General features: G+C 34.8%; 6 protein-coding genes across 6 annotated transcripts; 4 read left to right on the top strand and 2 right to left on the bottom strand.

Moving 5' to 3' along the window:
- Window positions 1–48,371: 48,371 nt before the first annotated feature.
- LOC129004226 (acyl-protein thioesterase 1-like) lies at window positions 48,372–69,164 on the top strand. The gene is made up of 7 exons (XM_054432713.1): window positions 48,372–48,616; window positions 53,932–53,963; window positions 58,158–58,223; window positions 60,749–60,941; window positions 66,870–66,971; window positions 67,925–68,092; window positions 68,687–69,164. Exons 1-7 carry the CDS (start codon window positions 48,563–48,565, stop codon window positions 68,735–68,737), a joined length of 666 nt encoding a protein of 221 aa, XP_054288688.1. The 5' UTR covers window positions 48,372–48,562; the 3' UTR covers window positions 68,738–69,164.
- An 816-nt stretch (window positions 69,165–69,980) lies between these two features.
- Window positions 69,981–90,157, top strand: LOC129003342 (sodium-coupled monocarboxylate transporter 2-like). Its single transcript, XM_054431635.1, has 16 exons — window positions 69,981–69,993; window positions 70,553–70,684; window positions 71,015–71,207; window positions 76,034–76,246; window positions 77,343–77,502; window positions 79,409–79,474; window positions 79,927–79,978; window positions 82,073–82,140; window positions 82,492–82,646; window positions 83,129–83,269; window positions 84,712–84,820; window positions 86,782–86,894; window positions 87,240–87,414; window positions 88,209–88,295; window positions 88,787–88,935; window positions 89,902–90,157. The coding sequence occupies exons 1-16, from the start codon at window positions 69,981–69,983 to the stop codon at window positions 90,155–90,157; spliced, it is 2,082 nt and encodes a 693-aa protein (XP_054287610.1).
- Window positions 90,158–90,722: 565 nt separating this feature from the next.
- LOC129004309 (eukaryotic translation initiation factor 3 subunit E-like) lies at window positions 90,723–103,022 on the bottom strand. Its single transcript, XM_054432841.1, has 9 exons — window positions 102,829–103,022; window positions 100,468–100,584; window positions 99,477–99,647; window positions 98,774–98,896; window positions 95,511–95,743; window positions 94,697–94,814; window positions 93,123–93,334; window positions 91,620–91,854; window positions 90,723–90,808 (listed from the first exon to the last, which is right to left on the bottom strand). Exons 1-9 carry the CDS (start codon window positions 102,916–102,918, stop codon window positions 90,770–90,772), a joined length of 1,338 nt encoding a protein of 445 aa, XP_054288816.1. The 5' UTR covers window positions 102,919–103,022; the 3' UTR covers window positions 90,723–90,769.
- Window positions 103,023–105,107: 2,085 nt separating this feature from the next.
- Window positions 105,108–112,697, top strand: LOC129004256 (uncharacterized). Its single transcript, XM_054432749.1, has 5 exons — window positions 105,108–105,245; window positions 108,365–108,626; window positions 109,984–110,105; window positions 110,391–110,980; window positions 112,531–112,697. Exons 1-5 carry the CDS (start codon window positions 105,168–105,170, stop codon window positions 112,619–112,621), a joined length of 1,143 nt encoding a protein of 380 aa, XP_054288724.1. The 5' UTR covers window positions 105,108–105,167; the 3' UTR covers window positions 112,622–112,697.
- A 488-nt stretch (window positions 112,698–113,185) lies between these two features.
- Window positions 113,186–119,314, bottom strand: LOC129003201 (DNA-directed RNA polymerase III subunit RPC8-like). Its single transcript, XM_054431484.1, has 5 exons — window positions 118,866–119,314; window positions 116,697–116,880; window positions 115,346–115,483; window positions 114,084–114,208; window positions 113,186–113,297 (listed from the first exon to the last, which is right to left on the bottom strand). Exons 1-5 carry the CDS (start codon window positions 118,974–118,976, stop codon window positions 113,244–113,246), a joined length of 612 nt encoding a protein of 203 aa, XP_054287459.1. The 5' UTR covers window positions 118,977–119,314; the 3' UTR covers window positions 113,186–113,243.
- Window positions 119,315–120,041: 727 nt separating this feature from the next.
- Window positions 120,042–139,682, top strand: LOC129003054 (ruvB-like 2). The gene is made up of 12 exons (XM_054431265.1): window positions 120,042–120,129; window positions 122,706–122,819; window positions 123,571–123,691; window positions 123,917–124,067; window positions 125,147–125,309; window positions 126,385–126,494; window positions 126,637–126,755; window positions 127,697–127,809; window positions 137,294–137,514; window positions 137,818–137,956; window positions 138,856–138,970; window positions 139,529–139,682. The coding sequence occupies exons 1-12, from the start codon at window positions 120,124–120,126 to the stop codon at window positions 139,558–139,560; spliced, it is 1,404 nt and encodes a 467-aa protein (XP_054287240.1). The 5' UTR covers window positions 120,042–120,123; the 3' UTR covers window positions 139,561–139,682.
- Window positions 139,683–144,179: the final 4,497 nt, after the last annotated feature.

Raw genomic sequence — 144,179 nt, 5'->3', positions numbered from 1 at the left:
TAAGTGAATGTGCAGCTTTCAAAGGATTGAAAATATGGTAGATTACACAGGGTATACCTACTGTTAACTTCTGGAGCAACGCAGATGTATGCATAGAGTTAAACAATTTGGTTCAAATATATTTTCTTATATAGGTGTCAACAAACCATTCAATTATATCGTTGTGGAACGATTGGCAATTGTCCTAAAACTTGACTAGTAATCTTAATTTTGATCTTAAATTCCGTTGGTTGTACATGTTTTAACAAAACAAATGTTATCTGTTCAACAATTCATGGCTGTACCCTTTAACTTTCAAAGTCGCCGTGTCCACTTTTTAGATTCATTTTTGTATTGGTTTCCTTGGAAACATCAAAAATATTTGTATTTTTATTGCTAACATTTTTCATATTGTGCTTTTTACCATTTCTCTTAACGGAACGGTTTTTCAAAAGACAGGTAAAACAATTTGAATAATTTGTATGCCATCCTCAATTTTTATCATTGAAGACAGTAATCAAACATTAGGACTTAGATATTTGTAGCAGCTTTAAATAATATTTTATATCAGAAACTTATTTTAAAGTTGATCGCTGTGATGACAGGTTTTGTTTTGTTTGGGCAAAGCTGGTTTTAATGAAGCCTGTAAACGTAATAGAAATTTAAGCCTTAGAGAACGTTTTGAAATTAAATTTTAATAATCACTTTATACACTGGCCTGAGGCAATTTAAGTCCCAGTAAAGCAAAACATGTCAAATATCCTTAATACATTTTGTTGGAAAAGTAATTCACAGTTTATTCCTCTACATTTATTTATAATGGATTTTGGGTTTGAATGTGAAATATTTTAAATGTCTTTACAGTATTGATTCAACTTATGTTTTAATCCTAAAATCTACTTTATTACCTTATTCAGGCTTATTACTGGGACATTGGTAAAGTTTCGTAAGAAACATATTAGTACTTTTATGCTAAATTTATTAAACGTGTCATTTAAAAAAATTAAAATTGAAAATTTGTATTTAATTTAATTTTTATTTAAAATTTAATCATTAATTTATTTGTAAAAATTTTACCGGATTGTTAAATTCTGAGGCAAGAATATATCAGTAATTTTGAATACCAAAAAAAAGGGTTTTACGGTTTCCATCGTGCTCAAAATACTATTCAAGAGACATTCTTGATAATGCAATAACCTTTGCAAAAAATCAGGACAAAATATTTAAAAGGACAACGAAAAATCGCATCACTCTCTGTGATTGTTTGTTTACTCAAATAACATTGTCATCGAATACAGGCTCAACAAATACTTGGCTCAAAGGGAATGTTTCATCAAACGAACGCTGTTCGCTTCACTGGCGTACGTGGACTTTGTATTCCAAAATTGGTCAAATACGAGGAGTGCATTTAAAGGGGAACTGTCTTTATGTTTTTGACTTTTCATACCAAGATAACGTACCATTTATAGAGGACCTGCTGAAGCTAGATTATCATTCAAATACAGATTATGTTGAATGGGATACTCTTTTCTTATTATTTCAGGTTAGACCTAAGTGTTGCGGGATTATTTATCACTTGGATAAAATCCATTGTTTATTTGGTGGGGAGCGAGCTGGCTTAGTGGTTACAGCGCGGGACTTCAGTCCCTGAGGTCCCGGGTTCGATCCCCGCCAAGTCGCCAATGGATTTTATCTAAGTGATAATGCCGCAACCCCTAGGTCTAGCCTGAAGTAATGTGAAAAACAATCCCAGTCTCGTGCCTAGCGTCCTAGGGCCAAAAAATGTGTTATTTAGTGGGATTTGAACCCGGGACTTCAGGGACCGAAGTCCCGCGCTCTACCAATAGACCGGTTCCTCCATACTCTCTCCATTAGTTTTTTTATGCTATAATAGCAAAATATACTTGTCAATGTAAAAGATTTCTACGGTTAACAACATTTTATTTTACCATCCAGTTGGTTACAAAATTCTTGTATACAATAGAATTCAGTAACTTGATGCTGCACACTGTTGGAGACTAAATTTTCCTACGCTCAATTTTATTTTAAAACTTTTTTTACTTAATATTTATTTCTGACTAGAACTATTTTATTTATCCTCGGCCCCTAAGTAGTTTTAGAAAAAATATATAAACTTAAATGTCAACCAATAGCTTTTTTATCTAGCTTTGCTACCGTAGTAACAGTGTTAAGCAATATACAGAGTGTCAGCCAAGTAAACAGCCAAACTCCGGGAAATGGTTCTATGGGTCAAAATAAAGAGAAAATCAATAATAACATTTTTCCAAAATCACTTTGTTAAGCAGATATCCGCCATTTAATATTTTTTACATAAACTAATAATCCTGACTAGCTTCTGCCTTATTCTACCCCATTTTACAAATAAAAATCGTAATATTTCAGCTATTTCTTATTTTATTTTTTTTTAAGTTCGTATCGTTTGAAAGGAAACTAAAAATGCTAAATAAAAGAGTTCTTGGCGGTTTTTATTCATAAAATTAGCCGTTTTTGAGTAATTTAAGTTCAAAACATTAAAATGGCCGCCATTTTAAAATTTTAAGTTGAATCAAGATGATTTTTTTTCTAACATGGGACTCTTTTATTTTAACCTACATACCAAGTTTTATAAAGATCGGTTAAAAACATCAAAAAATAAAAATGTTTATGTAAAAAATACATAATGGTGTATATCTGGTTAACGAAGCGATTTTGGAAAAATATTATTCTAGATTTTCTCTTTATTTTGACCCATAAAACCATTTCCCGGTGTTTGACTGTTTACTTATGGAACACCCTGTATATTTGTTAATAAAAAAACCTTTAACCAATTTACGTACATTATTCTTTAGCTTATGGATTTCTTAAATTATTATAAGAACTATGACGCTGACTATTATAACAACTAACAATAAATTTTAAAAAGTCACTGCATATTTTCATTGAGGTATATAATTTAATTAGGTTCAACAATGGATTGAGCCGTACTGTGGTTCAGATTAAATACTACTTGCTTTCTTCCCTGCGTTAAAATTTTTAATTACTTATTAATAAAAGCATCTCCTTTGTATTATAACTAAAGCCATCCAACCATTAAAAAAAAGCATCTAAAAGAAAGTGCTGATTTGATTAAATATATAACGCTTTCATTAGCGTTATAAATGAAGTTTGGTTCATTTATAGTTAAATAAGTAACAATTCATACGAATATTCCAGCATATTCATTCATATGAATATTCATGGTTATTTATTTAATATTATTATTGATCTAATATATTATGAAAAGAAACACAGGATACCTTAGGACAAAAAACGCTTTAAGTACGGTGAGAATTCGTTTATGAAATTTATTATTTACATAAATGTTCCATTCTAATCGCTTTTTATTGTTTCCCTTCCATACTTGACTTGTTTCGTATTATAAATAATATTTAGGGTCATTTAATTTTGACCTACAATTTAGCATACATTTTCATACACACATTATATTTTCAACAACTATGTACATATAACTTTGTTAATTTAACGTAAAAATGCTACAGGAAGTATTTGTAGCAATTTAAGCCATAGTAAAATGGTTATTACATTGTTTTAAAAAAAGGTAACTTAAGTACCTTTCCAACAAAGTTTTCTGTTTTATTTAAGTTATAAGAGATGTTAAATACTGCTTCAAAGTCTCCATTTACTAAGAGCTATCCAAGATCAAACGTTTAAGTTTCAATCGCCAGAGGCAAAGGATTAAAGTCAGTGTTACTGTTAGGTATTTTACTCTTATTATTTTCCTTACTTTTTTTAGAGGTTGGCGGCCTCTTTTAACCTTACATTTGCCCGTCCACATAGACTAAGCACCCGTGCGTGGAACGATTACAGCAAAGCAAGGAGTGAGCAAGGAGTGAGTATAAAGGTGAACTGTACTGATAAATTTTAGTGGCAGTGACCAGGATCCGAACCCACGACATCGCTGCCTTGGGCCCGAAGTCCGCGACGCTACCGACTGAGCCACCGACTCACTAAAACACCGACTTTCCTGAGTAATGCTTTAAAATAAATTACGATGTGTCTCATGTCTATGTGTGTTAATTTACTATAAAGTTAACTGAGAAATTTAACCATGTCATAATCCATCCCATGTTTGATTGATGATTATTTCAGAGTTTACGGTGAGAAATATTATACAAAATTGTATCCAGCATTTGAATTTAAATTGAAGTGAGTTGTTCTAAAATCCTTAAACCTAACTAAAATGAAATTGAATTACTGTGCTTCAAGAAAATATTTACAAATTAACGTTTAATTTCCCTGTTATGCAACATACGGTGGCCAAAGTACTAAAATGTATCTAAAACTGTTTAGTAATTTAAATTACAATGTACAAATGCAAATTCATACATAATTTGTTTTACTCACCTCCAAGGATACTACTTGGTCACTAAACCTACTTAAGGTAATAAAAATAGTGTAATTACTAAACATTATATATAACTTTAAACATATAAACTGATTCAGTAAATCGAACACATGACATTTCTTCTTCATTTTTTTAATTGAACTATTTCTTTTAGAGGACAAAAATGTATAATTTCACCCATAACTTATTTGGAAATACACTATAAGAAAACTCAACATACGAATAACGTACCAAATACGGTTATCGTTTATTTGCATGGAACGCTGGGTAAATGTACTCTTCTCAGTAGCAATTTCTAAGATCTCACCTCAATAAAAGAAGATTCGCGGCGAACGTTACACTTTATGTGCTCGTTTACCAGAGAATACATCTCTTTTACTGTGTATTGCTTCGGAAAGCATTGCAGGAATTATTATCATCGTCGACAATAACAACACTTTGCATAACTTGTTATACAAGGCCATTTTATGACGTGGGTTCTCTTTTGTTTACCATAGAATAGTATATTTCGTACCTAGAGCGGAAAACGAGCTGCAAAACCATTTCGGTCCGTGATACGAACGCAATTTTTCACCACACTGCCCTATTACCACTATTCACCACAATAATAATGCATACTGATAGTCAACACAACCACAACTTTAAGGTTACGTGAAGAAATAATTTGAGGAATCAGCAAAAATAATAATAAATAGTTGCTAGGCAGCGGTGACAATAAAATAATTGTATTACAATGCTATGGATACCGGTACTGATTGTGTATTAAATATGCATTCATGTTTTAAGAAAGTAAGCGGGCAGCTCATTTTGCGGCCCTAGGGATGTAAAAACCTTCCCGGTCCCCAAAATGACGATGACCGCTGGCATGACCAGCAAAACGTAGCTTTCAGCCACCAATTAACGTATGTTAAACAGCTAAAAACAACATAGTGTGGTGAAAAGGCGTTTCACATTCATTCTATTGACTTTGTGAATCAACCTGTTGCGATAACTGGATAACCCTTTTACAACCACATACATCGAAATAGAATCAATATACACACAATCATTTAACCAATTAAAAAATCGCCAACAGAATGTTACAAGCTTCCACCTAATTTTTTCTCTTGTCCATGAACAAGTTCTAATTGAATGTGCAGCTTTCAAAGGATTGAAAATATGAAAATATAGTATACCAGTAGGTATACCCTGATACCTACTGTTAACTTCTGGAGCAACGCAGATGTATGCATAGAGTTAAACAATTTGGTTCGAATATATTTTGTTATATAGGTGTCAACAAACCATTCAATTATATCGTTGTGGAACGATTGGTAATTGTTCTAAAACTTGACTGGTAATCTTAATTTTGATCTTAAATTCCATTGGTTGTACATGTTTTAACAAAACGAATGTTATCTGTTCAACTATTCGTGGCTGTACCCTTTAACTTTCAAAGTCACTGTGTCCACTTTTTACATTCATTTTTTTATTGGTTTCCTTGGAAACAAAAAAAATATTTGTATTTCTATTGCCAACATTTTTCATGTGCTTTTTACCCTGGCGCTTAACGGAACGCTTTTTCAAAAGACAGGTAAAACAATTTGAATAATTTGTATGCCATCTTCGATTGTTATCATTAAAGACAGTAATCAAAAATTAGGACTTGGATATTTGTAGCAGCTTTAAATAATATTTTATACCAGAAACATATTTTAAAGTTGTTCGCTGTGATGACAGGTTTTGTTTTGTTTGGGCAAAGCTGGTTTTAATGAAGCCTGTAAACCACCGTAATAGAAATTTAAGCCTTAGAGAACCTTTTGAAATTAAATTTTAATAATCACTTTATACACTGGCATGAGGCAATTTAAGTCCCAGAAAAGCAAAAAATGTCAACTACCCTTAATAAATTTAGTTGGAAGAGTAATTTACCTCTACATTTATTTATAATAGATTTTGGGTTTGAATATGAAATATTTTAAATGTCTTTACAGTATTGATTCAACTTATGTTTTAATCCTAAAATATACTTTATTATTTTATTCGGGCTTATTACTGGGACATTGGTAAAGTTTCGTAAGAAACATTTTAGTACTTTTATGCTAAAAACGTAACACTAAATTTAATCATTTGTGTATTTGTAAAATCAGTGATGTAAATGTATCAGTAATTTTTAATACCAAAATAAGGTTTTACGGTTCCCATCGTGCTCAAAATACTATTCAAAAGACATTCTAAATAATATTGTGAAAACCTCAGCAAAAAAATCAGGACAAAATATTTAAAAGGACAACAAATAATCATATCACTCTTTGAGATTGCTTGTTTACTCAAATAACATTTGTAACGGGTCAAATGTGTAGGGGGTAAAAAATATAACGATCTAGACCACGAACATTAAACAGCTAAACATAAGCTGTTGAGTAAGCCTAGTCGCGACACTAAACTGACGTCGTACCTAACCTCCAATTCCAAGACCGCAGACGACGTTGGTGTCAGTTTGGTTGTTTGGCTGTTCGACTGCATCTGAGGCCGGGCTACGGGAGAGAAGATGAGCAGCGAGGTCACCTTTGAGCGGTACGCGGCTGTAAGCCTGTTGAAGCTGCCATGCGCCTGCCTTCGCTGCCAGTTTTTTTTGTTTCGGTAACTCGTTGACCAATCAGGAATCGTTTTAACTTTCGTCTCGATTCTGAGACGAAGGTGAAGTAAGAAGAAGTTTTGTGAAGTTTTCGTCATTCGTAATCCCGGCTTTTGGTAAGTTCGTTTCGCTTTTGGTTCGTTCTCGAAAATTCGTGCAAGTAAAGTTCGTATCGCAAGCTCTGAAAGCTTAAGTTCGTATGTATTGTTTCGTAGTGAATGTTTTGATATAATTTCGTCATCGGGTAAGTTTTGTAACTAACTTACAGATTATTGTATATTACTTGACCAGTTTTCGTGTACGAAACTTGGTTGAACTTGAAGGCTAGGCCTGATTCGCAGACCTAGTCATACGCCTTAACCAACAATTTGAGTAAAGTACTGCAGTTGGTGAAATATATTTTCAATTACGTTTCATAATCCGTCTTGGGACTTTCTTTTTTAATTCTTAAAACCCTTTTTTTAAAGTTCCCCAAACGTACCAAAGTCTGTTCCAGCAGACAGGTTTCTGCTGGACAAGTTCTGTCGAAGTTGGTCTAAGTTGAACACGTGAGGAAGTTAAAGTTTTAGTTTTTCGTTTTTGGCTCAAGGAGCAGTTTCACCTTTTTAGTTTCGTTTTTTTTGTTCGTTCCTCACCTGGACCACTTAGGCTAACTTGTTTTCTTATCATTTAGTAAATTCGGACTCTGTGGGAGTTAGACTGGGTTAGGCCTATTCTTGTTCTAACCTTGTTTGTTTCAGGTTGACAACTTAACTCCGTAGGTAAGCGGAGTGACTACTTAGCTTACTTGTTGATTCGTTAAGTTAGCTAGTAGTGTATCATTTAGATATTTTGCCCACAGAGTCCAGCCAAAATTATTATTTTCCCCACAAGCCCTAGGCTAGAGTGGTGATTTCTAGTTGGGTGTTTAGTAACCCGTAACGTTCGTCTCGAGCTCTGACAACCAGGGCTATCAAATTTAGGCTATCCGAATCACTATCGACTCCTGGGAAACTCCCCGCGACCAGACTAGGGCGAATCCTGGGATCTTCGTTTTATTACCGGTGGCGTAATTTCCCACTTGTCGTCCGCCAGGAAAATTACGTCACATAAATGGCGCCCGAAGCAGTTGGACCAGTGATTGGATAGTCTGATAGTACTTGGTGAGCTCAAGCTAAGATCGCTGTAGCAGCTGACGTCGAGTTGTAAGATTTTAGCCTACGTTAACCGCTCTAGCCTATCAAGTGTTTGCCTAGGCCTACTGTTATTTTTTATTCTACGTTAACGTTCTAGCCTAGCATCTCTAGTTTAGTAGGTAGCTTAGGCCTACATATTTTCTAGTTTCGTCGTTGTAGCCTATTGCTAGCCTAAGCCTATTGGTGTTTAGCGTTAAATATTTTAGCCTATTTGTATGATAGCCTATTTATTTTAGGTAAAACTCTTACTTTACAGTAGCCTATTGCATTTTAGCCTTTTTATTATTGGATTTTGGAGCAGTTTGGACTTAGTCCTATTTTAACAAATTTTCTGGGTTTTGAGTACCTAGTTGGGACTTAGGCTGAAAAAAAATATTTTTTTTTTAGTTGTCTTGTTTGGATTTAGATAGTTATGTTCAACGTTAGGTTTGAATTTAAATAGGCCTATTGTGGATTTTTCATAATTGTTAAGCAATTTCAGCCTTTTTAAATTGTTGTTGCCATTTGTTTGTTTTGTTGTGCACTAATACTTTGCAGCTATGCCTGACTCACTCCCTGAAGTTTGTACGACGCCAGGAGTTCTAACCACGGCTGGTGCCGTGGTGACTACGTCATCGGTTATCCCCACCTGCTCTTGCGCATCGACGGTTACCACAACATCGACGGTGTACACACGACCGATGACCTCGACCGGCTACTCCGCTCCGCTCGCCCCAACGGAAGATCCTCGCGTTGGATGGATCTACCGGTTGTCTAAACTACAGTTGATCGCTGAGGTGGAGCGACTCGACCTACCCACCCATGGCACGGTAGAGGAACTTCGCAGGCGCCTTTGCCTATACTGGCGAATCAACGCTGGTGCTCAGACCCCCGCAACCTCCCAGGAGGAGGTGCCTATGACTGGCCAGGTGTTAGATAACCAGGCCCGTACTTCGATGCATGATTCTACTCCACGCCCATCGCCTTTTGACTACCGAACGGGGTCCATTCATCATCCTACTGCGTGGAGGCCACCCGGTACCTATGGACTCGTAGGCCTACCCAGGGCTACGTTCCAGCGTCAGAGCCCACCTGCTGCGGTCACCTCGGCACCGCACGAACTGTCCTTCGCCGGACAAGAGGACGTTACTGATGCCCAGCATACCTTCGACTCGGCTCAAGGGTCTCTGCCTCGGGAATACCCCTTCGAGGACCCAATACATCGAAGTTTGGACCGCATACGCCAAATGCTAGGCCTACCGCCCAATGCCGACCTGCGCAGCATGGAGCAAACGTTAGCCGAGGTGTTGAACCTCGAACAGCGGGGCTCACGACGTGATGAGGACTACGCTGAGCTTCCAGTCCACGAGATCGACCAGCTAACCTCCCGATACCCAGTCCCGTCTCGAACAAGGGATGGATACGGAGGTGTCCGGTCGTCGTATGTCCTACGGAGTGATGACCGACCTGACGATGTTGCTAAAACGTCGTCCGCCCTCTGCGACAAGGTCCGGAAGTGGAACTTGCGCTTCGACGGTAGACGAGATGCAGTTTCGTTCCTGGAGCGTCTAGAGGAGCTGCGGGAGGCCTACTCCCTGTCGCCAGAAGACGTTTTACGGGCGTTGCCTTCACTTCTACATGGCCAAGCTCTCCTCTGGTACAGGAACAACAAAATGATGTGGCGTTCCTTTCACGATTTTAGGCGGGCATTCGAGGTCCAGTTCTTCCCTGCCGGCTATCATCGACACTTGGATGACGAAATACGGAAGCGCACTCAGGGTGAAACAGAGTCGTTTAAAGATTTTGTTATTGCTCTGACAACCCTGATCCGACGGAGCGGCACGTTCTCTAACCAGGAAACCATCGACCTGGTGTACTTGAACATGAGGCCGGAATACAAGTTCATGATACGACGTCATGACTTTGTCACGCTACCCGACCTCATCGAGCGAGCCGACGAATACGAGGAGCTGCTACGGGAGCGCAAGCTGTTCCGCCCTCCCCCTCCGGTCGCTCAAGCATTGGTGCCTGAGACTGCCTACACGCCCAGGCGTCGAATGGACCGTTTCGTCGATGTTGCGGTGATGGACTATTCTGAGCCTGACCGTAAACCGCAACCTACCTCGCCAAAGACCGGCCGCACTGGTGATTACCCTGCAAGGAGTGGGGGTAACCAGCCAAAGCATACGACAGCCACCGTTCCTAACAATAGAAACCGGGGCCTACCGTCTACGAGCCCATCCAGATCGTCGAGTAACCGCAACCCTCCAGTCTGCTGGAATTGTGATGCACGGGGACATGTCTTCCGAGATTGCGATCAGCCGAAGGTGTTGCGGTGTTACTATTGCAAACAAGTCGGAGTGGCCACTACAAGCTGCGGTTGTCGCGCGGGAAACGCCAGACGGACTCAGGCCGCCGGAGGTCGCCTGAGCCCACGTCCCGTGGCCGCACTACCTCCGAAGAATGGAGCTCATGGCTCCAGTACATAACGGCCTTCACTGAATCGGGTTCAGGCATCGTGAAGTCCCTTGAGCCCGCAGCGCAGCCATCTATGACCTCTACCAAGCTCAATTACGTGAGCACCTCGTACGTGTCGGCTGGAAAATCGTCTGAGTCGACCGACATCCGACCTTTTGTCGACGTCACGCTCCTTGGAAAGGGATTTCACGCTCTGTTGGATACCGGAGCAGTTGTAAACCTCGTCGGGGATGAGGTTGTACGTCACTTCGACGAGTGTGGGGTAAAACCTGAGATATCTTCGGCGGACCTGAGGATGGCTGATGGTACACGTTGCCGGATTGAGACGAAGTACCACATCCCGGCCCAGATCTTAGGTGAAAACCTCATACTCGGAGCCTATTTCGTGCCTGGGCTCACCACGGACGTCGTATTAGGTATGAGGTGTATTCGAGACCTTAACCTCATACGAATTAACGTCAACAACGATGGCACGTTCGACACGACCACGACCCTTCCTTGTGCGACGGGCACACTGGAACCGCTGACGTCTAAGGAAGAACAACATCTCAAGAATTTTCTCGAGAAAGAACTCCCTCTCTTCGATGCTGTTGTGGGACCCACGGCGTTGACTGAGCATGTCATCCGGCTCAAACCAAACGCAGTCCCGATCAAACAGCGCCACTACCCTCGTAACCCTGCGATGCAAGCGGTCATCAACGACGAAGTAGCTGCCATGTTGAAGGATGGTGTAATTGAACCATCCGAGAGTCCATGGAGCTCTCCGATCGTGTTGATCCGAAAGTCGACTGGGAAATACCGCTTTTGCATCGACATGCGCCGGGTGAACGACTCCTCGATCAAAGACGCCTATCCTCTGCCTAGGATTAACGCCATCCTTGAGAAGCTCAGGCAGGCCAAGTTCATCAGTACCTTGGACCTGAAGCAAGGCTACTGGCAAGTACCACTGGCCGTCGACAGTCGCCCCGTGACCGCCTTCACTGTGCCAGGCCTAGGCCTTTTTCAGTTCAAGGTCATGCCGTTTGGCCTACACTCTGCCGGTGCCACCTTCCAGCGCCTTCTGGATAGAGTCATCGGGCCTGAGCTGGAGCCGAAGGTCTTCGCGTACCTTGATGACCTTGTGGTGGTGTCGACGTCTTTCGAGGAGCATCTAGAACTTCTGGGGGTTGTATTTCGCCGCCTACGCGAGGCGGGCCTTCGTTTAAACCCCGAGAAGTGTCACTTCGCCCGTAGGGAGCTGAAGTATCTGGGACACATCGTGAGCCAAGATGGAATCGCCACGGATCCTGAGAAGGTCCGCGCCATTCAGGATTTCCCCGCACCCACGAACGTCAAGGGACTTCGCAGTTTCCTAGGCCTTGCGTCGTGGTATCGGCGATTCGTCGAGAAGTTCGCTTCGGTAACCATACCACTTCGAGGTTTGCTGAAGAAGAACGCCAAGTGGCTCTGGGGACCCGAACAAACTAAGGCATTCGAAGCTCTGAAGCACGCCTTGGTGACGGCCCCGATTCTCGCCTGTCCCGACTTCAGCCAACCCTTCGTGCTCCAGGTCGACGCCTCGAATTATGGCCTGGGAGCAGCGTTAACTCAGAGTGTAAACGACCGAGAAGTGGTCGTTGCGTATGCCAGTAGGCTACTCTCTGAGGCCGAACAGAACTACACAACTACCGAGAAGGAGTGTCTCGCTCTCGTGTGGGCTGTTCGGAAATTCAAGGCTTATCTCGAAGGCTACCACTTCATTGCGATAACCGACCATGTCGCCCTAAAATGGCTGCTTAAGCTCAGTGAGCCTAGTGGGCGCCTGGCTCGGTGGGTTATGGAGTTGCAGCAATTCGACTTCGAGATAAGGTACCGCAAGGGGACAGCGAACAGAGTGGCCGACGCCCTGTCTCGTCAGCCGGTCCCTGAAGTGCCCAGCTCGTCTGGTGAACCCGATCAACCTACGTTTGAGGTCGGAGTTTTAACCAGACGCGGTGCTAGGAAACAGTTGCGGTTACGACGCCTAACCGATGCTGAAGGTGACGAACCTTCACTCGGCGATGATCCGGCGGGTGACGTTATCGATCACGAAGCTCCTGGTCCGACGCAGCAGGAGACTGACGACCCATCTTCCGACGTGGACAACGATGGTAACCCGCCGGGCAGCCACGATGCTTGGTATGACCGCCTTCGCAATCTGGTCAGCAAACACCCTGCGCGATACTCGAGATACCAGCTTCGCGACGGTAAGCTGTATCGTGCTGTCTCGAAGAAGGATCGACCTACGACATGGAGGGTGTGTGTGCCAAGCGACCAAGTATCCGTGGTACTGCACGAAAACCACGACACGGCTACGGCAGGACATCTTGGGGTGAAGAAGACGTTAGCCCGAGTTGGTGGGGAGTACTTTTGGCCTAACTGGCGTCGTGAGGTGAAGGCCTATGTACGGTCTTGCGCCCAATGCCAGGCCTATAAAGTACCCCAAACAAAACCAGCTGGGAAAATGTACTTCCGACAACCCCAAGGACCGTGGTACGCAGTGTCTGCTGACCTGGTAGGCCCATTGCCTAGATCACAACGGGGTCAGCGATTTCTGCTCGTGGTGCAGGATACCTTCAGCAAATGGACGGAACTCGCCTCCATTGCGTCTGCAACCGCAAAGAATGTGGTGACAAAGCTGAAGGCTATCCTACTTCGACATGGAGCTCCGGATGTGTTGATTACGGACAACGGCACGCAGTTCGTCGGTAAACTGGTTCGAGAACTGGCTGCTGAGTGGGGCATCACGCTACAGACAACGGCCCCCTACAGCCCGCAGTCGAACCCAGTCGAGAGGCAGAACCGGGTGGTGAAGACTATGATTGCGCAGTTCGTGAAAGGCAACCATAGGTCTTGGGACAACCACCTAGTGGAGTTTCAGTACGCCCTTAACACAGCTGTCCATGACTCTACTGGATTCACTCCCGCGATGCTGTGTTTCGGACGTGAACTGAAGCCTCCCTGTGCCGTCCGTGGCCTTTCGCTTGAGGTGTCCGAAACTCCCCAAGGTCCCTCGTTAAGTGAGACCCATCGCAAACGACTGGATGAGTTTCAGCGTCTGATCGTGCAGACACACAAGAACCTCAAGGCTGCCTACGAGAGGCAATCGACATATTATAACCTCCGTCGTAGGGAGGTGACTCACGAAGTTGACGCGCAGGTGATGAGAAGACTTCACATCCTGTCTTCCGCTGCGGACGCCATCGTAGGGAAATTAGCACCAAAATATCATGGCCCCTGCATTGTGGTCGGTCGTCGAGGTGCTAATCTCTACGAGGTACGAGACGAAGATTCTGCTGCGGTACACGTCGTGCACGTGAAAGACTTAAAACCTTTCTGTGCACGTGACTAATATGCAAGGATCCCGCAACCGCAGCAACGTATTGCGATCCGTTTGTTCATCAGTCCTTTCGGCCACGTCAAGCTGCCGACAAGCAGCCATAGCTAACCCTCGTCTGGGGGTGACGTATCCTCGTGAGTAGCTCTTCGCCCCGCTTCCAAGACTCCGAGCCTGCCGTACTACCCTACCTTTGTAAACCCCACGCCTACTCTTCACCTTTGGTTACTCTTCGCCCCGATTCGTTTTCGTCCAGACCTCTGAGGCAACTCGGCCTCAGACAGTCTACATCATTCCTAATTTCGCCCACTTTTCGTCGTCAACACCCTGGAGCAGCCGGACCAACGGGGTCCGGCATCGGCTTCTGTCAACTTTTCCTGCCCACGATCCTACTGATGTGTTATCTGCAGGAAAGTTCAACAGCTTTTTTTCTTTTTCTCGTTTTTCTTTTTTTTCGTTCCGAAGTGTGGAGGGGGTGTAACGGGTCAAATGTGTAGGGGGTAAAAAATATAACGATCTAGACCACGAACATTAAACAGCTAAACATAAGCTGTTGAGTAAGCCTAGTCGCGACACTAAACTGACGTCGTACCTAACCTCCAATTCCAAGACCGCAGACGACGTTGGTGTCAGTTTGGTTGTTTGGCTGTTCGACTGCATCTGAGGCCGGGCTACGGGAGAGAAGATGAGCAGCGAGGTCACCTTTGAGCGGTACGCGGCTGTAAGCCTGTTGAAGCTGCCATGCGCCTGCCTTCGCTGCCAGTTTTTTTTGTTTCGGTAACTCGTTGACCAATCAGGAATCGTTTTAACTTTCGTCTCGATTCTGAGACGAAGGTGAAGTAAGAAGAAGTTTTGTGAAGTTTTCGTCATTCGTAATCCCGGCTTTTGGTAAGTTCGTTTCGCTTTTGGTTCGTTCTCGAAAATTCGTGCAAGTAAAGTTCGTATCGCAAGCTCTGAAAGCTTAAGTTCGTATGTATTGTTTCGTAGTGAATGTTTTGATATAATTTCGTCATCGGGTAAGTTTTGTAACTAACTTACAGATTATTGTATATTACTTGACCAGTTTTCGTGTACGAAACTTGGTTGAACTTGAAGGCTAGGCCTGATTCGCAGACCTAGTCATACGCCTTAACCAACAATTTGAGTAAAGTACTGCAGTTGGTGAAATATATTTTCAATTACGTTTCATAATCCGTCTTGGGACTTTCTTTTTTAATTCTTAAAACCCTTTTTTTAAAGTTCCCCAAACGTACCAAAGTCTGTTCCAGCAGACAGGTTTCTGCTGGACAAGTTCTGTCGAAGTTGGTCTAAGTTGAACACGTGAGGAAGTTAAAGTTTTAGTTTTTCGTTTTTGGCTCAAGGAGCAGTTTCACCTTTTTAGTTTCGTTTTTTTTGTTCGTTCCTCACCTGGACCACTTAGGCTAACTTGTTTTCTTATCATTTAGTAAATTCGGACTCTGTGGGAGTTAGACTGGGTTAGGCCTATTCTTGTTCTAACCTTGTTTGTTTCAGGTTGACAACTTAACTCCGTAGGTAAGCGGAGTGACTACTTAGCTTACTTGTTGATTCGTTAAGTTAGCTAGTAGTGTATCATTTAGATATTTTGCCCACAGAGTCCAGCCAAAATTATTATTTTCCCCACAAGCCCTAGGCTAGAGTGGTGATTTCTAGTTGGGTGTTTAGTAACCCGTAACGTTCGTCTCGAGCTCTGACAACCAGGGCTATCAAATTTAGGCTATCCGAATCACTATCGACTCCTGGGAAACTCCCCGCGACCAGACTAGGGCGAATCCTGGGATCTTCGTTTTATTACCGGTGGCGTAATTTCCCACTTGTCGTCCGCCAGGAAAATTACGTCACATAAAGTCATCGAATACAGGCTCAACAAATACTTGGCTCAAAGGGAATGTTTCATCAAACGAACGCTGTTCGCTTGACTGGCGTACGTGGACTTTGTATTCTAAAATTGGTCAAATACGAGGAGTGCATTTAAGGGGGAAATATTGTCTTTATGTTTGTTGACTTTTGATACCAAGATAACGTACCATTTAGATAGGACCTGCTGAAGCTAGCTTATCATTCAAATACAGATTATGTTGAATGAGAAACTCTTTTCTTATTACTTCAGATTAGACCTAAGTGTTGCGGGATTATCACTTAGATAAAATCCATTCGTTATTTGGTGGGGAGCGAGCTGGCTTCAGTGGTTACAGCGCGGGACTTCAGTCCCTGAGGTCCCGGGTTCGATCCCCGCCAAGTCACCAATGGATTTTATCTCAGTTATAATCCCGAAACCCCTATGTCTAGCCTGAAGAAATGTGGAAAACAATCCTAGGCTCGTGCCTAGTGTCCTAGGACAAAGAAATTGGTTATTTAGTGGGATTTGAACCCGGGACTTCAGGGACTGAAGTCCCGCGCTCTACCAATAGACCAGTTCCCCATACTCTCTCCATTAGTTTTTTTATGCTATTATAGCAAAATACACTTGTCAATGTAAAAGATTTCTACGGTTAACAACATGTAATTTTACAATCCAGTTGGTTACAAAATTCTTGTATGCAATAAAATTCAGTAACTTGATGTTGCACACTGTTGGAGACTAAATTTTCCTACGCTCAATTTTATTCTAAAACTAGATTAAACTTTATGTGAATAAATCCTCTAATTTTATTCATAGTCAAGTTGTAGAGTAAATGTTGTATGTCATCAAAAGGAGACCTTGTCCCAACGGTTTCAAAGCTCCCTACTTCATTTCATTAAATAATCTTTTGCCTTAACTTGACTGATAGATAATAAGAAGTCGAAAAATGCATCTTAATATAAATTAGATGAATTTTACTCTGATGAATGTTTATTTTACGCTTAAGTTTTAAGGGTTAATTTAATATTAAACTGTTTTGTCGGTAAGGCAATGCATTATTTATAATTGATTTCAATTAAAAGATAAACTAAAACAAACTATCATGACTAGAGCCTTTCATGCAAATATATCAGACGTTTGAAAGCGCTTGACTAAAAGGTAAACAGTTAGTTACCCTTGACTTTTATTTATTCAATAAATTGGTGTTTGTTTATCAACCGTAACATTATTTAAGTAAATTTACTCTTTTCACTCTGTTATTAATAATATTGTGTTTTTAAATAAATGTACACAACTAACTATTTTCGTTATACTGTATGCAAAAATACGAAGAATAACAATTATTTCAAACATTAATAAACTTATCACTCTTCCCACAAAAATAGAAAAAAAATACTTATGATAAAACTGTATGACAGTTCTATACATATTTCAATAACATTCTATTGTTTTACTGGCAAGCCAATTTAAGACTTCGTTTTGTTGAATTAGCATACGACCCGCACAGTAAGAGGAATGGAAGTAAAATTATTTTCTCGGAGCGTTTAATGCTCCAACTTAAGTCAGCAAAGTTTTAAGTGTGATAAGGCAATGAAGAAGTTTTCCCAGGTTATAAACATTCCGTGTTGCTTGAGGTCAAACATAAATTACCCTTTAACTTCAAATTTACAAATTGAGCAGTAGTTTGCTCAATCTAATAAACTACCTTCCTTGATAATATTTACCAAACTTTTACGATGTGGAAGTTTAAGGGAACTTTAAAATAAGAACTACAAGTAGCTTACCGCAATCATCTAATTAGTGTAATTAGGGATCATTATGGACATTATCCATGATTGTCTATGTGCTGTCACACTCTCTATATAAGAGGTATTTTGTCACGTGAAAGTGAAAGTGTTAGCAAACAAATTTGTATACAAAGTTTCTCAACCTGATCCCGTCTTCAGGTGAGGAAGGGAAAAAATAACAAGTTTACTACACAAAACCGTCCAAAACTGGAAACTCACTAACGAAAAGCAACACAGAAAACCATAATGTGGCCAAACCACCAATAACATGTTCTAAAACGACAATTAGTACGAATTAAAGAAAGGTGAATAAAGTTGTGACCTCTGGACAAGATGGCGGCTCAGGCAAGATTGAGGTCACCTGTTCAGAAAATTTAGGAAGTGATGGTGACGGAAAACGGAAATTGAGTTGACCGGAAGATCCGAGACAAACAAAATGAAGAAATCTGTAAAATTGAGTTATTATAATGGTTGAAATGTACGTACTCGTAAGTCTTCGCCCATAGTTTATAAGTAGGCCTAGTTATTAAAATGTTCACAGCAACTTCTCTAATAACACCGAAAATGAACCAGAAAACAAACTATGTTAGGTGTTGGAGCAGAGATTAAAATTTACTCGTGGTATACTAATAAAACTTGTAGACACAAGCACATATTTCATAGGTATGAAGAGTAAGAGAGTTTTAAATTAGTGCTACTGTATATAATGTAATTAAAACTTAAAATTCGTGTGGTATAACTGTTTAATCCAGACAGGTCTAAAGGTAGTGACAATATTGAACAAGCTCTTCAACATCGCCTCTTCAATGTGCAAATACGTCAAGCGGTGTTTAGTTTAACCATGTCATCTCTAGTTGCAAAAGTGGAAAGCATTAGTAGTTTTAAGTACTTTACCTCATACTTTAATACTTTAAGTACTGAACAATATATTTAACATTCAATATATTCTTAGTTAAAGCTATTCAAATTCACAAATTGTAATCAACAAAGCCAAAACCTGATTAGAGATAGCTCTTATTATGAATAATCTTTATTACAAACTTTGCATTGCATGTTTTACAATGTTATCTAACAAAAACTGTTCAACATTAGTGGAAAATTTGCCACTTGGGCTACACCAATCTTAAAATAGTTTACAAGAGCATTTAAATTTAACTATCTTATGGAATTCCTGATTTCGTTAGATGAGGATTTTTTTTGGATTGATGATAATTGACCAATACCAATGAGCTAGTATCTATCTTGAATACTTTAGTTACTTGATTATCAGGTACAAGAAAATAACATAGTTTTTCTTAAAAAAAAGGATGAGTATTAAGAATGCACGTAATTTTAATTAAAGACGACCTGCTTCAGAATTAAAGTTTTGCACCAAACATTTCAGCTCAAGCGTTAGTATTTGAATTCAAATTCATTAAATCATCAGTATATAATAATGATATAATGATGTTTAAGTATAGTTGTTTTACATTTTAACACTAACTGAATTGGACGATTGTAGATACGAGAAATGAAATACGTGCATAAGTCTGAATTTACTGTAGCTACAACAATTTTTGTTTATCTTAAATATTGACATCCTGCGGAGAACAAAAAGAGCAGAACATATTTTTGGTCTCATAATCTATGTTGGTAAAATATTAGTTTCATAGAGAAGGAAGTTTTACAGCCCCTAACTTGAAAAAAATATACGTCTAATAACACTTGTAATAATATATTTACAATTATACTGTTGACTCACAAGACGGTAAATACGTATAAAAGATGGTAAGTGGTGATCGATTACGTACGATGCTGATCAAGAAGTTAGTCCCTAACTTGTCTATTCTGCGTTCAAAATCGTAATATTAACGCAAAATTATTAAAGGAATAATACATTTTACTCCCTTCCAGCGTTTTATCTTTCACAACCACAGAATAGTCAACAAAGGCAAACACAGCTCTACGTTAAGTAACAGGTAAATATCCTGTAGTTCAATTTATAAAGGTGAAACCAAGCCAAAGGGAACACCGATCTAAGAATTTTTAATTACAGGTTTATGACAAGCTGAATTTTCTAACAAAATTACATATTCTAACGACTTAAGGATCAAAACCTTATTTTTCTTTAAAAGTAAGAAATATTCGGATTGTAATTTCTAAGGTATTTCGAGTAATAAACCACAAAAACCACACGAAACCTTTTTAATTCCAGCGTGTAACCTAAGCAAGCTTTGAGTGTAAAGCTGACACTAGAGTCAGAACTGTATTGCAGACCTCTAATGAAAGTCTCATGTTACTTTTTACTTTGAAATTTGACATGACTAGGCAACGTATAACTTTCAAAACAGAACTGTAGCATTTTCAATTCATTTAAAATTACTGACAATATATTTTGTTTTAAATTCAATTCCACCACGTCTATAGACAAACTTAGTTTCTACAACAAGAAATATTAAATTTATTCATTAATAACTTCAATACTTATTTTTTGCTACCGTTGATGTTTCAAGTTGAACTCATTAGCAAAGCAAGATAAACAAGAATTTCGTAGTAACATCAATAGTTTCACCAGAAACAACTTTCTTAGCAAGTCACCTATTACTTACACTTTTGCCTGGCTTCACCTGTTTCATGCAAATTTCTGAATACCCCCATCTATGAGCGGAGGTATAGTCATACATCATAGTACAACCATACAGTTAGTTATATTCTTTCGTTCAGTTACGATATACTTAATTCAAATTATGTTCAAAATGGTTTGAATGCTATCGTGTTTAGTTGGTTTGTATATTTTTACCTGTAATTTGTTGTCCATTAATATAAGTGTTTAACATACCAATATAATTTTTGTGAATTATTATTATTAAAATAGTGTATAATGCCCCCAATTTCAGACTAAGCGAATTTCAACTTGTCTGATTACATTCTTACTCAAATATTTCCATAAATAAGCCATATTTATTCCCAAAATTAAAATTATTGGATTTAATTAGTGCTTAGGTTTGCTGCTACGGAGAAGGTAACAAGTGTTTTTTGACCAAATGTTAATAGCATAGGATTAAATAAATATATTTGCCAAATTTGGTTAACATATGTGTGTATAAACAAGTAAACTACAACATTTTTCATTTCTTTCTTCATTTTTCATTTCTTCTCCGTAAAAATAACATGGAAATTTTAAATGTACACTTTTTTATTTTCTCTGTAACCTTTAGACACACAACAGCGCTTCAATATACTGAATTATTTCTTTTTTAAGCCCTACAAAATTGTTTGGAAATAAATTGCAAAATTGTATGTTTTAGGTTTAAAAAGGGGAAAACCCCATTTTTACCCCCCATAAAACCCCCCATAATCCCCCGTTTCCATGGTCCAATTGTGCTGATTTGCGAACTTGTTCGAATAAATGTAGGTTTACACGTTTAAGCCAAATTTCATCAAAATCGGATCATTTTTGCTCGAGTTATCTTGCTAACGTACACACATATATATTTAGGACCTCGAAACCAAAAAATAAATCTGTTCCGGGTCCAGGTCTTACTATGAGACCTAAGGTAATAGTTTATTCCCTATATGGGAAATTCGCTAACAATGCAAAGCTTCTTACGATACCACTGCACTTTTTTTAGTTTAAGTGTTTCTAAGCCAAACCCTGTGTAGTTTTAGAAAAGTAATTACATAGACCTAACTTTTATTTTATAAAATATTCCTTATAAAATATAATAAACTCAATCTTATTTGTGACATCGTAAAGTAGGCTTAAAGCATGTTTAATAACGGAAGTGATGTAAAGAGAAACGAGGTTTCACGTCATGAAGTTTAATGTCAGTTGCCGTCACTTACATTTTATTACCTTCAAGTTAATTTTTCCCCCGCTTTAATGAAAGCATATCTTTGTCTTCTTGCTACTGTTCCTTACTACTTAAACCGTAAAGAGCTAACAAATTGTGTTATTTTTAAGTTCGGTAGTCACTTTTGATTCTTCTTTTGCCCAAGTTATGTTACAAGTACAGTATTAAGTCGTAATAAGTCACCTTTTATCATCTTGTTAAAGTAAAATATCAATAACCACATTTGTACTGATTTATATTTGACTTCTGTTTAGGTTTCTCCATATTTTCAAATAAATAGCGAATCAATCAGAAATTTGCGATCCCTGCACTGAATTTATATTATGTTTTAAGCGTTCTCTTGCTAATATTGCATTTTAAAAATGATTATTTCTTGAAACATTATAGTAGTTTGAAAGTGTAAAGCATCTTCGGACGTTTGATTTAGAATCTGTAGCCCCGAACGTTGTTTTTACAAATGCATTTTACTAATTTGCTAAACCTATATTACAATACATCTTAATACATGGTAATACATCTTATTACATGGTAATACATCTTATTACTATGTAATACATCTTATTACCATGTAAAATATGTAGATATTTTCCATTACGTTTAGCCACATTTATTCAGTGTTTCTTCTTTTCATTATATAAATTAGTTATTAATACGACAAGCTTATTCTACATTATGATTTATTACAATATGCTGTCAGCAATTCTAATACAAATATTCCAATCCATCTATATAAACAAATAGTGAATGATTAAATAAATTTAATGTTTGCAGTATCCTGTGCAAATTCCAATCAGTTACAATTTACTAATGAGGCAATATAAATTCAAGAAAATATATTAATAACAAATTTGCTATCAAGGTGGCATATCTCATTTAACCAGTACTCGGGAAAAAACAGATGTTATACAATTATTTTAGAAAAGCACAAATTCTGAGTATGGCAATAAATAAAATTAGTTTCTTAACTTCTGTCGTTGAATTTCCCTATGGAGAACCCGATTTTATCAACGTTAAGTGAGTCTGCTTTTGATAACTTTGGTAAAAGACTCAATAATATTAGTATGTACTGTCATGTAAATATAATGAATATACATTATGGATAGGAAAACTACTTTTTAGTAGACATTAGTAAGCTAATAGAGTATAAGCTAATACAAATAATCACCTTAAAAGTTTATAATTTCAAAGTGCTTGCATAGTACAGTACGAAGATGAATATTTTCATCAAGGTACAGGATTTTTTTTGTATTTGTATACGTAGACGTCATTATTAATTTGTTTAAGCTAATCAAATACAAGTGTTAATTGTTTACCACACACTAAATTCTGACAACTACCTTTAGACTATTATACAACTTCAGTATCCAACAGTTAATGCTGCTACATACGAATTTATTTATTTTTTTAAATATTTTCTGTACCCACGATAAATATTAAACATTTTCTCAGTTGATCAATAAAAACTCATATCAAAGTGGAATGCAATAACCCATGATGCTTCGTTTGAAGTGGAGTACATACAAAACGGAGTTTCATCTCCTACTATCCCTTCATTTCGGGAAATATAGGCTTAGTCTTAATTTTAGATTGTATAATTGGAAAATATGTTACGATTTTACTATCCGTAAAATCCGAAAATGTAATTATGTTTCCACTAACCACGATCACAGATTATGAGCCAAAATATGTTTCAAATGTCATTAATTTGTGTTTTATTGTTTGACTTTTATTCAACGTGTGTTTCGACACCATTAGCATTTTTTGAGTTTTCTAAAGGGAACCGTCCAAGCCCTTGTCTTTTTCATTTTTTGACAAGTTAATATACATCACAATATACATCGGTTTCCTTAACACATCACGTTTGGTATCTAACCTAAACATGTTAAAACGTTCAGTTTCAATGGCAAGTACTTACACCATCTGACGTCTCGGGCAATTTTTTTTTTAGTTTACTAAATTAATACAGTACAACCTTTTATTAACAATGATACGGTTTTATCAAAGGAGTTTGCTACGTAATAATTGATTGCCCAACAATTATAAGCTGATAGTATTTAGAATTTACACACGCATACGCACAATTATTATTATTTTTAGAAAATAAATTAAAATACTTTTACATTTTGCTCCATGTATGTGATAATACTAAATTTGGGATTCATTTTTGTCAAAATTTACCAAAGCTGTTTACCATTCAAAATCACAGGGACGAAATTCATTTCTTCCTAGAACATGAACTATGTCTATGCTTTAAAAAAATATTTTTTTTTTAGATTTACGAGTTATATTTACACCTCTAAAAAAATCATAATTAGCTATATCCTTATTAAAAAGGGCTATTCAATATTGACTACTATTTTAATGCAGTTTTCAATATTGACACATGTTTATCTGCACCAACATGAGGGAGGTTTAAACAATGATAACATTTTCATGTGAAAAATTAAAACCCAATCAGGACTAATGTTGAATAAAGAAACGGTTTTTTGGTACCTTAAAATTTAATTTCGTTAGATTTCATTGTAATTTCGATCTTCGAAGAGATTACTGTTGTATTAACAAACAAATATTCATTTTCGAGGAAAATAACACTTAAAATAATAACGTTCGAACATTAAAAGGTTAGTGGTGATTAAACAGTGTATGATATATTGCGGTTAAATGCGTTTAAAGCATGTAGCCGACAAGCCAGTCTAATTGGGGTCTCGTTATTTAATGATGAAGGTTCTTTTATCACCTCAATCTGTCTTGGGGCTTACATTTTACTTGTTATTTAAAATATAATATTTAAATATAAAACGTTAAGTTGTCAACCAGTACCCTCTGGTTAGATGTACAAATTTAAATATAAATACGTCCATATTTAAATTTTATTTTTCCGAACTGAATTTTAATCTTGTAACTAAATACAACTTTATTATTGGCTATTGAATTAGAGAACTTTACTTTGTGCTTTGTGGTAATACCATATTAATTATTATTCATATTGTTTTTCTTGTGTTTTCTACACTTTTACTTAAATTTTTATTTACAAATTATAATTTACTCAAAGAAGCTAGCCAAAGGTATATTTGATCACATATAATTAATTGGCAACTAGATATCTTCATTTTGCCCATGAAAATGGACATGATTGTATAACAAACTAGTATTTTCGTCACAGCTGCTAACCAATGTGTTTAACCTTTGGTCCTTCCAATCTCTGCTAGTTTTCGAAAAAAATCTAAATATATTATTAATCCGGTAAGTTCAATTCCAAATTATTTCTTTCATCAAACTATTTTGAATCCAGTAATTGTAAATAGAGACTATTTTCCCTCTTTTTGCATAATTACATTTTCTCAAATTAAATTTCATCTAGGGTAATTATATCCGTTCATCAAATTTACTGAACTTTCTAACAATTTAATTGTTAAAGCCTCACATACAACTAATTACTGCTGATTCCTAATGAACCAAAATTAAAATAGCTACATTCATTTGTATTTACAGAAAGAGAAAATTATGGCGAAACATTTTTTGTTCATTGATGTTGTATATTTCCCTTAGATATTAGATTTATTTTATGAAAACTGCATTAGCTATTATTCATTTGAAATATATCCTAAAGTTAGTGTTGATTTTAAATTTACCAGAATAAAGATGAAATATTTTATTAAATAGAACCAAGTTACCATTTATTTCTTGTATTATTAACACTAAGCATTGCTGAATTGGTATTAGGTTTAGTTTTTAAAATCATTAACATAGAAAAATTATGTAAGAAATCGGGAATTCATTAATTCATGTAAATATTTTATCAAAAACCAATACCTTCTTTAAACAGCTTAACCTAGGAATTACTTGTTATTGGAGAAGCAGAAAGGGGAATAAAAGTAATTTAAAGGTAAATAGAAAATATCATATTGTGCCTGAGAGTCCTGAAGCCACAAGCTGCTTTCCAGGAAAGTTGGTTCAATTTACTCTGTGGTTTTATGTTATAAGCGTTTTCAAAACAACATAATATCTTGATAAAACATCAGCTCAGGTTCTTCGTAATACATCAGCCTTTGTAAAGCAATATTGCATTCTTGCATAACTATTTCCATAACAATTTTGTTATGTTATTGTTGTTATACATTTTTAATTAATTAAAGTTTGTATTACATTTTTTTAAATAAATGTTTATAAATTTTGTTGTTTTTAACTCTACAACGATAGGCAATATTCTACTCATCGTTCAGTAATCAACGAAAATAACAATGGATGCAGTCAAATGTATCTCAATAATGTAAAATCTATAGAAATCAACGTTTAATTATTGTAGCTGAGTAAGGCCAGTTTGTAAAATACAACTATTTTTTTGTAATTTAACATTAACATGCAACTGCTGTATCAGATGTTCTCCTGATACAGAAAAAGGTTCTTAGAACTATGTGCAGAGCTAACAGATTGGACCACTGTAGACCTTTATTTATACAAATGACAATTTTAACAGTAATTAACTTATACATACTACATATTCTTATTTATACTAAAACTAATCTTCACCTTTTTTACACCAGGCAAGAAATACATGAACATGAAACACGCAACAGGACAAAATTAAATTTTCCACAGCACAGATTGACAAAATTCGGCATATCACACAAGGCAAGTTGCATTAAATTTTTTAACAAGCTACATGAATCGGCAAGGACCTGCACACCCAAAATCTTCAAAAAAAGGTAACTGCTTGGCTTTTAGACAATCCCCTTTAGGATACATATGAATATCTTAATACATGTATAGAAATTAGATTTTAGTTATATAGATGTATGACAATCTGTTTTAATTAACTGTATTAATCATATGACAATGCCCATTTCATGTACATGATTAACGGCAAATAAATCATTTAATTTCATTTTCATGTCATTTAAAAAAATATAATACGAGGCATGTTTTTAAAGTAAGTACCGTTTTTAAATTTCTCCGTTCCAGTGCAGCGATTGGCATTTTTGACATTTGTGCTAAGTATGTGCATCTATTGGCAAGCCTGCGCCAGAAATTCGGCAATAATCGGACGTGTTTACATCCGGTTTCGAGCATTCAAAATGGCGTTGCCAATTGAGACTGCCGCCGACTGTGAAGTGCACGCTGTAATTGGATTTTTAAGTGCTAAAGGTGTGAAAGCCATTGAAATTTCAGCGACAGATCAGTGAAGTGTATGGCGAGAACTTTATGGGTGATGGAATGGTACGCAAGTGGGTAAGGGCATTTAAAGACGGCCGCACCAACGTTCATGATGAGCAACGCACCAATTCATCAGTAATGACAGATGGCCGGTGGCCGCCCAGTGCGTTGCTCATCATAAACGTTTTTGCGGCCGTCTTTATAGGCCCTTACCCACTTGCGTACCATTCCATCACCCATAAAGTTCTGGCCATACACTTCACTGATCTGTCGCTGAAATTTCAATGGCTTTCACACCTTTAGCACTTAAAAATCCAATTACAGCGTGCACTTCACAGTCGGCGGCAGTCTCAATTGGCAACGCCATTTTGAATGCTCGAAACGGATGTAAACACGTCCGATTATTGCCAAATTTCCGGCGCAGGCTTGCCAATATATGCACATACTTAGCACAAATGTCAAAAATGCCAATCGCAGCACTGGAATGGAGAAATTTACAAACGGTATTTACTTAAAAAAACATGTCTCGTACTGTACATAGGATTTGCTTTACACCACTTTTTATTTGACAACACATTTATTTTTAATAAATTTAATGTAGGCCTACAATTTTTAATAACGGTTATTAAGGCTGAAACCCACATGAAATTTGATATTTTATGCCTAAAATGGCTTCAATGGTTTAACTTTTTGACAGTTTTATTATCCAAATATAGACGCAGTTTAGATATAAATCGAGTAAAACTGTCAAGAACTCAAAACTATCATTGCTATAGGTAGTTTAGCCTCAAAATATTTTTAAGTTTTCTGTTGATTTCAGGGCCTTACTCAAAATATTCTTGGTTAGATAGCTTAGTGATTATGGTACTCGCCTATAAATTAGTTTGTTACCAGTTAAATTCAAAAAGATTTGTATCTTTTAATGGAAATGCTACTCACAGTTGTCTTTGACCAACTATATAAATTATCAGAGTCAGTGTCCCTATGTATTACACATGCTAAATACTAAATAAACCGAAAATTCCATTAAAATTATAAAATTTCCTTATTATAAATCGCAGTTTTAAATTTTACAAATATATTTTAAACTTTGTAAACTACTTGAAGCTCAAATATAAAAGGTTATGCAAACCCCGATATCTTTTTACATTTTCAGTTCGAAAATTTATATATTATTCAACTTATGCTCAAATATTTGAAAGCGAAAAATTTCTATCTCGCGTGACGCAAAGTTTGCAAGAAGTTACATTTATTCAAACATAAACTGTCAGGGATTGTAAAGTAAAGTAAAGTAACAGTTGAAATGACACAAATCCGACACGTTGACACGGCAAAGTTGTCACATATCAAGAGTTTACTTAGGAATCAAGAAGATTGTACAGTCTTCACTTTTAAGGTAGACGTTTAATAGATTTTTTTAACATGTTTCAGTAATAAATCTCAACATGTTTTAGATATTACTCTCCATGTTTCAGGCACCGAACTTTAGATATTGCTATAATAGGATGGCACGTTTTCCTGCGGTATATAAAGTTAATGTGCGAGTTGGTGGCTCAGTTGGTAGCGTCGCGGACATCGGGCCCAAGGAAGCAGTGTCGTGGGTTCGGATCCTGGTCACTGCCACAAACTTGTATCAGTACTGTTCACCTTTGTGCTGTACCGGCTCACCCCTTGCTTTGCTGGATACGTTCCACGCACAGATCTGTAGTCTATGTGGACGGGCAAATGCAAGGTTAAAAGAGGCCGCCAACCTAATTTTAAAAAAATGATTTTTAATCACTTTATTTTACAACACTATAATGTCGAGACGTGAACAATAGCTATTTACATTAAAAGTGTATTAAGAGCGTTTTTACATCACGCAAGTGAATGTTGTGCAACGAGCGTAAGCGAGTTGCATAATTCACCTAAGTGATGTAAACACGCTCTTGCGTAACGTGTAACGTACAAGATTTTACCTGACCCGACAATATACACGGGGTTACGTACAATATTTTTCATTATCCATTTCACTCATCTTCTAAGAGTAACGTTCTTTTACAAACAAAAGCTAGGTTAGGAAAATACTTTAAAGCATAACAATAACATTCAAGCGCACAGCTGATTTCTAGCATTGAACGTCGTTGGCTCCATAGAGGTATAATTTTTAAGTTAAGCACTTAATGTTATTTTACCTAACCCGCCATGTTAAACTTCCCTATCCCAAGCGTGATGTATATAGGCTAACTTCGTTACTTCTCGAGTGATGTTAAGTTGGAAAAAACTCACTCGGTGATGTAATGAAACCCATTTAAATAACATTGAGTGCTTAACTTAAAAAATATGCCTCTATGGAGCCAACGACGTTCAACGCTAGAAATCAGCTGCGCGCTTGAATTTTATTGTTATGTTTTGAAGAATTTTCCTAACCTAGCTTTTGTTTGTAAAAGAACGTTACTGTTAGAAGATGAGTGAAATAGATAATGAAAGATATTGTTCGTAACCTCCTGTATATTGTCGGGTCAGGTAACATCTTGTACGTTACACGTTACGCAAGAGCGTGTTTACATCACTTCGGTAAATTATGCAACTCGCTTCCGCTCGTTGCACAACATTCACCTGCGTGATGTAAAAACGCTCTTACTACACTTGTAAGGTAAATAGCTATAAATGGGTTTCATTACCTCACCGAGTGAGTTTTTTTCAACTTTACATCACTCGAGAAGTAAGGAAGTTGTAAACATCACGCTTGTGATAGGGAAGTTTAACATATTGGGTTAGGTAAATTTATTTTACAGTTTAGGCCAAAACATGAAGAGGAAAAATTATCTACCTTAATTAAATATTTCATCCCATCTTCGATTACAAAAAATAAGTTACAGAGTCAAGCAACCAACAATGATCCAACATCATGGAAAAGTTCGGACATCAGTAACAATAATAATTTTGGATGAGAGCAGGTATGAAAAGTTTGATTTCATAGAGGAATGCAATAACCAGCAATGTGGTGGTTGTGGTGCAGTTTTTCCACAGCTATTGTTCCTTCTGCAATATCATCACCATACTTCCATACCTGTTAACATTCACTGGTTTTGTTTGAAATATTGTTTTAAAATTTATTACGGTATCTAAAATATGTTTTAAATTAAATTTCGGAATGTCGCTTTTGGGAATTAAATTTAAAGAAAAAGTATTAAAATTGTGTGAGTTCACATACATTTGACTGAACAATTGTTTTAAAAATTTTGTTTTTAACCTTGTATATTTATCACGATTACTAGAACAGAACTGGCATGGATCATAAACATAAACAAATTATGTCCACCTAACCCAAGTAAACTCCACTTAAGCAGCAAATGGCCTTAAATTTATGTGCTCCAAGATTTATAACAAGATCTCAAATTAAATAAAAAATATGAAATAAATAGAAAAATTCAAGATTTTTAACTGAACACTTCACATTTAGTGACACTTAAATTAAGGATAAATGTTATAAATCTGTAAGATATTCGTGTAAATCTACTTTTAATTGGGTTATTTAATTATTAAAATCCGATATCTTTTGTAGTGGATGTTTATGTAGGTTTAAATGACTGCTTACTCTGGTTTAGAACCCTTTTGAATAAAAAGCGTCTTGAAATTCTCTTGTTTTGCAGTTTGCTTCAGTGGGAGGTATGTTTTCTCTACTGTTTCATTGCATATTTCCTAAATTAATTGATTAATTCAAAAAATGTATTTTAATACATTTGTTTGTTAGACTACATATGGCTGAGGCTACAAGTCATTAAATAAATTGTACTACTATAGATTTTCAGAAACTTTACAAGTACGCATACAATCCCTGATGTACAAAATGTTATTGCAATTGAAAAATATAATAACAAAAAACTACATTTATTCTGTGACAGGAATCCTAACCCTTATTTTCAAAAAGCAAAGTGAGATAATTTAAATTACAAGGCGTTATATACATAAACTATAACATTTTAGACTATTTTAATTCCATACCAACTGTTATTAACCTACGAATACAATATCAGACATTAATGTTTGAGTGGATTTATTATTTCAAGGAGGAAAGTACGAGGGCAAAGCACGTGTTTCAGTGAACAACTCTCTGGGGAAAACTCTTGAATGATATTGCCTTCTGTAGGATCCATAAGTCAAGAGGGAGCTCTTGTTTTTAATAAACCAAAAATAAATTCCATATCAGTTGTATTAAACCGATAAAGCAATTTTGATTGCGAATATTCGAGATTAGCATTTCAAGTGTATTACTCCATCATTATATTGATGCCAGTAACGACAGATAAATAAGAATAATAATTATAAACTAATTGGAGTAACTGAACCGTTACTACTAATGGCTCTTGATACTACAGATGAATTATTGTTTAATTGTAAAATTTTAATCTCGTTTTACGCGTTTCAAGTCCAGTCACGCAATGGTGCACTGATCTCGACTTTGGGTTTGTCTTTTATGTTAATTTTATTTTGTGAGCTTTAATCTGGCTTTAATAACAGAGAACTTCTAATAAATTACGAAAATATCGTTTTATTTGGTCAAAATAGTTGGTTAAAAATGGATGTAACAAGAAATAAAAATTAAATATCAAAACGTAAGCTACGTATACCGGTACTTTTTGTGCAAAATATGGCAAACGTCACACACCATTTAATCAATTTTTCCAATAAAAATTTCGAAAAGATGTGTGTCTGAGCACAGACAGCCACTACATAAAGTGCATTATCAAAAATGTATAGGCGTCCGATATTGTAGTTATATGTAAACGAGACATAAGATCGAGACCAAATAGGCTTGCCTCAGTATGATGTAGTATATTGGCAATATTAACTAGGCTGTCATACTGTATTGGGTGTCACCTGGCTAAATTTGACTATATTGTCCTCTTCATTGTACTTCAGGGTTACAACTAGTAGGTTAAATACAACAAAATTGGTTATAATTCAAATTTTAACAGAATATTTTAATAGAAACATTTTTTGGTATTTCAGTTTTTTAGCGAATTTCCCATATAGGGAATAAACTACTACCGTAGGTCTCATGGTAAGATCTGTTCCCGGAACCGATTTACTTTACCGTTTTGAGGTCCCCAGAGGCCAAATACACACCCCGTTTGAATTAATGTAAAATTATATAGTGTATATTCAAATACATTTATTCATGACATTACATATGCATGGGCTAGCAAAATTTACAATACTTGTTGGTAAAGACCAATAGATTTTTAAGAAATGACAAAGTTTACAGTATTTTTTCTTTTGTTTTCCCCAAGTACAAAAATAATAATTCATAGATGATTTGTGGCAGGCACTTATATTTTAACAGAGTAATTATAAGTATATAAATATATGTGTTTGTTAGCAAGAAAGCTCGCCCAAAATTGGTCCGAATTTAATTAAATTTGGAACATGCGTGTGCATTTATTTGAACGAGTTTGCTAACCGGAATTATCGGACTATGGGGACTAAGAGGTTTTTTCCCCATTTTTTACCTTAAAAACATAAAATGTTGCAATTTCTTTCTAATCTATTTTGAAGAGCTTAAACCTTAAAACAAATTATATTGAATTGTTGTTATGCGCGATGAGAAAATTCCAAAGGAACTTCAATTTTTAAAATTCCTGAATTGTTTTTATGGAGAATAAATTGCTTGTTTAAGAACCGAGCCTATTTTGATTACATTTGGAAAATGTATTTATTTCAATACTAAAATACTAACATTTCCCTAAAAACACGTTATTACCATCGCTGTAGCAGCAAAACTAAGTACTCATGTAAAAAATATTATTTAAATTGCGAGTAATTTAAATTATGACAGTTTTTAAGTAGTTATTTTAGTGAAAATGAAATAATAAATTCCGTTTTCAGTGGCAAGTATGATTTCTCGTGTATGGATATTTCTAAGCGCCTGACTTCAGCTGGTACCAGCAGTAAAACATGCGTGTTATGCAGTTTGCTTCCTAGCTTTGAAGGCGCGAGTAGATATATGTAACCTGTAATGTTCACCCTTGGCAAACGTTTTATCTTCTACTCCTGCCTTAATTTTCGTCCTATGTGTCGTGGAAATAGCATGACAGATTGGTGTTACCTAACTTAACCTTTTATGGCTTCCCGACAGTCTGATTGTAAGTTTTGACAAATCAAAACTTTACCTAACCTTAACCATAGACATAGATGAAGTAATATTACTTAATCTATGCTTAAACGTTCAAATATACTTGGATTTAGATTGATTTTCCTATCGCCAATTCAAGAAGCTTAAGTAAAATACCCCCGCCGCAGCAAACCTGCCGTCTAAGCGAATTTCCATTTGGCCGAATTGATTTTCAATTGATCTATTTAAATAACATTAGGTTTAACGAGTACCTAGGTTCGCTGCTACAAGGAAACTAATAAAGTAGTGTGTTTTTAGTAAAATATTTATAGCTTACTATAAAATAAATAAATTTGCCAAGTTTGATCAAAATATATCCATAAACAAGCAAACTACAACATTTTACAATATTCTCCATAAGAATAACATGGGAATTTTAAATTTACCATTTTTTTAGTTTTCTCCGTAACCAATAACCGTACAAAAACACTTTGATATACTGAATTGTTTGTTTTTTTAAGCTCTTTAAGAAGGTTTAGAGAAAAATTGGGAAATTTCGTGTTTTGAGGGTAAGAAGTGAGAAAAACCAATTTTTACCCCATAAAACCCTGTTCCCATAGTCCGATCATGCTGGATCGCGAACTCATTCAAGTTTATCCCGCCTTACACCTTCAAACCAAATTTCATCAAAATCGGATAAAAATTACTCAAGTTATCGTGTTCACGGATACATATATATATAAATATGTACCGCTTGTTTCTACTTGCAGTACAACTTAAATTTACATTGATAAAATAAAATAAAATACTCTTCTTCAGGATTCATCAAATAAAAACTTCTTCATTCAAATAGAATAATACTTCGGTTTATTAAATCCTCATTTCCAAATACATAAATTGGTATCAAAATAGAAGTATAATAATAAAACCCTGAAAACAAACAATTGATTTAATATTCTCTAGATATTTAGTTTAATAGTTCCTTTTTAAAAATTCTTTTAAAGACAAATTTATTTACTATACATAATTAATCAGAATTAAACTTTTATTTTTGAGCAAGTTCTTTAACATTTTACAATTTTTAACAAAAGGTTTTTATTACTTTAAATGATTGTTTTGGTTGGCAAGGCAAGATTAATTTAGTCCTACTTAATAAAATTAAATTTACTCACCCAATTGGGGTTTAACCAAACACACTACATAAAAAGGCACAACAGAGATTTACTTAATAGCGGATGAAACAAGAACGCACTAAGACCGAGACACGTGGTCACCGGGCTTATATACGAGGAAGACCAGCTTCCAGAACATTCTACCAAAGATGAAATCTGATTGGCTGAAGCAATTCTTGCCTTGCCATTACATGTTTTGCTACTCTAGACTTGCAATTTATTGAAATATTGTACAATATGGTACAATTCTCCCCCCCTAAAACTGTTAGTTAACTAATAAAAAATTTAAGACATTTTGTTAGAACAATTTTAAAGGTAAAAATATAACAATCTTCATTCTTCATAATACAACGACGATTAAAATAAAATAAAATCATATAAAATTTTAAAATGTAAATTTTGGAGCTTAAGAGTTCATGAGATTTCAACTCACTATGTTCGATTTGGCAATACCGCAATAAAGCTGGCAACGTTGGGATTCCTCTGCTTATCAGAGTTGGCCGAGGACGTTTCTTGACCAGGAGTGTAGATAACAACTTCAAGTTGGGGATTGTTTGGGTGCCTCAGCTACGACAGGACAAATCTGCATACAGCTCTAACGCACAGCTCTACACGGCATCAGATAAGTATAGCTTCTAAAACATTTTACAATGTACATTAATAGTTTTCCCAAACATTTACTAAACATCAATCATTTCGATATAGATTTCGATTAATTTTCATTTACTATTCAAATTAAAAAGGATATTATCTTTCAATTTATTGTTTGCTTTCCTGTACTTTTTTTTTACATCCAAAACTAAAACTTAATATTCTTGCAATTATCAAAACAAACAAACAAACAATTTATTGGCATTTGGAATTGTTTATTCTTAATATAAAATAACTCAAATCATACTATTTATTACTCAACTGAACTTGTTTCAATAAAAGAAATTGATCCTTTGTTACTCATTTGTTTCAGATCTCAAGAATTAACACAACATCTACTTCAATGTCAACATACCGTTTGGAGCTTGAAAACGTCTATAAATCTACAAAAATACTACGAAAATTTACGAGCTTGTAAACATGCAGCAAAACAAGAAAATACCTTGCATTTCCACGGGTAAATCAAGTAATGTGCGCACAAAAGAAGTGTGAAGTGAAATTAGTGTATTGTATAGTGAAGTGGAAGTTTTGTCTCAATTAGTAAGTGTCAAATATGTGCGAAGTACAAGTGTTTTTTGTTTGTTTTAGTGAAAAGTTTCCCCCCAGAGTCAAGGTCAATTTAATTCAAGTGTAAGTGCAAGTGTAGTTAAGTGTGAGGTAAGTGTCTTGTGTTACGTTGTGATAATGCAAGATTTTATTTATTTACATTATTCCAATCGGTATGTTATAAATGAATTATAAATACATATTGTTATGATACCATTTTACCAGAATACCAAAACTTTACCATCCTTATCCAAAATTTTATCTTGATTTTGTTTACTCAATACATATTTTGTGTTCATCCATACTTCAATTACAAATATCTTCTTTAATGCATGCAAATAATTTAACTTCATTCAGTTACATCTTCTGGAAATACTTCTATTAGCCCAGTAGATAAACTTCCTCTTACGTTTCTTGCTAATAAAACAACTTAATACTTCTTGAGGTTAAATCTTCAGGAAATGCCTTAAATAGGCCCGTAGACAAACCTTGATTATTAACATAAACTGTTATATAAATCTTGAAGCATTAATTGTTTAGTTCTTCATGACCTTTAATATTTAATATTAATTTTACTTCTTGATAAAATTAATTTTTAAACATACTTCTTGCTGTTAAATAGTTAAAACAAAAGACTTCTTCTAGTATATTATGTAAACTGACAAATTGATCAATAGATCTATTTTACATCCTCTTGCTTTTAATTTGAAATAAATAACATTTTAAACCAAAATTAAATAAAAGACTTGTAAATAAATAATTTCTTCTGTTTATGCAAATTAAATAAAAACCACTTTACTGTTTACATTTTTAACTGTGAGATATGCACCCTTTTTACAGTGTCCGGATCATTGACCTTTTGCACAACACAGCTGACATCAGAAATGAATAATAATATTTTATAGGGTCCATCATAACGCAATGCATGTTTACTTTGAAATTTCTTTTCTTTACTGCTCATAGGATAAGTTTTTAGATAAACAATTGATCCTTTTCTAAAAGGATGTTTACTGACTTCTTCCGAGTACAAAGTCCTTCTTCTATTTTGATCAATTGCTTTCTTTGCATTGTTAAGGGCTCTTGACAACTTAATAGCTAATTGGTCTTTATTTACATCGCTATCCATTAGTTCATTTAATCCCCATGCATTAGTTAGCGGGTTGTTAGGCTTAAAATTAAAAATAAGCTCAAATGGTGTTGCATTTACAGTTTCGTTTACAGCACTGTTCATTGCTAGCTGCAACTCATCCAAATTTGCGTCCCACTGGTTCTGATTTTTGTGGTAAAAAATTTGGAACATTGCTTTCAAATTCCTGAGATACCGTTCGCTTTTGTTTTGCCTAGGAACCATCGGGATTGTTAGCCGGTGAACTATTCCTTTGTTGAACAAAAAGCGTTTAATCTCACTGCTTACGAAATATTTAGCGTTATCGCTTACTATTTCTTTGCATACTGAAAAATGTTTAAAAACGTTATTTTCCAACGCTTTAATGATACATTTACTAGTGCATTCTCTCAGGGGACAGAGCCAAGTAAACTTGCTATAGTCGTCCACAACAATCAACAAATATTTACTTAAATTTTTAGTTCTTATCAATGGACCATAGGTGTCAATGTAAAGTTTATCCATAGCATTGTTAGACACTGAAGTAATTAGAGGTCCGTTATATACTCGCCTAGGGGGTTTTCCTTGTGCACACAGCTTACAACTTTTTACTCTTTTTGTCACTTCCGGTATTAATCCAGGCCTATAAAAATACTGATTTATTTTCCTCGCAGTTTTGAAAATACCTAGGTGTCCACCGATGTAAGAATCGTGAAAGTATTTAAAAACCATGTCAAGTAGCATTTCCGGTAAATAAATTTTCTCTGCACTCTTATTAGAACTCTTATACATTAGAACTCCTTGCTTCATTGAAAAATTGTCTTTAGCTTCACCGTTCTTCAAACACGATACAATGTTTCTTACTTCCTGATCCTGTTGCTGATAATCTTTTAGTTCTTTAAAACTTAGAGGGAAATCCTTGATATTGTTACATAAATTTACTACTTTGTTTATGTCACAATCTTTCTGTACACTTGGCATTTTTGACTCATTTAGTTTGATTTTACTTAGATCTATATTTACAATATTATTTACATTATTTACATTTACTTCTGGTTCCATGTCATGCTTATCAAATATTCTCGATAAAAAATCAGCGATTACATTGTCTTGGCTCTTTACTAGTACAATCTTAAATGGCAAAGACAAAATCGTACCGACCCAACGCCCTAGCTTACCTAACTTCTTAAAGTGACTGAGTACAAAAGCTAGTGCGCTGTTATCAGTGATAAGAGTGAATTCTCTGATTTCTAACAGCTTCCTGAACTTGTTGATTGCGCAAACCATTGAGAGCGCTTCCTTTTCATATATCGATAAACATTGTTCGCTGTCTGAGAATTTTTTAGAATAGAATGCTATTGGGTGGTTTATTCCGTCCTGATTTTGTAAAAGGCATGCACCGCAGGCTCTGTCACTGGCGTCACAATGTAAAATAAATGGTAGGTTGTAATTAGGGATAGACAATACTGGAGGCTCGATTATACTTTGTTTAAGCTTCTCAAAACTGATTTGACATTTTTCGTTCCAAGTAAACGTTTTGTCTTTCCTCCGTAGATCATTTAATGGCGCAGCAATGTCCGCGTACTTTGGAATAAACATTGACCAATAATTTGTCATGCCTAAAAATCGACTGAGAGCTTTGGCATCTGTAGGTGGCTTAAAATCCCTTATTGCTGTGACTCTATCAGGGTCGACTTTGATTTGGTCTTTAGATACTAAGTACCCCAAAAACTTAATTTCTTTAAATACAAAATTAGCTTTTTCCGGGTTAACAGTCAAGTTGTGGGCATTTAATCTGGTTATCACTTCTCTTAAATGAATCATGTGCTCTTCATAAGTCTTCGAGTATATAATCAAGTCATCTACAAAGTTAATAACAAACTTAAATTTAATGCCTTCTAATACTTCATTCATGTAACTGCTTAGCAACGAGGAACCTAAATGTAGACCGTAGGGTATCCTACAAAATCTTAGCTGTGAAAAAGGGGTTACAAAGGCTGTGTAGTCCCTACAATCTTCGCTTAGTTTAATTTGATGGAAACTGTTGCATAAGTCGATTACGCTGAAGTATTCACTCCCTTGTAAGTAGTGGTAAATATCATGCATGTCGCCTATAGGGTAATTGACTCTCTCTACCTTCTTATTTAGCTCGGAATAGTTAACAACAAGCCTGTATTTGTCACTGTTTGGTTTTTTTACTAAAAACGTTGGACTTGCGTAACTGGACAGAGAAGGTTCAACTACTCCTTGCTTAAGCAGGTCGTCTATTAAGTCCTTCATTATCTGCATTTTATGTGGGTTAAGCTGGTAAGGTCTTAGATTAACTGGGTCCTTATCTTTGAGCTTAATTGTGTACTCAAAATTTAAGGCTTCACCTATTTTATCAGTAAACACATTAGGGAATTCTGTTATCAATTTAGTGACATCCGATAACGCTTTGTTACATCCAACTTTTATTTTACTGTCTGAAGTCTTATGAACAATCACAGACGCATTACTTGCAAACTCTAATTTACAATCCGGCTCAAACCCAAAACTATATCGGTCTTCACTTAAATTTAGCAACATTTGGCTTTTTCGAATAAAGTCTGCACCGAGTATTACATTCCAGGCTAAGCTCTTAGCTATTACAAAGTCTATATACCAAGAAAATTTATTTATCTTAATCTTCGTCCTACACCTGCCTATTATTTCAATAGCTGTATTTACTGCTGTTTTACAATCAATATCCGCATGGGTTATTTCAGTTACAATATTCCTTGATGTTAATCTTCTCAGCATAAACTCATTAATTAAATTTATTGAACTTCCAGTGTCAATTAACGCTTTTTCCAACACTTTCTTACCAAAACTTACTTTTAATGTAGGCAAAGTACTATAACATTGTTCCTGTTTATCTACTATAGAAATTAACTCATTTTTCACTTTTTGTTTAAATTTCTTCTTTTCTACATTATTAAGAAAACGCTTCCTTCTTTTTTGGTTGTAAAACATTAGTGATGGAAAGTGGGAGAGGTCCCGATTTAATTTTGTTCTGTCGAAACCCTCCCCTGAGTCCCGTTTTTTGGATCAAACCTAGTGTTAGAGCTTTGAGAATGATTTTTGTCATCTTTGTTGTTACTACTACGCTGAGCATAACAATATTTTGCAATGTGTCCTAGCTTTCCACACGAGTAACACTTCCTAGGAGTTGAGGAAAAATTCACGTTTGCACTCCTATTTTGATAAGGCGGCAACTTAACATTCTTACTTCGTCTAAAATCCTCAAAACGTACATTTTGGTCGTGAATGCACAACTGACTGAGCTCTTCAAATGTTGTAGGATTACTTGCAAAGACTAAACGACTTCTAGTTTCTGGATTCAGTCCCATTTTAATCAAATCAACCAAGTCCTTTTCAGAAAAACATGTTTTTAACAGCTCTGAATTTTGTTTCACTTCCAAAATGTACATATTTAAGGGTTCCCCCATCCTTTGCGGGCGAGTAACAAGTTCCCTTTTTAGGCTCTCCCTTAGTCCCAAGGGTACAAAATAATCTAGTAGCAAAATATGCACACTTTCAAGAGATTTACCCATTTGTTTACATTCTACTAGCCTATCATACAAGGGACCAGTTGTATACCCTAAGACAGTGTCAAGGATTTGGCGATAAGAAAGGTTTGATTCCTTATCTAACTTTAGCATTGTCCTGATAAAATCCAGAAGTTCTTTTACATTTAATCCATTAGTTGGCTTTAAATATTTTAACAGTTTTTCTATAGGATTTGACAACTTAGCAAACATGTGTGATTCAATACTACTTGATTCTTCTTTGGACCCTACTGAGCTATTTAATTTTGACCTTAGATTGAAATCCAATTCCTCTTCTTCCTCTACCGATTCACTTAATTTACGTTCGATTCCTGATTCAAGCTCCTTATCTACATCTACTTTCTTTAGGCTATTGTCACATTCTACCAGGGACTGTTTAGCTTGTTCAATTTGCTTTTTAACTTCTTCACTTACTTTAAAATTGCTCAACATATTGACTCTTAATTTGTAATGATTTAGTTTAACTTTACATATTAAAAAGTCAACTACTCTTTTACTCTTGATACAATCTTCGATTTTAACTGACAAATCCGCTGTAGCTACTTCAATGGTATTTATTTCCTCGGCAACTACAATCAGTTTATTTAAGTTTATAGGGTTAGGGTCTATATTTAACTTTAGAACTGATCTCAATTGTTTTCTCAAGGTGTCTACATTTGTTGAAGTATCTACTTTTACACCCCTAACAGTCAATTCATAAGTTAGTTCAGTTTTTAATAATAAATCCACATGAGACCCCATTGTTCTTCTTAGTTAAAATAATCTTGCTACTGTAAATAATTATCCTTCTTTACATATAAAAACAAATTTATCTTCTACATTTCTTCTCAAAATCGTTTGTATTTATTTAGCAGAGTGGCGCATTTATTGTACCGCTTGTTTCTACTTGCAGTACAACTTAAATTTACATTGATAAAATAAAATAAAATACTCTTCTTCAGGATTCATCAAATAAAAACTTCTTCATTCAAATAGAATAATACTTCGGTTTATTAAATCCTCATTTCCAAATACATAAATTGCCAACCAAAACAATCATTTAAAGTAATAAAAACCTTTTGTTAAAAATTGTAAAATGTTAAAGAACTTGCTCAAAAATAAAAGTTTAATTCTGATTAATTATGTATAGTAAATAAATTTGTCTTTAAAAGAATTTTTAAAAAGGAACTATTAAACTAAATATCTAGATAATATTAAATCAATTGTTTGTTTTCAGGGTTTTATTATTATACTTCTATTTTGATACCAATTTATGTATTTGGAAATGAGGATTTAATAAACCGAAGTATTATTCTATTTGAATGAAGAAGTTTTTATTTGATGAATCCTGAAGAAGAGTATTTTATTTTATTTTATCAATGTAAATTTAAGTTGTACTGCAAGTAGAAACAAGCGGTACAAATATATATATATATATATATACACATATAAAAATTTGAACGAATGGTGTTTTTGGCCTCTGGGGACATTAAAATGAAAAAGTAAATCGGTCCCGGGCCTAAGTCTTACCATGAGACCTACGGTAATAGCTACTTCCCTATAGGGAAATTCGCTAAAAAACTTGACCAGATTAGTAACCCACCAAGTGATTAATTATCAATCGTTTAATTATTTCCTTACAAAAATAAAATTCTAAGCTTGAAATTTTATAAAAGGCAGTACTCGCCTGTATGAAACAAAATTATTGAAAATAGTCTTTTGAACGCTTACGTTTAAAACTGAAAATATTTTCATTAAGAATTTATACTAGTGCAGAACCAAAACAGTTAAACATGTTTGTAGTTTTGTCAATATTAAATTATTCAAGTGATTAATTTAAAGTGGCTAGTTGTCGTTAAATAGCCAGTCAATATTGTTAATAGCCAATTGGTGAACTGAATTATTTCTCTGATATCTTAAAGGTAATATAAATGTTACAAATATTAAACAAGCACAAGAATTAACGGGAAGCAGTAAAATGTAAGTTATGAGCCAGACATTAAACTTCATGGCGTAAAGCATCGTTTCTCTTTGCATTACTTCCACTGCCGAGCCTTAATGTCCCCTCTGATCCTACAAAAAAAAAAAATTCCCCTGCTAAAAAAAAAAAACATTTTGATCACCCGATACATAATATATGCTTATTCCGTGAAAAATAAAATATTCATAATATTTAGTATAGGCCTACTATATATCTACCCATTAATATTATACAAAGATATAAAGGGGTCTGCTGTGAGTATGATACTCAATCACGTATAAACTAACAAAAATGTAGTTACCATACCTCGGATCTATTTAGGACGGTTCATGCTTCGATACTGGCCGAGGGCTTTGCTTGCTTATTGTTAATGAAATATTTATTTATCTATCCATCTAAAATACTAATGTTCGGGTAGACGCTATTATATATGAAACGTTTAGGTCATATACAATAATAAAGTCGTGAAAAAGAGTAATTCATTAAACAATATATAATGAATACATAAGTTTAGATATGAATAGTACCACTTACACATAAAAAGACGTCAAACAGTAAAACTAAAAATAAAAAACTATAAACAGACAGGAATTTACATGAAAACAGAAGAAAACTACTGATATACGGTTATAAACAAATAATGCAAAATTGAAGAAAATGCTACTAGTCTTATTATTAACGGAAAAAGGATATGAATATGTAATAATTATCTGTGTCAAACAGTTTTGGTGGCCCTTGAAAAACTGTTTAAAAATAATTGAAGTATGTATCGACATGTAAAGCTCTAAACTTCCGCAATTCTCAAAAAAACTTGAATATTTAGGAAATGAGATCATAAGAGAGTTAATACTCAGTTTACTATTAATTTGTAAAACTATTAAACATATAATATATTAGGAAAGATATTTAAATAATGCAATCACCAGCTCAGTTAAATTAATATTTATCGCGTATTTCTTGTAGTGCGAACACCTCCAAACTATAAAATTAGTACCACTGCTTCGACGTTTTGAGTATTTATGACCACGGAAAAATGATTTTCAACTCCACGTAACCCCACAAGTACCCGTAGATCTCCCATGTTTAGCAGAGCTAACACCAACCACAAATGATGTCCGAAAATATTTTACCATACAGGACAACTTCCCTTACTCCAATTCTTGGAAATTCTGCTAAGCACCCCCACCTCTTTCTAAGAAAATTCTTTCTGGGCGCACGACAGCCAAGCGCGGTAATACGGCGATTTATCCCTAGATAATTTTATTTAATTAAACTTTTCTTTTTTTTGTATACTTGGAACTGTTTGGTTACAAGAGCTCATTTTTAAATATTAACGTGCTTATTGCAGTTATAATCGTGAAAATACAGAACCTATCGCTGAGTATGGACCATCACGATTTTTTGAATAGGTTATCTAAAAGTAAAGGATCATTACGAATTTGTACAAAGCAAATAGTGTAAAAAATATTACCTTAAATTTAATTTAAAAATGTGCATAAAGTTATTTCTTTGGGAGAAAAAATGTCTCTATTTCATGGCCTAATCCAAACGCATGCAAGTACTTTCGAACCGTAAATAAAAACCAACCCTATTCAAATTACGAAATCTAATAACTTTGCTACTGTTAATACAAAACAATATCAATATAATGATTCACTTTGTGGCAGGTCTATGTCAATGGCCTATTTTGCAAAACAAATAAATAAAAATATAGCCAACATATAAAAGCATAACTATTTATTTGGTTACTAGCCTAGTTAGGCTTAACTAACTAATTTCTACATTAATGTAAATTATGAATAAATAGTTCAACCCTTCTTGAATATATTAAATTGGTAGGAAAAATGGATAGAAGGAATGGTATTTGTTTAATAAAATTGTATTCTGATCCTCATAACAAGTAATCTGTAACATTCCATAACATAATGTAACATTTCCATAACACATTCATAACATTCCAAATCTATTTTAATAAGAACTTTTGATAAACTTTTTTATCAGGCTATCGAGTTTATTGTTTATTGTTGAATCATGTTTTTGGTTCATAATTTAAGTAAACTGAAAAAAATCATGTTGGTCATTCCCGTTCAAAAACTTAAAAGATGGCTTTAGTGTTAAATATACAAATAGAAATAAAAAATCAAAACTGAGGTTAAGACTTATTTATGTTTGATTCATTGTCAATTCGATTTCATCAAGCGGACCCAGTCGAATCAACCATATTATGTGCTAAAGATTGTTCAAAATATGTGAGCTCTATCAGACTTGAACTGAAGTCGTGGTAACTTGGAGATTGTCATAAGCTATAAAATTATACATTAATTCAAAAATATTTATTTAATACGAACATTTGAATAAATGTACAACTTTACACATCCAGGCTGCAACATTTTGAAAAGGGTTCCATCTTTTATCATGTCCCACTACTTTCGAACACGAAAACATAAAGATCACTCAATTACCCACTAATTTCAAAGGTCGATCCTTGAACTATAACCATAGATGAAGTAAATATAATGAGATAGGCAGCCGCGTGTATAAAACCGTGGGAGATTTTAGTTGGGCCTGCACGATGTGTTGCGCGGGCCGTCCGTGGTGATTATATTACTGTATGATGATTAATATATTTCTTCATCTATGCTATAACTATCGGACGGCGATGTGGAGCCGGCGAAGGTCACGATATCGATGGTGCAGTCCGGTAGCCGCCGTGACTCGAAGGTTGTTATGGCCCACACAATCACAACAAATGACAAAATAATTGAACCCAATCCTAATGACGATGACCTTTTGGCGGACGTCGCCGGTGGGGCAGGCGCCGCCAGGGCCTTCTATTCTAGACTACAGACAGACGTCCAGGTTGATTATTTCTGCTTTCAAATATCCAGTCTATCATCCAAAATAATCAAGAGAAATCATTCAGTTATTTTTCAATGTTTGTTATACCTTGGTATTTGAGAATGTTGAGTGTTCAACCTCTTTTTAATCTTAAAGTTTGAGATATTTTTTTATTAACACAAAAATCCCCTTACTACAAGTTGTCTTAAAGAGTAGCTAAAGAATATGCTTGAAAATAAATTTGGCGCTGTTTCGTTCAGTAGTTAGTTAAACGGTACTTAACTTTAAAGTCATTTTTAAACGTTTTGGCCCACCCTGTAAATACTGTTAAAGAGAATTAATTTTTATTAGCACCAAAATTATTGGGGTGATTAGACCTTTAAATAGATGTATCACACTACCAATGTATGCATTTGAAAATCTCTCAAAAAGCGTCCCTACGAATTAGACCTTTTTGGTTCATTTTTCTGAGTTGAAAATAATTTTATTAGATTCGGCAAGGCCAAATTAGGGGGAAATGAGAACATAATGAGTGCAAACAACATATATGGAACTTGTTCAAATTTTAAGTGACAATGCTTTCATCACTCACTTTACTTGGTTAAATAGTGACTAAATTTACTAAGTTTATCGTGAAAGATAGAAATACGGTACCCCTTGTAAACATTTGTTAAACCCGAACCTAATCCTCTCCAGGCGACTGCAGCCAGAGAGTCCCAGGATTAATGAGGGGTCGGCCTGGGACCCTGTGGCTACGCTCACCAAAGCAGGCAAAGGATTTTTAGGTATAGTAAACTTCAACCCAAAGTGAGGCAGAACCAGGGGGGAACCAGTCAAGCGCACTAATAGCCTTAGTGCGGTCTTGCCTTATCCCTTGAGTCTATTGTGCGTGCTTGGAGCTGCTCGGGCAGTCGGTGACCTGGCCGGTGCCGGTGAGTCATACTACTGGCTCCACTATCTCTGAGCAATATTTTTTCTTGAAGAAAATATAAAAATCTGATGGTATTAATGGATATATTTTAATCTCCTGATCATTTTGATACCAAATTTGAAAAAAATCGTGGAATTTTTAAAATTACTCTACACTATACTTTGAATGTAACCTTAAAATTTAATTACACCTAAGTTTAGGTTTCATCAGTTCTGCGTTTGGTCATGTGGCCAAATTTATTGGAAAAATAACACCCGCTTGCATATAATTGGTTAATTTAAATACAAAATGTTCAATGTTCTAATGACTTGTTTTCTTTGATTCAGAACTGGATATTAAAATTTTGGTTTCAAGATAGAAACTAAAAATACATTTGTAATCATACAACCCTTAAACTGTTGATTTTTTTCTATGTTTTTTATGCAACAAATACATAAAATACACTGTCATAAAAACACTGTCAAGGTACATAGAAAAAAAGGGGGAACTTCCTCTCAAACCACCTAAATTTTGGAATGGATCGATAAGTGTTAACAATTAATTAGCACACACTGTAAATGTTATAACGATGTATTAACGAAAGAATATATTTTAAAATGGATAGGTACATAAGTTCATAAAATATCATTGTTAATTATTATCATTGTTATCATTCAAGATTTTATTTATTTAGTATCTATTTACTTATTACTTGTTAATTGTTATTTAGTATATTATGTTCTTGCTGTTACACCACTCACTGTACTACCCCTTCATTGCATGATTTTTGCCATCCACAACATTGTATATATTCTTGTAAACTGGTGTAAACCGTTGGGAAATAAATAAATAAATAGTTAAATTATATAGATATTGTAATAATTTATTCGGAGGTATATACAGTACTCACAGTAAATAAATAGTATTATTAGTTATTTCTTCACCTTTTTAAATATAAATACTTAACGGGTTGATGTATTATTTGGGGAAATGGCCCTCACAGTGTTGATATAGTATTGTATAAAATACTTAATAGACCATTCCATTCCAGCAATGAATACAGATAAACCTTATTCAGTTACAGATTAGAGGTACTGTAGCTCAGTTATGGGGGGGGGGGGTCTTTCCTAAGAGAAAGCAAGCAATGAATGATTGGCACATTCCTTGCCGTAAATCCGGCTGGTCATCCAGTGTAGGTGAGAACATCCGAACCGGTTTCTTTCGCACAGTTTTGAGTGTATAGTGGACAACATCAGGAGATTTTATTACTTTATCTGAACCAGTTGTCGATTGCGTTGTGTTGTGCCAGCTGTTATGGAAAACATCATTTTTCTTATAGGTAAAGTTTTTTTTTATAACAATTTATTAACCGATCAGCATTACAATTGCTACACACATTAGTTACCTATAATTTAAGAAACAAATTAGCATTATTAATTACATTAACATAGGTAGAGGTCAGCTATGGCTAGCCCCTCAGGCACTTTGTCACTGTTTTAGCGGGTCGGGCTGTAAAGGCGCTGGCTACCAATGAAACTAAATTTTTAAAAAAGGGTTATAATAAAACATCTTGAGGCAATCCGGGTTTTAGCCAGAGTCTCTGGATTTCAGAAGGTTGGCCTGAGTAAAGTTTGTCGAGTCGCTAGCTACAAAAAACATAATTTCCACCTTTAACATATTATATTTATTCCCTAGGCCTTTTTAAATAACATAAGTTGAGTGAGTACTTAGGTTTACTGCTAAAGGGAAAAGTCTTTTAGTTCAACGTTAATAGTATAGTACCTATAAAATTAATAAACTTTCCAAATTTGTTAAAAGAAAGTGTCATAAACAAACTACAGCAATTTACTCTTATTCTAAATAATAATAACTTGGGGATTCTAAATTTACAGGTTTTTTTTCACTTGAACGATCAAGCGTATGAGTACGCTTTAATATACAAAATTAATTTTTTAATCCCTGCGAAATGGTTTGGACAGAAATTGCAAAATGTTATATTTTTAGGATCAAAAATGGGAAAACACCCCATTTTTACCCCATAAACCCCCGTTCCCATTGTCCGATAATGCTGGAGTTCATGATGGAGGCTATCAATTATCTTGGATAATTTCAAACAACCGATGAAGAGTTATTTATCATCCAAAAATATGTTTCCAAACACCAAAGTGATTATAATTTAAATATGTCTAGTATACTGTGAGAATAGAAATGTTTTTTGTAGTTTTAAATTTGTTTCCCAAGGGAGTCCTTGAAAGCTAACGGATATCTTGGATTTACCCGCCATAAGAGCAATGTTAATTTCGTTAAAGGTGGCCGTGGCTTAATCCATGTACTGTATGAAAGCATGATAGATGATGCAGTATTCGAAAAAATCTATCAATGGGATTTATTGTTGTGAGTGTGAGCTGAAGATTTGCTATTATAGCTCGAAATATGTAGAGCATAAAATAACGTAATCGGTTAACGTAACTTGAATTAGACACCATCCGGCTACCAAGAAATTGGGGTTTCGTTTTATAATTTAATACCAAGCTATATGCATATAGACGCATATTTTTTACCTCTTGGGTGGGGTATTTTACTGTTCTCCAAATCCTGCTTATTTAGTTTTTATTGATCATACATAAATGGTTGTACGTCCATGTTACGTTTGAAGTAACCATAGATTAAACATACTCTCTTAATGTAACTTACAGTAAAAAGGGTATTCTGCGTGACAACTGTTGTGGCAACACTGTCTAATTTGAAACAATTTTACAAAAAGGTCAACGAAAAAACAAACACATGATTCTCAGATTCAGATTGTCGTCATTTATTTATTTAGTAGTTTAGTTTTGTAATTTGTAGAAGTAGTGAGCATGTGCAAGTGACGTAATTCGTTTTGACTTTTTGCCGTGAAGCAAAATACTCGAGTCGAGAATATCATCAAGCTATCGGAAACTAGTAACTTAATTTAGGTCTTTTGAATTTAGTGGGATAACATAAAAGTTTGTTTCGAAAGTAGCCTTCCTGTTTTTCTCTAGGACTAGGCCTTTCCAGTGTCAACTCGGTAGCAAGTTTATCCACCACAATGGCATCGGCAACCCCCGTGGTTATTGCTGCCACAGCCAAACAGACCGCTACGGTAAGTGATTTTAACGTTTGGCAATTTATACTAAGCTAAGTTATAACTTAGGCCTACTTGTTTTTATGACTTTAAGTTCCGTAACTTAACAAGTTTTTTTACATGACCTGTTTCATCAAATGCCTAGCCTACAAATAGCCAGGACTAAGTTAGGCCATTTTTTGATACTAAGTTAGGTTGCACTTTAGTTTACGTCCTACCTTAACCTATTATAGGCCTACATTAACTACCAGCTTATTTTAAAATGAAACTGTTTTAAACTAAGTAAACCTAACCTTAACCAAACTGCAGTAATATGAGAGTTATGTGAGTATAGGACCGAAACTATGGTGCAGCCCTAAGTTAATTAGGGATGTGCATCGATAGGCCTAGTCTATGGTTTTAAACATCGATGGTACTTAGAGCACCAATGTTTTTGTAGAACATCGAGATATTTTAGCCAAGTAGGCCTAGGCCTAACTTATTGATGTTTTCCATGACTGAATTGTATAGGTATTAGTTTTAGGTTAGGCTACGCTGAGGATATGCGTCCGGTAACCGAACGTGGATTAAGTTTAAGTTAGGCGTCCGGCGGTGACGTCACCGGGTTGTGGGGGCCTGGAACACCATTTACCTTATTTTACCACAACGATACGATAAGCCGTCGGTGTTCGTGGTGTAGTGGATAGAGCTTACTCAGCTAATGTACAACCTATTCCATGACATTCTACACGTATGTACCAAGTTTCGTGGCAATCGGTTCAGGGTGAGGCAGTGAAACGGCATGATTCCTATACCAGCTGACAAGGAATTGGGGGCTAAGTTATCAGAGTACGGGGGAAATGGCCATAGCCGTCTAGAAAAGTGGAAATTTCAGTAGCCATGGAGCGTTGGACGAGTGCACAACACACGTTTGCTGGAAAGGCATATTTATAAAAACGTGTAGGCCTATATAATGGTTTGTGCTCAGCGCGCTTTTTGTTGTGAGTTCAGTCTATCGCAGCGGGCTCCTGTGCCATCAAGGAAAGCTACCCTCCTTTGGGTGAATAACTTTGAAGCCACTGCTAGCACGATAAAGCGCTATAAAACGATTGCAGACTTGATGGAAACGCTAAAAACCGTCATGGGGTCATTTCAATTCAAAAATGTGTGCAAAACCTAATATGCCATTTTACTGACACTGTATTAGGCCTAAACAATATTTTTATTTTTAAGGTGAAACGTTAATTTTCACTCATGTAGGCCCCTACTTAGGATTTATGTTAAAACAACTATCTTTTTCTTCTAAATAAATTATTCATGATTTTTTTAAATCGTGCCGTTCCACTGCCTCACCCTGTACAAGAGGTATCTAAGTTAAGTCGAATCTCATCGGTGACACTAACTTTTTTGCTTAGAATACCATTTCTTCTTAAGTTAACTGTTAGTTACATCTTTTGTTAGATTTTGAGGGGTTTAATTTTATTTTATGAACAGAATTTAACCTTCATTCGATTTTTATTATCAGCTTAAGTTAAGTTATGACAGTAAATGCTGGACACCTAATCCACTGGACGTGAATCCTCTGCTTTTAGGTAAGGCAGAGGATACCCGTCTGGTAAGTGAACAGGACGTGGATTAGGCGACCGACAGTTTTTGTCATAACCTAAGTACCGTACCTTAACCTAACTAACCAAACTGGCCTATAAGTTAATATAAATTGAATGAAGATTAAATTCTGTTCATAAAATAAAATTATTAAGTAAATACCGGTAACTTAAGTTAAGTTAATGCCTCAAATTCTAACAAGTGATGTACAGTTAAAAGAAATCGCATTCTATCAAGAACCGTGCAGGGTTTGGGGCAGAGATAAAATCTATGATTTGAGCAGCAGTCGTGAATGAGTCTCTGGCGCTGGTGTGGCGGGTTGTTGGCGGCTTGTGTGAATGGACTTTTTGGATTAGTAAATTTAATTTCAATATGTTTATAATAGCCTATGGTACTTTATATTATTTGATTTTTTAGTTAGGCCTATATTTAGGCTATGTTTTAGAGGTTAAGTGGTAGAGAGGACTTGCTAGTCCTAACTTTGCCTCTTAAATAAAGACATTTTTCATTTCATTCTAAGCAAAATCTTTGGCAACAAGTTAGAGTCCTCGATGGGATTCGATCTGGATACCACTTGAATATCAGCTGACTTTATTCTCATACAGATTCAAATTGAATACCTGGTCTACTTTGACTTCAAGGACTCTGGATTAAGTTTAAAACCACAATAATCTCTTTGAGCCAATAACTTTATGTTAAATTTACCTTTCAATTTCAATCTATTATTAGATCATGCAAGTAAAAATTAATAGATTTGATTTCATTGTTACTTGTCATTAAAATTTAGCACGAAATATTTTAAGCTCATTTAAACAATAATTTTGTAATTTTGTGAGTTGAAAGTATTACAAGTTTAGTTTTAATGTTTAATATTACATAATTAAAATAGACTAAGCATACACTCACTAAGTTTTACTGTAGTGAGTTTATTCTATTTGATAGGCCCAGAAAAACCTGTGATATCACAATGAATCCAAAATGTTTACACTCTTATTCTAGATTATTTAGTATTATTTAAGGTTTTAAAAAAACTGATTCTTAATCATTTATGTCCTGTCTGATTCTATTGTTAAGTAGGCTATACCTTTATAATTTATTCCATCACCAATTTTGTCAAATATAAACTGTACAGGCGTTTGAGTCTGAATCATCAATAAGCTTCCACATGTACAAACGATGAACTTTTTAAGTTAACTATCCCTGCCACTAAAAAATTATCAGTAGCCTACTGATATTTCTCTACAATCCAATCAGATAATAAATAACACTTAACTTAGTTCCACCAACACCACGAGATATCCGTTTTAAGTTTTCATTTGTGAATCCATTGTTAAACACATATTCCACTGAGTGTTATCAAGTGTGTCCAAAATGGCTGTAAGTTTTTTTTTAACGGTTAAAATATTTTAGTGTAAAATTTGTATTGTAGGCCACATCCGGTCACTACTTGTTTCTATTTTTTTTTTTTTTTTTTTTTTTTTTGCAGGAAGGGTTTTTCACAATAGAATTGTTCTGCTACAATTTATTCTAAATTCTTGAAATTTGTTTAACTATAGGCCTACGTACTGTAGCTACATTTTAGGTCTAATGTTGATTTATAATTCAATTTCTAATGAATTTCTAACATTAAATGTTGTTTTTAGAATAACTTGTAACATACATTTAAAAAATGCAAAATAAATGCTGACACAATCTTCAATGCCTTACAGTTGGTTCCTGGTGGAAAGTCAGAGTCAGTGTATTCTAAAATCTTATGGTAAAACGTATAACTTACTAAACATACACTTATATCATTATCATTAAGATATTGTATCACACTTTTTCCAACCCTTTTTTACATCTTAACATTTCTTTTCTAGTGCAAATTAAGTAATTCTAAATTAGTTTGATCACTTAAATTTTTTTGTGATTGAACTTGGTGATGAGTAAGATAGGTAGGCCTGCCTATGCCTTTTTTTTATCTTTGAGTGGGGTGCTCTTTAAGGTGACACAGTACTCCCTATCCCGCCCATGTTAAAATGACAGTTTTTAGGTACACCTAACTTTTACAAATATTAACCTATCAACTTGAAATTTTTTACTAAGTTTAATACATTATTACCAACAATAATATGAAGCAAAAAAAGTTTTTGAGCAAAATTAAATTGTTAGTATGATTTTAAAAATTGTATAAAATATTTTGTAATTTTTTAACATAAAATATTTTTTTATATCAAAGGTTTTTGGTTGTCATGGAAACTGTGATTTTTGTGTGATGATTTGGGCATGCTAAATTAGGCTGCAATAGTTTATAAAAGTAGCTGAAAATTTTAAAAATAATTTTTTTCTTCCTTAATTTTTATCACGGTATCTACGTGTTCAGAAAAGTCTGTTCTACAAAACTAAATAATAAAAAATTTTTTTTTATATTTTATATTTGAGTACTGTGTTACCTTAAACACCACTAATTTAATTGGGACACTTTTATTTGTGGATAGGACCAAATCATGGTTTTACTGTATGACACCTTTGCCCTGTTAGTAAAAAAGCTTCATTAATTGATTTCCCTGTGAAAAAAGTGTGACTTTTTAACTTTAAAGGCGAGGCCAACAACCTGGCTCCCAAATTACCATTTTGTTTCATCAATCAATAAACTGGAATTTTTGAGAATCTTAAAAAATACATTTTTATATTTTGTACAAATGAAGTTGTCTTTCTGAAAATTGGCTGAGTGTTTTTTGGAAGTCACATACTTAGTGGGATTTTTTACATACCCTTTTAAGTGCTTCCAAGCTTGTTGTTGAACATCAGGTATACCTAATCAAGGTACTAAAAGCCTAAGATTTACACCCCTCATTGTGTTTCAAACTTTCCTTTCCCCTTATCTCAGTTAGTTCTGAAGGCAAACAATTTATAGTCTGCATTCTTCTCAGACAGTCCACATTTTCTAAGAACATATCCAATGTTATATGGGATGGGAACATAGCATAATAAAAACTCTTTAGGCCTATGAATATTTAAAAAAAAACAAATTTTAAAAGCTGACCTTGTTTTTTATTTTCTTCTTATATTTCCCGACTTTTCCATTGTCGCATAAAGTTGTCCATTTGTATATTCGTAATTGATAATGTAGCCTACATGGTACCACCATTGTCACCACATTAATTACAAATTTGAGGCATTTATTTTACTCAAGTACTACCCCTATCTTGCATTATCTGTCAGTCCCAATTTAGTTTGCTTCAATTGACATTCTTTTGGTTGATTGGCTGTAATAAGGTCAATTATATTTACAGCAGAACCCCGGTTAACCGACAGTAGACTCCCTCTTACAGCAGTGAGGGTACAGTAGACTCCCTCTTAGACTCCTCGGGACTGAGGCCAGTCCGGATAACGGTTTTTCCGGTTAAACCGATGTCCCCAAAAACTCGTTAAAACGAACTGTTTACTGCGATATTTGACTTAAATTTAGGAGAGCATTGTGTTAAGAAACGTGATCACTGGTCTGAAATCTTTCGCAGTCGTTTAAGTACCGCCCACTTCCTGCCGATCTAGTCCGGTTAAACCGATGTGCTGATAGAAATTCTCTGGTTAAAGATATGGCATTTCTGCTGAGTGTAGTCTGGTTAAAAAGTGTCCGGATGAGAGGGTGTCTACTGTAATTTTGAATTAAAGTTTGAAATCATTCAATTGTAAGTGATAGTTTTGTAAGTTCACTCTTTCCTACTCCTTTGCATACCGGTACTTAAAAGATTTTGTTTTTGTTTCAGTTAATCTTTCTCCATGGGCTGGGAGACACAGGGTAAGAAACCTTTTTTTTATAATTTGATATAATAATTTATTAGCTTTATTTCATACCAAGCTTACTTACAACTCTGTTAATTAATTTACGTTAAAACTGTATCAGCTTAGTAAGTTACTTTGTGCCCACTTGATTTCTATATAGTTTTTCTATTTCAATATATTTATTCAATAATTGTGAGAATAGAACAATGGAAAGAATTTAAATCATGAGGAAACTCCTCTTTAATTGAGTAAGGAGCAATTTCTATAGCACCATTTTTAAATAATTTTTTTAATTTCATGCTGCCAATGGTCATTAAATTATTAGGAAGAAAATACAAGAACCTTCATTTGGACAGTTGGGCTTGTTATTGGGAAAGAAAAGATGGTTGTGACTGTTTTCTCTTAAGGCTTTTCCTCTAGTATTGTAGCATAATTCTACGTTATTCGTTATACTTTCATCAGCAATGAGAGCAGTTTTGAAAATGTATTGATGTGTACAGGCAAAGACTGTTAGTGTTTTTAAATTTGTTAAATGGATTAAAACACTGTAATTATTTTTTAGTCCTTAGTCCTTATCTATTTACTTATTTAATACGCAAGCAGGTTTTTTGTGACAATTACTCCTCCGAAACTACTGAACCAATTGACATGTTTTTGGTGTCATTGGAAAGAGCGTAACGTGAAGTTGTGCAGGAAACTTTCTTTTTAAGGATATAATTAGAGAGTGGGGCCCTGGGGCCCTTTAAAGTTTCGTATTTATCCATAAGATTAACATGGGAAACAAAATTTGTTATGGAACTCCAGCTGTTGTCATAAATTAAGAGTGAAATATGTATTGATGGTATCCATAAGTAATAATTCAGATTCTTCAATCTTTGCTGTTATTAAAATTGTGTATCCGCAGCAAACCTTCAGACTAAGCGAATTTCCATTTACCTGGCTTAATTAATACAAAGATTAATTATTCCCTTAAAATGGTAATTTTTTTCCTATTTAAATAACATTAAGTTAATTTTAATATGAGTACTTAGGTTTGCTGCTACAGGGAAGGTAGGTGTGTTTTTGTTGAAATGTTGATAGCTTAGTATGATTGTTATTGGTTTGCAAATCCTGTAATACTTTACAATTGCTCGAATTCGAGCAACATGTACACTAGTTTTTTTTTAATATCCTTTACTGTACTTTGAGGATTCGAGTTAGATTTTTCTTTGTTGTAGCCCCAAAAAGGTATACCGTATTTAATGTGGCTGTTGATAAGAGAATGATATAGGGTGGCGCAAAAAGGATGGTCGGTTTTGAAATGAATTTAATGCAAATGATTTACGAACTTGCATTTCTCAACACGTTCAAATGCCCCATTGCAAAACCCGCCTAACCTTGTAAGTTTCTAACCTTGTTAGTTAGAAAGTTGCTAGTAGGCTATGTCAATCAAACTATAACAATTTAAAAATAAAAATTAAGCATCAAAAGAACGTAGCGGACTTTGAAGCCCTGCACTCTTACGGTCTATATGTTTTCTGGGAGTAACTGCTGTTCGTGGAAGTCCAGTAAATTGACCACTTAAGAAAGTTTGTTATTTAAGAACGTTCTTTGATTTTTTTATTTTTTTTATTGTTATACTGTAGTTTGTTTGATTGACATAGCCAACTAGCAACTTTCTAACTTACAAGGTTAGAAACTTACAAGATTAGGCGGGTTTTGCAATGGGGCATTTGAACGTGTTGAGAAATGCAAGTTAGTAAAATTTATGTATAAATCATTTGCATTATATTCATTTCAAAACCGACCATCCTTTTTGCACCACCCTGTATCATTCTCTTATTATTCGGACCCTGTTGTCCAAAATGCAGTCACCCAACTTGATATTGATCTGCGATCAGGAACCAGTCCAATACGGGCTACACCAAAATGTTGCACCCTAATAAAAGATTCACTGTTTCTAAAAAAAATGTTCCAAAGCAAAAACACAATGCTCGACCGTCCACTGCGCCATCTTATGGAAAATTGGATACTATGGTCGACTTACAGACGGCCGGCAGTAGATCATACCCTCCCTCCCCTACTAGTACTACGCAGTTCTAATTTGACCATCCTTTTGCGCCACCCTGTATATTGTTTTTAAAGTACCGTACTGATGTTATATAGATAAGACAACTTTTTCAGTGAAAATACCCTTGCATTAATCTTTGAGCAGACATGATCTTTGTGGTCCTGCCAGAATATGTGCTTATCAATTTTTAAACCTTAAAAATCTATTTTTCTCATCTTATTTGATTTCATCAGATTCCAAAAAGATCAACGTTTCTATTTTGGTTTAGCTCGAGATTATTAACATTTGGTCTATAAAATACGTATCAATTTCAATCTGTTCTACTGTTTTGCCTGTAATTTTTAAGTTGACTTCAGCATATTGGCACATAGTTCCGCCAGGTAGACGTGACAGTGTATTTGGAATCTTATCTATCTAACACAGAAATAAAACAGGGCCTAATATTGAACCTTTGAGGGATGCCAAAATGATTTTAGGGTTTTATTGTAATCAGGTTATTTATGATCTGTTTCTTACGAGCCAATTGTTTTTATTAGGCATGATTTCAATGAATTGCTTCCTATCTGACAAATATGATCCAAAACACAAGAAAATGTGACCTCAAGGCTACTCCTACATATTTTAGTATGAGTTTTGTGACATTTCCTATCAAAAGCATTCATAAGGTCTATCAATATTCCTATCAGGTTTTTTTTTGTGATCAACTAAATCTATAATACTTTTTAAAAAAACTTGGAAGTCGCTGTAATTATTGACACTTAGATTACGATACAAGTGATTGAGTGTCGTTTTGTGCTGTCTATTCCTTACCTTGAAGTTATTGTACAATTGATTTTCAACTAGGTTTGGCCTACATTACATTTTGATCATCTCCATTAATGTCTGCCTGATAGCTTTAGTTTGCTAATGTAGTCGATAAGGCTCAAGCAAGACTATACACACTGGACGGTGGACAACTGAAATAATTAATTTAACTTATACTTATAAAAATCAAAAAAATCAAATACCACTCACTGACTCACTGATAACTGTATCTCAAAAAGTACTAACCATAAGAACTCAGGAATTGGCATGGAGATTCTAATTAGTCTCTAAGTGAGCAATACATTAAGAAGCGTTTTCAAGAAATTCCGTCAGGGCTCTGCCCTAGTGAACCACTATAAAACATTGTATAACGTTTTTATGTTACTCAATGTTACTTTAAGATAGATATAACTTTCCAATAAGCTATGGGAGATCTGACAGTACTATTGTAAAATTAGGTTTAAGCATGTAATTAAACCTAAGTGAAAGGAGATGTAGTGGGAATATCTAACAAAACATTATTTAGGGTGGTTTCAGAGTAAGCAGTCCTAAGCTCCTGGTAGTGGGACAGTTATCATTGTAAAATTATGTTCTCTCTTAGTTGAACTTAAGTGGTCACTTAACTTAACTCAACTTAAATTTCGTGAGCAAAGCCACAACGGGGTAAGCCAGTAATTATATAAAATTAAAATTGTAAAGGTAAATGTTTAGTCTTTAAATCTGTATACTATTTTTTTCTAGAAATAAAATTTCTTAAAACTTGATACCAAATGAAATGTAGCCTACAATAGGTTTTTAAAATCCCAATGATCTACTGTCAAATGATCTCAACTGTCAAATTTTTTTACTGATTTAGAATAAAAGATTTCTTCTAACCGGTTTCAGTGGGAAGCAGGCAGTGTGACGACTCATTACAGAAGCATGGAGTGTGATACAAAATACTGTAGACTCCCTCTTATCTAGATTTCTCGGGACCAAGGCCAGTCCGGATAACAGGTTTTCCAGTTAAAACGACGTCCCCAAAAACTCGTTAAAACGGACCTTTTGCCGTGATATTTGACTTAAATCAAGACACTTAGTATTTATACACGTGATCACTGGTCTCAAATCTTTCCCACAAGAACAGTCGTTTCAGAACCACCCACTTCCTGCCAATCTAGTCCGGTTAAACCAATGTGCTGATAAAAATTGCCCGGTTAAAGAGATGTCATTTCCGCCGAGTGTAGTCCGGTTAAAAGGTGTCCGGATAAGAGGGAGTATACTGTACACTTAGACAAAATTATCTGACAGCTCATAAAACAAGATATTCTGTTATTTTTGCACTATGCCTTATACTAAAACATTGTCACTTTCCAGGCATGGTTGGGCCACTGCGATGACAGAAATCCGTCAGCCCTACATGAAAGTCATCTGTCCTACAGCGTGAGTGTACTTTGTTTTCCATTTTTAAGTCAGTTTAACCCACCAACAGGCATGGCATTTTTTTGAATACCTTCCTCTCCACAGAGAATTTCTAAAAACCAAATTATTGCACAATTCTTACTTTAATTCTCATTCAGTGCAACCGATGTGTCTTCTTGTTTTTGTGTCAAGTTGATGCATTAAAACTTGTATAGTACGTTTTTCGTACTGAAATTAAATGTTCTTTTAGAATGAGATTTTAAAATATGAAAAACGTTCAACCTTTGACATCCCGTGCTAATCAATCTCGTGGTGTGTACTACGACTATCCAAAGTACTATCCTGATGATTAGACTTATTCGTAAATTACAAGGCAAAAATGTGGTTTGTATTCCGTTATAACCTGTCCATTATAACCTTAGGTGCCATTAACTGTATGGACTATTAATTAACAGCTGTGTCTAAGGAATAAGTAAACCCTGTTCACTAACAAGACTGTAAGATCGCGCCACTCATCCCACACTTATCTACATTCATACTTGGCTTAAAATACCGGAATTTGTACGGTCGGCATTTTAAAAGAAAAGTATAAAGTTAAAAGTTAAAACTAATTGTTATCATTCATGTTTCGATAGGTAAAATTTTTTGAAATGTATGCTTCAAAGGCCTATACAAAAAATAAATTTACAAAACTAGTCATTTACAATATTAGAATTCACATAAGACTAGTTGGTTTTACAAAATAAAACTTTACTGTCCAGTGAAATTTAAGTTATTTTTATAAGAATCATAAGAAATGTCAGTCTTAATGGTGCGGCTATTGTATAATGTTGATATTTTTATTCATGCTTAATGGATAGTTTAAATTGATAGTTTGGTTACACTTTTCCATTAAAGTCTTTTACACAACCTTCTCTAGTTAACTATACCAATGCAACAGAGCAGATCACTCTCAACTGTCGAAGGTCGCCTAGATAAGAGTTATCAGCATCAAATGGCTACATACCGTGTAACGGTCAAACTATAACTTATTTCATTCTTCATATCTGAATTTATTTTTATTCCCTGTTTTCAATAAGTGAACTACTAAACAAAAACAATAACTTAATTTATATTTGGGTTTCAAGTATAGGCTGACATTTAGGACCTAGTTGAAAAAAACCTATATGGAACCACACATTGGTTACAATTTGGAAAACGTGTTTACTCAATACTTTAAAACAGAAGTAGCTTTGCATCAGTGTCAAGCACAGAATGGTAGATATTGTTTGGGATTTGCTTTCCTATGGTTATCATGTCTAGGTAGTAACTGTTAACTAAATTACTCCTACTAAAACTTAACATTAAAGGTAGTGGTTGGTAAAGTCCTATTCGTAGATGTTAAAACGCTAATTGGGCTATGTTCTGTTCATTCTGTATTAAGTTTTATTTTATATTTGTTCATCCATTTAGTACAGGCGCTAGGTGCAGTTGAGTATGCATGAAAAGAGTTAGAGATTTTGACTTTTAAATTTTGGTAATGGGAGGCTAGGTTAGTGTTTAAAAACCCATGTCGTCACATCCAGAGGTGGTCGACAACCTAAGGGTGGGGGTGCAAAGTTGCGAAACACGTTAATCAGCAAACCACTTTTAACTCCCTTGTTAAGAGGAGGAGGGTCACTGAATTAAACAAAAATTACAAAAATTTTATGTCAAATGCTCGTTCATTTTCAAGATGAGCTTGTTCGCATGGCTCAATCACGACCTGGTTGAAGTTCGTTCGCTACCCTCATTCACCTTTGGATTGGAGCTCGTTCGTTGCGCTCGCTTGCATTCAGATTAGCTCGTTCGCTATGCTAACTCGCCTCCAGGTTGAAGTTCGTTCGCTACGCTCACTCACCTTTTGATTGCAAATTAGATGCTGTCATAAATTTTAGTGCTGGACCCTGTTGGTAAACTTATTAGCTTTTTAATGCTATTGAACATCACAGAATCAAATTGTTTAGTGGAACCAGCTGTTAAGATTCTTTTATTCCATTTAAATATGAGTACTCATAAGGTTAACATGGGAAACTCCAGAGCCACTGGGGCAGAGCCCTTTTGACAGATCTGCACCAAACTTCACACAAAACATCCTTGAATAATGCTTAATCCTGAAAGTTTCATTACAATATGTCAAGCGGTTTCGGAGTCCATAAAGGACAAACAAATAAACAAACAAACATACAAACAAACATACATTGGATTTTATATATATAGATTAGTGTTATTTAATTGTGCATCTATAATTTGCAACACTTATATTGTTGATTATTTATTATATTAATAGCCTATATGTATTTAGCATATACCCAAATGGTGGCACGAGAGTTTTTAATGCATGATGCTAGACTCAAAATCTGTTATAATTTATTGTATTTATTTGTTCTAACTGGCAGCACTACTTGAAAAGCGGCCAGTCAATTTCCAAACACTGTCAATATATGTAATAAGTTTGTATTCAACGGAAATAAATTCACTTATTCATTATTCATATTGACACTGAATCACCATGTTGTTTTCCATAGTCCGACGATGCCGGTGACGCTCAACAGTGGGTTCAGGATGCCGTCGTGGTTCGACCTCAAGTCTCTGGAGGCGTCCGGACCGGAGGATGAGGTGGGGATCAAGAAGGCTGCGGAGAATATCCACGCACTTATAGAGTCTGAGGAGAAAAACGGCATCCCTAGTGACAGGATCCTTCTGGGGGGCTTCTCACAGGTAATTAACTTGTTATCTGTTAGTCCGTGTCCCTTACTCGTTAGACATTTAAAATGCACAGCTGAATACTCAGTACTTGACATTCAAGCATTGTCATCAACACATTGGTCCGTTTCACTCAATTAGGTTTATTGAAATATTTTATTAGATGAAATTCATGTTTAGGCCTACAACATGAACAACATCTTTTGAAGGTCAGCATGTCTACAAGTAGAACAGTCAGTTTAATTAAGACTCGTTGACCTCGTTGGTAAAAACCAAGATGGCCAACAAGTAACATTTCTGTGAAAGTGACCTCCCAAAAAACAGTTATATTTGTAGGGATTATTCACCAACATATAATCACGACTATACTCACAACCACAACAGGAAGAACTGTAAGTTTTTGCAACATAATCTTTATCAAGAAGATAGAAACTGCAACTGAAGTAGACACCAGTACCAAGACTTTTTCAAGCACTTGACTTCACATTCTTATAAATCTAAACTTAAACAGGATCTTAACTAAACTAATAATGCGGAAAACAAATCTTTATCTTAACAACACTATTTTATGATAAACAGAAGCTAAGCATACCAAGTTCATATATAAAATAAATTACGTCAATTAAGCCATTTCATCACGACCTACTTCCAACACAACAACTCAGCACACAACTTGACACCTCCGTGTGTTGCTGACCTACTTCACCACACACACTTAAGTGAAGCAGACTTAATAAAAAAACTGTCCATTTTCAATTTTACAGACAAAGTGATCCAGCCAAACAATAAAATACCCCCGCTGCAGCAAACCTGCCAACTAAGCGAATGTACATTTGTCTGATGAATTGATTTTCAATTAAATCTATTTAAATAACGTTAGGTTTAACGATTACTTAGGTTTTTTGCTACAAGAAAACTATTAAATTTGGTTTTTAGTTAAATAATAATAGTTAAGTATACTTAAATAAATTTGCCAAGTTTGATCCAAATATATTCATAACAAGCAAACTACATTTTACAATATTCTCCATAATATTCTCCAGGCAAAGCTCTCTCAAAACACTTAATGCTTTTCACCATGCGGTTGGCATTCTGGGTTATAGTAGTATGTTTTCTGTGCAGCCACATACAGTAGACTCCCTCTTATCCGGACACCTTTTAACCGGACATCGGTTTAACCGGACTACACTAGGCGGAAATTACATCTTTTTAACCGAAAAATTTTTATCACACAGGTTTAACCGGACTAGTCGGCAGGAAGTGGAAACAACTGTTCTCGTGGGAAAGATTTGAGACCAGTCATCACGTGTCTAAATACAATGCTCTCTTAAATTTAAGTCAAATACTGTTTACAGTATGCATCTAAGTGGTCCGTTTTAACTAGTTTTTGGGGACGTCGGTTTAACTGGGAAAACCGTTATCCGGAGTCCGGATAAGAGGGAGTCTACTGTAAGACAAATTAAATATCCATCATCCCAGAACACCGCCTTAACAAATAAAACTAAAATCTCTCATTAAAAAAAACAAAACCAGAGGATTTTCACACCCAAATTCTAAAGCAAGAACTAAGTAAACTATAAAATGTGAATAAGAACATTCCAATCAACAATTAAATTAATGAAAAGAGACAACAAATCATTGCAAAAAGAATTGAATGTTTAAAACGTTCGCTGCGGCCCGTCAACGGCGGGCGTATCCCCGGTGCGGCACAGCGTCGAACAAACCCGATTGCCGGGCAATTGGCTTTAAAATTTGGGTCTGACGAATAGAAAATAACATGTGGTGATGAACTACGTTACGACGAGAGGCGTAAATTTACTTATCCATTTATCGCAACCCTGGATTGATAAAGAATACTAGAAATAGGTTAAATACCTTATTTACGTCTTCAATCCTAGTTGTCTTTTCTGATGACTATAGTTTCGGGGCAAACAGCCCCATTGTCAAATCTTCTGTCTTGTTAATTACTGTAAAAGCATTAGTCGTTGCATTCCACATGTAGTCCACATGTGTCAGTGTACCAGTCCACACAAAGTTAGTAATTTTTGTTTAGGCCGGCCAAAGTATTAAATTTTAAATGTTTCATGTAAATATAAATCTTTTGTGTGTCAGTGTGTGTATTTACTACTTGTGGAATGCAATGACCAATGCTTTTAACAGTAATTAACAAGACAGAAGATTTGACAATGGGGCTGTTTGCCCCGAAACTATAGTCATCGGAAAAGACAACTAGGATTGATAATGTAAATAAGGTATTTAACCTATTATTAGTAAATTTATTACCAACCTACCCCACAAAAAAAAGCATGTCACTCACTACTACATGCTAACGTGTGTAGGTCCGCCTTCGACGGACGCTAGGCTCGAACTAAGCAACAGATAGATGCACTGCAGTGTGGGTTTTGGGTCAGTACTGACCCGGCCGCATGAGGGTTGCAATCGCCGTGGGTCAGTACAGATCCACCCGCAGCGAACGTGTTACACGCAGTAACCTGTCAAAACGATCCCGTGTGGTTTGAAACTATAAGCAGGGTGTCTAGTAGTCGGGAAAATCGGGAAAGTCGGGAATTAGTATTGAATTTCAAAATGGTCTTGAAAAGTCGGGATTTAGTCTTAAATTTTATTTCAAAGTCGGGAATTTTTATGTTTGTGCCGCGATCGTCGTCTTCCGTTTACGTAACCGCGAAAGCCAATGATGATTGTCCTCACGGCCTCGGGAAATGTTCACGATTTTGCCGCGATAGTGGACGACGACGATGAGGTTTCCGAAACCACGGGAGGCGACGATGACCTTTCCATGACCGCGGGAGATGACGATGACATTACCGCAACCGTGGGAGACGACGATGAAGTTTCCGTGACCGCGGGAGGTGATTCAATTCAATTCAATTCAATTCAAATTATCTTTATTCATCAAGTACATTAGAAATATATACATGAATAGTGTCACATTTCTTATAAGTTATAATAAAACATACATGCTTAAATAGTAAATGGGAAAAATTGTAAAAGAACATAAAACTAACAGTTAAAACATACTTTGATTAGTAGGGAATGAAAAGTCAATTACAGTTCATCAAATGAATAAATAGCCCTGCTAATGAGAAATTTCTTAAGTTTATTTTTAAATTTTTTTATATTTACTTCTGCTTGTATGTCCTTTGGAAGTTTATTATAGAATTTTGTTCCAGCGTATTTGGGTTTTTTTTCGAAAAGGCGCAATTTATGAGGACTTAATGCTAACTTGCCTCGATTTCTTGTAAGATAATCATGTTTCCTTCCAACCAGCTCTATTTCATGAAATCTGTTTTTAACAGATACCACTGTTTCAAAAACATACATACCAAAAACTGTCATTATATTTTCTGTTTTAAACATTCTCTTAACAGAAGTTCTAGGTGGAAGGTTGTAAATTATTCTTATAGCTTTTTTTTTCATTCTTAATATAGATTTTAAGTTTCTCTTATTGGTTGAGCCATAAAGGGAAATCCCAAATGAAATCACTGAATGTATGTATGAAAAGTAAACCAACTTCAAAGTTTCTATTTCGCAATAGTTTTTTAATCTAGTTAAGGCATATAATCCAGAAGAAACTTTTGAAAGCACTTTTTCAACATGACAGTTCCAATTGAGTCTTTTATCTATTACTAATCCTAAAAATTTAGTACTATCCTTAACTTCAATGGTTTTATTATTAAATTTAATAATCGGTCGACGTTGATTTCTGGTAGTTCGAGTTTGAAAATTTATGATACTTGTTTTATCCACATTGAGATTTAGATTTTGGGAGTTAAAAAAATCATTTAAAACGCATATGTCTGATTTTGCCTTGCTTTCTAATTCTTCATTTGTTGAGGCTATGATTTTCAAATTGGTATCATCAGCATACAAGCAGAGTTTACTTAAATTGCTAAGTTGCGGAAAATATCTTAAATAAATAATGAATAAAAGAGGCCCCAGAATGGATCCCTGTGGAACCCCATATTTTAAGTCAGTGGTATAAGATTGATATGGAATTTTATAGTTTTTACGGTTATGATAGATAATTTCAACAAACTGTTTTCTGTGAGAGAGATAAGATTTAAGCAAATTTAAAGCAGTCCCCTCTATACCCAAGGTACTAAGCCTTGAAATTAATAAATCATGGGATATTGAATCAAATGCTTTTTGCAGGTCTAAGAACAAACCCGCTACCTTAAATTTACCATCCAGACTATCAATGACCGATTCTATAAAATCAGTGGCAGCAGTTATAACTGATTTACCTCTGCGAAACCCGTGTTGAAAGTTGTCAAACAGATTGTTATTTTCAAAAAATGTTACCAATTGATTATAAATTACTTTTTCATAAATCTTAGATATAGAGGGTAACAAAGCTATAGGTCGGTAATTTGACACCATTTGCCTGTCCCCCTTTTTAAAAAGTGGTTTTAATTTTGTAATTTTTAGCTTATCAGGAAATATACCGGATATCAAAGAAGAATTAACTAGGTGGGTGATTGGTTTTAGTAAAAATGTCTTGACTTTTTTCAGAAGAACCACAGGAACCTCATCATAGCCCATACTAAAAGAGTTCTTTAGACTATTAATAATTATATCTATTTCATTCTCATTAACAAAGCTGAATCGAAACCTTTTACCAAACTGAAATATTTCATTGTCTACCTGATTCTCAGACATTGGTTCAAAGTTAGACATTATACTAGTTACATTTGAAAAATATTCAATAAAACTGTTACAAATAAATACAGGGTCAGAATTCAACTTATTACCTACTTTTAAATTAATGTTTTGTACATTCTTAGATCCTATTCCCACTTCTGAATTTATAATAGACCAAGAGGTTCTATTTACATTGTTTGATTTGTTAATTTTTGTTTTATAATATTTGCTTTTGATGGTGATGTCTAAACAGCCGCGGGAAATGTTCATGATTTTGCCACGATCCCGGACGACGACGATGACGTATCCGTGACCGCGGGAGACGACGATGATGTCTATACGGCCGCGGGATATGTTCATGATTTTGTCGCGATCGCGAATGACGACGACGACGTTTCCGTGACCGCGGGAGATGACGATGAAGTTTCCGTGACCGCGGGAGACGACGATGATGTCTACACGGCCGCGGGAAATGTTCATGATTTTGCCGTGATCGCGGACGACGACGATAAAGGTTCTGTGACTGTGGGAGATGACGATGACGTTTTTGTGACCGCGGGTCTACACGGCCGCGGGAAATGTTCGTGATTTTGCCGCGATCGCGGACGACGACGATGATGTTTCCGTAACCGTGGGAGACGACGATGATGTCTACACGGCCGCGGGAAATGTTCATGATTTTGCCGTGATCGCGGACGACGACGATCATGTTTCTGTAACCGCTGCAGTCAATGATGATGTCTAAACGTACGGTACGTGGAAGATTTCATGATAAAAAAAAAACAAATTTGCTTGTTCAAATTTTTTATTGCTGCATTATTTCTTTACTTGAAAACACCACATTATCATAATACTACATGTCAAAGACAGGGGTTGGTGTAGGCCTAGTATTATTTAGAAAATTCGGTTAAGCTATAAAAATCGGTATCGGTATCAAGAATCGAGAATCGAGAATCGATACATTTTGGTATCAACACCCACTAATTGTGGAAAAAACTAGTCTTGAAAAATCTGGAATTAGTCTTGAAAAGTCTGGAATTAGTCTTGAATTTTATAATGGAAATAAACTAGACACCCTGTTTGCCTTGTTTATTTTGATTGTAGAAGATTAATATTACCTGGTTACTGTTAAAACGAAACTGTATAGTTTGAACAGCTACTTGGGATCTTGTGACAGTAACCAGGTTATTTAAACCTTTAGTTAAAATGTTGCAAAGTACAATATATTATTATAAAGCAGTCTCTAAGTTAACCCACAGTGATTGTTAACTCTGTTTGCAGGGTGGTGCTCTTGCCCTATACTCGGCTCTGACCTTCCCCAAGAAGCTGGCCGGAGTCATGGCTCTGTCGTGTTGGCTCCCTCTACACAAGTCATTCCCATCGGTTGGTATACTTTGCTCAGTATGCTAATTATAATTGTTATTAATTAATTGATAGACTATCGTTGGGTGAAAAGAAATGGTTAAATTTACTCTTTTATGTGATAAAATTAGTAACAATAAGGTATTTGTAGTTTTGACAAGGACACTTATATTTTTTATACAGTTTTACCGAAAGAGTAGCTTATGGTTGTTGAGGATCAATTTTCCACAAAATTTAGTTGTAGTACAATCTGTTCCACACAAAAATTGAGAAGAACTAATTGAGAAGTAACATATGTTTTATTTAATTACATGTTCACATGTTATATGTTTATGTTGTTTTGTAAATGTTTACTTTTCAGTTTTTAAAATATAAGATTCAATACAACACTATGATCTTTTAGTTTTAATAGTCACTAATAAGAAGCTGGCAGGAGTTTTCAATATCACAAAAAATTGAAGAAGAAAATGTGTAATCTTAGTTAGAAAATAATAGTAGCTTTTTATGGTTTGACCGGACCCTAGTGATCTCAGCCATAAACAAGTTTATCATCTTATTCATACAAAGTGGATCCCTCACTTGTCAAGCCTTCAAAAATCACACATATATGCATCACGATCTTATGAATATAAGCTATTCTAAGTTTTTTTTTCTACTCACACGTTTGTTTTTTCATCAATGTATGTTTGTAAAATTTTTTGTTGATAGTAGGTAATGCAATATGTTATATCGTTAAGGAGTACACTGTAGTTAGAAGCATGTAAATTAAGCAATTGAAAGATAGACAACGTTGAAATAGTAAAATGTCAAAACATACGTGGATCTATATACTAATCCTTCAGTGCACTTAAACAGTACTGTAGGCATGGAACGTTCCTGTAGGCCTAATTTTTTTTAGGATGTTTGCGTAATCAGAAACACGCTAACCCCCTGAGTAAGTTTTGACCTTTTTTAAAGTATTTTCTATTTCACAGGTGTTAAACGCCGCCAACAAGGACACACCGATAATACAGTGCCACGGTGACTGTGATCCGATCGTTCCTTACAAGTGGGGTCAGCTGACTGCGTCCATCCTCAAAACTCTGGTCAAGAGTGCTGAGTTCAAGACGTACAGGGGCATGATGCACAGTTCCTCTGAAGAGGTAGGTTACTAGTGAGAGGGGATTGAACTGGGTGTCAGTCAATAGATGCTTTTAAAATTAGGTGAAATTATAAATTAAATCTGCTCTGTTGACTTTGGTTAACAAACTATGGGTAAAACAATGAAATGTATGCACCTTCAGACCTTTTACAGTTTGCTAGTGTGGAAATACAACACCTACAGGATTAGGAGGGTAAAGTATCAGGCCTACCAGAAAAATTGGATTTTCAAAAATGCAGTGGAACTTGGTAAAAACATCCAGAGACGGATAAACAAATTTGAACCAACCTAAATTCTAACTAAAAAGGACAAAACATGGATAAACCACTCATCATGCATTAAATTTGAGTATTTATTAAATATTTTCATCAACTAAAGTAAAAGCTTGGACACTCAACAATCTTTACAGGTGTTAACAATGTCTAAACTTGATAACAGCGCTCATAAAATGCACCAATGTTCGAGCCTAATCAACCGAATGCAGTACTCTACAAATTTACCCCTATAATAATAATGAGCACAGCACAACACCACACATGGTAGATAGGGTTAATTTGACAGTTAATTGGTAACTGTGTTTTGTAACTTGTTTCAGGAGCTGCAAGATCTGAAAGGATTCGTGGAGAAAGTGCTGCCCAGCAAGTGAGATGTGCCAAAAACAATTACCTCTCCGTTTTGTTATGTCAAATCGTTATTTAAATATGGCCCCAAAAAGCACTAAAATCAAATTACCTAGCAAAGCTTGAAATCTGATTCTATATTTTATTTATGATGACAAGATTTCACACTTCGAGAGTTCGTCACAGACATTCCTACGAGGAGAGTAATCTCCAGAACTTGTATATTTAGCATGGAAATGTGTTGTTAAATACAATTAGGGTTACAGATTACCCTAGATTCTGCATTTTGAATCGTATAGAGTATTCAACTATAGATACTCCTCCTTCTAGTCCTAATAATTATAAGGAAATTAAATTTCTGTTAGAATAAATTTTAGCATAAGTGTTCTTAATTGGATGTCCACTGAACGGCATTTAGCAATACTTGGCCAAATACAGCGTTTATTAACCCAATGTTGTTTTCTTTCTCCTTGCTGTCTGAATGTTTTGGTATTTTATTTAATTTCATTGATTTTCTGTTCTATACCAGAGCTGGTGAGCAACGAGAAATACTCTACATCCCGGATTGTTCAAGACAACAGAATGATCAGCTTACAACTTGTTAACAATACTCTACTTCTAGATTTAATTTTAGCCCTAAGCTGAATCAGTTTGAAAAACATTAGGTTGCCAAACAATATTGAATGTCCAGATTTACTAGTCAAGTAAACCCCTACAAAATGGGGTCACACAATATTTTAAGGGCGAGGGTGATATGTTCCTTCCTAGCCTTTGTATGATTTTCTGTAGACTAATAGAGTTCTGAGCTCTCTAGAGCTCTACTGTTCTATGTTTTTCTTGTTTTGTTTGTATCAATCCTTTCCTTGCTCCTGAGTAACTCTGAGGAATAAATCTTAAGGAGAATTTTTTATATTTTGATTGCTAAAGTAAATTACCATTTCATATTGTACTTTAAAATTGCAACTTTAATATTAATTGTCTTCTTTCAATAATCATACATTTATTTCAAAACTAAAGTTATACCTGTAGAACATCAAAACTTGTCACTTACTCTGAAAAGCCTGATACCTTTACAAAATGTTAATCCTCTACTGATTAGTAATTTTCTCTCTAAAAACTATCTACTATCTTATCTACTTTCGTAAGTCTTGAAATTGGGTTGTTTTTTTTTATGACGAATGGTCTGGTTTACTGATTTATTTTTTTTTGTAGAAACACAAGCACAGGTGAAGCAAAAACCTAATATAAATAAAGTAAGAGAACTAACATATGGTTGGAAAGGGTATGGGATGTACATATTAATCAATTGAGAGAAATGAATTGTTGACAAATAATCTCTTCAATTTACACATGATTTGTTATTTTTATTTATTTTTTGTTATATATATTATATACTTTTTCCAGCATGACATTTGGTTTTAATTACAAAAACAACATTAAGAGTTATATCATTTAACGGTAAGTATAGATAGAATACGGATAAAGGTGTTGGATTCTCTCTTTCTCATTCTATTCTAGTCGACTATTTGCCAAACACTTTATGTACTTGTGCTTAGATGCTGTATTATTTAATGTGGCATAGTGTTGGTGATTTTATTGCTGTGTTAACTGTACATTTAATGTTGTGAAATTTAATAAATTGAACACTCATAAATGTTTCTACTTTCTAATGTCCTATCTTCCCCCCTTTGACGAGTCTCTAGATTGGTTTATCTAGGGCCTACGGATTAGTATTCTTATTATACGATGTTTAATTATAATACGTATTTTTATAGCAGAATAATTTAGTTGCAGCATTAAATTGTTTTATTACATGTTCTAACATTTTGTATTTTTTCCAGGCTCGCCCTCTCTTTCTCATCCCAGGGTCCCTATTTTGAAGCTCAAGATGAATAATAACCCATTGCAGGATAACGATATTCCGAACTCAGAAGAGGTTTCACTCTTTGAGTTAAAAAAGAAAGATAGAAGAGGTAAAAGAATGATGATTCCAAAAGAAATGCTCCGTAGATGCTCATTAAGACACCCCAAACACAATGTACAAGATAGTTTGTGCCAATATGTAACAGAAAATCAAAGAGAGGCTATTTTCAACGATTTTTGGCGCAATTTCAATCCTCAGCAGAAAAGACATTTCATTTTCAACACAGTTGACGTAGCAAACAGCCAAACTAGCACAGGAAGGCAGAGTTTTAACTACACTTTTGAAATTGACGGAAAGAGAATTTCAGTTTGTGCAAAAATGTACTTGACGACTCTTGGGCTAAAAACCCCTTATTTGATCAGAAAATGTTTTCAATCAGTGTCTTCAGTTGATATAAATGCTTGTAACTCTATCAATAGCACCAACTTGTTTGAAGCTGATGTTGAGACAATCAGTGATTCTGAAAATGAAAGTTACAAAGATGATGATGAGTATGATGGCTATGTTAATGAAATAGATCAATATATTGATCAATTGGCATCATCAGTAAATGAGACTATTCAGCAGTTGGAGTAAGTGAAGAGTAGCATGAACCAATTATAATGTCACTGGTATGGTTTGTATCATGTGTATAATAAACTTCCTAAAATTAGGATTTAATGAATTAACATTAATAATTGATATTGCCAGTGTGATTGTTAGTTGAGAGATGTAAGAAACTATCCTTTATATTACTTGTTATGTTTCATTGTTAATTAACATATTTAATTACCACTGGTGATATTACTACTGTTATTGTTAGTAGAGAAATTTAATGAGCAATGTTTTGGTTTATTGTTGATTGACAAAAGTTAATAAATTACCCTTGATATTACCCATGTGATTGTTGGTTTACAAATTAAATTAATTGCCCTTAATATTACTATTATATTGCAAGTATTTTACTTTCGTCCTCTGTTAGATTCTTGTCAGGGTGCATTGGTAATGCAGTATCACTGCCAAGAAGTTGCTCAAAATATTTGCCTCAGAGTGTTTGTGTTGTTTTCTTTTAATCTTAATTTAATAAATAATAAAAGTTTGACTGCAATTTATCTTTTTATAAAAATGTATGCTATCGTATTTAGTTTAAGTGTATGTTCATGTTGTTTATTAATTGTTGTCTTATTTATCCCCCTTCTATCATGGTTTTCTTGTTTATTACAAGTGCCTTTGTTTCTATGAGATGAATAACAAAACACAACAGCTTTGCTGTTAAATGTGATATTTTGTATTGACATGTTTAATAACTTCATCTTGCTTATTCTTGTAAATTAATTCCAGTAGTAACACTAAGTATCTCCCAATTGGTGGTTTATGGTGATATCTTTATTGTTTTATTGCCATTCTTGATTGTACATTAATTTTCATATGTGTATTGTTTTATAATCATTATTGCTTGTACATTAATAATTAGTTATATTTTTCAGGGTATTGTTTATTTTTTTCTCATTCACAACAAGTGTGCTTACATTTAAATGATGGCTTATTGTTGTGTAAATTCCCACTTAAAAATCAACAATTAAATAGTGTTTTGTTAATTTCAAAACATCTTAGCATAAGTTTTTATGCAAGTTTATACTATATAGCCTAGTATTTAAAAACTGTTTTTAACCATTTTTATTCCATATTAATACAAATAAAAAACCATTACCATACCTATGTTTTTGCAGTATTAGTAACAGTTTTAATAAAACTCAAGTGTATGCTCATCGGGAACTTTAATTTGAAACTAAACAATAATTAACATAGTCGGTTTTTAGATATTTTGTTTTTCAAATTGCTTCCCAAAGAGGTTGGTCCGCTGCTTTACTGATTTTTTGTGTCCAGTGGTTGAACTTAACAAAATAATTTACCTTGAATATTCCAAATAGTGATATTACCTATGTAAGGGATAAGAGGTCAAACAATATGAATGACTCTTTTATAAATGTTGATATTATACGGGTAAAACTTTTTATTCATTGTAAGTAGGCTACTATTTTATCAATAAAATTTTTAATTTTATTTGCTCTTTTTCATTTAACATCTTCACAATCACCTTCCACAGTTGTGATACAACTAGACATTCCATACCCATATTAAATTTGTCGCCAGTTTTTTCATCAAATTCTGTTAAGTTGATGTGAGCCACCGATAGATTGCGCTGGTCTAAATAACTAATTTCTGTCGAATACACAATATAACTAATGGAACGACTTATTGTAATAAGCTATAGCAACTTTTGACCCATCAACTATCTAAGCAAGAAAATAAAGGTATAAAACATAATTTTAGACACAAGCACATTCTGTGACTGGCTCATATAACTACATCTTTTTTAGTAAAATATTGGCGACAGCTGGTCCATAGATGGGATGTCTACTTCTGTACCCAATTGTCAATGGTTTTTACCTAAAATTATCAAAAAAATGTATTTCATCATCAGCGAGTGATTGGTGGTCAAACCTTTTCAACTTAAGTTCTAGCTTAACGACCAAGGCTCCGGTTGGAGATCAGCAACGGCTACAGTTTGGTCTTTGTAATAAATTGAACCATACATCTTTAAATTACCGGTATGTAAAATTAAACTTAGAAAAGAAAATTTTTCTTGTAAAATAAACAGTTTCAATGATATTTAAATTTAAAAATGTAAACTTAACTGCCGTCATTTTGAAAAGTAAAAAAAATTGCATTTATCCTGTGCATTGATAACTAGAACCCATATACCGAGTTTCAAAGCCTTATCTTAAACATACTTGGAATAACAAATTATTTTATTTTTTAAGCACAGACAGACTACTAGAACCACTAAAACATATTTTTTTATCTTATTATTTTTTAGCTACCTAAGCATCTAGGAGCAATACCAAGTATCCTACATGAATTCTGAGACACCATGTATAAATTAGAACTATTTTCTTGAGAGCATATGAAAAATGTACAGCCAGTGTCCAAAACTTTACCCTAGGGATGAAATCATTATGTAGACTTGCAACACACGAAATATTGAAAAGAACTTGTTACTTGTTTTGTACAAATGTGAGGCCTGAAAAATCTGTCTGGTATGAATTTTTCTTGCCACACGAGGACACTTAGTGCATTTTTATTTTTTTTAACTATTATTTTGTTTTCACCAATATAAACCTAGTGTAAACTGCACTCAGTCAAATTTATCCTAAAAAGAAGAAAACATTTAGGTGACTAGCTCTGAACCAGACATATGAAACATGTCAAAGAGTAACTTGGGTCTTAACAAAATTAGATGCCTACTTGCAGAATCAGAACCCAAAGTCAACATGTCGTCTACTGTTGTACAAAGTCAACACTATCATTTTAATCTAATTAATAGCAACCTAGGTTTATCAGATGCAGTAGAACATGTAGTTGACAGTATTTATTAAGACTGTAGGGTGTGATGTAAGCCTCTTTCTCCAGATTATTTTGATAGAATCGGTGTGAATGACACTGGCTCATCAAGATCTAAGTGAGTGTAACTAGTTTTATAAGTACTAAAGTAACAAAAGTATTTTAATTACATATTGGGTCATCAAACGCGAGATAAGAAAGAATTGATTTTCACAGCTATCCCTAGTTTATATTTACACACAAGCTGGAGACTATAATACAGAATAATTTTTACCATTGTAAGGCAATCAAGTTTCTTATCACCACATTTAGATTTTGTATCACTAATGCAGTTTAGTCACTATGACAATGGGTAATAATCAAAGTTCTTAAAACCTGTTACAAAATAATTTCTTGACAGAGCAAAATTGCCAATCTAGTTCTTTGAACTAGGATAATTTAGACACTGTTCACCTCATTGTATTATTATTGATTTTTTTACTACTTACTAGCTTACCTGTATCACGTTGCTGCGATTTCATGAAGTTAACCATTCCCAATTTAAAACATGTACGAACAATGTATTTTTTTTAAGATTCCAGAGACTCTTCAACCAAACCGATCTGCATAATTTTATGTCTTAAATTATTAAATTAAAGGTCTCACACTAGAAGGACCAGCTGTAACAGATTTTTTCAAACATTAGTTGAATAGTTGAATCAAAATTATATTTTCCTACTAGCTGACCCAGCGAACTTCGTATCGCCTAAGTTATAGGTTTCCCCTAAGACAGACCGATGGAAAGAAAGTACCGTTACGTTTAATTTTCAAGATGATCTCGTTCGCATCGCTCAATCACGTCCTGGTTGAAGTTCCTTCGCTACGCTCACTCACCTTTGGGTTGGAGCTCGTTCGCTACGCTCACTCACCTTTAGGTTGGAGCTCGTTCGCTGCGCTCACTTGCCTTCAGGTTAGCTCGTTCGCTACGCTCACTCGCCTCCAGGTTGAAGTTCGTTCGCTACGCTCACTCACCTTTTGGTTGCAAATTAGCTGTTGTCATAAATGTAAAAGAAATAATAGTGCTGCACCCTGTTGGTAATCCTTGTAACTTTAATGCTATTTAATTGAAACAGCTGTTAAGATTCATTAATTCCATTTCTCATAAGGTTAACATGGGAAACTCCAGAGCCACTGGGGCGGAGCCCTTTTAAGAATTTCGAAACGGGAAATAGTTTACTTCCTCTTCGCATACCTACAGAATTTACACACCAAATTTCATAACGATCGGTGAAGTCGTTCCGGAGGAGTTTGCAGACAAACACTGTGACACGAGAATTTTATATATTAGATTTAGTTTTTTTTTTAGATTAGAAGCTATATATAGTTTACAAATCTTATTTGATAGAAATCATTAGATCATCATTGTTGTATATGTACACTCTCTTGGTAGATCAATTCAACTGCATTACTTTTTCTATTCTAAAATTAATTGGAAACAACTTTTTGGTGGGAGTCAAGGTCCATCAAAAGTCTATATATTTTTTAATTTTATATTAACATCCAATAGAGACATCTAGAATCTATAGTAGAACGTTGGATCTCCAACCATCTGAACACCTCACAGAATTTAAAAACCTAAAACCACAATAATAAGTATTGCTATTTAAGAAGGCAGAAGCTGTGCCCCGGCAATATCCTCCCACGGTCTATTACACATCTCCCGCGATTATCAGTCATCATTGTCCTTTGCAATCACGAGAAAAGCGTAATTTGTGAATTGCAAAATCTTTGCAGACACGTATTTGAGATCGAAAAGCTCAGATAGACTAAACCGATTTTCCATAAAAAAACTCCGGTAAAAATCCATCTATTTGGATTTTTGGTTACACAAATGTGGAACAGTACCAATTGATTTGAATGGTTGGAGTTTTACTGTACTTGCAATCTACTGGTTTCTTTTCTGCAATTGTAAAAGGAAGAAAATTGCAAAAACTACAGTGAATAGATGAAATAAATTTAAGATATGTTTGAGCAGATCCAACACCATGTTGAATGCAACATTGGCACCTAACGTCGATCAGCTGGCTCAGTTAGAGTGGGTCGAGTACTGTGTATTTGGTGCTGTTCTTTCCCTCAGTGCTGCGGTCAGTCTGTACCATGGAGTAAAAGAGAGGGCAACTGCAAACGCCTACATCCTGGGCGACAGAAACATTAATGTCTTCCCAGCTACCATGTCTCTCATTGCCAGGTAGAAATATTTTTTTGTATAAGGCTTGTCGTAAATTAAGGTAGGGCTTCTGTTGCGGCCAAGCAAACTAATTCAAATATGAAACCAACGTTGTGTTCCTTAATTCATCCACTACTATTCTAGCTTTTTTCCATCCCTAAGAGGCAGCTAGTATCGGTATTTGAAAATATTGAGATAGAAGATTATTGAAGCTCGTTCCAATTTTCTGTGGGAAGGTGGCCAAACTATGTTGTTAACTGTTTCCAGTCATAAATGTGCATAAGAAGCTTAGGAAGTTTGCAGAAGGCCATACATTTGCATTATGGGGCTGGTATCGGGGGTTCTTCAGTTTCCATTGAGACGGTGATTGATTTTGATGAAACTTCGTGTGCTTGTGTTTTAGACTTGCTAACTTGTAGAGTTCTTGATAGTCATATAGAGATGACTCCTATTAGTTTGACCATCTATCTTGTTCAGTCATACTGCAATCCGCATGCAAAGCCCTTCTAACCTTGCTCACTTCTTTTGATACAAAACGAACATTCTGCCGTTGAACCATTGAATAATTGATTGAACCATTGATACCATTGAAAATGTTGTGCACAAGTTTGAAACCAACTACAAACTCCCTCCACCCTTGTGCATTTTATATGTCCAAACACTTCATTCTTGTACGTCAACTGGCCATTGACTTCAATAGTTCACAGACTCATAGTACTCAGACCACAGAAATCTAATCACAGTGCTGAGAATTTTACAAATTCTTGACCTTAGGTCATTAAGCTAGAAATTAATTATTGTTTATATAACTGTAGTACAAAGAAGTAAGATACAAAGGAAACGTTCAGTGGTACACTTAAGTGGTGTCTAGCATTAGTTGCTTTGGTGTCTACGGCAGAGACCACTGCCCCCCTCGTCCTCATGTATTACAACAATCGCTGTGGCTGAAGAAGCCTCTGAGAGAGATGAAATATCAAGCCTTTTAATTATTTGTGCTGCGAATCATCTGCAACCTTTTTCCTCACTAGTATATGTAATTGAATTATAATACCAATTACTTAGTGCATGATAGACATTAAAGAATTTAGCAGCTACAAATCATGCTGGGTTGTTACAGCCATGTATCTGGTGTGACTGTGGTGGGGGTACCAGCAGAAGTGTACATGTACGGGACCCAGTACTTGGCAGTGCTGATCAGTGATGTGATAGTAGCTGTTGTCAACATATGCTTCTTTATCCCTGTCTTTTACAATCTTCAAATAACATCACTATTTGAGGTAACATTAGTTGAGTTTATTAATATTGTTATGTTTAAGGATTCTCATTGGCCGCAGCAATAGATGAGGGTTTACATAAAAATTAAATTACACTTTTTAGATGGCTTTGAAACAAGAAATACAAAACTTCACACTCTGAACAAACATTAAAAAAAACACTATTAATGACATCATTTTCAAACCAAAGGAAAGGTTTGAGTTAAGAAAGGGATTGGACTCTTTCCCATTCTGGTAAAACCATGTCCTCCTTACAAAAATCCTTTAATAATAAATGCTGTCATAGACTAATTAACACAAGTAGACTTCTGATTCCATTGTAAGTTTTGAAGCTTGTCTTTTGTGTCTAGTCATGTTGGTGACACTGATCGCTAGCACAGAAAACATACTACTATGGGGTTTAATAGTAGGCTATATGTTTTATGTGTCAGTGTCGAAGAATGTTTCTACTATATTTTAATATTAATTTTGTGATTCGTACTTTACTGTTTGTTATAACTAGTGGACAATTTATTGGTTGTGATTAGCTTGTTTCATTTGGTTAAACGAGGTTTTAAATTACTGAAATAACAAGAAACAAATTGTAAATAAAACACGACCTCTACATAGTGCAACGGATGGAACTAAACAATACAATTGTTTTCAGCTGATTCATAAAGATGAGAAATCTAATAAGCAGGGAGTAGAGTGTGTTTTATCTATGGTTCTATTAGAAAGGTTCTTATAAGCAGTGCAGTCTATAGGCCTACCATAGATAAAACCAATTAAAACATACTCCTTTAGAAGATTTCTCATCCCTGTGGAAGCTGAAGCCAATGTTATTGTTAGTTCCGTCCGGTGTAGTGTCCCGGTTTCCTCTTCCAGGAACTGATGAGAACCTCTTTAGAGGAGTGGGGGGTGTGACGTCACTCTGCTCTTTGGGGAACACCATTACCGTAACGAGACGATATGATTCCATATCAGTGTTCGTGGCGTAGTTGATAGCGTCTTGGACTCGTGATCTGGAGGTCCCAGTTCGAAACCCGCCGGCGACACTAAGTTTTTATCCAAGGTTTTGGTTAGATTGTGAATACTTCTTAACTGTACATCTTTTGTTAGAATTTGAGGCATTTATAATTTTATTTATGACCAGGAACTATTTTTTAAAATTAGTAAACCTTCATTAGATTTTTACTTTAACTTATATATTTTTTATATTATCAGCAAGTTAAGTTGGTTCGGTTAGGTTATGGCAGTTTAATTTTATAATAACAAATTTTAAAATTAATTTTATAATTAAAAATTAATTATAAGTAAACCTTTATTCGATTTTTATTTTATATCTTTTTTATATTATCAGCAAGTTTGGTTGGTTAAGTTAGGTTATGACAATTTAATTTTATAATTTTAAATTTTAAAATTAATTTTATAGTTAAAAAGTTAATTTTCTAACTAAAATATTATAAAATAAATTTAAAGATTTTCTTAAATCGACGTGAGGGGCTCCCCCACAAACCCCCACTCTTTCGCAGAAAAGGTTCTCATCAGTTTCTGGAAGGGGAAAATGAGACGCTAGTCATCCGTCCGGCTAAAGCTTGTGTTTTGTTTAAAATTTGTTTTGGGTTATTTCAGTCATTTGAAACCTCGTTTAACCAAATAAAACTATGTAATCATAAACAATAACACGACTTCTAGTTAACCAAACAGTAAAGCACAAATCATGGAATTAACCCTAAAACAATAGAAACAGAATTTTGTCAACACTAGTGCCCAGTGGTGGACATGACCTAGACACGAAAAACGAGCTTCAAAATTTACGATGGGATAAGAAGTCTACTTCTGTTGGTTAGTCTATGTCTATACACTGAATTTTCAGTACACTGAAGAAAAAACTGGCAGCTTTAAAGGATGTATCTTTTTTATTTTGCAGTATTTGGAGCTTAGATTCAATCACAAAGTTAGAGTTCTAGGATCAACAATATTTTCACTGTATCTGGTAAGTTTATTATCATTTCTTTACTAAATTTAAATGCTATAGCAAATTCAATGTTTTTTTTACCCCTCTGGTAGGTACTGAAAGAAATTGCTGAAATCAGGGTTAAGCAATACTAATTTCTCTGTTTTTGTATATTTAAGGGTTTCATTGTTTACTTGTCAGTAGAAATTATTTAAGCATAATATAATAGTTTGATTTATAATATTTATATAGATAATTTGTTCAAGTATAAGTTGGTTTTTTACCTAAACAATATTTGAAGTACTCTACTTATTTTTACTAATTTGTATTTTATAGTATAATTATAGCGAGTGTGTATCTACTTATTGTTTAAAAAAATTCTTTCATAACTAATTTTCAAAATATATTATTTTTCTATGAATCTAATTTATAACACTATAAACAAAGAGATAAATGGGGACGATACCATAAACTTTATTTTTCCTTTCCAGATATTTTACATTCCAGTGGTGATTTATGTGCCAGCTCTTGTACTTAACCAAGGTAAATAATTATTTATTCGACCGAAATATTCTTAAGTGAGAGGATAGGAAGAAGCAAGGGGATGTGAATTTGACAAAACGGGACCAAATGGAGGATTTCATGACAGAGTGGGACGGAATGGGATGGTACATGGCTGTATGGGAAGGGACATGATCGTATGGGATGGGACATGGCTGTATGGGAAGGGACATGATCAGATGGGATGGGACATGGCTGTATGGGATGGAACATGGCAGTATGGGGTGGAACATGGCTGTATGGGAAGGGACATGATCGTATGGGATGGGACATGGCTGTATGGGAAGGGACATGGCTGTATGGGAAGGGACATGATCGTATGGGATGGGACATGGCTGTATGGGATGGGACATGGCAGTATGGGATGGAACATGGCTGTATGGGAAGGGACATGATCGTATGGGATGGGACATGGCTGTGTGGGATGGGACATGGCTGAATGGGATGGGACATGGCTGTATGGGAAGGGACACGATCGTATGGGATGGGACATGATCGTATGGGATGGGACATGATCGTATGGGATGGGACATGGCTGTATGGGATGGGACATGGCTGTATGGGATGGGACATGTCTGTATGGGATGGGACATGGCTGTATGGGGTGGGACATGATCGTATGGGATGGGACATGGCTGTATGGGATGGGACATGACTTTATGGGAAGGGATATGACTGAATAGGATGGGACATGGCCGTATGGGATGTGACATGGCCGTATGGGATGGGACATGACTGTATGGGAAGGGACATGAACCTGTAGGGGATGAGAGAGGACAATGTGGGAGTCAGGTACGTTACTCTTTCAATTTCCTTCATCCACTTCTTCTTCCTATTTCTTTCTTATTTTAATGTCTGTTTACAGTGAAATCTGATTATGGGCAGTATTATACCCAACCTTAGTTATATGACCACTTGTTCATACTTTAACACATCTTTTGCAAAACGTCTTCATAATGAAGCATGTGTTTAGTAACCTTTTAACAGATCTAATCGCTTAAACTAAAAAAAATATCTTAAATTAGTGAATGTATTTATATTTAACATTTTTTTTTTATACAATGTTTGTAATCTTTTTCTTTTGCGGACATCTTTAATTCAGCATCTAATAAAGGCGGTTAATCTAAATTTTAAAATGCAATTGAGTTTTAATTTCTCCCCTTATATGTAGTAATATTTTAGAAAGTAATTGTTTTTGTCAAAATTTTCGAGTTTCAGTTTTGAGTGGATGTATCCGTTTTGGGTTCCCCTGAGCCCAAAAAAAAGTGGTTTTCGAAGTGATGACTCAGACTGTGTGTGTGTGTGTGTGTGTGTGTGTGTGTGTGTGTGTGTGTGTGGGGATGAATACAGAGCTACAGACCACACCTGTAGTCAGATTTTGATGAAATTTGGTAATTGGTATGTAGGTACGAATCCATGGCATCTCCAGGTTTATTTTTTATTTTTTAGAAAGTTTGATTTTTTATGTTGATCTTCCCATAAAACCCATAAAATAACGGAAAAATCTGATTTTCTCCAAATGGCCCGAACGATTTTGATAAAAATTTAGTATATTATAGTACTTAAAATTCTGAACAAAATGGTAGAAAACCCATCTCTGTAAAAATTATGGTTCAAAAGTTGTTGTAACTTATGTTATTTTCCCATAAAATAACAATTAAAAATCGGAATAATATAAAAAAAGCCGGAATTGATTAAAATAATTAGTATGTTATGGTCATTTAAATTATGAACAAAATGATGGGAATCATATTCCATAAAAATTACGGTTCAAAAATTGTAACTTATATTATATAACCATTAAAAAATATAAAATAACAAGAAATCGGATTTTAGGAAAAACCTGGTTTTGATTAAAATTAATGTGTTATGGTCCTTATAACTCTGCAACAAAATAGTGCAACCCCCCATAGTTACTTTGCCCAATTATGGTTCAAAAGTTAAGTATCGCAGCTTTTGTGACTTTCCCTATAAAGTAGCATAGTTTCTCCCACTGCTTACCCATGATAAAGGTTGTGGACAAGCTAATGAGAGAAAGTATTTCAGATTGCTGATACCGTTTATTTTATTTTTTAGTTACTGGGTTGCCAGTTCATATTGTCGCCCCAGCTGTTTCTGCCGTGTGTATCTTCTATACTACATTTGTGAGTATTAAAATGGTTTCTTTTTAAACCTTAACAATCCTAATTTTTCATAATGACTGTACAGATAGGTATTATTTTGGTATGATAATACCATTGACTATATACAGAATATATCATTCTGTTTATAGTCAAAGATAATACCTTTTTTTTGTTTAAAACGAGGTTAACAGATACTTGTAGGTGTCGAGACCACTTTGCAAAAACACTTTAACAAAACTCTTTATAACTAAAGCAAGAAAAAAAATCAAAAAGAGATGTCAAAAACTCAATACAAAATGTTGATGATTTATCTTGCAAGTCAAGTCAACACTACAGACTTTTGAAGGTGTATAATCAACTGATGTTGGGTAGGGTGGACTTAAAGGCGTGGCTTGGACAGTTGCTCTGCAGAGCGTGTTTACGGCTGTCTCTGTTGCCGTTGTCATCATCCTCGGATGTCTCAAGGTGGGGGGAGTGGGGGAAGTCTTCTCTCGCAGCAAATCAGCGCACAGGCTCGAACTGTTCAAGTGAGTTTGTGTTGTTTCTACAACTTTACTCGTAATTTAACGTATTATATATTACAAATAGGTGGGTTTCGTCTGTACTATGTTTATGCTTTTGTTATTTCTACACCAGTGGTATTTCTTTTATATGAAAGAAATTCTATCAACGCTTAACAGAAAACTGTCCACCCCATTCAAATTTTATGGATATGCCACTAAAATCCGAGAATAACCACGTACTGTGAAAAACTGTGTACACACAGCAACTAGTGTTGGGTGTGTGTTCTGGATAAGCAAAAACAATAAAACTGATGAGGCTTGGATTTTGTTCAATTGTAGTTCATGAACCTAGGCTATAAATTTTTGGTTGTCCTTGGAATCCCCTTTGGGCTATTCTGTATACAAAGTTTTGAAGAAAAGCCAAATCATTCTATTCTTTGTCCTCATAAGGTAAGACAGCTATAATATTCTCTATGTATTGTTTTATAGTTGTTTATATTTTGCAGTTTTGACCCAGATCCACTTGCTAGAAACACATTTTGGACAATCACCTTAGGAACCACCATAAACTGGATATCAACGATTTGTTTCCACCCTGGTGTAGTTCAGAAGTACCTGTCAGTACCCTCTCGAGAAAAAGCTTTCAGGTTTGTTTCTGTATGTTGTGGAATATATCAGTAATTTCAATTTCTGTTCAAAAAGTTGAATTTGTCTTTTAAATTCAATGGTTGGATATCTGAATTATTTTTGACAAATAGATTAAAAATCCATATACTGAGATAAACTGATGAGGTTAAATGATAGGTTGAAATATTTATTGAGTAGTTTTAAAAAAACAATATAAAATAGATTAAATAATTCGTAAAAAAAAATCATGTGTTTTGGGAAATAAATTTTGTCTCAACACTTATGGAATGACTAGCAAAGTACCCGTCCTTCGTACGGGGTTGGCATATAAGTATAAAATGCTTATTGCAGTGTTGGGAGAGGACACGGTTTAAGAAAATTTGGTTCTTTTAATCTATATGGTATGCTATAGTAGCACATCTATCATAGCCATATGTTCTACCACTGCACCTAAACTATGGAAAAAAGTAAAGTTCTCATTGTGTACCACATCTTTTTGTTGCTAGTTAGTAGTTGGTTCTAATTAGCTGTTGTTATAAATGCAAAAAAAAAAATAGTGCTGATACACCCTGTTGGTAAACCTTATAACTTTTTATTGCTATTCAATATCATAGAACCAACTTGTGCGGTTAAAACAGCTGACAAAAATCTTTAACATGTTCAGTGCTGACGAGCGCTCCTATTGGCCTACATCAATAATTGATGTAGTTGCACTCAACACATTAGTAGTTGCGCCCACTACATTAGTTCAGTATGAGCTCAGCCATTGCCAGGGAACGTTAAAATCGTTGCTATTTTGGTGTAGGTTGGTACTAAAATTTCCCATAAAATCCCGTCTGACAACTGATCCAGGCAGTGCTGCTACCTTTGGGTGTTTTAGGGAACTACGTCCAATCTCGGGATAACGTAGTACAATCACCGCTGCTCTTTTGTTATTCGTCAGATTGAAATATTTGAATGCCAATTGTGTTCGCTGTTACGGTGCCGCGGCAGGGCTTCGCCGCCATTGACGAGAGCCTGTTGGAATGCCTGCAGCACTGAACGTGTTAATTCCTTTTATGAATACTCATAAGGTTAACATGAGAAACTCCAGGGCCACTGGGGCGGAGCCTGAAAGGATTTTTGAGATAATAATATGTCTATATGTTAATCAGGAACGTGAGCTATCATCATACCGAATTTCAACACTGTCGGTTTAGTATTTTTTGTGTTTACTTGTCACAAACATCCATCCATCCATACATGTAAACTTTCTCACTTATAATATTAAGTAGGATTTTGTTTAATGTAGTGCTAACAAGATAGATAGACACAAGCTTAAAAAATAAAACAGCAAGTTTTGAAAAAAATGTTTATGTTGTCCATAAATTTTCCTTTTATGATAACAACATTTTATGAATTTGAAGGAGTTTAGTGGCCAAGAAACTAAACTCACAACATTCGGTGATTCTCTTGTTGACAGGGTGATGACATACAGTGCTCTTGGGATTGCAGTCATTAAATGCGTTACAGTTTTCCTCGGATTGCTCATGTTTGCTTACTACAGTTCCTGTGATCCTCTTGCGGCTGGGGTAAGGAGTGCCGAGGGAATGTAAGACTTCATCACCTCATTTTCCTTGTTTGTTCCTTTTTCATAATTATAAGTGTAGCAAACCTGATACTTTTTAGATATTTTTGTAGATGCTGGAAACGTTGTATAGGTTAAACAATATTAATAAGTGTTACCAGATATTTTGTAGTTTATTTAAAATACTAGCAGAGGACCCGTCCTTCGTCCGGGGTTGATGTATGAATGGTGCGTTTTGAAATCTGACATGAAAAAAAGAGTAAAATAAGTTAAATTCCAATAAATGTACCTATCAAAAACTTTTAACTTACTAATTACATAAAAAAAAACATTTTCAAAAAATAAAACAAATAAAAAAAACTCAAACTCTTTTACTTAGCCTACCTTTAAATGATAAAATCAAACATAGACAAACAATAATTTACAAAATCTAGTTAATATTACGGTTTGAATTAAATAAAATATGTGATTTAGTTTCTAAAAAGCATTGTTTACTAAGCATTGAATATAAAAATATCTTATTATATACTATGTGAACAAACAAAAACATTAACAATATTACTACTAAAACAAACAAAAACATACTTAGCTCTACTATTTATAACTCCTACTATTCATGCACAGAAGGCAAGTGCATATATACAACTTAGTTTTTTATTGTTGTTTTCAAATTGAAATATTTGTATATCAGCTTAGAATTAGGAAATTTAACTTCATTCAAACAATGTTTATGTCAAGGGTCGGTTAAGTTAAGAGGAACCTGGTTGAAAATATACATGTAATGACCATGGAACGCTCGTAAAAAGTTATTCATTATTAGAATAGAATGTGAAATCTACAGGAAGTGTCAAAAGTTATAATATAGATAGGTAGTAGCTACCTCTGGATTAGAAAACATCATAACTAATCTATGGGTAGTATGGTGAAATTATGATTTAAAAATGTGTGAAAAGACAAATTGTGTGACCAATATTTCTCTCAAAATGGCAAAAATATACAATTAGTTATCTCCTTGGGAAAAAAGTTTCAATTTTAAGGTGTTTGTGCCCTACTCTAAACTCATTTGAAGTATTAAAAAATGTTAAAATGATTCAAGTAAATGTGACTATAATTTCACTATTTTTTACTACAAAATCTTTCAATACAATCATTCCCATTAGCGAAATTTTAAATAATTAGTTAGGGTTGGATACAGCAACAGATATACAATCTCACTTATTTCATAAAATCAATAATCAATGAACCATCAAATATAAGAATATATAAACATGTCACATGATAGTAGAGAATATTATATGCCTATTTATAAACCAGCTGTGGAATTGTGAATTAATGTGGTTTGACAGTTCAGCTTGTTTACATTTAGGTGGCATAGCAAATTGCAAACATTGTATTTGTTCTCATGGCAGCCATGGAGACCAATCAATATTTACTTTTAAAATCCTCACCTCAGAACTTTTAAAGCCAAAGGGGCAAAGCCCAAGGTCAGTATCAAAGTGCGAATATTCCTATAATGGTCCTTGGTATGGTAGCTATATTTTTGTAAAATTTAAGCCCAGTCAGTTCAGTAGTTCATGTGCCTATTAGTAACACACATACAGACACCACTAGATTTTTATATAATAGTATAGATTACATGGTTTGCACTGTCTAGTATAATAATTAGTAACTGGTTTACAAAAAATCCAAAAAGAAGAAGAATTTGTTTACAATATAAATATAGACGGTTTAGAATCAAATATACTGTGAAAATATGCATTTGACGATTTTATTTGGCTAGAACATAACTAGATCACAACTAAACATGGTGTATGATCATGAATCTTTATCCTACTTTTTTTTTTAATATATGATTCTATGTTTAGCAATTTTAAAACTGCAGTACAATATTTAAATGATGGTATGCTTTTAAGTAAGTTCTTTCAACATTTTTGCATCCTAGTAAATGTTTCTTCCTTGATGAAGGTAGTTCACAACCCAGGACAGCTTCTCCCGTTGTTCGTCAGTCGTCTGGCAGGATATCATTTCCGAGGTCTGACAGGACTTTTCATAGCGGGCGTTTTTACAGCAACACTGAGGTAAGTAAAAATATTTATTTGAAGGTGGCCAAAGGAGATCACATTTGGGAGGCTTTAGATGTGATGGGAATCTAGATAGGTAGTATTTCATCACTAGGGCGTAAAGTGATGATCATCACTTTCCGCCCTAGTGATGAAATACTATACATAATATACACACTATACACTATACTTTATACAATATACACTATACAATAATAATACACCAGCACTCGAGTGAGGGTTGACAAGTTACTTTTTGCCCTTGTAATGAACTGGAAAGTACTCTAATATATATGACTATATTTTCACTATTATGACAATATATATATTTTTTCTAAAACAAAACTATATTTTGTTTGACAGCACGATGTCTGCAAGCCTGAACGCAGTGGCAGGTACAGTGTATACAGACTTTGTCCAGCCACTGAGCACCACAGACAAACACGCAACATTGTGGCTCAAACTGATAGTAGTGGTGATCGGATCCATCTGCGTCAGTTTGGTGTTCTTCGTTGAAAATCTCGGCGGAGTCCTGCAAGTATTTGATGTTGTTTTGCAACAAATGTACAATATAATCAACCCATTGTAGTCAGTTTTACGTTGTACTACTATGATTGGTTTGATCATTGTACGAATTTTCTCACATAAACTTTTGAAAATATGGGGTGTTCTAAAATGACTATCAGGGGTTTTAGAAATGTTATTATATTTAACATTTTTTAAGAGCGACTCAAATAGTTTGGTTTTCTAGCATCAACAAGCTGTAAACCATCACTGGTATAGGAGGCTAAAAAGCTATGGTACACAAACAGTCCTTACTTAAAAAGTGACCCTTGTAATTTACAACTGCATGTTTACTTTAAATCTAATTATAAATCACTCAACCCCCAATATTTCATTTTACACCATGTAGTTAACATAGTATGTTACTTTTACATTCTTGCAATTTTTACTTCTTTTTTGGCCAGTAACAAAATGTTCAACAATTTGTTTGTAATTTGCAAATCATTGCAGGTACTGTATGAATAGATTAGCCTAAATGTTTTAAGTTTTTCTCTCAAAATGTAGTGTAATTACAACACATAAGTCTATGTGTCTATGTAATTAAAACATAAGTCTATGTGTCTATGTAATTAAAACATAAGTCTATTTACCTCAAATTTTAAATAAATCATGTATAGGATGAGCAAGATGTCCTCGTTATGTTTATTTCTTATGAAAACTAAAAAAACATTGTCTCTACATTTATTTCTATGAGAATCATGCTTCTTACATCTTTGGTTGTCTATGTCCACCATTATCTGTATTCATCAGTGAGTGTGTTGTTGGTAGGTAGCTGTCAGTTTGGGAGGGGTCGCCTATGGACCTCTACTCACCCTTTTTATACTTGGCCTTCTCTCACCGTGGACCAATGCTAAGGTAAAATTCTGAATAAAACCACCATTAGTCAATAAAAGAGTCAACTTAGGTCCTATTATGATATAAACTGGTTAAATTTAAGCTAGGTGGACCTTAAACACAGAAGTAACATACAGAGGGTACAAGCTTATGGAAAACCATTCACTTTCAGCTCTGGTATGTTGGGGCGGAAATATACTTGTGACGAGCAAGGAAGAGCCTAAACAGTGAGCACTGTGCGGAAATTCCTATAGCACAGGGTACAGGGTCTTCCTCCACCCAGGTGTGGTATATGATGGCGAGGGGCGTCATTGCCCTAGACACCAGCACTAGCACCACTTAAGTGTACCATTGAATGTTTCCTCTGTATCTTACTTCTCTGTGCCTTAAACTAAATTAAATTGTCCACAGTTTTTACAGTACTCTACATCAATGCTCAAGTTGTTTTAATAATTGTACATTTCATTTAGGCAGTATGTTGGCTTTGTTGATAAAAATATTTATTTTTGTAGGGAGCATTAGCGGGAGCTGTGTCGAGCCTAGTGACTTCTCTTTGGATTGTCATCGGATCTCAGCTCAATGTAGCGGAGGAAAAAATACGCTTTCCAGGAAAAGTGACAAGCACAAGTGGTTGTCATTTCAACTTCACTGTTAATCCACAGTAAGCCAACACTTAAACTAAACAATCCACTGAGTGCTTTTGTTGAAATGGTTTATGCAATCGTTTAAATTCCCAAACCACACTTTTAAAAAGAGTTCTGAGATTGTAAAACTAGTATTATTTATTACTAATTAAAACATGCACGCAACTGGTTATTTTTAATGCATGAATGGAGAACGAGAGTAGAATGAGGTTATAGCTATTTACATTACAAGTGTAGTAAGAGCGTTGTTACATCACGCAGGTGAATAATGTGCAACGAGCGGAAGCGAGTTGCATAATTCTCCTAAGTGATGTAAACAAGCTCTTGCGTAACGTGTAACATACAAGATTTTACCTGACCCGACAATGTACAGGAGGTTACGAAATATATTTTTCAAATTCCATTTCACTCATCTTCTAACAGTAAAGTTCATACTTCATTTACAAACAAAAGCTAGGTTAGGAAAATTCTTCAAAGCATAACAATAAAATCCAAGTGTACAGCTGATTTCTAGCGTTGAACGTCATTGGCTCCATAGAGGTATATTTTTTAAGTTAACGACTCAATGTTATTTAAATGAGTTTCATTACCTCACCGAGTGAGTTTTTCAACTTTACATCACTCGAGAATTAAAGAAGTTGTATACATCACGCTTGGGAAGGGAAGTTTAACATGGCGGGTTAGGTAAAATATGTTAAATGCCTTGAAGCTTTACAGATTAAAACTAGCTGTTTCTTTAGCCAGGACAATTTATTAAAACCCCAATGAGCGAAGATAGGTTTACCCTATGCTTTTGGACTTTTTTGAGGATCGATTCGATGACCTTTTGATTATTAAATTTGTCTGCACTTTCTTCCGATTCTATGAGAAACAAAACATTCACAACTGTTAAATTAGCAACAGCAGCAACTACTTTCTCAAAATGTTACTTTCATATTCATTCATCCAAAATAATTTTAAAACTAATTTTTCGTTTGTTTCAGATACACAAGTGACTACATAGGTCCTGGTTCTGTTGTGGAGTTTGGTCCTGATGTTCCTCAAGTGTTCCGCATCTCGTACATGTACTACGCCGTTGTTGGTACCACTGCAGGCCTAGTGGTGGCAGCACTGACAACTTTGGTGTCACATCAAGACCTGTCATTGGTCGACCCTAACCTGCTGGTAACTGGTGTGCGACGATTTTTGCCAGAGAAAAAAAAGGTAGTGAATAAGAAAACTGAAGAGACCAAGTGTTGAGTTTTGGAAGTGATAATAGTTAGATGAAATAATTAGAATTAGGTGAGACTCTTTGAGGAGGTGGAAGGATTTATCTGCAGGAATGCCAGTTTCATCGAGACCAAAACTTGCAAAAGGACAATTTTGAGGATTTTCCATTTTTAGACAAAACATAAACTAATTGATGAGTGTGGATAGTAAGGTCCAAGTGTCATTTTACAGTAAAATGCCTATAACTACTTTTAAAGTTATATTTTAAAGGAAAGCTAGTAGCTGATCTGGAGTCATTTTCAGAGTTGCCAAATGTGGCCGCCAAAATATATAAAAGCTAGCTGAGGGCGAGGGTTGGGGTTAGTTTCTTAAATTGAGGTTACGAGAATTTCTAGAGTCGGTTATATACTGGAAGGCTAATTCCACCTTCCCGATAAAGAGCTGTTGCACTGTGGGTGGTCTTTGACAAGCTAAAAAAATAGCACTTGTCTTGGAATTTTAGTTCTCCTTCCCAAAAAATTGTAAGTGATTGATTTTATTTTTGGCATTTTAATTATTGTATCAGAGAGGCAGAGGAGTTTAAATAAATTTGAAGTTTATTTTAGTAAACCATTTTATTGAAAGATAAACTTATTTTAGAGACTAAGCGTTGATTGCAAAGTCCTGTGCTCCCCAACGAATCTGAAACAAGTTTGAATAAGATGTACCACGTTGTTTTACCTCAGCTTCCAAAGCATATTTTATTAGTTACAACAAAACAAACTATAATTTATTTTTTCTAAAAAAAAAAAAAAACTGGTTTGATCACTTTTGTAAAAATGTATGTTATGATAGTAGGCCAAATAAAAAAAATAAACGATTTTCTTTTTAAAACAGCATGCAAAAATATCTCTAATATTAATTATAGACCTTTTAGCTTAAAAATACTCAATAAATCATCTTAGACTATGTGAAAAGGTGCCATTTTCCATCCTTATTTTAACTCAGCTATATTATGGTTGATGCAAAGTTTACATTAGAATCTTTTAAGGTTTACATTTTTAGATAATACCGAAGTGCTTGGTGGGTAAACAGGTGTATTTTAAGGGGAAACATCTTTTTGAATTCAGTTAATCATTAATACCCACAACACAAAGTGGAAAATACATTACTGCCCAATTACCTGTTTGCAATCCTGTTTTTCTCAATCTCTTCCTCATACCCTATGTTGTGCTGAGTTTCTTAACATTGCACGTTTTCATAAAATGGGTGAATACTTTTTGGTGAATGAGCAAACTTTGAATATTACAATGTGATATGATGTGAAGTTTTGGTTAGTTCAGTTAATTACTGAATTTCTATACACAGTTTTTAACTTTTACTACCGTATCATGTGCAACTTGATTAGTCCCTCAATGTGTGTGACAGAGATCATATGAAGCCCCAAGAAATCATACAACTGTAAATACATCTGCACTCTAATAAACCTCAACAAAGGTAAGAGTATACTCACATCCTGTGTGCGAGACTTGAGCTTGCGCTCGATGAGTGTGAGCAGAGCCTCTGAGCGTACACTGAGTGAGTCTACCTTCTCCAACAGCTGTTGGTAGGGACTGAGTGGTTGTGCTCCCATCACGACATGTCCCAACTTGGAATCAATCTTGGCGTCCAAGCGAGCGTTACGGATCAAGTTGACGATCCAACACTCTGCCTCATCAGGCTCCATGTTCAGTTTTGACGCCAACATCCTACAATACAAATCAACATATGATTACTCCATTCTCTTGTTGTTCTCCATTGTCCATGAGTAGTTTGATTCTCTTAAGTGAACTCAGTTTAGTTGGCTGTACAGTTAATTTGATGGATTATGTTCTAATTCTAAATTATAATAGTTTCCTAGAAATGTCAAAATCTAAATTCTTTGCTCGCGTCAAGTTACTCAAGATAGGCTATTGAATCTACCTGCAAGGTCAATATTACTTAAAAATCATAGACTACCAGAGAAGTCATTGATCACCAAGATGAAATGGTTCCTAGAGAATGCCATGTTGAAACAACTCACCAAAATAGCCTACCAATCAATCTCCTGTATGAAACTAAACGGGTTGAACTTTTTAACAAACGCACATTCATTATTTCCATGTCTAGGGCCTAAACCTACAAAACTCATTTATCTGTATTACAAACTACACGTGAAAATATGAAGGAAAAATCTGTATGGATAGCTGAAAGGTTATAGTGATCCAGCCTTGAAATCTGAAGATTGCTGGTTTGGTTCTTTACGGACCGGACCCTTGGTCATTGGTCATTGCCATTAGGCATTGGGGTATCTATTAATGATGCTATCTAACAAAAGGTAAATGTTAGACAGTTACAAGACGAGATTTTGGCTTGTTCCATAACAAACACCTTTAAAAATTCTAATGGTAAAGAAATAAAAGATATGTAAAATAATTTGAATGGTGTTAAGTTAAATTAAACCTTGTGGTTTTTTTCTTCAATCAGTAAGTCACTTTTCTTCATTTTTGGTCAGAAGACCGTCGTGACAATTCATCATTTTGAACTCAATATAGGATAGGCCTAGTTATTAATTGCAATAAAACTGTAAGCAATTCAAAATTAACATTATTAAGAGTTGACAAAAAGTATAACATTTATTTCTTTCAATCCCTTATTTTTCTTTTCAACGAACTATCACATTGATCTTAGTCGCTTTACACCAACATACCGTGGCACATAGTTTAATGCATAGATGAAAAGAGGATGAGTGTTCGATAGATTAAAAAGAGAATGGGAGCTTTCTTATGACAAAACCAGCTGAATTTATATTAAGTATTATTTTTTAAGCTATAACAAATAAAAATTGAAAAATTTTGTATTTTAGGCGCAGCTCAATAGTTTATAAGTAGCCATTATGTTTAATTTACCCGAATTATACCTTTTACTTAGCTAAATAATTAATAACACCACCGAATACAAAATATTATAAATCTCATAAAGTATAGACACAACTCACTGAATACTGATGCACTGGTGGATCCGACAGAATGTCTCAAAGATCATGAGTCTGGCATTCTCGATGAAATCTTCGAGGCAAGCGATGAGGAAGAAGTCATTGTACAGGACGATCTCGCACTCGTGCAGTTTGAGGCGAGCGCTTTCAAAGTCAAAGTTCACATAAAGATGTTCCAAGAACTCTGTGATGGGGTCTTTGTAGGTGTATGATTCCTGCAAAGTTGTACAGCAAGCTTATAAGTGTTACTTTGTAAAAAAGTTGTATTTCTAGGTTACCTCAATAATGCAAGCAATATGTGAGGCACCAAATTTTAAGGGGGTAAAAAAACGTGTTGTGGATCCATGACTAAACAAACAACAAGACTTAACCATTTACATCCTATACCTAGGTCTATGTGTTAGCCATAGCTATACTAGCCTATTTGCAACGGAACGTTTGCCTAGACTCAAACATAATAGCCTTTAAAGTATAAACTCACACTAATATAATATGTTTATTAACCCTCCGAGTGTCACGTGTTTTGGCCTTAATGTCAGCCTATTTTTTGCTCATTTGCAAGGTTTTATTAAAACTGATCTGAGAAGCTTAAAAACAATGTTAATTATACTGTTCTATATACCATTTTGTTTGGAAAATCTTGGGCTTCAATATTATATATAAAACATAAGGAAGATTAAAAAAAAAAAAATTTTTTTAGGTAAAAAAATGTATAATTTCGAAAATTTTCAAAAAAAAAATAAGTTTGCGCTCAATGAAATTGTATAAATTATAGGCCTATAAATATTTGAAAATAGCCACTTTGTTCTAAATTTTATGAGGATTACAAATCTATAATAATATAAGGAAGTAGATTTGCAAATAAAAAAGTTATGGGCAAAAAACAGATTTCAGTACATAGCGTTTAGCTAAGAATGCATAGCCCAACCATAGCTAGGAATCTGGCTGATAATTTACATCAATATCACTACCTACTTCTTCAGGATCATCAACCAGCACTTCAAAACCACTTAAATCTTCTTATAATGCACCACGTATATCACTACTTTTGATTTTTAACACTAAAACAATGATAAACGTAATAAAACACATCAGTCATCGGTCCGAGGGTAACCTAGCTGTTTACAAATACACGCACGTCAGCTCAGTCAGCTGTCTGCTACAATATTTTCGGAACTAAAATGAATAGTGCTTAGAGACAGACCTCTGGAGAAAGCTTAGAATATTACGGACAGAACGATACCTAACTCAATCCAGTACAGTCCGATTCAGTTAGTCATAGAGCCTTCGCCGTAAACAGTGTTCGCGAGTCGCTGCAGCGACGCACGACACTATACAAAGTGCGTTACGCGTCGCTGCAGCGACGCATGACACTCGGAGGGTTAAAAACAACATTCCAAATCATCAAATCAAACCAAACAGACAAGATTAAGCATCACTTTGAAAGGATCAACAACAATTTATAGAACTAAATGTTTAACGTCGACATAAGCCTAGCCCCTAAACTATTAAACGCTTGTTTGTTAAACAATGGCCATCACGGCTAGAAAATGGTAGGATCTAGCTACACTACTTACTTGTTGGATGACCTTAACCAAGTCCTTGAGAGCGCTACGTCGAGGCCGGTTGATGATCACTGCAGTTGCCAAGTAGCGCAGAATGTGGGGACACATCGTCTGGATGGCATTCAGGTAACTATCACCAACAGATCATCATTACAAACATGTAATATCCATTGATTAGCATTATTAGTGTTAGGCCTACTGACAAATTGGAAATCATCGCCATCCGGTAACAAACTCATCTTCAGTATAATCTCACTGGTTTGACCTCCGATGAACCGAGTAATCACTTAGTATTCATAATTTAAGATGTTGACCCCTCCATGTAACTCTTGAAGACTCGTCATATGTTTATGCAAGTAAGAAGAGTATCCACCCAAATAGTGTTAGTCTATTTCAATATACTTTAAAAAATGTTGTTACTAAAATTTAATTTTGTTAATTTTGTTGTTGTTTTTGTACTATTGTTTTGTTTTTGCACTTGACTGAAAACTTTAGATTCAGATAAACTTATAAGTGCTGTAAACATAATATGCATATCGGTACATGTTTGGAAGATTTGATTTGTACAACTGTGTAGGAACTGTTGGAATGGAAACGACAAATGAACGCTGAAAGAGATCAGCCTGTCACTTAATGTTTTCAAACAGATATGCTTGATAAAAGCTCTTGTAAGGTTTGTACAAAATCAAAAATAATTTAACAACAGAGTAAAAATTATGAATATTTTACGATATTGAACAGCAGTGGCCTTTAATTTGGTTTTACTGTAGCCTACAAGACGCAAAGGGTATTAAAAAACTCTACTGTAGTTAAATAGAGCACTCACTTATTCTTGTAGAGGAACATGTCGATGATGAGGTCTCGTCCCTTGGAATGGTTGAAGAACACAAACAAACTCCAATGTATTAGCCAGGTACGTTGGGTCAACACTTGCAGTGTGGAGCCGAAGCTGTTACAATCTATGAAGTCCCGCAGTCTGTTGAGCTCCTCTAGTGCACTGTCCCACTGTTGTAGCAAGATCTCAGACGCCAGCTTGCCCCACAATACATTCAAGTAGTTCTGTAACATACGCAAATTAGTGATCAAAGTTTGTCAACTAAATTCAATGTTTACTTTTCCTAGATGACAACTTGTCCCCTAATGCATTCAAGTAGTTACCCCAATACACCCGACAGCAAGCCAACCTGGATACCAGGAATCGTACTGAACTTTGTTGAACAAAAAAATGACAAAGCAGGGTGTCCACAGAAAATTTGTCATTAATTTCCAGTGTTGGGGAAGCTACTTTTAAAATGTAGCTAGCTACAACTACTGCTACATTTCCAAAAAAGTAGCTTAGCTACAGCTACAGCTACAGTTCCGAAAAAGTAGCTAGCTACAACTACAGCTACAATGAAATGTAGCTACAGCTACAATTTTAGCTACTTTTCCAAAGACGTTACTTTTTATTCCACGCACATTAGGTAAATGTAAAATTAATTGCAACTACATTTTTATTGAACAAACATTAAAACAAAAAATGTCAGTATTGTATCATTGACTATATATACCTACAGGTATATATAGTCAATGATTGTATCTAACATTACTTGGAAAACAAATTATTCCTAGATTGTATTTAATTTGTTAGCATTACAAACCTAACATTACAACAACAGAACCAAATAGTTGGGTGTCCCATCATATTTAGTAGGCTACTTATTTTTAAATATTGCATTATTTTTTAGGCATCTTAGGTAAATGTAAATTTCATTAAGTTCAAAGGGCATACAACCAAACTTTATTTTAAAAGCTAATTTTATTTCTTTAATATAGATTCATTTATAGATGTCTTATATCAACAATTAAGACCAATAAAACTGTAAAACGACTATTTAAAACTACTTTTTTTTGTGTTACAGAGCCTAGCCTACTGAAATTGGAGTTTAATGCCTTTCTTTACTTTTAAAGTTAAAAACGACATTGCTATAACTTTTAACCATAGTGATAAGTTACTTTTTCTATGAATAACACTTTTCAATGTCAAGAAATCGTTATTTATTGTCATTATGTATAGGGCAAATTGTGCTTCAACCTAGTTGGTACAGAAAACAGTATTCAGCACCTTATTCTGAAATCGGCTTTTAATTTAAACATGTTGAAATTTGTAAGGTAAAAATAAAACGTAGGCATAGTTGGCTATGTAACAAGTTGGCTATAGTAGGCTTGTTCTTGCAAGGACTAAACAGATATATTCTTAATAATTGAACTTGGAACTTGGTATTCGTCTTCAACCATAGCATAGCCTAGGAATTACAAGAGCTGTTAGAAGGAGCAAACTATGCTATTTTTTCAATGTAAGTTTCGTGTGATATGGAGAATTTTTCGTTACAATTATCATTTAGTCTAGGCATATCTTAAAACACATCAGGTAATTTCCTCTTTATTAATTTAGTAAACCTTTGAAAAATCTTCGTAATCTAACCAAGGAAGGGCTTGTGATGAACCACAATCAACAGCTGAAGCAAAGGTTGATAGACCAGCTTTCTCATTTTTTTAAGGTTTAGTGTTGGTTTCCATTAAAACCCAAGTTGAAACACTATCGATATAATAAAGAAACTAAATTGATTACTAATTCCCCTGTCAATCACTTGCAAGCATTCAATAGCTTGTCTTGACACCGGTAACGTTTAAAAGTCGTCTGCATCTAGCGATTTTATTTAATCTGACAGGACAGTAATCATAGAGTAGTAAATTAAGGAAATGAGAGCCAAAAATGTGGATAACACTAATTTAATGGCATCCATGTCCACACAACGTTGTATAGGGAATGAAACGGCTGCAACCAGCTGTATGAAGCCAAGAAAGTAGGCCTAATTTTTTTGAAAATCTCAGTTTGAAAGGTTTCACGTAAGGTTGAGGTTATGATAAAAATCACTATCTCAAACAATGTTAATGTAGCGAGAAAAGTAGCTAAAATTCCGCTACAACTACTTAAAAAATGTAGCTAGCTACAGCTAAAGCTACAAAATCTTAAAAGTAGCGTAGCTACAGCTAACGCTACAAAAAAAGTAGCGCGCTACTGTAGCGTCGCTACTTGTAGCGCGCTACTTCCCAACACTGTTAATTTCCATGACTAAACTCAAAAATTATAATATAACATATACAAACACGAATAATACTGTCTAGACAAGTAATTTCATAGAAAATAATGAAATATGTATTAACAGAACATTGGGGTAATAAGTTTTGCAAAAATATGGTAAACTTATTCGTAATAAGGAACGGAAAAAAGAAAACCCGGCCGAGTTGTAATAATAAAGGTGTAACATTTTAATATGAGTTAGGTACACTACTGTTGTAACTGTCCTACAAATATTAAATTAAATTATAAGATAAAGTAGGTACAGATTGTATTAAACTAGGCTAATACAAACTCAAAAATCATAAACTAATACAACTGTAATAAGTTGAATTGTCTTAGGCCTAAATTTGTGAAAAATCCTGAAAAATGCTACGATAGTGGGGGTTACGGCCGACTAGAGCATTGAAAAATCCCCTCAAATCCATCCTTCATTCACTTTCCACGACTTTTTGCCTATTATTTCAATGACTTTCAATTACCGTACCAGAATTTTCTCCCATGACTAGCCCTGGCTTTCCAGGATTTGGACCACCTGCAAGGAATTGCAATAAATCTGGTATGGGCCAAGAGTTCCATCATCAATATCCTGTGGCTAAGCCTCTATTCATTGCTGGCGTTTCATTAGTTCTCTTTGAATGTCGTAAGGTCGCAAACACTGGTGACGAGTATTGCTGCGACCGTGGGAGACGATCATGCTATTACGAACATAGGTGTTTGTTCACGTGGTCACGGGAGAAGATCGGTGTTAGCAATAAGTTTTTTTTTCATTAACCAATGCTGACTTTCTGCGATCCGGAAAAAAATCTGCTTGCAGACTGTAGGTTCAAGAGCCTGGCTCTTCTGTGTAAGAGAATAATTGGTAGGATCTTTACATAACATAAACAATAGTTTGAGATGAAATTACAGAAAGTTACTCTTAAAACAACAATTATATCACTGAAACTCTATCTCTGCTTTAATCTTACCTTGTCTGTGGTAGGCATGACGTTTATGTAGAAGTAGAGGAGTGTTGAAGTAACGGAGTAGTTACCACATTCATATCTGAACTTCCCCAACTTGTACAGACTCTCCATCATTTCTGGTTTGAGCTGAAAAACAACAAATTAGTACAATTATGATGGCCATTCTAGCCTCAAAGTGGTAACTTATTCCTTGATAGACTATTACTATTCACTAGGGGTTATTACTATCTACTGCTACTACTCAAAGGTGGTAGTATGAGACAGTTTTAAAAATATTGCACTATTTTTTTGTAAAAAGTCGTGCAATATTGGGCGTTTTCACTACAGCACAATTGTCTCCACATAATAGTTTTCTAAACTGCAACTGAGGGTGGGCTCCTAAATACTGTTTGTCCATGTCATTATCATTTGTTATTTATAAACCGTTGCCGACAGACAGCTTTAAACCTGTGCCTCCACGTAAGAAGTATTGCGCTCTAACCACAATACTAAATATGCCCCCCGCAAATGTTTACTAATTTATACAAAGTACAAATAGCATTACAATGAGATCAATCTGTTTGTAGGCCTATTATTGTCATCAATTCAATATTAGCCTAGTCCTCATAATAGGTTGGTATATGTTAACACATGTAGGGCTTTTTCTTCACTAAGCATAAAACAGAAAATAAAGTTTAAGGTCTAGTTTATAATGATGTTTACTCACTCCATATTCATTTTGTAAGAAGTGAGTTATACTCTTTGAGTCTCTCATTCCGTCAAGACTTTTGCTTGCCTCTTCATTATTCATTATGCCGATGACGACTTGGGCTTCACTCTGAAGTTGCTGGAGTTGTTCCAAAACATGTTCTCTTTTCTTTTGCAGAGCGTTTATGGGCTATGAAAAAACATTCCATTATTTTTTTTATAAGATTAACAGCGTTAAATGCTAGCAGTTTTGTTCTTTAAAAAGTTAATATTGCAATAATAAACCTAACAACTTCCAATAATGTTGATGAACACACTAATGAAAAAATAAAAATAAAATGACAAATATCTTTAATAGTTCATTTTACTTAGCAGTTTAAGACTTTTACCTAACCCGCCATGTTAAACTTCCCTATCCCATCTGTTAGCGAGCAGTTGCGTGATGTATACAACTTCTTTACTTCTCAAGTGATCTAAAGTTGAAAAAGCTCACTCGGTGAGGTAATGAAACTCATTTAAGTAACATTGAGTGCTAAACTTAAAAAATACATCTCTATGGAGCCAACAACGTTCAATGCTAGAAATCAGCTGTGCGCTTGAATTTTATTGTTATGTTTTGAAGAATTTTCCTAACCTAGCTTTTGTTTGTAAATGAACGTTACTGTTAGAAGATGAGTGAAATGGATAAATGAAAAATATTGTTCGTAACCTCCTGTATATTGTCGGGTCAGGTAAAATCTTGTACGTTACACGTTACACAAGAGCATGTTTACATCACTTAGGTAAATTATGCAACTCGCTTCCGCTCGTTGCACAACATTCACCTGCGTCATGTAAAAATGCTCTTACTACAATTGTTTAAGGTAAATAGCTATTTAACAAGCTCAATCATCTGGTTACTTTGTAATCATGATGAAAGCGTTCTACTAATTCAACCATTTTACAAGTCATTGGCGTTATTGTAAGTGTAGGCTAATAAATAGTAGGCAATAAATTATTAGGCTACTCACTTCGGATTCGTCCTCGGTAAGATTGAGTTGCTGACGGATCTCAAGAATGTAATCCACCATGTTAGTTTTGTTTAAAATGTTCAGCTTTGTTTGGAGGATCTCATTTTCGTTATAGATCTGTAAATAAATGTAGGTAAATTATTGTACAGTACTGCAAATTAATTACAACATTAGTTAGGCATATATAGCTACAGTAGTAAAGCATCAGTAGCCTGATAATAATAGTGTGGATGTACAGGCTAGTTACACATTGATCAGTAGAGTACGTTAGCATAGGCATCTGTAGGTTACAGGTACTGAAGGTGCTACCTACTTATTAAAATACGTTTAAAACATGAATAATAATAAGATTAGCCTTTAACTTAGAACCTTGATAAGAAGTATCTCAAGGGGAATAGGGAAACAGTTGTGCTAGCTTATTGAGGGTGCTCTTCTAGTTGAGGGTGACTTAACTTGTCATCAAGGTTATTTCAGCTGACAGTCCAGTCATTAGCGTCTGAAAGCCCTGAGCATCAACAATGAGTGTATTTCATAGCGCTTAAGTTAAGTTATAACAAATTTTTATTTTAAAATAATAAATTATAGTATTCATTATTCATTATTATTCATTGGCCTTCGTAGTTGACCCTCTGGTGAGGGAATAGAATGTGTCGTTGTTTAATATTTCCGTTGTTGTAGGTATATTTTCTTTTTTCAAAGAGTCAAGATTCTTGAGCTACCTAACATTCAAGCAAAATCTAGTAGTTTAGGCCTATTTTGCGTGCTGTGTTTGCTTGGTTTTTCTTAGGTTAAGTTTTGTATATACCGTAGTGATTGTATATATTGACAATTGTATTTTTTGACGATGCCCATTGCATTTTGTACAGTGCTCAAAGGAAAATAAATCTCATTTCATTTCATTTCAATAGTACGAAAAAAAAACACAAAAACAAAGACTACACGCACACATAAATTAACTACAATAGTTTGATACTGTTAAGTTATCAGTTATCGACTAAAATTCACTTTTTTTGGAAAATCCAATTTTCTAGAAAGAATTATCCCATATCTCCATAAATCACTCTTTTCCACAGAAAACTACGCTTTCTCTTAATAACCTTGTAAATCTCCCCAGAAGTGAATCCGTGTCCGGAAGTGAATCAGAGGGTTTTGCTTATTTATTGACTGGTAAATTAATTAGTAACTTAATAAAATTAAGTCTCTCCTCCTAAAGTTTTTAGAAAGTTAATGTCAGCCTATGTGCGACATAAAATAGGTAGCCTAAGTTATTTAAAAGTAATTTTTAGAATGTTTAATGCATTACGGTATGTCCCAGCTGTTAAGTGTAGACAATTAAACATTTAACTAAGTTGGAAGTATATGCTGAGTTTATTTTTTAAGCGTGATTAGATTTTTTGCTTGTAAGTTTTCTTCAATAAGTTATGGATTCTTTTCAGAGATTCACCCTAAATGATGAAATAGTGATATTAAAAGAAGTTCTATGTGAATGAAAACCATAGAACCTTGATCAGATCAGGGCTGCACACTCATTCGAATAAAAATATCGATCGGTATAAGTTATCGATTATTTGATAGGTTATATCCTTTGGTTAGTTAGGTAAGGTTAGCCTAACCAAACGATATATTGAATTAAACAATCAAAATAGGTACTGTAATCGATATTTTCATTCGAATGACTGTAGGACGTAAAGTAAAGTGCAGCCCAGTTAAGTATTCATAGGCCTAAGTTACTTGGCTTAAAATACCTAGGCTACTTTGTATGGTCACCATTTCAATGAAAAGTCTTAAAGTAGGCTATTAAAATTATAATAGCTCCTAAAGCTAAGTTAATAAAGTTAAAAATGCCCTCTCCATAACTTACAAAAGAATCGTAGCCAAGTATAATAAACAATCCTAACCTCTAAGCATTGATAAATACACCACCTTTATCTTTAGGCCTAGTTCCATTTTAGGTATAGTGTTGCCGGTAGCGTTAAATGTAATTTCCGCGGAGATGCAAAAACTCAAAATTATGGGTGGCTAGATGCTCCAACATGTTAAACGCCAAACGCTATAACGTTTAGTAGTTGCGATTAACGGGTTTTCACAAAGGTGCAAAAACTCTCTAATTGTATGTGGCAGGTATCATGTCACTTAGGCCTAACATAGGTTAAAAGCCCTAGAACCTTGAACCCAAAAATGTAATTCTATAATGCTAATGGGACGGATATGAGACAAAAACGGCATTGATATAGCAATGAAAAATAACAAATAAAATAGCATAATATATAGGATTAGTAGAGAATTATAATAGTAACAATGAAGTTCAATATGTTGAGAGTATAAGGCCTAACCTATAAAGCAAACTTTGTAATAGCCTACCTTCTTCGCCGATAAAAACTCCAAGAGGGGAAAGACTAAATGGCGATCCAAGTATGGTGCTAATTGACTGGTCAAATCATATTTCGCCATTTTTCAGGTATTTTAAATCTAAATTAATTAAAGTTAATAAGACTGAAGCGAGACTTCCTCAGATATCGGCAGCAAACACGCTGACGGAAAGTTGTCAAAGACAACGAAAATAGCGAAGCGGCTGCTGAAAGGAAAAACGAAAAACAGTATTATTATGACGTCTCCGTCTAGCGAGTACAAACGTCATCGTCTGCTTTCTCCTTTGTTAAGCCCCCCGCCCCCCGCACACTGCCAGACCATCTTGGACGGCTCTACACACTCCCAGACCAGACATTTGAACATTTGTAATTGAGACACCGTGGTGAGAACTCCAACAAATGGATGAAACCATCGATGAAACCTGTCGCGACGGTCGGCCGTCTGACAGACAGTGCTACACACTCACAGACCTGACAAAAATAGTGGTGGGGGAACATCAGACACGCAGACAGTCTGGTCCGAGAAAATCTGTCTGCGGACAGCTCCACACACGATAAGACAAGTGCCAGACGCCAGACCAAACGGTCTGGTCTGGAAGTGTGTGGGGGGCTTTATGAAGATGAGTCTGTGCCTGGTCTGGTAGAATTGGCAACGTCGCAAGTGGTGTTGTTTAGTGACAGCACGGCCGCCTTTAACTACAGGCCGCGGCCTGGTAGAATTGGCAACGTCGCAAGTGGTGTTGTTCAGTGACAGACGTCCCGCATAAGATAACATGGCAGACAGGTGACATCAGCTCATTAATTCGCACTTTATTGATTTAAATTCAAATTTATGAACATAAATTTATTAAAATATTGATAATAAACATACAGAATTGAAAACCGAAACAATATGAATTAAAAATCTAGCCTATATCTGTAAATTTTTAAGCGGATTAAAAATCCTTTCGGCCTCCGCCCCAGTGCACGGCCGCCTTTAACAGGCCGCGGCCTGGTAGAATTGGCAACGTCGCAAGTAGGGTTGTTTAGTATCAGACGTCCCATAAGATAACATGGCAGACAGGTGACATCAGCTCTATAATTCCCACTTTATTGTTTTAAATAAATTTATGAACCTAAATTTATTAAATCTATAAAACATACTTATAAAACAATATGGAATGAAAATCTATATCAGTACATTTAAAGCAGAGTCAATATTTTCATCGTCCAGTAACCAAGCTTTCGTAAATACACAAATACCATTGGCCGATTCCAAACAAAACAGCTTTTACAACCCTACTTGCACTGAGTGCCTACTTGCGACGTTGCCACTTCGAAGGCCTTGGTGGAGTTAAAGGCGGCCGTGGCTCTGTAGTTCCCCATGTCAAACTAAGAGCACTTTGTGTTAAACATCATATTTAAAGGGAATTCGGTCAGGTTGTTTCATCAAAAAAAGTTGCTTCTATGATAATATGCAAAAGCATTAAAATTATAAGATTTACCAACAGGATGCGGCTCGATTATTTTTTGTATTTATGAAAACAGCTAGTTTGAACTAAGCAGCAACAAAAAACTGGAAAACGCAATGAGAAATGTCAAAGTAGGATTGTCAACAGTTATGTTTATATGTTTTTAATTTCTAGTTTGTAATATTTTGGGTTTTATTATAAGTTATTTTCCTCTATTGTTTGGGTGAAGTAGTAGAACATTATGGCTATGGTAAAATGATGTATAATACATTGTTTGGGTACTAGGCTGGAGTTGCAACTTTAGTTTTAATTTAAATATATTTAGATATTATTGATGATTATTATCGATATTATTGATATTATTTGATGTTATTGACTGTATATATTTATGTTGACCATGCCCATCTCATGTAAAAATGATCAACGGCAATAAATATCTTATGTCTTATTGTATACCGTAAATTTAAAGAAGCAAATTATATCAAACTGTGTCCTCTCTCATTGAAAACGCAAAGCTTGAGAATAACTTCAATAAGCATTTTATACTTATGCCAACCCCTCACGAAGGACTGGTACTCTGCTAGTAAAATATATATTTTTGCCTTTTTAACCAGCCAGTGTAAAACACAATACATTGTATATCGAGAGTATATTTTTAATGTATGATGTAACCTAGAATGTTGGCAACACTGCAGCTCACAATAATATTTCAAAAGTCCCAAAAGCTATATTTTTATATTGTTGTTATTTTGTTGCATTTGCAGTTATCAGCTGTTCTATTTGAAATTAATTATTGTCAGGGTAGACTGGGTTGGGTAGAGTGGAACATCATAATAAAGACACAAGACAAAGAAAAGAAACATTTTGAACAGTTTTAGCAATGGATGTTTACCTTGTTGATCACTTTTATAGAAGTAACAATATTTGTTGTGAATTAGTTTGGAAAACCAAACAATATGTAAGTGAATTTATTTCTTAGATTTTTAAGATAAACTTAGCTGTTTGCATGGATAAACTTTTCTCCATAGTTTTTTTTTTCTCTCCAAGTTAGGTATTTGGTAAATGCTTTACACTTTATTCAAAAATCTAAGCAAAGCAAAGACAAAGAGCAACCAGAGGATGATATGAAAGGGTATAGGGCATCTAAAGTTGTTTTAGAATCAGGCCCGGTCTGGCTCCATTGGAGGCCCCCAGCCAGGAATAAAACAAGGACCATGGGGTGCTCTCACGGCAACAATTAGTTAGCATATGTTTGCTGCATGCCGCAGGTGCATAAAAAGGGCCTAAGGTGGTTTTAAATGCTTAAAGGTTTTTGATAATTTTGATTAAATTAATAATTGCTAAATTTCCATAAATTAAAATCTATGTATTTATAAATCTAATTCCAAGGTATCAATCAATTTAAATTTGATATACAATTTGCTCGTATTTCTATTCACCTCTACAGCTGCCATAAAACTTAAAGGCCTATTCTTAAAACTGTTTCAAGTCTTCAATTTAAAAATAAGACCAAAACCTAGTTCTTGGAGTTTTTGCCATACATGGAAAAAAAGCATATCACGTACCACTTTTGAATACATCTATGAATGCATTTACTGTTTATCACACATTTTACTCCATAGTTGTACTTCAGCAACAAAGACAAACAGAACTAATCAAAAGTATTTTAATTTAAATGTTGTAAGGCTTACAAAAAACTTCTGATGATTTCCGCCTGCCTGTTTGCGACTTCTCATTGTTAGCAGAATCGGAACTGAAACCAGCTAACCTGCTAACCATAAGTTCAAACAGTTTGACTTTAATTTGTTTTTATTTTGAAAGATTTCCTATCCATTTTTATTTTACTTGCGCCACTTGGGTGCACACGTTTCATTTTATAAACTGAACGATTCACATGTTAGTAATCTTTTGTAACAATAGGTCATAACCCACTACGGTATGTAGGAATGACTGGAAACAGTCGTCGGTGATGAAACTAGTCGTAACACTATACTCGAATAAAATCAGTTGTAGATAAACTGACGGATAGGAATTGGGAACAGTTTTTAGGGATGGTATATAAAATGTAATTGCATTTATTTTTGTTGTTTTCAAAATATAAAATTGCCAAGACACTGTGTTTTATATACTGATGATTTAGATTTTAATGCCTGTAGTAAAATCTGTTTTAAAAACCAGGTACCGGTAACAAATAAATAGGAATATTTGTTATTCTGAGTTAGAGACATTAGACCTACTGAATAATTTAAATCTTGCAGTCATGTAATAAACTAAAAATTTTTAATTAATTGTAAATGTTGTCATTGTATTACGTTTTATACCAAAGTAACAAAATATTAATGCAAATGACAACAAACAATAGGAATCAAGCGGGAAAACTCCAATGTTTAAAGTAAAATTATATTCGATAATTTTCTTTGCAATGACTGAAACCACTGCACCGATTGAACGCCACCAGTTGTTGTTGTAGTGGAATTCACTCGGGTTTTCATTCGACTGAAAAAACCACTGGTTTTAAAAACAACCGATTGACAGATTGACTTGTCGATAGTTTTTTCCAGTCGTTTGTCCCATCACTATACTAGTACAAGCGCTAAGCTGTCTGCTTGAGTCCAGACACCAGACAGGTTAAGGGCGCAGACGCGCCAGCACGGCGCGGAGCGCTGGGCACTGAGCTGATTCGAACGGTGCGTTGCAGTGAAATCGGTGACTAGGATAGTAGAAGATCTAGTACTATCACTATGTGACTATCACTGTTTTTAGGGACTACCCCTAACTGTAATTCAATTAAAAAAAGAGTGTTGTTTATAAATAGTTTTATGCAAGACTACGTCGCTGTGACAGTAAAACAGTAAAACAAAATATTTTTTATTATAACTAAATTTTTTTGAATTGATTTTTTGGCTTTTGGAGGCCCCCTTGAGCCAGAGGCCCTCGGGGATCGCCGACCAGCCGCCCTGGCCAGACCGGGCCTGTTTAGAATACACAAGACTGTCAAATACCTACCTATTTGGGACTAGGGTCAGAGTGGAGGGCTTGCTTTTATTGGTAAAGGTATTATAAATCACCTCTTAAAAAAAGGATCCATTTATTATAGTAGGCCTAGTCATTAATTCACTAGAGGAGTTCAGTGGTTGAAAACTCAACCAAAAATTTGTGTAATGTATACCTATGTTGCAGACTTCTCTATTTTCACCCCACAACATGTGATTGGAATTTCTTCCATTTGTTTTGATTTTCTGTTTATATTATTTTGTTACCACTAAGTAAGTAATGACAACCAATTAGCCTGTTATTTTTTTTATTCATTTTTACATATTTTTGAGTCTAACTTATTTTAGGGTAGACTTTCATAAATGAGGCCAAATACTGTACCAACCGAATGAAAATATTGTATAGATTATTAAACATATTGATTATTTCATTCCTTTATTTAGGTTAGGTTAACCTAACTAATTAACCAAACTTGATACATGGAATGAAATAATCTATATAAAGTTAGTTATATTAGTTCGGTTGTTTTTGGCCCCACTTTTAATTGCAGTAATTTATAAAGGGATTCTGCAACCTACAGGAAAATATCTTTCAATCTTTCTAACAATATAAACAATATAACAAAATTAAATAAAATAAAATACGCATAGATTTTCTCTGTGATGCACATGATGAGCTGAGAAAAAGGGGTTTCAAGAAACATGCTTGCCTATGATTTTACATTTGATTATACAGATTGTCCATGTAACCTATTTACAACTCAACAACTCATCCTCGTACAATGTCAAATCATCAGCAACAAAAATTACAGTAGGCTAATAAGTTAACTTTAGGGGTTTTTTACATGTTGTTCGTAATTAGATCGGTACTTACAAATATATATCTAGGCCTAGTTTAAAAAAAATAGTAGTTTAACTTAGATGTCTGTATAAAGTAACTTATAATTGGTTACATCACAGACTGTTAACTTAATCTGGGCCCCTAGAAAAGAGCGGAGGTCTAATCACTTAAACCGCTGGGCCCCTAAATATAATTTATGAGTATTTTGTTTGACAATTATTAACAAAAAAATTTGTGTTTCAGATCAACATTCTCCAATATGAATCTCACAGACTCTTCTCACTTCAAATAGAATGTAATCAGCTGCTGGATATTTTTTATGGTTTAAAAGAAGAATTCGGTTTCTTTCTTAAAGAAGGGGTCCACATAAAATATTTAGGGTTGGAAGATGTCTTAGAAAAGGAATATACTAAAGAATTCACTTTGTTTTTAATGAATGTCTGGCAAATTGGTAAACTCAAATTTTCTGAAAAGGGGAAGAAAGTTCAATATCTTTGTTATGTAGGTGAGTCAACATAAGTAGTTTTTTTTATATTTTGTTCATTAGTTATTAGTAAAGTCTTAGAAAGTGTTTTATTTGTTTTATATTCTATTTTATAAAAATATCTCTAGAAGAAAAATGTATTGTTTTGTTAAAAAAAACAAAAAAGTAAAGGTTATTTTAATTAATTAACTATATTGTTATTAAAATATATATGTTCTTTTTGTTAAAATATCTTTATTTCAAAAAAGTATTGTTTCTGTTTTTAATTTTTTTTTAGAAGTACCGGTTTACTTTAACCGGTTACTTTTTACCGGTTTAGTTTACTTTAATTATATTATAATTTTATTATTGCTGTTTGGTAACTTATTTATTAAAGTTAGGTGCTGATGACCAGGTACGCCAGCCACAACAGACGATCATAATGATCATTGTTGTATGTAGTGCTAAGAATGTCATTGTACTCAATTAATCTGCAAATAAAAGCACTTATTCATTAATTTATTCAGTAGTTTTTTATTATAAGTTACTAAGACCTTTTAGTAGGTAGGCTACTGTACTTGTGTACATATGTACATATCCTAGTGTTGCATAAGGACATGTTGTGTGGCTCAATAAAGATTTTTTCAAGGACAGAGTTAGCTAGCTTACCTAAAGAGAGAAATTCCAGAGTCTTTTACAAAAAATATCCCTCCAGCAAAACTATTAGTCTTTTATTAATATATCACTGAAGTTTTGTTCAATAACTTAGGATTAAGTAACAATCTGTGGTACCGGTACGGACACGGCAATACTTTTTGTGTCTACCACAAACCCCTAATTTTCTGAGGAGAGCTGGCAGATGCCTATCTCTTTCCAAAAGAATCCCCTTAAATCCTTGTGTTGAACATGTTTTAAACCTTGCTCTTATTTTGTTGTACAATGAAAATAAAGGTTTGTATGTCTTCTCAATGATTACGTTGTCCATTTTTTTTCTCTCAATCAAATGGACTTATTAAATTATTTGTATGGGTTAATTGCTTAGAAAGTAAAAACGGTACTTTGGTATTATACCGAGGCTGTCATATTTTACAGCAGGGCAGTTATGTTAGGTTGAGTTATCATTTAAATATCTTTGTAGGACTTTCCTCGTTTTGTAATGAATCAGAACAATACCAGATGAGTCATACTTTTTATTTATGATAACCCAACCTAACATAACCGCCGCAGCGCGCTATATAAGGCTGGCCTCCGTATAATATCAAAGTACCATAGGAACTTCAAACAGCGCTATGACTTATTATAGGCCAAAAACTTTTATTTCCCAAAACACTTTTATACTTGTTGAGTTTCTTTGGACTTCTTCAATTGTGAATAAGCTATTGATTTTAATACATTTTAGGTAAATTGTTGTCTGAAGTGATACTTTTGATCACCAGCTTTGTGAATGAAGTTATGCATCGGCTGAATTACATGCCTTTCCACTCCGAGTGCACCGCTACAATTCATACAATCTGCAACGAGGTTAGATCAGTTTCAATATTGTGTAAGTGTGGGAAGATGTAAGCTTATGACAAGTCTTGTGAAACCCATTTTAACAAGATTATGATCTTAATTTATTATTATTTTATAAACTATTCAGATAAACGCAGGCTGCTTTAGTGTTCTTTGCAAAATACCTTTTTGCCTAGGAAATTTGAATTGAATTTTAACTTAAGTCTTATTTTCTAAGATTTTAGAAAGTTATAATTCTATTTTTTTACAGATTTTTTTACTACTTTTTTTAATTGATTCAAACTTGTATTGCAGATATACGCTGTACTTCAAAGTGACTGCTTGAAGAGTGCAGATGAGTGTTTGCGTCAGTACGTTTATTTACAGGATGCAATTCCTTTTTTACGAGAACTGAACGGGTTAATCAATAAATACCTTTTACTACCAAAAGTTCATACGCCTAAACAGTTCCTCGATAGAATAATCCTAAAGATTCCTCCTATTGAAGATATTTTGGCAACAGAAGACACCGAGGATACAGAACCATTCAGATTTGTTGTAAACTTGCTCAATGGAAAGCTTCTAGGGGATGAAGTTTTAGATCAAAATACAGATATAAGACCAATAGTGGAGGATGATATCAATTTCAAAAGAAGTATGACTATAATGAAAACTGTTGACTGGATCTTGCAACAGTACAATATCCAAGATATTCCGATGGTTGCTAAACACAGTGAGTCAATAAATCGTTACAACACGAACTTGTATAGAAACCACAAACCTCTTGGATATAACACCAGTGATCTGTTTGAGCCATTTGATTTTGTAAAATTAGACTGGATGGGATTATACAGCAGTCAGTTATCGTCTCAGAGAAAGTATAGCCGTAGAGGGAAGAGAAGTGGGTAAGTTGTGCAAAAATAATAAATATGTTTGCTTGTCTTTTATACATGTTCCTACACTCATCTCCATTCATACTTGGCTAAAGTACCTACATTCGTATGGTCGCCATTTCGGAATTAAGTATTAAAACATCTTTGTAGGAAATGTACTTCACTAAAAACAAAGTCTTATAGAAAAGACTCAAAACATTTTGTGGTTACAGAGAGAAACACATTATGGATAAGTGAAAGTAAACTACTGTACTACTAAAAGTTTAGAGAATGTTTCCGTCCTCTCCTTCAATTATTGCCAAAGCAATTAATTTATGAATGTTTTCTTTGTTACTTTTTGCATATTGCATAATGCAGTAAGTTAATTTTAATAGTTATTTTATCATTGAATTATGAACTCTAATCCTAACTTAAGAGTCGTTACCATACTACCAATACCAATTGAGATAGGGCAGAACTGGGTGCATTTTAACCCAAATATGAGCAAGTAATCAGTGTAGAGTAATGTTAGATGCTTTGTGTAGCTTTGTTACTGACTAAGAGTTGTTTCTTTAGAAATGATTAAATGCCCAATGATCAAGGACAACTGGGTCAATTTTGAAAAAAGTATATCTTAAATTCAGTTTTTTTTTACTGTACTTATAACGATTTTACAACCTAATTCAACTCTTTACTAAAAGAAAAATATTTAACTATTTTACTACTTTGTGGCTGATAAAATCTACCAACCCCGTCCCATCGTTAACTATTTACAACTAAAATCAGCTAAAACAAACAAACATATTTCATCCAGATTTGTAAGTCCTTATCAGGTTTTCCATTGAATGATTGATTGATTGATTGATTTGAGTCGGGGAGGACCTTGTCCTGATGCACATCAGGACATGGGCTTTTTGTACTCCCCGCTTGGTGCGTCAGAACCCGTCAAACTTGAGTTGCTTGATGAACTGCAGTGCCCAAGAGCTCCTCCTGAGGAAGGTTTCTGCCCCTTCTCATTGTTCCAATAGTGCTTTCCCTTCCCTCATTCAGAGATGTAAAGTCTTAGAGTAGATGATCTCTCGTCTCTTTGGACTGCTCACATTTTCTATAAGCAGTATCTCCATTATAGATCCTCAAGCAGTTTCAGAAAGCCATGGCCTGTGGTGAACACTCCTGTGATCTGGCCAGGATGTCCTAAGCTTTAGGTATTTTTTGTCGAGCATACATCTTTAGCTTTCCTAATTTGTTTAGGTTATTCATCATAACAATGACCCATGGTTATAAATTAATTGAGCACCAAGGTTGCTGCTATATGCTCAATCTTTCAGCGGAATGTTTACGTCACGTAATAATCAAACCACTTAACACATTGCTCTACCCTGTTCATGGCAGCAAAGAATCGGCTGTAATCAGGTCTGTTTCAATACTGGTAGCCTTTTAAATGAGATTGAAACAATCACAGTCTGATTAGTCTAATGTTCTTTGGGACAACTTAGATCACCAGATCTATTTATACTACAGAAATTATCTTAACAAAAGCAATTATGATTTTGTAATAGTTTAAATCTGGTATTTTGTTCCAGCCCAAACAACACTGGAAGTAGATCTTCAGATGATTTACAACCAATCAAACTTGAAAAACTTCAAACTCCTCTGTTACTTCCTCTGCTATAAACAAACCACAGTTGCCTTGTGAAGATAGTTTTGTTAACATGGACAATATAGTGTTTCATTATGTTAGTTCATGAGTTCTTTAAGTTTTGTACTTAACATTAATTAATGTACATTAATAAGTTGTGTTGTAGTGTTTCCTAATCTTGTTCTCTCGATTGGTTTTATTTATAAATGCAAAATGAAATTTGTGTTTTTGTTATGTTTTCTAGAATGTAAACAGTTATATTATATTAATCTAAGCTATGAGAAAATAATATGTTACTTTTGCAGTTTTCAATGTTAACATTTAAGGATTTTTGCATTAAAGTTAAGTTGGAACAACAGGTTTTGTTATTCTTTCCCACCTAAATGTAACAAAACCCCATTATTTGAAACTTACACTTTTTACAAACCCATACTTTGGCCAGTGATATTTTACAGTTTTCAGAATTTTTAAGGGTAGCCTAATAGAATATGAAAATTATTTTAACTTTTTGAATTACCCTTAGTCTTAGTATTGCTTGTTTTTTTCACATATTTAGGATTTATATAAAAAGGCTAAATTTAATATGATTCACCAGACACTTAAGTTTTAGAATATATTTACAAGAGTATATACAGTGTACAGCTGAGTTACAACAGTTCACGCTCCGTCCCACCAGGAGAGAACTCCAAGGCCTGGCTCGTTAATTGTTGCCTGCAACAAAGAATTACGGTCGGAGGTAAGTCTCACTGTAGAATGACAGGCTACACAATACTGAATAAAACAAGAAACGGAGTAGTACTATTTGGTATCATAACAAAATAGTTAATTTGTACAATATTAAACTTACCCTGACATAAGAGAAAAATATTTAATCAACTTATAAGCCCACTCAAACCAACCTAACACATGAAAACAGGCTTCTACAAATTTTACAATAGGATTCGAGGGCTACTGTTGGTGAAAAAAGTCAATGGTGATACATATCAATAAGTATTTTTAATTTAGTCAGCAATTGTTATGGAATTGTAAAGTGAGGAATCGCACACAGTGGTTTTGATTGTGTATAAACAATATTTACTTTGTTTACACATCAGCCACAAACGCCAAACGGGTACTTTAAACTTCAAAGTTAAGCTGTAACAGTTAGAACTGTCTGTGAGTCAAAAGAAGGCATCCTACATAACTATTCAGATCCGCCAACTTTCAGTCTATAGTTAATTTTAAATCTAAACAAAACAAAGGAAGACTGATACCATGCCTTCCTCTAATACAAGGCCGTGGCGAGACCAAAGTGACAAAGTCGCAGACCCAGCCTAACTAAACAACAGTTAGCACTAGGCCTTTCATAGTGGAGTGTATGTGTAATGTTTTGTTTATGTTCACATGTTTGTTATTACTGCAGCTACCATGGCAATAGCCACATTGTTACACATCAAAGCTGGCATTGTTTAGAGGAGGCTATGCTTAATTTACAAAGCTGTACGCAGTTTGACTCACCGTGATGGAATATGGAACCTTAGGCTCAGTATTAATGGTGTCTGGGAGTTCAGGATTGTCGGGACATTGAACTGGAGAAGTCTCCACAAACAGTTCTGAAGTCACACGGAATTTCAACTTCTCTCCTGTAAAAATTCAGTAATAATCTTATCACGGAGTAAACAAAAAATAAGAGTAAAGTGTATAAGCCTTTTACTCTTATTCGAGCAACTCAGTTTTCATAATTTGTCAGGTTACCAGCATTTGTGATCAGTATGTATGTTTAATGCAACAATGTAGGTAGTAGCTTATAGTTAGAATAACAATTCAAACTAAAATAAATTGTTGGGAAGAAAGTATGAAATTTTGTGTTTTTAGGGTCATGTATTCCATTATAAGTGCATGAACTGCTTCAATGTAAATGGTGTATACTGTATTGAAGCATGTAAATAAAATAAAATAGTTGGGCGTACAATAGGTTGTGGTTCTCACCTTGGTACTAAACCGGTTTGATAGGAAAAGTCACAAATTTAGATTAAAATTTTTGGGCTTTCAATAAAATGTTCCTGGCATCAGCTAGTAACAAAACTAAGCAAGGCATCTCACCCGTAGGCTGTACACACTCCAGTACTTGAGTTAGCTCAAGTCTAATTTTGTTCTTCCTCATCTCAAATAGTGGTAATAAAATCAATGGCTTAACACAGCATTCACTTAGGAAATATAGGTAGGCTATCTTTAAAAAAATCTATGAGTTCACCTTCCATTTACTTTGTGTCCTTAAAGATTTGTATTATTATTCAATAACTATGCTTTGAAAGTTGTATCATTGACTGAAGGATAGACATTTTATCTGGGCCAGCTTCAGCCAAGTTGTCATTCAAATAGAAGATAGTTTAATGAGCCTTTTCCTCTCAAAGAGTGTACTCCGGTATAAATTATATTTTTTCTAACATATTTTTGATACTTCTGATAATATTGTTGTGATATAAAAGGTGTTTTTTTCAGTTCATAGAATTTAGCATTTCAGTTTGGCTTCGGTAAAAAGTCAATGCTACGACAGAAATCAGTAATTGACAGCACATTCTGTCGTTGGCTCAATTGACTTACATTAATGTTTATTCTAAATTGGCTACATTTTAAATATGGAAATACCGTACAATCTCTCCTCTCTGTAGTCAAAGGATGCTCATGCTCAAAACCAATTAACAGGTAAATATGACTTGTATGAAAAAGCAAATGCCAAACATGTGACAAATGAACGTAAAACAAAACTGTTAGGTTACCTGGATCCATAAATAGATCGTGCTTGTCTCCGTCATTGTCAAACTCCCACACCCAAACCTGCTCCGTCTCATCAAACCTCGACGGATGTTGGAGGTTGCTTGGCGGAATCAGTATGTCGTCGAAGAATCCCAACGTCACTAGGTAGAAAAATATCACTTACAACAGTTCAGCTTTTGTAAAGACAAATAAATTATTGGTTCTCTCCAACAAATAGTAATAAAAATAAAAATACTCTTTTGGTGGTTTTTTATGTAACAAAAGCATCATCACTATGATGAATTGGATAGGAATCTAAGTTGGGCTGCTTACAATTAGTTTACAAATTACTTTTTAGACCTTTTCTAATACATGTTGCATGTTGGTTTAAGTTAAACATTTATTGCCACAATAAATTTACCATGGGCTGTTTCAGAGCTTAAATTAAAATCCTTCTTAACTATTCTTATCATAATCTTGGCAGAATGAATTAAGGATTCAGATTTTAGTAGGCCTATACGTTGACAGTACAACTCCCCTGCTTTATGGTAATAACAAAACCCCCAAAGTATGTGTTGTTGGCTATAGTCAATGGCGGAAGCTGGGAGGAATTAACAGCCAGAACCAAATATCAGAAGTGTTACAAAAATTACATAGGCTATTGAGGAGATGTAACAAAAAAACTGATCCATTATTATTATATACTGTACTTAATTCCATGTTTGCCAATGCAGTGTGGTCTTCCACATGGGAGATAGTCATGCTAAAAATATACAAATAAAAACAAAATAACATGTTTATTGTCGTACATGTAAACTGTCCTCGCAACCCTCATGAAATCGCAATACTTAGTACATTAACACTTATTTCAGTAGGCTAACTTTAAAATGTATGTCTTTTATTTAAGCTATGTGGGGTATTTAGACTTAAATACCTTTTTCCATGTGGTCTCATGTTGGTACCTAACATTTTAGTGTGCCAGTTTTGACTAAGGTTATTCCTCATTTTGGTAGTTTTTACTAGTTGCACTTAACACTTGGGTTAAAACACTAGCCTAGATGAAACGAGGTTTATAGATGCAAATTTTTATTTCCTGTTAAAAATGCTTTAAGTTGATAAAATTGCACAAAATACATGAGTAAACAACAAAATCCTCTAGGCTAAGCCTTAAAAATAAATGGCAGAAACACGAGTACCTATATAATGTTTTGTTTTATTTAATCTACACTGTGGTGGTTAAGTTAAACTGCTTGAAAGAGATACAATTTTCAGCATAGACTGACCTATTGTATGGTACAATATTTTTACATTTTGATATTATTGGCTTAAAATTAGGCAAAAGTAAGTTATCGGTTGATTAAAATACTTCATTACCTTGAACACCATCTTTTGTGCAACTTCGGATTTTTCCAATGATGATTTCATCAATAAAAGGGCGAAAAACCACAAATCGAAATTCTACTTTTGTGTGTGCTGCGCCATCACCAGGAAATATATATGAATCCTCCAAACGCTGAATATCAAATAATGTAATGCATAGTCCAACTTTGGGAACAACCTAAAAAACAAATAAATTATCAATATTTTTGTCATTACAATAAACTGCACTAATAATGCTAGGCCCAATCAAGGCCACACTAAATTGTGGCCTTGGCCCAATGCAATAGCACTTAATTATTAAGGCAGTCCTATAGGCCAAACTCTTTTAAGGTAAAATACCCCCACCGCAGCAAACCTGCAGACTAAGTGAATTTCCATTAGCCTGATTGGATTTACATTAAAACGCCTCCTTAAAAATATCACATTTATTCCCTATTTAAATAGAATTAATTAGTTTAACGAGCAGGCCTACTTAGGTTTTCTGCAACAGGGAGGGTAAAAAAAGGTTTTTTTATATGTTAATAGTTTAAGAAATGAATGTACTTATTTTCCAAATTCGATCAAAATACCTATGTTCATAAACAAGCAAACGGGTACACTTCTATATCTGTTGGCACAAACAACCGAATGAGTAGGCCTAATATAGATTATTTGATTGTTTAACTTAATTCGATATATCGTTTGGTTAGTTAGCTTTAACCAAACGATATATCGACCAATCGATATATTGATCGATATTTTCATTCAGTTGTTTGTACCAACAGATATGGAAGTGTACCCAAGCAAACTACAACAGATGACTCTCCATGAGAATAACATGGGAATTTTAAATTTACAATTTTTTGGACTTTTCTCCGTAACCATTAGGCACACAATAATGCTCAATACCTATACTAAATCATTTGTTTTTTAACCCTCCCAGTGTTACTTGACGAAAATTCGACAAGCAGCACACTTTGTGTAGTGTTACTTGTCGATTTTTCGACACGCAGACATCGTTTACGGCGAAGGCTCTATGACTGACTGAATCGGATTGAACTGGATCGAGTTAGGTATCGTTCTTTCCGTAATATTCTAAGCTTTCTCCAGAGGTCTGTCTCTAAGCGCTATTCATTTTAGTTCTGAAAATATTGTAGCAGACAGCTGACGTGCGTGTATTTGTAAACAGCTAGGTTCCCCCGGACCGATGTCTGATGTGTTTTATTACGTTTATCATTGTTTTAGTGTTAAAAATCAAAAGTAGTGATATACGTGGTGCATTATAAGAAGATTTAAGTGGTTTTGAAGTGCTGGTTGATGATCCTGAAGAAGTAGGTAGTGATATTGATGTAAATTATCAGCCAGATTCCTAGCTATGGTTAGGCTATGCATTCTTAGCTAAACGCTATGTAGGGTACTGAAATCAGTTTTTTGCCCATAACTTATTTATTTGCAAATATACTTCCTTATATTATTATATATTTGTAATCCTCATAAAATTTAGAACAAAGTGGCTATTTTCAAATATTTATAGGCCTATAATTTATACAATTTCATTGAGCGCGAACTTATTTTTTATTTGAAAATTTTCAAAATTATATATTTTTTTACCTAAAAATTTTTTTTTTTTGAAAAATGTTCCTTATGTTTTATATATAATATTGAAGCCCATGATTTTCCAAACAAAATGGTATATAGAACATTAGAATTAACATTGTTTTAAGCTTCTCAGATCCGTTTTAATAAAACCTTGCAAATGCGCCAAAAATAGGTGGACATTAAGGCATAAACTAAGTGGACACTTGGAGGGTTAAGGTCTACAAAATGGTTTCGGAAGAAATTGTGAAATTTTGTGTTTTTAGGGTCAAAAGTGGGAAAAACATATTTTGACCCCATCAAACCCCGTTCCGTTCCCATAGTCCGATCATGCTGGTTTGCGAACTCGTCCAAATAAATGTAGGTTTACACATTTTTACCAAATTTCATCAATATCGAATCATTTTTGCTCTGCGGAACTGTAATAACTTAAGCAACTAACTTAAGTTATTATATGACTTTGAGAGGTTTTCTCTAAAGATAACTTACGGCTAGGGCCCTATGATTGTCATTCCAGCACCCCATCACTAATCAAGTCCTGACTAGGCTATTTGTAGAACAACTTAAGCTTATCTAATTGTCCCTTACCTTGTTCGCAAGCTTTGAGTTGAGGTGATCTGTAACTGAAACTTTGAGCTTTTTATCGAAGACTGCAGGAGAAGTCCTAACAACATCTTTAAATTCGGATAAAATGAACATTTCTGATAACGTTATAGCTAGACCTCGGTTTAGTTTCAGTACTAGCAAATAGCCGCTAAAAGATGTGCAACAAAATATAGTTAAAATAAATTAGCCAGTAGTTTTTTTTTATTTATTTAGGCCTATTTATTTTTTTAATAACTCAGGCAAAAGGCCTAGGCTAGGCTTAACCTAAAATTTTATAGGCTAATTGTTTGAAACAAAACATGCTGGAATAGGAATCGTTTTCAGTAGGCCTGATTACAAATGGAGAAATAAACCTATTCACAAGCCTAAATTAAAGTCAATACTGTAATAACTATTATTCATCACTATTTCAAACTTCAAACTTCCATATCACTTAGGCCTAGTTAAAATTGTATTTTATTTTAAAAGGAAAGGATGAGGTTGAGGTTATGTTTATAGATTCGATTCAATATCCAACAAAAACAATCTAATAAAGTTATCTAGTTAAACATAGAGTAACGCTTTATAAAAGTATTTCTACAAATGTGTATTACATTAAAGCAAAAAATAAAAAAAAAATAACAACCAGCCCCCAAAATTATAATGATAATGAGGCTTGGTAAAGTATAAACATAAAAAAAAACATACACTTAAAAAAAAACATAGTGTTGGTTAGTCTAATGCTAATGGTCTATGGTGTAAACTTCGGGAGGCAAGTGTTGTTGGGGGTTGTATTTCATTATTCCTATCAACGGCACTGAGCTATCACCCATAGTATTACAACAATACATAAAAATATATGGATAAATATCTAATACATTTCAGTAAGAAAAATTAGACTGCTAATATAACCATAATACGCATTAAGGAATAGGGCATGGTGGAAGGGTAATAGAGATTAAAACGTAATAACCGTGCTCTTAGATTCCAGCCTGAAGTTGGCTGGTCTCTAAAGATTCAAGAGATTGTATAAAATGCTGGATTAAAGTATTTTCCAGTTAATTCGGTATTCTATGATTTCCTACGATACTGTTTATTGTTTTTTTTTCAGCTTCAATCACATTGCAATTTGCAATTGCAATGCATGTTCTTCTTCTTGCTTGCCCATGCTTCGCTTCTGCTGCGGCGCCGTTTTTGTCACCGAGTTTTACCGATCAAACAATCAACTTATTTATTCTGCGTTTGATTGAATTGCATTATTATGGCGGTAAGTTTTTACTTATAAAATTGAAGGTGTAATTACGTCAAATGGCGATGAATATTTAAAATATATCATGAATCTTATTTTCAATATCGTGTCAGGCCTGAACTAAAATCGACTAGGCTGTATTCACCCTAACTTACTAACATTGCTCTGAGTTAGGCCTAGCTGATTCTTTGTTTTGAAAGGCCTGGCACTTATGTCAGTTTTTAGTTAATTTTGGTTTTGTTTTTAGGGAGCCAAACGACTTGCTCTTGTTTATTAACAGTAGGAATAATTTAATTATTAAAATTTTAGGTAATTTTCTTGGGCCATCTGCTAAGTATTTTTGACATTATCCTATTTAACGTTTGATGCTTAGAGATAGGCCCACCACCAATCTTCCGATAGGCCTACTTGGTATTGATAATGTATAGGCCTAGTATCCACGGTTACAGTTTATTTACTCTATTTACTGGTCTATCCTAATATCGATTGAAACTATCGATTCCATACCTCAATACCTCCTCCTTCATCTTATACCCAAAAAGTGGGATTGATAGCGTCACTTATCATGGTTACTAAACAAAAACCTATATATACAAATATTTACAATACTTCTGGCAGGCTACAGGCTTCTTAAAAGTTCCCTTAGCTATTCTGAGATGTCACAATAGGTCCGGCTCTTGATGAAAGAGGTTAACACCCCCCCCAAAAGTTTTTAGATCCAACAACTGGATATGTCGTGACAGCTTAACTTATAAAAAAAAACTTATGGCGGACACTGTAAGTTAACTAGGTAGGCCTACATCAAGCTGACAGCGTTGCCTGGTGTTATGCTGGTGGACGTCATCACGAGTGCTGAAGTTGGAAGTTGTGCAAAGAGGGGTTTGCAATGAGCACGATAAGTACTCACTCCCACTACTCTTTCTAAGTACTCACTCTGTCCCAGTAATTATCCTTACTGCATGCTTCTGAAGCCTAAGCACTTCTACAACCTTTGGCGAGAGTGTCCCCAGAGAAGAAGGCCATAGCTGACATGGCAGTGAAAGAGGGCATGGTACACCATCACCAAGTAGGCCTAGAATTTAAGTTTGAGGAGGAGGAAACAGATCTGTTAGAGTCTATTGGTGGTCTGGTCTATGTGATGAGTCCAGCTGAACTTCCCATCAATAACAAATCCAAGCAGTTTTACTGGATCCTTAACACCAGGCTGTCTTCTGAAGCATACTACTTTGTTCCTTTTTAAAATGCAATAGGCTATTCGTGTGATATTTTCACTTTTCAAAAGACGATTGTGTAAGGCATCATCCAGTTCAGCTGCGATTTTGACTATTCCTTCACTCATCCGTCAGTAGGCCTATATAGCACCAACATTAACTCCAGTACTCCAGTACCATTAACTTCTTATGCACATCATAGGCTACAACATAAAAATTCCTGTCCATTCAACTTCATTAGTGGTATTGTGAAAACCTGCAATTAAATAAAAGGCTCTGTCAATTAATTGTTCACCTATTTTATCTTTAAAATTATTTTCACTTAGGCTAACAATGTATAGCTTGCAGGCAGCACATTGTACAGCCTCAGCCCAGCATATAGCGGACTTTTCTCATAAAGGGTTAAACGGTGCCTTGGAATTCTAAGAATGTTTTCATTATGATTATTTCTATGGTCGATTTGAATTGGTTCTGGGAGGTCGTTTTTAGCTGAATGAATGTAGTTTAGTGACTTCCAAAATGTAGCCTACAATCCTGTTAGGGTGTGGAAAATTTCGCAAAAGGTTTTTGCATGAACTACGTGGATGAGAGTTGGTCATAATAGGCCTACGGATAATGCGTTTTTGTAGCCTGAATATTGATTTGACTCCCTGTAGCCTGACCCCATAAGATTATACCATACCTCAATACTGATTCTACATAAGTGTGATAAGTTAGTCCTGACCAAAGGAAGCCAAGCCACATGCTGGTTTGGGAACGATGCCGTTTGCAAAACTTTGACAACTAACTATGCCAATTGGCAAAGCTAAACGGTCTTCATCGGCATAATGGGGATGCAGCTTCAGGTTTAAGAAAAAACGTAAAAACATTTTGGTTGAAAAAGCTTGCTAGGCCACAGAGTTCGTGATTTTTACGCTGACATGTAGCATAGTCAATGATTTCTGTTTCTGTTAGATTTTACTTGAAAGACAATTTTTTTTAGACAGTTGGTAGTGTTTTGTATAGGTACCTATCATCTTTTGTATATTTCATTTTCACACTTGGCTTTTCCAATACAATAGCCTATATTTTGTAATTTTGGAATAAAGAACTTATGAGACAGTGGGATTCATAAGGTAGGATGTAGGTAGGATTTCATATGATCAAATTCGACATTTTTAAATAAATATCAATTTGTTTACACCAAAGTCAGTTAACTTGTAATCTGTCTAATAATAATCATTTTAGGCTTTTTAAAGCACCTAAAACAGGCTTTTTAGCAAATTTTTAGGGACTAACCTTAGCACATCTGTAGTTGAACTTAACACAGTAGGCTATAATAAAGTGTATAGGACCTTAAAATAAAAAAAATGAGGTTTTTAATTATTTCTATAATTTTTTTAGGCAGTTGCAGCAGCAAAGGTACAAGAAGTTAGGGAGATTACGAAGATTGAACGCATTGGAGCTCACTCACATATTAGAGGGCTTGGATTGGACGATGGATTGGAACCGAGACAGGTTGGTTTTAGTCTATAGCCTATTTACACAAGTGAATAAGTGAACTCAAGGACTATGATTTATTGAAGGTACACATTCATTAAGGCAGCAACCAATCTGCTGGGCAATCACAGCTGTAATGTATGCATTTTTGTTTTTAACAGATGAACTGATTTAATTGAGACTGGCAGGCAACATGTCCATCATGTGCACTTTTCCCAGTTTCAGCGAATTTCCCACACTTAGGGAGTAAGCTATTACTGTAGGTCTCATGGTAAGGACTGGACCAAGGACCGATTTACTTTTTTGTTTTGAGGTCCCCAGAGGGGAACAACACCGTCCGTCCAAATGTATATTTATATTGGCCTATGTATCCGTTAGCTCGATAACTCGATCAAAAATGGATCCAATTTTGATGAAATCTGGTATAAACCTGTAAACTACATTTATTTCAACGAGTATACCGGTACCTCTTGCTCTTACTGGGCATATCAACAACAATCACATATTCATTATTTAATTGTAACTGTAAAATCAATATTTTGTAGTTGTTGACTTGAAGAGAGACTAAAAGTCACACTTTTTGAACACTTAAATACTGTGCAAAAAGTTTAAGAATATATGTAGGTCTAAAGTCTTGTACCAGCCAAATTCAAAGATCTTCAAAATCATACAACTTTTGTAATCCTTAGCTAATATAATCACTGATTTGTTTTTAAATATTAAAATTATATTTGAAAAAAAGATAATGAAACAACTGCATGTTATGTAGGTCTCCCAAGGCATGGTGGGCCAGCTGACGGCTAGGAGAGCGGCCGGAGTTGTGCTGGGGATGGTCAAGGAAGGCAAAATAGCTGGCCGAGCAGTGCTACTGGCTGGGCAACCTGGCACAGGTCTGAGACTAATAAATTAAGTCCTACATATCCTAGATTAGTTTTTTTTTAAATACCTACATAGTTTCAGTTTTTTTTTGTGTGAAAAAACCACTTTGCTCAGGAGTAGCCTTACTAAGGAAGTAGAAAAGTATGCAAAACTTACTCTTCCAAAAGAAATGTACAACTTTGCCACTGCAATGAAGTCTAGATTATCCGATATTGACACTATGTGGTGCGTTGCAGGGAAGACAGCCATTGCTATGGGACTAGCTCAGGCCCTTGGTCCAGACACCCCATTCACCAGCATGGCTGGCAGTGAGATATACAGCTTGGAGATGAGCAAAACTGAGGCTCTTACACAAGCGATCCGCAAGTCCATTGGTGTCAGAATCAAGTAAGTTGTGTTTGAGTTGTTAAACATTCTAACTTCCTTTAAATACTATCTTGATGAATAATGTAGGTACACTGAGAAAGTATAAGTATATTGGGAAGCGAGCTGGCGTAGTGGTTAGAGCGCGGGACTTAAGTCCCTGAGGTCTCGGGTTCGATCCCCGCCAAGTCACCAAGATGGATTTTATCTAAGTGACAATGCTGCAACCCCTAGGTCTAGTCTGAAGTAATGTGAAAAATAATCCCAGGCTCGTGCCTAACGTTGTAGGACAAAAAAAAAAAAACTAACCGAAAAAGTATATGTAGGCCTAATAGCTAAATCTCAGGGCTAAAGACAATTTTTTTACTTATGTTTCTGTCACTGATGTTTGTCAATCTTATGAATCTATGAGGGTTATATGAAAAGTATGATCAAGGTATAAGGACCTTAATACATGTAAATAATAATAAGGAAGAATTGTTTCAAGGGCAGTAGGCCTAATTCCTGTGTTTAAATAAGTATGCTGTATGTTTAAGGAAGTCTTGTTTAGATGGACCACAATGTAACTAACATTCCCTACAGATCAACAGTGTACTGTATGTATTGTCTCATGCCATGTCATTCGGTAGTCCAATTAATACACAGCTATGTTGTTATTTTTTTCAAGACTAGGCCTATACTATCCTTAAAGTCAATGGACTAACCCTATCTATTCATTTTTATTTTTGTTCGTGGACCTTTCCTACACTAATTGTTTTGACTATTATTTACTATGTTTCAAGAGATTCAAGCAAACTCATTAACCCTTAAAATAGGGATAGTATGATTCTGATTGGCGAACTCTCACAACCTTTAGTGTATTTACAAAAAATCTTCCTTCCTTTCCTTATTGAGTGGAGACCATCATAGGAAAACTCCGCTAACCCATTATTCCTAATGCTCGAACGTACCGGTACAGGATTAGTTTAGGTCTAGTGTATATTTTTCATTAGAAGACAGTATTATGGATTGTTATATGAGGCTTTGCATTGCTTAATATGCTCAATAATGCACTTAAGGCCGTTAAACAAGCTAATTATAACTGTGACACCTGTTTTCCCCAGAGAAGAAACAGAAATCATTGAAGGCGAGGTGGTGGAGATACAAGTAGAGAGACCGGCAACAGGTGTCGGAGCCAAGGTGGGCAAACTTACACTCAAAACAACGGAGATGGAGACCATCTACGACCTGGGCACCAAGATGATTGAATCTCTCACCAAAGAAAAGGTTTGTATAATTAATTCTTAACATAGTCTAAATCCGATTAAACTATAATATTCATAACCAAGTTCACTTGTGTTACGAAAATTGAATTGTAAAATGTTCTAAACTCACCTTAGAAGCATAGGTTTTGGATTTTGTTTTGTAAAATATTCTAATGTGTTAAGGTTGTGTGTTTCTTATAGGCTACTTAGTTCTAGCCCTTTCCCATTCAGGGCAGCCTTCCTCACAAACAATCCTAAAAAATATAGGATTGTGCTCCTACCCTTGTGCTCTGTATTACATCCTTAACTATAAAAAGCATTGGTGTGAGAACAATAAATAAATACACACACAACAACAACACATACAACAACAATAAATAAAATAAACACTGGATATTTCGAGGCCACTGGCCCCTTTCTCAACATTTAATGTGACTCTCCATGTTGAGAAAGGGGCCAGTGGCCTCGAAATATCCAGTGTTTATTTTGTTTTGTTTTGTGTTTTCTCCTGCGTTCTGTAGTGAATGAAGTGGGATGCCTACATTTCTTAAGGTAAGCCTGCTTATCCTATCCTTTATCACACCTATTCTCTGGCAATAAGCCATTTCTCTCCAAACCTATAAAAAGCATTGGTGAGACCAGCAAGACCTATTTTGAAAATCATTACATTTAGTTTAGGGTGTTTCAATATTTGCGTTACGGTTATAATATTTTGATTTAAACACATTTAATTTGTAGCTTTGACTTAATTTAAGTAGACAGGTCATTCTCATGTTAGAGCTGTTGGCAGTTTTTTGATAAAAATGAATGTAGTTAAATTGAGTCACCAACAGACTAATTTTGAAATTTTGCACTAATTTTGTACTTATTTTGTCGAAATACGCCAACATTTATACCGAGCTGAACTAAGAGGACAACTCATAACAAAAGAGTCTCTCAAGCGAGCAGAACTTTCTTTGTTTTAAAGCTGTCGCTCAGCAAAATCCATTAGGCCTAGCCTAAATAATTGTATTACTTATAATAATTATAATTGTTATTGTATTACTTGATCTGTGTCACTTAAAACTGTCCTCATATGACTTTCTTGTTTTTTTTAGGTTCAAGCTGGGGATGTTATTACGATTGACAAGGCAACTGGGAAAATATCACGACTCGGACGATCCTTCACTCGAGCAAGAGATTACGATGCTACAGGTGCACAAACCAGGTAAGATCTGGTCCCGGGATTTTCTCAATTTTGTCCCCTCTCTAATTCATTTTGGAGGTGATCTCCTTGAATCAGATGAGTTTCTTCTGTAATCAACAGGTATGATCTTGTCTTTTATTTAAATTCACATGTTCTGCACCAGGTTTGTCCAGTGTCCTGAAGGAGAGCTCCAGAAACGTAAAGAAGTTGTCCACACAGTCACTCTTCATGAGGTCGATGTCATCAACTCTCGAACGCATGGTTTCCTGGCTCTCTTCTCAGGTATATTTTGATTGATGTGAATTTTTGTTTGTAAAAACCATCAAACTAGAATTTAGAGTGATCAACGTAGGTACGGTAGTTTTTATGACAAATATAGGCTACACTAGTCACATTAAACTTGGGTTTTTATTTGTAGTATGAAGTAATGTATTTGGTAATCATTGGCTCACTGCAGAATGTTGCAGTGGTTGGTTTATATAGTATCAATGACCAGGCAAAGCAAGCACACAGTCATTGACAATTTTTTTGTGCGATTTAAAAATGAGAATGTGAAAACAAACACAATTTCCATTGATTGATCATGTAGCACTGTATAAGGTTTTTAATTTCAATTATCAAACGTCTGGTGTATTTTTCTTTTTTATCTGCTAAGAAAGTAGAATCTATCTCTAGTATACAACATGTAGACAAACTGTGTCCCTCCACTCTGGTGTTTTAAAAAATATTTTAGGACGGTAAATAACTCTTCAGCGGCTGTTTGACATTTACAAAATTAACATTTCTCTTATGGCGGGCAAATCCAAGATGGCCGTTAGTTTGTATACTAGATATTTAAATTATAATCACTTTGGTGTTTGAAAAAATATTTTTGGATCATAAATAACTCTTAAGCAGCTGTTTGAAATGATTAAAGATGGCCGCTAGCCTCCAAGGACTCTTAAGTAAAAAAAAACAAAAACAATGCTGTAAGAAGTAAAGAATGCTGTTTTCTTAAGTGAATCTTTTCAATTCTAAGAACTGAACTGAAACGGCTAGTTTAAAAAAACGGTTGTAGGTGAAATAGTTTACCTACTTAATGCATTTATAGTATTAGCTTTGGTATTATTAGCCAAAATAAACAGTACTGAAATAGAAACAGCTGATTTAGTTTCAGTACTATTTGTTTTGACTGATACCATATTCAAGTTTAATAATTTATGTGACCTGTTCTCAATGTGCAGGAGACACTGGTGAGATCAAGTCTGAAGTGAGAGAACAAATCAACACCAAAGTGGCAGAATGGAGAGAAGAAGGCAAAGCTGATATTGTACCAGGAGTTCTGTTTATTGACGAGGTAAGCATATCTATGTAATGTCCTGGCCTTTAATGTTAGCCATATGGTGGAGAGGTGAAGGTTATACCTGTAGATAAAACAAATTGTCCTATGGACACACACAGGGGGAAATACTCACATTTGAGATATACTGTGTTGTGATATCCACTTAAGGGTTTTCCGTGATAGGGCCGTTAGTCACCGTAACACCCCTCACCTACCCAAATCTACCTGGGTGGTTCAATGGATCTCCCAATTTCCTTTTGTTTAAAATGTTACTAATTCCATTCCATTCAATTTTTCTTGTTTGATTTAATTCCTAGTTGATTTTTTTTACAAGGATTGTCCAAAAATAAAGGAGTTTAACAACCTCCTGTTGTTAAATAAAGTTCCCTTGCCAATAGACAATAGACAATAGACAAATAATCTTTATTTACACATTCATTAAGAATAGTAGTAGCGTCAATTTACAATTTTTTCTAAATGTTTGGTTGAGGTGTTGTTTAGTCAAAGACCTGTTGATGGTATTCTTCTAAGGAATTGAAAGGTCGATTAATGAGCCATTGATGCAAAGCTGGTTTGAGGTCATCTTCTGACTTGCTTCTTAGATCTGGAGGTAGCCTGTTGTAGATTTTCATTCCTGCGTATGAAGGTTTCTTTTCAAACTGTGCCGTGCGATGTTGTGGAAGGTTGTACTGCATGGTGTTTCTCAGGTTGTGTTGGTGCATTTCGCCACGCCTTGTAGGGTTATTTCTTACTGCAAATAACACAACTTCCTGGATGTAGAGTGCTACAAGGGTAAGTACTTTGAGTGACCTGAATGCTTCCCTGCAGCTGTCGAGTCTGTGGAGTCCTGCAGTTATTCTTACTGCCTTTTTTTGTTTTCTGAGAACTCTTTGCATGTTAGTGGCAGAGGTTCCACCCCATGCTACAAGTCCATATCTCATATGCGACTCGAAAAGTGCAAAGTATGCTACTTTTGTTGTCATGTCATCTGTTGCATTTTTTATATGTTTAAGAGCATAGATGGTTGAACTTAATTTTTTACATATATTGTCCACATGAGGGGTCCAGGTTAAATTCTTGTCGAGTGTGATGCCCAAAAACTTAGCTTCATCTTCCACTTCTACATCTGGGAGTCGTGGCACTTCTTGAGATTTACGGCCAAAAGCTATTTGAGTTGTTTTAGACGTGTTTACTGCGAGATCATTGTTATAGCAGTATTGGTAGGCCATACTGAGTGACACATAGGATTTTACTTCTAGATTTTCAGCTAGTGGTTCATTAAACACTAAGGTTGTGTCATCAGCATACATAAGAGTAAGGCAGGCGTCTCCTATTTGTTGCGGCAAATCGTTGGTAAAAAGAATAAACAGTACCGGACCCATAACTGAACCTTGGGGAACTCCTCGATTTATTGGTTGAAAATTTGATCTTGTTTTTCTTATTAGGCTGTTATCTCTGTGCCTTAGTTCTACAAACTGACTCCTGTCTGTAAGGTAGCTTTGAAACCATTCTCTTACTATCCCTGATACCCCCAGGGAATCCAGCTTTTTAATGATTAGCTGGTGGTCAAGGCAGTCAAATGCCTTACTGAAATCAAGAAAGATTCCTGTTGTTAGATTTCCTTCATCTAGGCTGTCAATCAGGGACTCGACCATCTGAATTATTGCTGTTGTTGTGGATTTCCCTTTTGTAAATCCATGTTGAAGGTTGTTTAGTAGGTTGTGATTTGCGCAGTGGTCTAAAAGTCTTTTTAAAACAACTTTTTCGTATATTTTGGAGAAGGTGGAAACGAGGGAAATTGGTCTGTAGTTGCTTGCTTCTAATGTGCTACCTTTTTTAAATTTCGGGTATACTTTAGTTATTTTAAGTAGTGAAGGAAAGATACCTTGTTTTAGGGACTTATTTATCAAATCAGCCAATGGTAGTGCTAGTTCATTGCAGCAATGCTTAAGTATTTTTGACGAGATTTCATCAATTCCAGACGAGTTTTTTGCTTTAAGTTTGTTTATAATCATTTTAACTTCCTTCTCGTCTGTGCTTTGAAAGGAGGAAAACAGTGGACCTGTTTGAGTTACGTCAGGAGTTTGAGCTGTGGTCTTTAGGTGTTTTTGTTTCTCTACTGTTTTTTCTCCTACTTGTGTAAAAAATGTATTCAAATGCTCTGCAACATGGGTCACATTACTTATGAGTTGGCCATCTACTTGAAGGGGTATTTCATTTAGGGATGTTTCCTTTTTGGACCACACTGTGTTTATTGTTTCCCAGATAGCTTTAGATTTATTTTCAGCTTTCATCAACTGGTCAGAGTTAACCTTTTTCCGCATCGTTTTCAAGTACAGGTCATAGTTCTTTTTATTTTCAATAGAAACCCTTCTGTCATCTGGATTTCCCGTCACCTCAAACTTTCGTAGAGCTTTAAGAAATTCGGCTTTAAGTCTCACTGCTTCTGGGTCCATGGAGAATTTTAGTTTATGTTTTCTTTGTATTTTTATCTTCTTTTGGGGGCAGGCTGCATCCATAGCTACTCTCACTATGTTACTAAAAGTTTTAAAAGCTTCTTCGGCATTGTTTATTGAGGTAACACTAAGCCAGTTTTCTTGACTGAGAAGATACTTGAGGTCTTGCAGGTTTTTATTTTTTAGACAGCGTCCAATTTGGGCAGGATAACTTGAGTTGATGTGTGAGTTGAAGTTTACAGTACAGAGTTGAGCAGTATGATCCGAAAGTCCTGCATTGATGATTTCTGGAGTGAGTTGGTTTGTGTCCATATTTGTACATATCCAGTCAATGGAGGTTTGTGTTAGATTTGTTATTCTCGTAGGTGGAAGCTGTAGTCTCTGGATGTTGTGCATAGCAAGAGTTTCATTTAAGATAATGTGTTTCCTGTTTGGGTTACACAAATCAACGTTAATATCTCCCATGATGATAAGAGGGGAATTTTCAATTTTTGTTTCCTCAATTAGTTCTGTAAAGGTGTTTAATGATTCCTCAAGGTCTCCGTTTGGGGGTCTGTAGGTTCCCAGTACAAACAGATTTGAGTTCTTGAATTTTATTTTTATAAGAGCTGCTTCAAATAACAGTTCTTTACAGTACTTGGAAACATCTATGGCTACTGTGCTGCTCTCAAGGCTTTCTTTTACAAGAATGCAAACACCTCCTTTTCTGTGTTCTATTCTACTATAGTGAGCCTTGAGGCAGAATCCAGTAGCTATGACGGTGCTACTTATTGTCTCAGGTTTCAGTCCATGTTCTGTCAGAATTACTATGTCAGGTTTGGTTTCTTCTAAAAGGTGCTGTAGTCTATTTATTTTATTTGAGACTTCCTGTGTATTTTGGTGCAGCAGGATGAGTTTGGAGTTTACATCCTGACTAGATTGTCTAAAAAACAGTCAGGTTGCGTTTCTCTTGTCTCTGCTGATTTTTGCAGTTTTCTTAAAGTAAAATCAGGCTGCGTTGGAATAATCTGAGAAGGTGAGGAAAAAACAAAGTTATTATCCTGTAGCGATGCAGCCTCCCTTTTTACTAAATATCCATAATGCTTCTTCATATGTTCTGAATAAAATCCTATATTACAAAGAAATCATTGTAATCCTCGTCTTTGCTCTTTGGCTTAGCATTTAGGGGTGGAAGTTTATTTTTATTTTTAGTCTCTTTCAGGCTTTCTTGAGCTTTTACTGTTTGTGACACTTGTGACAGTTTTTGTGGCGGGGTTTGGCTGGTTCCCCCTGTTGTAGTCTCGGTTGGCAGTTTTTTAGTAGGAGTTTGTCTGACTCTCCCTGTTGTAGTCTCGGTTGGCAGTTTTTTAGTAGGAGTTTGTCTGACTCTCCCGGTTGTTGTTTCAGTTTGCAGTTTTTTCGTTGGAGTTTGTCTGGCTCTCCACGTTGTGTTTTTGAAGGTTTTGCTGGTTATTTCTCGGCAGTCAGTAGCAAGTTTGTGATTTGTTTGTTCTAGGTATTTAGCATTTTGCAGGGATACGCTGAATATGTTAGTTCTGTTATGATTTCTTTGAGCCCTTTTATTTTTTAATGAACTTGGTGTTGGAATGGAAGGATTTGTATGAGTTGTCGGAGAAATGGTATTAGAAATCTCTTTGTTCATCTGCATTTTCAGGGTGTTAATGACGTGTTCCATTTGATTTTGTTTCATTTTAATTTGAGCACCAGGTACGTGGTCCATCGAGATTTGACTCGGGAGGTTAGAACGAAACGCGCCTATCTAGCCGAAGTCCGTACGGAAATTGAGAAAGTCTCCGGGAAGCTCAGAATGCCGATCGTCCACGACCATCTGAAGGTGGAGAACACTCGCTTCACCTGGGAGGAGAATAAATTGATGGCTGGGAGAGAAGACGGAGGGCAGAAGCTACTACACATCCTCGGCAAGGACTTCACGGATTTTCTTAAGAATCTCGCTGAGAAGGGCCCTGGGAAGAGGACAGACCGCAACCCAGGTGTGAGAACAACGTACGCGGAGGTGACGAAAGTGGCGATGGAGCAGCAGCACGTGTCGACGGCGGCGGGTACGACCAAACCGACACCGACAGTATCGCCGGTGGGGTCCATGGCTTCATCTCCAGGTGCCAAGGTCTAGGGAGTGAACGCCGATCCTGTAAGTGTCACTACTTTCAGAGCGAACAAGGAACTTAGTATATTAGCATACAATGTTTGTGGACTTAAAAATAAGCTAGAGGATAATTTATTTATAGATTTTGTCAATGAGTATGATTTAATTTTTTTACAAGAAACATTTATTAATCACGAGCAACATGATTTAGTTTTAAAAAGACTAGTTAACTTTAAGATAGATTTTAAATTTGCAGTAAGAAATGCAGCACTAGGTAGACAGTCAGGTGGTATAGTTTTAGGAATAAATAAACAGTCAAAATTCTTCAATAATATTAAGTTTGAATATTTTAGAAATATAACTGCTTTTAAGTTACTGGAAGAAAACTATAATAGAGAATTTATTATTTTGCCAATTTATTTGAATTATAGCACTTGGGAAAATGATTTCGAAAATTTGTATGAAATAATCCATGGTAACAATGGTAAAAATTTAATCGTAATTGGAGATCTAAACAGTCGAATTTCTAGTGAGCAAAACATTACTGAAGATACTAATATACTGACCAATGCATGCCTAAATTATGATCGAAAGTCAAAAGATACAGTTTTAAATGTAAATGGGAAAAAAATTTTAGAAATGTGTGATGATTTTGGATTACTTGTATTGAATGGGAGAACAAAGTGTGATTCTAAGGGCGAATTTACTTTTGTAAATAAATTGGGAGCGTCAGTGATAGACTTAGCACTTGTTTCAATTCATTGTTTACAAATAGTTAGTGATTTTAAGATAATAGAGTACATTGGGTCAGATCACTTGCCAATACAATTAACTCTTAAGATAAGGAAAGAATTAGATTCCAGAGTCGAGGGACAAGTTTTATCTTTACTTCCAAGATTAAAGTGGACCAATTTTGATGATTTTAATTTTAAGGAAAGAATACACACTGCTGCTTTAAATTTGCAATTGGACATAGACGAGGAAAGAAATGTTAAGAGTCTCATTCAATGCATTACAGAGTCAGCTCATGTTAAACAAGTAAAGTCAAATACAAATAACTCTTTCAAGTTTGCAAGGAAACAGCCATGGTTTGACTTACAGTGCGCTAAAGCTAGGCACAATGTGTTTAAACTATTGAGAAAGTACAGAAAAAGCGATGAAATTGAGATAAAAAATGAATATATTGAGGCCAACAGATCATTAAAAAATTTACTTAAAGCAAAAAAAACTGCTTACTTTGACAATATGTATTTATCTTTGACTCAGGCTAAAGACAGTAAATGTTTATGGAAACTTATAAATAGTTTTAAGATTCAAAGTCCTAATACAGGTGGTCAAGTCAGCCCAAACGAATGGTTAGAACACTTTAAGAGTCTCTTGAACCCGCCCCTGCTGTCAGCCAATGTCTGTTATGCGCTTCCTCTTATTCAAGACGACTTTCTAGATAAAGAATTTAATTTGAACGAATTAAAAACAGTTTTATTGAAAGTAAAGAATGGTAAGGCACCAGGAGCTGACGGAATACCCTACGAGTTCTTTAAAAATGGTTCAGAGTCATTTTTAGTTAAGTTGCTGAATTTTTATAACAATATTTTCAAAACTAATAAAGTACCGAAAAGTTTTAAACAATCAATTATCTATCCTCTGTTTAAGAAAGGTGATAAAAACATTGCACAAAATTATAGGGGTTTATCATTTATAGATTGCGTAGCTAAGTTATACACAAGTTTACTGCACAACAGATTAAATCTTTGGATAACAGATCATGATAAGCTGTGTGAATATCAGGCTGGTTTCAGGAGTGGCTATTCGACAATTGATAATGTTTTTATTCTTTCAAATGCTGCAAAATTGTGTCTCAGTAAAAAAAAGGGTAAATTATATACTTTTTTTGTAGATTTTACTGCAGCTTTCGATACAATAGATAGAAATGCTTTGTTTTATAAGTTATCATGTCTTGGTATTTCTACGCATATGTTACGCGTTTTAATGGATTTATATAATGGTACTTCGTCAGCTGTCTGGTGTAAAGATGGAATAACAGACTACTTTGAAACAGGCCTCGGTCTAAAACAAGGAGATGTTTTGAGTCCTTTATGTTTTAACTTATTTGTAAATGACATTATAGATTCATTAAGTGGAGGCTGCATTTTTGGAGATGTTCAAATTAAGGCTTTGTTATATGCTGACGACATTGTGTTGATGGCTCCGACGGGAACCAGTCTGCAGTTAATGATAAATGACCTTGAGAGATATTGTCAACAATGGAACTTGACTGTGAATTTAAGTAAGTCAAAGATTATGGTTTTTAGGAAAGGAGGGAAACTGAGGAAAAATGACAAATGGTATTTTCGAGGTGAAAGAATCGATGTGGTTAATGATTATAAATATTTGGGAATAAACTTAAATTCTAAACTATCCTGGGGTTTGCATTTAAAACACAAGTGCAGCTCTTCAAAATTAGCAATTAACAGTATTTGGAATACATTTCTAAATAACAAAAATGTACCTTTAAGTAAAAAATTCACTATTTATTTTTCAATTGTCAGATCAACTCTTTGTTATGGGTGTCAAATATGGGGTTTATGGGAAAGTGATTATGTAGATGGGACTCTTTGTTATTTTGTAAAGAAAATTTTAGGATTGGCAAAAAATACTCCCAACTATGCATTGTATCTCGAAACTGGACTAGAAAAAGAGTACATTTATACACTCAACATGCATGCTCGTTACATCATACATGCTCTGTCACTGCCGCCGAACCGTCTACCAAATAAATTAGCAAAGAAAATAATCAGCGAAAATATTTATTGGAGCAGAGATTGGAAGGGTCTTGGAAGTAAACATGGAATTGAATTATCCTTTGATGTGAATTCCATTGAGGATACCCAGCGACACCTGTTATCAGTAGTAGAGGCAGTAAGGGGGGAGAGCAGGCGGGGGTTAGTCCAGGCGGCATTGGCCTCACGATACCACACAACTTATGCTTCACTGAATCTTGACCTTGGAGATAATGGATATCTATCAGATAACGTTCCTGATATTGTTAGACGATGGGTATTCAAAGTAAGGACAGAGACTATTTCCTTAAATTTTAAACCTTGGATGACAGACGCTAATTTTATATGCTCTTTGTGTAATCTAAATGAGAATGAGGACACTTATCATTTTGTTGCTCGTTGTCCAATTTTAACACAAATTAGAAATAAATGGCTATTGAAACCTATTTTAACTCGCTCAGAGTTTATAGATTTTCTTAATGGTAAGGATTGGCGTTCGCTGGCAAATTTTCTTAAAGAGGCTTGGAAGTATAGGTGGGATTTGGTTTTAGAATTCAATGTCTAGCAGCAAAACAATATACATATTATAGCTTATTACAAATATTTCACATGTTTAGTTATAAAATAAACATGTGAAATTAGTATAAAATAAAATGTTGTCAACCCGGCAGACGGTCTTATGACCATTGCTGTAATGTGCTGTTTTTAGTAATTTTGTTGTTGTTATGCAGAAGATTATGTTTAGTTATAAGTTCATATGTATTTATGCAGTTTATTTTTGTGTTAATAAAGCACTTTTTCATTTCATTTCATTAATTTGAGCAAGTTCAGCTAAGAGGAAAGGACTGTGACCAGCTATACATTGATGGGTCTGGGCTACAGCAGGCTTTGTACTAACCAGATTTTCCTCTTTTTCATCCAGCTTAACTTCATTGTGTTTTTGTGTCAGATCTTTTATGTTCTGTTTAAGTTGTTGAGTTTCTTGTTCATATTTTTTTAATGTGTCTTCTTTTTCCTTGTCCAATTCTTCAAAGGTGTGTTCTAAGTCTCTGCGAAGCATCTTCTCATTGTCGAGCTGTTTTTCAAGATTATTGATGGTTTCCACTAACGAGTTGTTTTTCATTAACAATCTTTCATTTTGGTCTAATAGTGTGTCTATTTTTTCTTCCCAAGCTGCTGCTTCTTTCCATTTTTTATTTTTGTTCCTTGAAAAGACAGTTTGGCATTTTCGAGACTCAGCTTGTGTACATCCTCTCTAAGTTTATTGTTTTCTTCAAGGAGAGCATTTCCAACCTCCGCTGCTAGGTTAAGAGAACTTTCCAAATCATTCTCTTCTGTATCAAAATTCTGTACAATGTTTTGAAAATCGTCCATGGTAAGATTTAAATTGTTTAACATAGGTTCGGGCTTGTTAATTGAGGTATGACTTTGAGTGATGCAGCTAAGCAAGGTGTCGTCTGAGGTTTGACTTTCAGAGCAATGCTTATCATCAGTTTTGCTTGATTTCCTTGCAAAAGCGATTTCTGCTTCTTTTAAAGCTGCATTAAAATATTTATTTTTGAAATTGTCTTGTTTAGGTTTACCATATATTGCTTTGTTTTCTGAGTAAAGACATACATCACTTTCCTTTATTTTAGCTGTTTTATTATCTCCAAAAAAAGAAACAGTATACTGTGGTTGTCTATCATTTTCCTTTGGAACAGTCTCCTTTATTTCTGCAGGCCAGAAACAGTAGCCTTTTATCTTTGCAAAAACTAAATCACCTGCTTTATACATAATTCTACCTCAGTTGGAGAGGCTAGTTGTCTGAACACACAACTGTTGTTGATCAGTAGTGTGCTATGTCTGTTTGTCTGCTAGCTATGACGTCAGTTACAGAGTCAGCAGTGTTGTCGTCTGCCAGCTGTGTCGTCAGATTGTGTCGTCAGCAGTGTTTGCCATACTTTGATAAGGTTTTTTTTTTTAAAATATCTGACATTTTCACTGTTTGAGTGTAAATGACTTATTTATTAACATTTTTGGTGGCAACTGTAATATGTGCGTCCAAACATAGAAGAATAATGAAATGTGTTAACAAACCAATGGTTCCATTTCTCATCCTAGGCTATGCATGCTTTATTTGAATTCTTATTAAGTGTATAAAGCTTTATAATGCTCAGGTTCACATGCTTGACCTGGAATGTTTTTCATTCCTGAACCGAGCTCTGGAAGACGAGATGGCTCCCATAGTGATCATGGCTACCAACCGTGGTATCACAAGAATCAGAGGTACCAACTACAAGAGTCCGCACGGGATACCTCTAGACCTGCTGGATCGTATGGTCATCATAGCAACAACACCGTATGAGGAAACTGAGCTCAAGGAAATATTGAAAATAAGGTTTGCGAATCTTTGAATAAAGTACTTAGAAACGACTTGTCTATTTCAAGGTTCAAGGCAGTAATGAAGGACTGGTTGATAGAAACCCTTTTTATGACCTTTCTGATTTTTTTAAAGTTGGACTATCTATCAGTTTTGTTATAGGTAATGCTCTTGCACTGCCTTGCATGGCTATTTTCTTGCTGGTTTTTTTTGCATGGTTTTTCTTCAGTTTTGTTTTACATGGTTTTGTTTGTTTCCTTATTATTATATTTTTCCAACTTGCATTTATTTGTGAATCAAGAGATTTTACTCATCCATCAGGTGTGAAGAAGAAGACTGTGAGATGACAGATGACGCATTGCTGGTGTTGACGCGCATCGCCAAGGAAACTTCTCTCCGTTACGCCATTCAGCTGATCACCACAGCCAGTCTGGTCAGTCGGAAACGCAAGAGCACAGAAGTAAGTAACAGATAAAAGTTGAAAACAATTATTACAAAAGTCATGGGATTGTGTGTTTGAATCGATATTTTAAGAAAAACGCTAAATTATTTCATTTGCGTTGTTGGAAGTGTCTTGACAATTCTTCTTAATTTACCCAATGAAACCTTTGACTAGTAATAGAACTGGATATTCCATCCAGATGGTCAAGTTACAGCCAGTTTTAGTAGAAGAAATGGATTGAACTACAAACTGAGTAAACTGAGATATATTATTACTGGTTTCTGTCAAAACCTTTACCAAGCAAAAATAAAAATTTGGGAGAGAAAATATATTTTTAGATTTATCTTTAATCCAAAAGTCAATGATGAAACTTGAGTTTGGGTTTTTAGACTATAAACAATTTTGTTATAAATTTCTCATATCTTACTTACTTACTCTTACTCCCATGGCCATCGATACCCAAGGTGGTATTTGGCCTCGCCAACTGAATGCCTCCATTTCTTCCAATCTTCAGCATCTTCCTCCATGATATCTTACAGTGTGAATTTAGATATATTAAAACCTTGATAAAAAGTCTTTCATGGGAGTTATCAAATAAGACCTGTTATCAAGGTTGACTTCTTATTGAGGTTTACAGTAACATGTAATTCAGAAGGGTGTTATAAAATGACGTTATTTTGTTGTCAAGGTCGATTGAAGGAGGGTCTTGTTACCTATGTTCCACTGTGCATTCTGTGTGATACTTAGATAATCAAATTATTTCACCATAGTGTCTTAGTATAGCTAGATAAAACCAGGATTCAACTTCAGAGGTTTTCTAATGCAACATAAACAATATTTTTGACATAACAATCCTTTCGAATGATGACCTATTGAGTTTGCAAGGTGGTAACAATACAACTAACAATCTGTTTCAGGTGAGCATAGAAGATGTGAAGAGAGTATATTCCCTGTTCCTGGATGAAGGGAGATCCACCCAGTTCCTAAAGGAATATCAGGATGAATACCTGTTTGATGAGGCCGGAGCCGGAGGTACACAACTTATTCATTAAGCATAACTAAATGAATTTCTGAAACTAATCTAATATTTTGTGCTGAATCCTTATTTTACAAAAAAAAAAAAATATTAGTGCACCTATCTGTTCAACTTGAACAGGACTTCGGATTTGGTATTTTTAGTTTAAAAGTGATTTTAATCTTAGATTTGTGGAATGGGACAGAATTTGCAGAGTTTTGAAGTATTGATTAAATGTCCTTTCAATATTTATGTCAAGTTCTTTATATTGTGTTGGCTATTGCATGAGAAGGATGGATTGGAGAGGTACCAGTGTAACTTTCTGCAGGTTTCAGTTATAGTACAGCAAGTCTGGGTTAGACTAGCTTTAAGTTTTAGCCAAACATTTTCTTTCATATCGTGGTTTAGAATTTCTTCAAATGTGTTTTATTTTTTTACTCTGTGTGATAAATAGGTTCAATTTCCAAAAAATTGTATTTTGAATTAATCCATACTCATATCTAATCCCCTTGCCTCTTGTGTGTACTGAAAATCTTATCCATTAATTTAAACTAAATCATACATTTTTGTTTCAGACATTGAGACAATGGAAGTGACTGTCCACTAAAACTATGTAGCTGAGCTTCTCCACTTAATTTCTTACTTTTAAGTTTTGTAATAAATGTTTTTGATTTGCCATGTTTCCTTGTATTGTACAAAGTTAAAGTTCAATAAAATTAAGCTTTTTTATTTGTGTACTTTTATTCATGTGTTTTTTAACCCAAATGTGAGTGAAGGATGAGTTTAGTAGCATAGACAAATACCCCCGCCGCAGCAAACCTGCCGTCTACGCGAATTTCCATTTGGCTGAATTGATTTTCAATTGATCTATTTAAATAACTTTAGGTTTAACAAGTACCTAGGTTTGCTGCTACAAGGAAACTAATAAAGTGTGTTTTTAGTAAAATATTGATAGCTTACTATAAAATAAATAAATTTGCCAAGTTTGATCAAAATATATCCATAAAAAAGCAAACTACAACATTTTACAATATTCTCCATAAGAATAACATGGGAATTTTAAATTTACCATTTTTTTTTGTTTTTTCCGTAACCAATAACCGTACAAAAACACTTTGATATACTGAATTGTTTGTTTTTTTAAGCTCTTTAAGGAGGTTTATAGAAAAATTGGGAAATGTTGTGTTTTGAGGGTCAAAAGTGAGAAAACTAATTTTTACCCCATAAAACCCTGTTCCCATGGTCCGATCATGCTGGATCGCGAACTCATTCAAGTTTATCCCGCCTTACACCTTCAAACCAAATTTCATCAAAATCGGACAAAAATTACTCAAGTTATCGTGTTCATGGACACATATATACAATATATATATCTAATATATAAAATTCTTGTGTCACAGTGTTTGTCTGCAAACTCCTCCGGAACGACTTCACCGATCGTAATGAAATTTGGTGTGTAAATTCTGTAGGTATGCGAATCGGACGTAAACTATTTCCCGTTTCGATGTTCAATAGCGTTAAAGTTACAAGGATTACCAACAGGGTGCAGCACTATTATTTCTTTTACATTTATGACAACAGCTAATTTGCAACCAAAAGGTGAGTGAGCGTAGCGAACGAACTTCAACCTGGAGGCGAGTGAGCGTAGCGAACGAGCTAACCTGGAGGCGAGTTAGCGTAGCGAACGAGCTCCAACCTAAAGGCAAGTGAGCGCAGCGAACGAGCTCCAACCCAAAGGTGAGTGAGCGTAGCGAACGAACTTCAACCAGGACGTGATTGAGCGATGCGAACGAGATCATCTTGAAAATTAAACGTAACGGTACTTTCTTTCCATCGGTCTGTCTTAGGGGAAACCTATAACTTAGGCGATACGAAGTTCGCCGGGTCAGCTAGTATATATATATAAATCTATATATATATACATATATAAAAATTTGAACAAATGGTGTTTTTGGCCTCTGGGGACATCAAAATGAAAAAGTAAATCGGTCCCGGGCCTAAGTCTTACCATGAGACCTACGGTTATAGCTACTTCCCTATAGGGAAATTCGCTAAAACGCCTGGAGATACCATGAATTTGTACCTACATACCAAATTTCATCAAAATCGGACTACAGATGTGGTCTGTAGCTCTGTACACACGCAGACACACAGTGGTTTTCAAGTTCGAAACCCACTTTTTTTTGGGTTCAGGGGGACTCAAAATTGATATATCCATTCAAAAATCAAACTCGAAAATTTTAACGAAAACGATACTTTCTCCATATACTATGTATAGGGGGAGAAAGTAAAAAAATAAAACTAAGGTAAAAACTTATGTAACAACAATCATCATGAAACTTAAAACCTAAAGGATACTGTAAGTAACTGAACAATAAAACATTTGAAAGTTTATTGCAAAATCACGGTATCATGTGGTTCTTCGTAAACTTTTAGAGATTTAGTTATTTGATTTGCCTTGACACATTCTTTGAGTTTTCTAGCCTTTGCTCACAATTTTCTCCATTTGTTGTACTGTTCCAGTATTTCCAACACCTCCCTGCTCTTGCTTCTCGTAGTTTTCTTCTATACAATTTCAGCACTAACATTTTCCTTTTGTTATGGACAGAGACTCGTGCACTCCATTTATTGATGTGAAGTGATGAAACAGAAAAACAAAATTATATTGTAAAATTTTTTTAAATTAAAGCAATATGTAAACTTGTTCTTAATATCAATATAGGCATTCTATGGAATCAGTTTCGTTTGGAAAAATATAGTTTAGTCAAATTAGCTAGTTTTACTGTATTCTTAATAAAAAAAGCCACTTATAGCTTTGTTTCTCTATTATAAAGGAAATGTCACAGCATTTTTTTCTCTGTGGTTATAGTATCAAATTACAAAAGCAATAAATTCCATATAAAATGTTTAGTTCAATTACTATTCAAATTTGGTAAAAAATGAGTAAACATCTAAAACTAAATACACCAGATTCAGTACTGTAACATATCTCAATATTTTCCCCGACTACTAAGGATTACAGTATACAGTAAGTAAATCTCATTAAAGTTTTTTTTTTACATTAAAGATTTTCTTTAAAATTTTATTTGAACATTTTTATAGTCAGAGTCTCAATATTTGTTTTGGTAATGCTACTTTTCATTTATGTCTACCAGATGTTAAACAATTTTCTAGTTGATATGAGCACACTCTGTAGAGTTTTTGTTCAAACAACTCAAATCTTGCTCAACATAGTATATTTAAATGTGCACGAATGATAGTTTTATCTTTGTGGTCTAAACTGAGATGATTTCTAATAGGATTATTGGGTAATTTGCATCACAATCATTTTAAAAGATTTCCAAATTAGCTTACAAACAGTTTGTACAAAATCTATGATCCGTATACACATAAAACTACTAAAAGTATGAAAATCAAGTTCTTAGATCTCATTATTGAACATGAACTCTCATCAATACATATTTGTTATTATTTTTGTTATTCTTTGTGTGCAACTGGAGGCTTGGTCCTTTACTGAATTATCTGAAATCCTCAAACTTCCTTAGGGAGAGGATAATAATATGCCAACTTGAATACCATTTCACACGATGATGGAAGGGAAACGGACAGAAAAGCAACTGTCAACCCCATGTCTGAAGAATTCGCAAGGGTAGGATCGAGACGCGCCTCGGTTCGACTCGTGCAAATAAGGAACCATGAAACTAATCTCCTATTTATTACGAGGGTAGAAAAATACATGACTGGTTCATAAACTCTATTAGTCACGTGCACGTCTCACAGACTACATCACTGATTCTGACATTTCCCCTACAACTTAATAGATACCAAAATAACGTTTTGTCAACAAACGTCTTGATTATCATGACACTGAAATTAAATATGATTCCTAAATAGTTGACAGTTACACTTCCCGTATATTTCAACGATTTCCATGTAATGAAATTGCGATTGGTAGCAATGATAGTACAATACTTCATACTTTACTACACCATGAGGTTTTTAGGATATCATACTCATAAAGAAACCTACGCTAGATATTAAGAATTTTACTCACTATTCCATCCTGAGTTGAATATGTTGATACTGCATCGCCATAAATGAAGATGTAATGCATTGTTTCCATGGTTTTAAATTATTTTTACAAATTTCAAAATATAAACAGTTTAGTTGAATTGCCTGGTGACAACTACAGAATTTACTTTCTTTGTTTTACTTTGCTATAACGTTTAACATTTTCTCCCTTACCTACCCTATCCCAAGGGTGTTATTCTATACCCCCTGCCTGTAAGTATGCGGAATATATATTGGAATCCATGCCCCCAAATAATTAATGTTTTCGAGGGAATGAGAAAAATAATAGTAATACCCCCGCCGCAGCAAACCTGCAGACTAAGCGAATTTCCATTAACCTGATTGGATTTACACTAAAATGCCTTCATAAAATAGCACATTTATTTCCTATTTAAATAGAAGTAGTTTAACGAGTACTTAGGTTTGCTGCAACAGGGAGGGTATAAAAGATTTTTTTATAAAATGATAATAGTTTAGTAAGAAATAAAAGTATTTTCCAAATTTGATCAAAATATGTTCATAAACAAGCAAACTACAACAGTTGACTTATTCTCCATAAGAATAACATGGGAATTTTAAAATTACAATTATTTGAATTTTCTCCGTAACAATTAGGCGCATAATAACGCTTCAATATACTAAATTATTTGTTTTTTTAAGCTCTACAAAATGGTTTAAAAATAAATTGTGAAATTTTGTGTTTTTAGGGTCAAAAATTGAAAAAAGCCTATTTTTACCCCATAAAACCCCCCATAAACCCCCGTTCCCATAGTCCGATCATGCTGGTTCGCGAACTCATTCAAGTTTATCCCGCCTTACACCTTCAAACCAAATTTTATCAAAATCGGACAAAAATTACTCAAGTTATCGTGCGGATTGACACACACACACACACACATATATATATATATATATATATATATATATACATTTGAACGAACGGTGTTTTTGGCCTCTGGGGACATCAAAATGAAAAAGTAAATCGGTCCCGGGCTTGGGTCTTACCATGAGACCTACGGTAATAGCTACTTCCCTATAGGGAAATTCGCTAAAAGAATTAAATATAGACTGTCAGCCGTGCTGCGGTTACCATAGGTTTTGGCGCACACCGCTGGAAGCGCCGTGGAGTTACGTAGCGTGTACGCCGTAACTACA

The sequence above is a fragment of the Macrosteles quadrilineatus genome, unplaced genomic scaffold, assembly GCF_028750875.1.
Source record: "Macrosteles quadrilineatus isolate MER2022 unplaced genomic scaffold, UCM_ALF_1.0 Scaffold_9__3_contigs__length_116548681, whole genome shotgun sequence".
NCBI classification, from domain to species: Eukaryota; Metazoa; Arthropoda; class Insecta; order Hemiptera; family Cicadellidae; genus Macrosteles; species Macrosteles quadrilineatus.
Note: the sequence above shows the minus strand (reverse complement) of the source record. Positions and strands in the feature narration are given on the sequence as shown.

What these genes read in the sequence shown, in the direction of transcription:
- LOC129004226 (XM_054432713.1), top strand. Translation starts at nt 48,563, where the DNA reads ATGGCATCGGCAACCCCCGTGGTTATTGCTGCCACAGCCAAACAGACC. An exon ending in CATGGGCTGGGAGACACAGG is followed by an intron (nt 53,964 to 58,157) that starts GTAAGAAACCTT and finishes GTCACTTTCCAG; the next exon opens with GCATGGTTGGGCCACTGCGA. An exon ending in TTCTGGGGGGCTTCTCACAG is followed by an intron (nt 60,942 to 66,869) that starts GTAATTAACTTG and finishes CTCTGTTTGCAG; the next exon opens with GGTGGTGCTCTTGCCCTATA.
- LOC129003342 (XM_054431635.1), top strand. An exon ending in CACAGGCTCGAACTGTTCAA is followed by an intron (nt 82,647 to 83,128) that starts GTGAGTTTGTGT and finishes TATATTTTGCAG; the next exon opens with TTTTGACCCAGATCCACTTG. An exon ending in GTTTTTACAGCAACACTGAG is followed by an intron (nt 86,895 to 87,239) that starts GTAAGTAAAAAT and finishes TTTGTTTGACAG; the next exon opens with CACGATGTCTGCAAGCCTGA.
- LOC129004309 (XM_054432841.1), bottom strand. Translation starts at nt 102,918, where the DNA reads ATGGCGAAATATGATTTGACCAGTCAATTAGCACCATACTTGGATCGC. An exon ending in TTACCGAGGACGAATCCGAA is followed by an intron (nt 99,648 to 100,467) that starts GTGAGTAGCCTA and finishes GTTTTTTCATAG; the next exon opens with CCCATAAACGCTCTGCAAAA. An exon ending in TCTTACAAAATGAATATGGA is followed by an intron (nt 98,897 to 99,476) that starts GTGAGTAAACAT and finishes GTTGTTTTTCAG; the next exon opens with CTCAAACCAGAAATGATGGA.
- LOC129004256 (XM_054432749.1), top strand. Translation starts at nt 105,168, where the DNA reads ATGGATGTTTACCTTGTTGATCACTTTTATAGAAGTAACAATATTTGT. An exon ending in TCAATATCTTTGTTATGTAG is followed by an intron (nt 108,627 to 109,983) that starts GTGAGTCAACAT and finishes AATACATTTTAG; the next exon opens with GTAAATTGTTGTCTGAAGTG. An exon ending in TTCATACAATCTGCAACGAG is followed by an intron (nt 110,106 to 110,390) that starts GTTAGATCAGTT and finishes CTTGTATTGCAG; the next exon opens with ATATACGCTGTACTTCAAAG.
- LOC129003201 (XM_054431484.1), bottom strand. Translation starts at nt 118,976, where the DNA reads ATGTTCATTTTATCCGAATTTAAAGATGTTGTTAGGACTTCTCCTGCA. An exon ending in ACTCAAAGCTTGCGAACAAG is followed by an intron (nt 116,881 to 118,865) that starts GTAAGGGACAAT and finishes TTTGTTTTTTAG; the next exon opens with GTTGTTCCCAAAGTTGGACT. An exon ending in CGATCTATTTATGGATCCAG is followed by an intron (nt 114,209 to 115,345) that starts GTAACCTAACAG and finishes GAATTTTTACAG; the next exon opens with GAGAGAAGTTGAAATTCCGT.
- LOC129003054 (XM_054431265.1), top strand. An exon ending in GGCTGGGCAACCTGGCACAG is followed by an intron (nt 123,692 to 123,916) that starts GTCTGAGACTAA and finishes GGTGCGTTGCAG; the next exon opens with GGAAGACAGCCATTGCTATG. An exon ending in TGATGAGGCCGGAGCCGGAG is followed by an intron (nt 138,971 to 139,528) that starts GTACACAACTTA and finishes TTTTTGTTTCAG; the next exon opens with ACATTGAGACAATGGAAGTG.